Source organism: Gouania willdenowi, chromosome 8 (assembly GCF_900634775.1).
Source record: "Gouania willdenowi chromosome 8, fGouWil2.1, whole genome shotgun sequence".
In the NCBI taxonomy this organism is placed as follows: domain Eukaryota; kingdom Metazoa; phylum Chordata; class Actinopteri; order Blenniiformes; family Gobiesocidae; genus Gouania; species Gouania willdenowi.
The window spans coordinates 18,549,271-18,671,166 of record NC_041051.1 but is presented as its reverse complement, the minus strand read 5'-3'; the positions used below and the strand labels follow the sequence as shown (position 1 = coordinate 18,671,166).

At 38.3% G+C, this 121,896-nt stretch overlaps 5 protein-coding genes across 21 annotated transcripts; all 5 read right to left on the bottom strand.

The window, feature by feature from the left end:
- Positions 1–238: 238 nt before the first annotated feature.
- On the bottom strand, positions 239–11,446 carry raver1 (ribonucleoprotein, PTB-binding 1). Of its 16 annotated transcripts, none has more exons than XM_028456215.1 (17): positions 11,068–11,446; positions 9,764–9,830; positions 8,548–9,017; positions 7,452–7,643; positions 7,247–7,367; positions 5,499–5,611; positions 5,359–5,394; positions 4,909–4,990; positions 4,590–4,777; positions 4,426–4,507; positions 4,177–4,319; positions 3,917–3,970; positions 3,568–3,813; positions 3,402–3,467; positions 2,952–3,081; positions 2,171–2,204; positions 239–562 (listed from the first exon to the last, which is right to left on the bottom strand). In XM_028456215.1, the coding sequence occupies exons 1-17, from the start codon at positions 11,374–11,376 to the stop codon at positions 559–561; spliced, it is 2,337 nt and encodes a 778-aa protein (XP_028312016.1). In that variant the 5' UTR covers positions 11,377–11,446; the 3' UTR covers positions 239–558. The 16 variants fall into 16 exon arrangements, 15 of the variants coding, with proteins under 15 accessions (XP_028312016.1, XP_028312017.1, XP_028312018.1 ...); XM_028456216.1 differs by having other exon boundaries at positions 4,909–4,987; XM_028456217.1 differs by having other exon boundaries at positions 5,499–5,599.
- A 3,576-nt stretch (positions 11,447–15,022) lies between these two features.
- On the bottom strand, positions 15,023–31,578 carry tyk2 (tyrosine kinase 2). 2 transcript variants are annotated; one of them, XM_028455137.1, is made up of 24 exons: positions 31,432–31,578; positions 27,473–27,665; positions 27,237–27,360; positions 27,019–27,151; positions 26,756–26,919; positions 26,285–26,663; positions 26,011–26,187; positions 25,598–25,755; positions 25,392–25,509; positions 25,117–25,300; positions 24,007–24,125; positions 23,776–23,928; positions 23,450–23,537; positions 23,169–23,296; positions 22,093–22,228; positions 21,530–21,681; positions 21,283–21,427; positions 21,103–21,194; positions 20,825–21,014; positions 20,415–20,530; positions 17,224–17,396; positions 17,032–17,149; positions 16,847–16,951; positions 15,023–16,118 (listed from the first exon to the last, which is right to left on the bottom strand). In XM_028455137.1, exons 2-24 carry the CDS (start codon positions 27,654–27,656, stop codon positions 15,930–15,932), a joined length of 3,525 nt encoding a protein of 1,174 aa, XP_028310938.1. In that variant the 5' UTR covers positions 27,657–27,665; positions 31,432–31,578; the 3' UTR covers positions 15,023–15,929. The 2 variants fall into 2 exon arrangements, with proteins under 2 accessions (XP_028310938.1, XP_028310937.1); XM_028455136.1 differs by having other exon boundaries at positions 25,117–25,323; positions 25,397–25,509.
- A 1,189-nt stretch (positions 31,579–32,767) lies between these two features.
- LOC114468347 (hsp90 co-chaperone Cdc37) lies at positions 32,768–39,168 on the bottom strand. The gene is made up of 8 exons (XM_028455186.1): positions 38,793–39,168; positions 37,722–38,003; positions 36,164–36,269; positions 35,965–36,080; positions 35,390–35,512; positions 35,071–35,253; positions 33,512–33,583; positions 32,768–33,392 (listed from the first exon to the last, which is right to left on the bottom strand). Exons 1-8 carry the CDS (start codon positions 38,898–38,900, stop codon positions 33,243–33,245), a joined length of 1,140 nt encoding a protein of 379 aa, XP_028310987.1. The 5' UTR covers positions 38,901–39,168; the 3' UTR covers positions 32,768–33,242.
- Positions 39,169–40,984: 1,816 nt separating this feature from the next.
- cmc4 (C-x(9)-C motif containing 4 homolog (S. cerevisiae)) lies at positions 40,985–42,710 on the bottom strand. The gene is made up of 3 exons (XM_028455874.1): positions 42,573–42,710; positions 42,436–42,495; positions 40,985–41,228 (listed from the first exon to the last, which is right to left on the bottom strand). Exons 2-3 carry the CDS (start codon positions 42,491–42,493, stop codon positions 41,092–41,094), a joined length of 195 nt encoding a protein of 64 aa, XP_028311675.1. The 5' UTR covers positions 42,494–42,495; positions 42,573–42,710; the 3' UTR covers positions 40,985–41,091.
- A 1,723-nt stretch (positions 42,711–44,433) lies between these two features.
- On the bottom strand, positions 44,434–88,704 carry LOC114468254 (uncharacterized). The gene is made up of 28 exons (XM_028455041.1): positions 88,562–88,704; positions 83,634–83,900; positions 83,223–83,549; positions 82,609–82,830; positions 82,296–82,523; positions 81,946–82,209; positions 77,201–77,476; positions 75,769–75,921; positions 74,531–74,737; positions 74,136–74,378; positions 71,353–71,554; positions 69,295–69,446; positions 66,528–66,800; positions 66,129–66,446; positions 65,773–66,036; positions 65,374–65,527; positions 61,753–63,398; positions 59,187–59,429; positions 58,062–58,208; positions 55,923–56,090; positions 53,231–53,503; positions 52,832–53,149; positions 52,477–52,740; positions 52,080–52,231; positions 46,654–46,918; positions 45,205–45,486; positions 44,794–45,126; positions 44,434–44,705 (listed from the first exon to the last, which is right to left on the bottom strand). The coding sequence occupies exons 1-28, from the start codon at positions 88,617–88,619 to the stop codon at positions 44,434–44,436; spliced, it is 7,971 nt and encodes a 2,656-aa protein (XP_028310842.1). The 5' UTR covers positions 88,620–88,704.
- Between the last annotated feature and the right edge of the window lie 33,192 nt (positions 88,705–121,896).

Genomic DNA, 121,896 nt, shown 5'->3' with positions numbered 1-121,896 from the left:
TGCTAAACATGAAGCAGAAGGTTTACAATGGCCACTCAGGGTGAAGATCAGATTATGGATCCTCAGAGGAAAACTAAGAAAAAGATCTAATCAGCCTTTAGCCCCTCAGGAGTACATACTACAAACTGCCATCTGTGAGGATGTGGTTTAGCTTTCTGTGTATACTCAAGTTAAAAATGCCATAACATTCTTTTGTTTGCATTATTGTGTCATTTTTGAGCTCGTCGTCATTGTTTACAGTCAATAACCAACTGCTAGTGCACAACTACACAGTCAAAATGCACACAAGTCACATTCATGGTAATAGAACATTGATAAAAGCTCATTAGATCCATCCGTCACATCTTCTAACACGCAGCAAATCAAAGTTCATACAGGCGCAAAGGCACCTTCGTGATAATAACCGCAGAGAGTTGCATTATCAGCCATGATTGTGTACATCATGAGGCCCGATTACCATCCGAGGTCATGCAATTCTTTATTAGCAGGCGTGTTGGGAGGATCCTCTGTTGTTTGCTGCATGCGTCAATCTTTTTGTCCTCAGTAGCAGACCGTCAGCTAGCTGTGGAAACATTTAGAGGTAAGATACTTCCTGCTGCATCAGCAGGTTTACATTTTAATGATCATTGCCTTCTTTAACTGCAGAATTCTAAAGATTTCCAATCAAGAACCCATGGCTAGGGCTTTAAAATGCCTAGTTACATATTTAAAGACTGCATAAGCTGTTTGAGAGAAGGGGTTATGTTACGCGTGTGTAAACAGAGGCTACTGTAAAAGCTGCTAGAGCAAGCAAAACAGACTTCAATGTAAGATGTGTTACAACAAACAATATTGCCATTTTCTCTATTGCCTGTATATTTTATAGGTACAGTTTTAGTAACCTTGTGTCAAACTTAAGACTTGGGGAACAATTCCAGCTCTTTAAATAATCAAATTTATCCCACAGGGGCGAAACAAAAACCAAAAATTCAGATTGTTAATCATTGCATAAAACAAATTGCAGTTAATATCTCAGTCCTTCAGAATTCAATGAATCTCCACTAAATTTGCAAACGCTCACATTTTTAGTCAACTATAGAAATTTAGTTTTGTTAAATCCATCATTTTCCACAAATTCAAGTTGTTTTAAAATAAAGATCCTGCAGGGACTAATGTCATTTATTGGTGTTGCCTTACGGTGCATAAACCAGTTACACCGTATGTGGAAATGCTAATTAGGATAATAATGTGGATTTAGCTTATTTTTCCAGCCTTAAAAGCTGCAACTTACTCTACATCAAACAGCTTCACATTTTGTCTCTGAGGAGGGAAAAAAACGAAAAAGTTCTACACCCCTGCTGTAGTACAATATAAGCACTTTTAGTTCAGATTAGTCATATGTAAACTTAGCAATGTGAATAAAATGGGTTTAAGTGCTCCAAGTGTGGCTGAACTTTGACCTTCCTTTAGGGGATCATTAAAAACACAAGATCAACACTTTGGTTTAAATAACATTTACTTGCACACGTCACACACAAAAACGGTGGTACAATTTTTAGGACAGCAGATAAATCCCATGTAACCACTATGATAATCATGCAGTACAGACATGGACAGACCACTGTGCTGCTAAAGTCATCACATCCTCTCAGAACACAATCACAACAAACCATTCGAGCAGACAAAAGTGAATTACAACAGGAGAATGAGCGAGCGTCAACTAGTATTTACACATCGACTGTAGATGGAAGCCAATGAAGGGACAGGATGAATGCACAGGATACACACCGTTACAGGCTCAAGTGTAGCTGCTTCTCTGAGCACATGTCAGAGGTCAGTGGATTTCACAAACACTCACACCAAAAGAAGCATTAACAGCCATGTCACAGACCAATCACCTGCCACTGATTTCCACTTATCCATACATGTTCAGACAAACCTCACTGCCACAATTAGCAGAAGACTGAACACACGCTTTAGCATCTGTTATTCAGGCTACCATATAATCATGCTGAGAGGCGAGCTTCCTGCTAGGAGAAGAGGCGAATGTCGACACATTTACAACCTGCTGGCAGCTCCTGGCACACAGCACAAGTCTGTGGTCACACCCACTTCACTGTTTGGCATTAGAAACATTAAAAAAGCTCAGTTTTTCATAACATATTAGAAAAGTAATGAAATGGCATCTTACACAGGTGAGAAGGAACTGGTTTTTGTCACAGGTGCTCTCATTGCAACAGTCACAGCAGTGTAGATGAAAAACAATCCACGTGGAAAAGTTTTAGATAAGGAGTTAATCCAAGAATTGGGGAAAAAAAAAAAAATATTAGACCTGAACACAAACTGTCAGATACATACAACTATTATTGTATATTAAAAACAGTTTTTCCACCTGTGGAGGGAAAAAGCCACCACCACCACCACAAACAAAAACTATTCACTTAACATTATTTTGAAATACTAGATTGGAATTAAAGCTCGTTTTAATACTATTCAAGTCCCTTAGCAGCATCTTGTTAATGGGATGCGAGTGATTGAAGGCAACTAATAAGTTCCATTTAAAAACAAAGATTACCCAACCATGATTGGAGCTGTCAATACACACCCAGAAGAAAATTAAAAAAAAAAAAAAAAAAAACAACAATTAAGCAATCATCCATTTTTTCTTTCCTTACTGTACAAGTCTTTAAAAGAAAATTTAAAATAAAGAAAAGTCAAAACTTCATTTACAAAACTTTGCAAAATATAAATACAAAAAAAAAAAACAGCTAGTCTAGTGCAGTGTCACAACTTTTCAGACTACAGGCGGAGCTCCTTATAGCGCCCCCCAGGGGTCGGACAGAGGAGTGAGCAAACAGGAGACAAATCCAAGGAGCACAAAACTGGAGTTCATAGGAGGGGAGGAGGAGCCACTGTGTCCTGGCTGGGTGTGCATCAGGAAGCACTCTGCTGCAGTCACAGTATGCGCTTACGTTTAAGGTAAGAGTCGGCGTAGTGACCGCCGAGTCCTTGGGAGTGCTGGCCCACGTAGCCCCCCTCAGGGCTGGGCTCAGGAGAGGGAATCAGTCGGGAGAAGACACGCTTGTGGCTCCCAATGGGCGTCTACAGTAAGAGAAGAAATGTCAGATTTGGTTTCAGGTTTGAGTCTAAAAATTTATCTCAGGACTTTTAATAAAAATCTAATTTCTCAACAATTCATGAGGGCTGGCAACAACTTCTATCTACTCTTCAACAGTCAAACTGAACATATAAAAAACTGAATTTTACAACTTTGAGCCACTACATGCTTCCATTTAATATCTGCTTCTACAAAGAGATGGATATCTTTAGAACTTCACAAATATGGAATTCATCTCTTGCAAATGGCTTAAATTTAAGCCTGTGATCTTGAAATGTTGCTTGTGTTCAGTGCTCAGACTTACCCTCATCATGTTACCCAGGCCAGGAGGATAGTTAGTGGTGTGGCTCACAGGAGGCATTCCTACAGCCTGAGGACAAACAAGCAACTCTCAGTGACCTCCACTTTTTTGTGGTCTCACTCACGGCAAACATGAATAATTTAGCACAGGCTTATTTTTGAGACTCAACCCTGGACTTTTCTTCTCTTGTTACTTTGATCTTTGCAATCCAAACAGAAAGGGGAGGGGGGAGAATCAATAGCTCAAAAAAGATATTCCAAACGATGTGAAGCCAGAGGCTTACCCTGTTGAGCTGGGTGATTGGTGGGCTACCACTACACAGGGTCTCAGGCCCTGATGTGAAGTACGAGGACAGAGGCGGGCTGGGAGGGAGGTTGTACAGGGGAAACTGCTCAGTGCAATCACGGTGACGAGGCTGCTGGCGAGAAATGAGAGTCTTTACTGGCAGGTAGTCAGCATACGTTTCATCAGCATCATAACTATGCTTAATGGGCCTGAAAGCATAAATTCTACACCACCTGTAGACCAAATCCAGCAACAGCATCCAAGTTCTCTCGCTGGGCCACAACATCCTGAAGAAAACCAATATGAATTAGAGTAGAAACCATCACAGGAACATACAGGTGGGACAATCAACAGATTGTTCAATTGCCTCTTTATGCTAATCAATGGGTGACGTACACCGACAGAAACCAGAAACTTGGCCATGCAAAAAACTGAACCAATAATGTGTGGGCACAAGCAAACTGCCCAGTGGGCTGTGGAATTCACTGGTTACCTGGTGTGAAAGATAATCAGAGCTGTAGGAGTCTGGATATCGCAGGTTGTAATGTTGCTGCTGGCTGTGGTGAGCAGTGAGCTGGTTGGACATGTTGCTCAGGGTAGGCCTCTTCCTATAGGGGTGAGGCCTGCAGCTTCCTCCTGTAGCAAACAAACACACACCATCGTACGTTCTTACGCACAAACTCGGGTAAATGTATGTAAAAAAAAAAAAAAATATATATATATAATATGAGTCCAATTATACCCGAGGGAAAAGCACTGCTGGCATTGAGGAACGCACTCTGTGTGAGACTGGATTCTTTAGAGGGATCACCTAGTATGGACACCTAAGGTTGAGAGATTAATTTATTACATTTCAAAATGACTCCTGAACTATAAATGCATTATACAATTACAAAAAGAACGCACTCCTTGTGCTATCAGCCCATCGATCGAGCCACCCATCAGCGGCATAGAGAGTCCCTGTAGAGTGGGTGAGGTGGTCTGGGGGAAGGTGCATCCTAATGTTGGAGATTCCTGTTCCCTTGCCAGGGGTCTACTCAGAGACATTGGTTTCAAGGAAGACAGAAGCTCCTGCTGAAGGCCGAGGCCTCCACCTGAGCAATCAAAAATTTTAATTAAATACAAATGAAAAACATTAAAGATGAACACCAGATGCTAATCCTCAAATAATTTATTGAATATTTTGTGAATCACAGTGCCAATGCTTAAATGATGGCTGCCAGACCTTGGGGCAAGTCTCCGAGCAGATGGTGGCCCTGCTGGACAGCCAGAGCAGCCAGAGGATTTTCCCCAATGAGTCCAGCCTGCTGGTCAAAGTAAAGAGCAAAGGTCAAAGTCACAGAATGTGAGGGTGGACGGGGGTTAAATTAAAACACCACACTCAAAATCACACGTGTTAACTTGCCACATAACAAATTTATTTAGGAGGAGAGAATACCTCATGCAGCTGAAAATTAAAACAGCATTCAAAGAACACTGCACAAACACACAGTGAAACCAATATATTATTTTTAAATGTATAGACATTCATAATAGTGGCTCATCCACACGGGAAGCGTGCTTCATGTCATATTAACTAAAGACATTATTAGGCTTCACCTCCAGCTTAGAGAGCAGCAGCCAAACATACACACACAGCAAATAGCAAAAGTCGGTTTTCTTTATTGTGAAGCACCTGAGCCAAAAGAAGTTGATTTCCCAGAAAGGCTTGCTAATGGTAGAGACGGACAGAACAGAGTGAAGAGTCTGTACATGGTGGCAGAGGGTGGATTTACTTTGTGGAGAGAGAACCTGGTAGAAAAATGGGAATGTTACCTGCTGAGCTTTGGCCTGGTTCTGAAGAAGCAGTTGGAGCAGCGCAGCAGAGATGGCAGGGTTGGCCAACAGTGGCATCGGAGGGGCAGCACCCAGCAGGCCTTTAAAAAGACCAACACACACAAAACCCACAGATATATATTAACCACCAAGTGAATATCCCAAAGTGTTTTATCTATATTTATGCAATAAAGATTTCATTTTGTTTTAAATGTGGTTTTTCATGTAACAAACTATTATGAACTGAAATGCTTAAAATTACATACTTCCTAACTTCCATTTACTAATAGGTGCTCTAGTTTTATATACAATTAAATCAACAAACTTTCATTGTTGTGCGCCACAATTCATTTTGTTTATATTTTAGAAAGTTTCGACCTTGTAAATTATTTTGTGCTTGAATTGAAAATCCCTGTGTAAGACTAGGAAACATCGGTGTAGTCGAAAAGGATAATAGTCGGTTAGACACCTAATAATTACTGCCTTGATTGAGTGTAAACATGTGTTGAAGGAGTCCGCTGCTTTTAATGTACACTTCCCGCTGAGGTGATGCTATTGAAAGCTAAAGCTGCATGGTAATGCACACACCACACAGTGCTGTCTCTTCATTCAGTGTATAGAGGTCAGACACTATAGGCACTTTTTTGGCAAACTTTGGCTGCTAGCTTCGTCACACTCTGTTGATTGCCCCATGCTTTGCTGGGTAACCATGGCAACAGCTCAATAGCAGAAGTAAGGGCAGCAGTGCTTTAAGAAAAACAGTCTGGTCCGAGGGCAGCGCATTAAAGCGCAAAAATCTGACTCAGCAGCTTTGGTAACACTAATTAAATGATCAATTTATTTTCCTAATTGACAAATCATTTCCGGATAATTCATACAGTAATTAAATAATAGGGGTAACTTTCACAAACAGTCTTATCAAACGTTATACTCAAACATACTCACAAGCATATGTTTTTTTCAAATCGAAAATACAATTACTTAGTACAGCGCTTCTCAACTGGAGGGTCGGGACCCAAAAGTGGGTCGCGGACCTGTACTGGACGGGTCGCGGACAGCTAGTCAAAAATAAACACTTCATGTCTCTCAAGTTGGACTTTTGACAGACATGCTGTGAAATGCAAGTTGCACAGGAAATAATAAAGAATTATTTTTTTAAAAAGATTATGTGTTTTCAACAGCTATTTTTGAAAAACTTAGTTTGATTGACTGAATTCTAAAAAAGGTGGGTCGCAATTTAATGACCATGGCAAAATGTGGGTCCCAAGGTGAGACCAGTCGAGAACCCCTGACTTAGTAGACCATGGGCTTCCAAGATGGCGACTTCCGACTACTACGGCAACAGTGTTGGATCAAAACACACCAACTCACCCCGATCTTTACAGTCTATGACATGACCAATAGGAAACAGCGACCCCAACTTACAATGTATTATATAGACAGCACAAGGAGTGTGTGTTTTATTATTTGTTTATAATTAATAAATGTTCCCATTTGTCTTAAGTTCGCCTTTGTGTGATTACATCATTGGAATTAGTTTAATTAAAATTATCTTACACAAACTATGTTTTGATGCCGTAACACTTTTTGAATCGAGAATCGATTTTGAATCGAATCGTGACCCTAAGAATCAGATCGAACTGTGAGACACCCAAAGATTCACATCCCTATTAAATAAGTATGGCATCAGATTACATGTGAACGTTTGTTGGTATGTTTAAAAAAACATTGTTGTAAATGTTACCAACCTTGTTTTTGTCCTTGAGAAAGTGGGTTGAGCAGCATTTTGAGAGTGGCAGGATTATTAAGGCTCGTCAGTATCTGCATGGCTGTCGGATCAGGTAAGAGACCTTTGCCCCTGTTCACAGCCTGGGAAGGAGAAAATATTCAATAAAATCAGCACTAAAGCATTGGCTAATGGAGGAAAAGTGAGTACGACTTTAATTTTGTAACCATGGTTTGTGCAGCAATTAAAGCAGCCAACATGCTTCGTCCAGGGGGACCGGGGGCACAGAAAGACACCCTGATGTGTGTCCCTGCAAGCAGCCTGCCATCTGTGAGCCGCTGTGCTTCCTCAGCCATCTCTCCAGTGGGAAACTCCAACACTGCAAAACGCTTGAAACTTCCATCCTGCCCCTGAGCCAGCTACAGAAAGATGAAACCAATAAATACTACAGCAATACATAGACAAAAGGCTGAATCAAACACACAGTTCATGTAGAAAGTTAGGCCCTCAGTTGGTTTTCTTTAAATAATGATGAAGGCCATACTTGGGCTGCAAAAGCATGTTTTCCATTTTCAGAGCAGAACCTCCAAACCAGCTAGTGCTGTATTAAACTTGCAATTAAAAAAAACAATAAAAAATAAATAAATTTAAAAAAAAAAAATCACGTTTTATGATATCGCAAAATCCAATTAATCGTTCAGCCTTAATATATATGAATGACCACCAGCAGTAGACCATGGTAAGACCAGGTATTTTGTCGTATTTCCAAAGAATGACGCAAACATTTCTCAGAAACTCTGGATATCAGCTTTAAGCAACCCAAAATGAAGTAGGTCTCAAAATTAGCGTAAGTAAATGAGCTGAACACTGACTCTGCGTTTCAAAGCAGCACTGTAAATAGCAATTTCCAAAGGCTGTCCTCAAAGGCCATCCCACTGGTCTCTAATTGTGGACTGGAGATTTAATAGCAACAGATTTTAAAAGCCTATAAACAAACCAGTCGTGTTAAAACCAGTGCTGTGAGAAACCAAGCAAAAAAGAAGAAACACAATCCTCACAAAGAAGGGGCATCTAGTCACATAATAATCACTAAAGAAACCAATTTACCAGTATGGAAACCACAATGCAGTGGTTTCAGAAGGTTGTTAACAAAGCTACAATAATTACATGCATCAGCAGGTTAAAAAGCTTTATAACTTAGTAGCATATTAGAACTAAGCTCCTCAAGTCATTACGATGTCATTCACTGACATATGAACAGTTTTTACCAAGCTCAAATAGAAAAAGGAGAAGAAAAGAGGTTTTCTGTGAACAAAATCTGACCTGGCAAAAGACTGGTGAATGGGTGTCAGCCAAGGCATTGCGGAGGTCTGGAGCTGTCAGCAGGCTGGAAGGCAGACGGTCCACACACAAACACTTGGAGTGCAACAGTGGATACGTCAGAGAGCCAACTTCTGTCCAGTGAACGTATAGCATGCGGGAGCCCAGCTGCTTTCCCAAGAGCTCCGACTTAGCCCTGGCTGCTGAGTCCTTCTTCATATACTCCACAAAACCATAGCCCTTAGAGTGGCCTGTGGTAGCGCTATAAACCAGGAAACAGCGCTCCAGGTTGCCAAAAGGTCTCACCAGCTCCTCAAACTGCTGATGGGTGAAAGCACGAGGCAAGTTGGCGATGCAAAGTAGCGCGTCGGTTGGCTGAAGTTGCACTGTAATCTCCCGATCCCGGAGTGTGTGCTGGTGAAATTCTTTTATGGCAGACTGCGCTTGCTCCCCATTGAGCAGTGTAACGAAAGCTGAGTTAAAGAGAAAAGCAACAAGGTGAGAACTAGGGCTGCAACGATTCACCAATGAATTATTTGTGCCTCGAATTCTCCTGTATTTAATTTTTCTAGCCATGACTGCATTTGTCATCTTATGTTGACACTTCATTTAGTGGAATCTTTTCATGACAAAATGATTTTTTTTCTATTCCTAATTTGCATAATACATATGTAATAAATGTATGTTTTGCTAAAGGAAACAAATCGGTTGGCATTTCAAGGTGACCAGTCCTAATATACCTAAAATTGAGCATTAATTAAAATAGCACTTGTAGTGGAAATGTATAAATTGCAAAATTGTCTATATTGAAATTTAGATGAAAGTTCACATATATGTTTAAAGTACTTTTTTACACAATTTTACGGCTGAAAATAGAATACATGGGAAGCAGCAAGGCTCGGCCAGATGTGACGTCAAGTCATTGATTCCATCAATCTTTGGATAGAGCATATTTTTGATTACTCACCAAAATATTTGATAGCTGCAGCTTTAGTGAGAACTTAATTTGTAGTAAAGCAGGTTGCCATTATTTTTTCAGAGAGAAGAGAACAAATGTGTATACTTGTGAAAATACAGTATGTCTAATGTGATATCAACCCTACTTTTCAGAACAATTTCATGCCATTGCTCTATTTATCTAAACTAAGAATTAGTGTATGCAGTTTTACTGTTGAACTGTTCTTGAATTAACATTTAGTATCTCAAATGTTGTACTAACCTGTGCCCTTGTATTTGTCAACGAAGCAGTACTTCAGATCATAGCTGCCCAATAAGTCATGGACCTCCTAGGAGGGAAACAAGGATGAATTATGAATATAAAACAATATGTAAAAAGCAATTAAAAAGGAATAAAAAAAATATTAAACTGTGCCAAAAAAATGGAAATGATAAGACAGTATTTAGCCGTGTAACCTAACAGCAGCTAAAAATATTGAAGCCTAAATTACTGGTCAAAAGTTAAATATCACTAATGGCTTTAGTTCATTTGAAGTTCTTCAGTGATCAAAGGGTATCAGTTATCTAACAGATATTGCCTTTGATGTCATTACATTCTGACACCTGTGCAGTGGCTTTATATTAAAAAAATGACTGGTGGAATACTTCAGGTTTTTTTTTGTTTTTTTAAAACTCATTCCTGACCACTGGGAAAACGCGCAACAAGGGCACCTGATGGTGGGGAATGCTTTTCTCTTTGTTGTAGGAGAACATGTTCTGCGCATTCACAACAAATGGCGAGGCAGTCCAGCAGTTTCTGAAACCTTTTGTCCCCCACGCCTTCCTCCTTTTGTTACAATGCAAATAGTATCGCGAACTGACACGACCTCCCCCCCTCAGCTGTGAACAATGGTACAGCCCACAGGCCCACCGGTCAGGCACGTTCCAACCAACTGTGGCTAGCAGCACGAGCAGTTAGTTGTTCCATCATCAGCACAAAGTCAGGGCTCTTAAAGCATTTATACGAAAAACTAAGTTAAAGTTCCTCATCGTAACACAATGGTAGATGAGTCACCACTCTGACTGTATGTTATAGCCTAGATTAAATAGAAGTTTCCTGTAAAATATGGTAGGTACGCCATGACTCTTGGTTTAAAAAAAAAAAAATCATGTCCTGATCCACCTGTTTCACATTTGCACTGATTGCACACCTTACGAACTAAGGTAAAACTCATACAGAACGACAAAGCTGACCAGTATCCATATTACTTTTTTTTTTTTTTTTAATTATTGATAACTTAATGGTGATACAAGTTTTCCTTCTTGCAAGTCACCCAGGCCAAAAATGACCACAAAAACTGATCGACTGTGACACAATTTAACCAAAACAACCCGAACACAAGAGTTAAATGGGGAAAGTTTCAGATGTTTACACAATTTCTACCCTTAAAACATTATTCTACCCAGTTTTGTTAACAGGACCCAGTATGTTAAATGGCCAGCAGCAGGCTAACATGAGGAGCTAGGCTAACTTTAGCCAAAGTATGAAACTATCAAATCATTGAATTACAACTAGTTCAATCATACCTGGTTGCTAACGTCTGACGGCAGATTTTTTATTATGATTTTCCTACGGTTGTAAAATTCCCGTCGAGTCCTTTCCAGACGGCCCTGGATCTCTTCAGGGCTCAGTGAAGCCAGGTCCTCGTCTACCCGTCGTTGACACTCCAAACCCGAGTCCTCTTCTCCGCCTTGCTCAACTTCAGCAAACCGCCGGTCCCCGGTTGGAGAGTTCTCTTGGTCGCAACTTTCTTTTGAAAAACGAGGGGCCAAACCTGGCCCTGTGTCTGCGCCTTCATTGCATTCGGTGGTACAGTCAGACACGGCGTACGCCATCACTGCGTTTGCTGGAAGTTGTAACGCTTCGAGGGATGAGACCGATTTGAGCAGTTTAAACAGAACACACATGGCCAGAAGGCCGCTTCTGATTGGACGACGAGGCGACGCAAGCACGCATGAGAGGCCGGGGGAGGGGCCACAACCAATCCGAGTAAATAGTCATACTAAAGAACCCAAAAACATACTATGAAAGCCTGTTTCCGCCACTAAAATAAATAAAATATAAAATAAATAAAAGTCAGCAAGTCATAATCATGAGTTAGTAAAATCATAATTATGAGATACAAAAGGTCAGTGTCTACCGATACTGCCCGATACCAAATTCTTTATGAACTTTGAATAATAATTCATTCAAGACACATATTTTGGCTGTTTATTTAGTTTGAATTAAACTAATTGCACATAGTGTAGAAAATAGCAGAAGTACATAAACAAGACTTTATTGCAAAATGATTCTGTCACATTTTTGTTTCTTTGCAACTTTACATATTTTGTTTTTCTAATAATTGACTTTCTTTCTCATAATTATAACTTGAGATCTCGTAATTAAAACTTTTCTAACTCATAATTATGACTTTGATAACTCATGATTATGACTTTAAAATAACTAATAATTATGACTTGCCTTTGTGATTTTTTTATTTTTTATTTTTTAGAGGCAGAAAGTGGCTTCCATAAAAAACGGAGTAAAACACAATTACCCTGTTGTAAATGCATTACAATAGGGTTCTACGCACCATTGTGCTCGGGCCCTAATAATCTATTGTTGGTAAAACCCATTTCAATTTGAGAAACAAATATCAAAGCACAATATTCTCTCACAGAAATAAATAAAACGAGTTACTTTCTATTTCAGCAAAACCAATTATCCTTGGGTTTACCTTTTTAATTATTATTTATACACATTCAATGTAGAAAACAAGCGTGAATTGAATAATCTTTTAGTTGCAGACATTTATCGGGCCAAGTAGGAGACCTGGAACCTTTATAGAGTTTGCATGTTCTCCTATACTCGCGTAGTTTTTATTCTGCCATTTACTCATTTCTTTTCACAACTAAAAAACATATCAGAGTAATTTGTGAATAGACGAGAGTGGGATGTCCTGTCTCTTTGTTTGCCAGGTGTCTTATCCTGGGCATAATGAGCTGTAGTCAGCTGGGATGAGGACCAGACCTTGCAGCCTTGTATGGGATAAACTGGGTGAAAATATAATGAATGAATGCCTTGAACTATTCTGCCTCAGACTTGGTTTATGGATGTTAATGTGACCCATCCAATGTTTCAAATGGGATTTATCTGCATTAAAATCATGTCAAATGGACTGTGGCATTAATGTAGTTACAGAATTGTAAAAACATAAACAAAAACAAGAAGGATTGTGTAATGACATTACGTTACTGGCTTACTCTAAAAACAGAATTGGCATCATTGATCGTTTCATTTTTCATTGGCACAGGTTGTCTTTTTGTTTTTTTTTTTCTTGTTTCTTGCTCACAGCAGTTTTGCACAGGAGCTCTAATGGAAAACCTGAGTTTGTTATAAAAAAAAAAAAAAAAAAACATTTTCTTCGATTCTTTTTCATTTCAATAACAACAAATTGTGTCATTCTAAGCTCAGAGCCTGAAAACATGTTGACCGCAGTAATTGGTGACTTGAGACATGTGATAAATCCTGGGTAAAACATATAAATGTTTCAAAATCCTTTAACACAACCAACAACTTCTTTCAGTCTGATGCAAAGTAGTGTGGAAAAGTGTTTATTGCAGTAAGTACATAATATGTTAACATATTAAAAACAAAAGCATATAGATGTACAAAATGAGAATTCCCAAATAGTCACAGTGCAAAAAGAGAACTCCCATAACAGCCACCCAAAAAACACTCACATTCTTACGCATTCTCCTTTTGGTGGTATAAACTAGAGGTCAACCGATATACGGAGTTTTTTCAATATCGGCCGATTTTTATTTTTACTTTTAGTTAGGCTTTAGTGTAGCCATTAAATGAAAAAAGAATACAAAGAAACATCCATTCGGATGTATGAATATACAAAAAAGTAATAATAATAATAGCATGTGCATGGGAGAGGTAGAAGCCAATAGGCTTATAAATAAAAAGCCGATATAATAGGATGATGATCAAATATCCTTATCCTACTATATCCTTAACAGGACAAGGATTTTTGTTTCACTTGGTTGTGTACGGGTATATTTAAAGTTAAATAAATGTTAAGAGTTCTATTGGTGTATTTAATTAAATTTCTAATATATACAATTATATCATATGAGTGTTTCAATTGTCTTTCACAATCAATGTGCTTTAAAAAAAAAAAAAAAGTATATCGGCCTCAAATATTGGCTTCCAAAATCGGCCAATGGCTTAATTTTTTTTATTTTTTATTTTTAAATCGGTATCTGCATCGGCCTTTGAAAATCCCATATCGGTTGACCTCTAGTATAAACCCAAATATTTGAAAAAATAGCAGTGTGTTTATATTATGAAATGCAGATGAAAATGTTACTGAGAACCCAGAGGGAGCAGAGAATATACATCAGGAGACAAAGTAACTTGTAATGCATAATTTATACAGATGAGTAAATTGATAGACAGCCAAGTTAATTCTTTTAAAGTCCAGATCACCCAATCTTTGCTGGATGTTGGACTGCATGTCATACTTCTGAGGGGCGTTCCATAAAGCGGGTTATGTTCAAACTCAGAGTTTCTCTCTAAACCTGGTCGCTGGGAGGTTTTGTCGAAGAAACCTTGGGTTTCTATCTGGCTCCACCCACATGAACACTGCTTCTTAAAGGTGCAGTCTGCAACTCTTGTAAAAGTGACTTTTTGTCATATTTGCTAAAGCTGTCACTATGTAAGGACAGCTTTACATCAAACTAGTAAGTTGTGTGAAAAAAACAGGCTCATTGAGTCCCCCCTGCTGCTCCTGCAGCCTTTGGCAGATTGCCAGAATGCACCGCGGCCGAGCAAAAAGAACCAATCAGAGCCAGGGTTGTGTTTGATGACTGTCTGATAGCAGTTGCTCACAGTCCCCGCCCCTTTCCCGGAGCTAGAGCACCGTCTTTTTTACAGTGTATGGTCTGGAGGAGTAGAAGATGGAATTGGTGGCTATTCTGCTTGAAATGTAATTACTGCTGCTTGATTTACATTATGTTTGATTTGTAATTGTTACACTAGATCTCTGTAGTGCATGTGTCGTTCATGTGGGCTGCTGTAAGTGACAATGTGTTGATGCTGCTGTTGCTGAGGTGTGTACACATTGAGAGAGAGAAGCACTGCAGTAATATGCTTTTAACAGAGCATGTTATATCACTGTGATGTTGCTGTCGGACCAACGTTAGCTTGTTAGCTCCTCTGAGGGAAGGACTTTGGAAAGTTTGGAGGCAGGGCAAGAGAGCAGCGGGGAGGGAGGGGGAGAGATGGATCTGGGAGTTGCGGACCGCACCTTTAAGGAACACTTTAAGGAACACTTTAATGTACCTTGACAGTGTTCTCTGACACATATTTAACATGACACACCACAGACGTGCTCACATCATTACATATGTTGTGCCGCTTTACGTTTTTTTAAAAAAAAATTTTTGTTTTTGCAATCGGTAGTTTTCTTTATAACATTCTGGATGCAGAGCATTTAGGGAAAAATACTGAGAGGTTGATCTGCATTAAAACGCCGACTGACGTCTGTAGTAAAGTTCCCTGGATACAAACCTGTGGCAAATGTAAAGGAGAAAAAGTCAATTTAAATGAATACACATTTATGGCTCAACATTGATTTTACTTTGTTTAATACTGTAACATAGGTGGATGTCTGGTTATTCTGATGTTAAAGTTACTGCGGTCTAATGAGTTAAAGCTCTGTCCTTGGGAGCGTAAGGTCAGGGGTTCAATCCCAGGTTCCCAGGACGTCGACATGACTCTGGCGCCTACATTACATTGAAAATCAATATAAATGATGCAATGTCAAGCTGCCTTCACTGTAGTTACAGCCACTGTAGCAGGAGGGCTCTCTATGCAGCATCCCTCTGCTGATGCCACGGCTCCTCAAACACATTTTGTTAATATTATTAAACGGTCGTCACGTCCCTGGAGCGATGAAGCGACCAAAAAGCGGGACTAATCACGGCCGATATAAAAGACTATAGTTGCTGAAGTGGCGTTCTTAGTGAACGAACCTTTAGAACAGGCTTATATTCCACAAACACCGGCTTATTTCACCCATCAGTATTCTCTTCCGGTTGGTTGCCATCTCGAGAAATCTCTGCTCCATTAATGATGGCTTTCTATCGCGCGTGTGCACGAAAGTAACCAAGGTTTACATACTCAGGGTTGATTGACCCACTTCATACCAGCTGTAATGGAATCAGATACCCAGAGTTTCCCATCACGGGGTATGTTGACCCAGAGTTTATGGATAGACTCAGAGTTTGTTGAACCTCCTTTATGGAATACACCCCAGGTGTATATCTAGCGTTAGGGTTAAGGAAGGGAGTTTGTAATCGGAGAAGGGTCAGCAGTTCAAATCCAACCTGGGCCATCACTGTGGGTTGTTGAGCAGGTCCCTTAACCCTAACTGCTCGTTTTGAGTGTCGCTTTGAACAAAAGGGTCTGCCAAATGAAACTTCAATCTTGAAAATCTAATATCCTTGAATCTTCCAATCAGTTGTTCAAATGTTGGCCTTTTAGCTGGATCTGCATTCCAGCATTGCTCCATCACCATCTTCACCTGTTGATAAAAATATTTACAAATCATCAGGTACGTTGAAAAAATGAATCTGTATGATTTAGTCCAGTGGTTCCCAACATTTGTCTTGTCCCCATTTTTAATCACAAATTTCTGGCGACCCCAGAGACTTTCTTAGTTTTTTTGACCATGTTTGTTATACTGTGTTACAAATACAAAGTCACAATATGTACCAGTTTAGATATTTTCATACTGCTTTATTTGAACTAGATTTATATTTGAGAAAGTGAAAGTATAGAATAAAGTTGTTAGAGAATGTATGTGATGGTTGAATTTGTAAAAGAATAATATTTATTTAAGCTTTCTGCCCCTTCCTGCACTGTATATCGATTTCTGTGATATTATTGTCTCTGATATTTTGTATATCATTGTATATTTGTATTTTTTTGTATATATTCTATTTATATTACTGTAGTTTTTCTATTTTTATCAGTTTTTTATTATTATTCTTTTATACAATTATTTATTCTTTAAAGGTTTAATGGGGAACTTGGTGACATCATTTTGTTATGTACATGTTCATGCACATAATGACAAATAAAAATCCTTGAAATATGTTTTATTTTATTTTTTTTAAATTGTGCAAAATAATAATAAATAAATACATTAAAATATCCAGTAATTTTTACACTTTATTATTACTAGACATTTCAGGGCGACCCCAAGGTTGAAAAAACCCTGATTTAGGTCTTTCAGGCATCCTATGTTACCTCGTGTGGCGCATCCTTGGGGCATGGCAACCTGAAGTTTCTCTCCAACAGTTCAATGATTACCAATGTTGGTTCTTTGTTGGCTTCCATCTTCTCAGCAAATTTCTGTAAAAATATCCAATCAAAATTAATTTTGCATTTAAATTCAGGCTAGAAAACGTATCTACAAATCAATTATAACATACATCTCGAGGACTCTGACGAGGGTCACAGCGAGTCAGGATCTCATACAGAGTGACTCCAAAGGCCCAAACGTCTGAGGAGAAGGAGAATTTACCCTCTCTCAGGCACTCAATGGCATACCTGTACACATTAGTATTACAATAAATGACATGAGCATGAACACCAAACCACGGAGGTGAGCAGCATGAACTGACCAGTACACAGGGCTGACCCCGTCCTCACGAACACGGTAGTAGATCTCTCCTTCAGGGATGTATTTAGTCAGACCAAAGTCACCGATCTTTACCAAATTTTCATTTTCCACCAGGACGTTACGAGCAGCTAAATCTCGATGGACAAATCGCTTTTGGTGCAAGTACTCCATCCCCTTGAATAGAGTGAAAACAGAAAGCTGGGAGTGAGATATCACTTTGTCTGATGGCCTGAGATAGTTCTAAAACTTATCTTCCTCAGAGATAAATTAAAAGTATTAAAGCCCTCTGCTAGGGTGCATTCCTTGCACTGAATTCCACATTAATAAATAGCTTTAAGCCAAATTCTTAATGCAGGGATATCTGGTGATTTCATTTGTGTTTTTCTCACCAACCGTCAACATAATATAAAGTATCACAATCAGAATTAGCATTTACCCCTGATTCTGAAAAGAGTAGCAAGCAGGTCAGAAGACGGATGGAAATAGAATGTATTAGTTCATTGCTAGATTGCACAGCTCTTAAGCTTTACAACAGGCATTTTAACGCAGGGGTTCCTCAAACCTTAAGGGGCAAACAGCAACAAACAAATAAGTAAAATGCTGGAGGAAAACCTGATATTTAACACACCAGTAACAATGTGTTTCCTGCCATCTGTGCTCCTAGGTACCGTTGGGAATAGAGTTTATATTAATGATCTAAAACTTCCGGAGTAAATTCCCATAAATCTTCTATACCCGTGTCTGCTGCTGTCTCTCATTGGGCATAAGGCAGGGTACACTCTGTCTACCAATCAAAGTGAGTATCATAAAAAATATTTAATAATTATCAATAATAATAATAATTATATAATCATCATCATCATTTTATAGCTCAGAATCCTTCTAGTTACATACATTTTTAATTATATATATATCTTAATTTATAACATTTTGCAATTATTTTTGTAGAACCTTACCAATGCCTAACAGGCCCACGGGGTAGAAAGCCTGGTTTAAATCACTTGTGATGGAAAAACAATAACTCACAAATTCAGAGCACGAGTCTAAATTAGGATGTGGAAATGAACCCAACAGCGTCCAAATCAATCAAGTTGAAATCAGGACTAAATAAACAAAAGAGAAGCAAAAAAATGGATTAAAGCAATTAAAGTGGCCTCATAGACACTGACATATCTTAAAATAAACTGAACCCTGTTCATTAATAACAATTGAAACTTCAACACTCAATCATTTCATAAAGACTTCCTAATAAATGACATTACCTGTTCTCATAGTGTCACTCACATCCAAAAAGGACCAAAAAAAGCTTAGAGACAGGAAATTCAGACACCGAATGCAAATCAACAAATACATCATATATTATAGTTATAGGATTGTTATATTTTATGTTTTAATAGTTTTAGGATTGTCATTTTTATGTCGTTTCTATAGTTTTAGGATTGTTATCTTTTATGTTTTTATAGTTTTAGGATTGCTATATTTTATGTTGTTTTGATCGTTTTAGGATTGTGTTATCTAACTATGTAAAAGCACTTTGAGCTGCATCTCTATGTATGAAAAGCTTTTTTTTCTAATAAATAAACATTCATTGATTGATTGATGAATAAATAATGACCAAATAAACCCACACTGAGGGCTTCCTAGGGGAGTGAACAGCTAAAAACCTGACCAGGGATTTGAACACCTCCCACATCATCAGACAAACTCAGCGGAGGATGCTATTTCTGAGGATTCTAAGAAGAAACAAGCTTCTGGAGGAACTGCTGAATCACTCCGCAGCACAATGTGCAGGGCTGCACGGGCCATCTGGCATAGTAGGAAAATGCTCAGTGAAACAACCTGTTTGGGGGCCTCTTTAGGTAGCTATTGACTGAAAAACACACACACATACCCTGTGTGTCAGTCTGTGAAACATGTCTGCAGTCAAAACATGAAGTTGGAAAAAAAGTTATTTTATATAGAACTTTCTATTAAAACTGCAATTTATTAATAATGAATGAATAGCGCCAAATCATCTGGATATATTTAGGGGTGTCCCGATCCGATATCAGCCAGAAAACAAATATCGGATTTTATCGGACTGTATCTAAAATCTCCAATATATATATATTTTTTATTCAATTGTAAAATACTGTAGGTATTATGTTGAAGGTTAAAATGTATGTAACCAATTGGTTAATAATAAATGGGTCAGTTTTTCTCATCCCTACTGTTGCTGACTATTGTTCTCTGTTTGAGTAACATGACTTGATCAAGACTTTTCTAACATTCCACACTACAAAATAAATAATAAAAGTATGTATGATTCGTGCTGATATCGCATCGGATTGATATCGGTCAATATTCAAGTCTGCAATATCGGTATCGTATTGGAATTGAAAAAGTTGTATCGGGACATCCCTAGATATAACTTCCATTTGAAGACCAGGGAAAGAAAGAAAGAAATGGTATGGAGTGCTAGTGGTTAGCCATTCACATCAAAGTAAGAAAGCTTAGTTTAGATGCCCAGGATTGGCCTGTGCCCCTTTTTGTGTGAAGTTACTTGTTCTTTCTATGTCTAAAAACGTGTTAATTGTATCATGGATTTATTTGTTAAACAATGAATCGATTGAGTAGAAGGGATTACAATACAGACTAATCCTTTTAGAGTTAAAGTATGGTCCTAGTCTGACTGTTAGACAGTATTTTAACTTATTGCAGCAGGGGAAAAGGATCCGTAGGATTTCCTCTCCCAAAAATCAGTGACATATGCAGAGCATGCTCCCACTAAACCACTAAAATCAGGCAGGGCCCCCCGCACACTCTGTTCACTGCTGTGCCCTGAGGCAGACATCATACTCTGAGCACATTGAGCAACAGGCTGAGAAACAGCTTCTACCCCACAGCTGTGAACATGAACACAGGTCATTTCCCCTTTAATCATCCTTTTCATGTTTTGTTTTGCTTTCATTGTCCACACACACATCACTAATTTTCAATGTACTGTATTTTCTTTTTTTTTTTAACCTAAATTCCATACCTGGGAAGCTCCAAAACAAATTGGATAAAACCTGGACAGTAAAGTCGTGATCATACCGTATCTATTTTATAAGAAATTTAAAAATGGAGAGTAGTTGTTGATGAAGGTCTTGCATACATTATTTCACAAAGCCTCCTGAAGTCAGAGGCCTCTGTTATTTAAAATCAGCTCACCTCACAGATCTGCTGAGCAAACATGATGCACTGAGGCAAGCCGTTACGCTTGGTAAGGTAGTCTCGCAGACTCCCCAGAGGAACGTACTCCATTATTAGCTGCACCACCTGTCCTCCTGTCAATTAAAAAACACCACAGTGCTTTTATCCTCCTGTTTTCATTGTTTGCATCAAGGCATGCAACACCCAGTTCCCTTACTGGCACTGAAACTTCCCATTATTGACAGAGAGCAGAAACAGAGGTGCACTCCCAATAGATTTTCACTGTTTATAAAAGAACAGCAGGGGGGGAGAAAAATAGATTCCCTGTAAACCTGCTGAGCATTACAGGCTAAGGGAGAGGTAGGAGTGGATACACATACAGTATAAAACACACGTGTAAAGCTGACAGATGGCAGTAGCAGACTCACCCATTTCAGTGCAACAACCTTTGTATTTTACAATGTTGCTGTGATCAAGAGATTTTAGGATGTCAATCTCCTTGATCCAGCTCTCAGAAGTTTGTCCTTTCACCTCTTTCAGAGCCTTCACTGCCACTTGTTCACCTGTGCCGTCATTGGTAGGTTCATACAGGCAGAGGGTCACCGTTCCAAAGTAACCCTGTGGGCAGGGGAAAAAAAATCAGCACACCTAAAAATACAAACAAACAAAAAAAAAAACACTTCCATGGTGCTGTAACTCCTCTCACCTCGCCTAAATCACGGATTTTCTTTAGGTGTCGTTTATGAAACACATTGGGATTTACGTCAGGAAGAGTTTCAATGGGAGATATATCAGGATCTGTTAAAAAGAAACACATTTTCTGCGTTTATACATATATGTATATATTTCAATAAGCATTGAGACAAAAAAAAGTGGGAGGACAAACTTTTGATTTCTGTCAGCTCTCTCAGCACAGTGCGAAACGAAGGCCTCTCCTCGGGCTCGTAGGTCAAACACATACTGATGAACCTGGCCAGCTCTTGGGAGGATGGCTCCGCTAAGCGGCCCTTTTGCTGATAAAAGCGTTCTTTCTGTTGCAGATGAAAAGGTTGCAGTGTAACAATAAGAGGTCGACAGGATAATGCTGGCTTTTAACAGGTGGAAGAAAAGTAAAGGTCAGAGCTGCAGCCCACCTCGGACAATGTGCTGCTGCTCATCGGCAGATCACTGTTGTTGCAGATTTCCAGCAGTGTCACGCCAAAGCTCCACTGGTCAGCTGCATTGCCAATGGGAGCGCCGCTGTCAATACACTCAGGAGCGATCCATGGGATACGCTCCAGACGCTCTGTGGGGCAGATGTGATGATCAGCTGACCTCAGAGTTTTAGAGACTCATAGATGTTATTTATGTTTAAAAAAAGAAAAAAAAGAACAAGAAATTGCCTCAAAAACCTCAAGTGCAAGTTCAAGCAGTTCATTATTTTGGGTTAAAATGATGTAACTAACGTTCATGTCAAACACTATAGCCTTTTTTCTTTACAGTCACATTGTAGCTTTAAAAACCACATCAAGTGAAATTACAGCAAAAATGGAATAAGATTACAGGAAGTGGTGTGAATGAAATTTCCTGCTTCCTAAATCTGACAAAAATTAGTCCCAACATGAAATCCAGAACACCTGCTGCTGAAAACTCTACATTTTGTTGACACGAGGCTGAGGATTAAAAAAATGATGCAATGTGAGTTTCTCTTGCTGACCGTTCCGGGAAAGGACACTCAGGGCAATGCCTGGATCACTCAGCTTCACAAAAGGAACCGTGCCAGGCTCAAGACCACGTCTGGCAACCAGAATGTTTTTGGCACAAACATTTCCATGAACCAAAAGTTTGGTTTCCTAGAAGAAGAAAAAGAAAATAAGGCATAGAGTTCATTAGGTGCCATAAAATATGTGTAACATAAAGTATTTAGCTGATAATTATTGTGACATCATGTTTATCTTCATGCTTGATTGAAAGACAGCAAACTATCTATGGAGCTCTGTTAATGCTGTTTTCCTACAAATAGAAATACCTACTCACACACATGCGTGTCTATGAACACACCAACTTATATATTCCTTTCAATTGAGAAAATTGACCTACCCATGACATGAGAAAATACAAATACTTAGGAATCTCAAAAACTTGACAATTTTCCAGAGTGAAACACCAGACAATAACAAAAGTATGTGAAACATTATTATATTTTATTACAGAAGAATTTAAAGAGTAACTAAACCCCTGCTTTCTCCTAACCTGTCACTCGGAGGAAAATTCAAAAAATGCCTTGATTATGGGCGGGGCTCCTGGAACAGTTAAGACACGCCCTGTCTATACTATAAAATTTCCAATGAACAATCTATGCTATACTAACTAGCTACTCATTACTCAATATACCTCTGATCACTCTGCTCTCAATCCAACCGACTCACCACAGATTGTAGAGTCCACAGTTGCTAGTTTTTATAAAAGGGGCGGGGCTAACAGTGCTTGTTTGTGATGCAAGATGGTCCCAAAATGTCACATGATCTTGTTCTCAGCCAATAGAAAAAATCAATTGTAATAGCCAGGTTTCAACCCATAGAGGGCAGTCCTCTGACACTCTTACAACTAAATATACCAAATTGAAATACTTTGACTAAAATGTTGAGAGTTGGACCAGGATCAATCAACAGCACTACTTCATACATTTGTATTCAGCGGAAAAAAGTGGTTTTGGGGTTTAGTTACTCTTTAATTCGCATTTAAAATTTGCATTAAAAACATCCTACATTTGCACAACATGTTTTCACTCACAAGGTAGTTGAGGGCACTGGCGAGCTGTTTGGCAACAGCAAGTTTCCATTGAGGAGTCACTGCTGACTTTTCTTTGCGGAGGAAAACATCCAATGGCCCAAACTCCACGTACTCCTCCACCATGATGTCTGCAAGAACAGGTTCAATTCTGAGAACTATTATTGGTGTCTTGCTAATACAGAAGGGTAAGTGAGTGTGTTTTCACATTCATGACATGACTTGGTTATCCAAGTCAAATGTGGAACTGAAATAACTCTTGGTTTGTGTAACTGCGCTCTTACTTTTAGATCGTTTGACAGATACCCCATGCACTATGACCAGATGACTGTGGGAAACCTGGCTCATTAGACTTGCTGTTTCAAAGAAGGCCTATGAAAAAACAAACAGAGGTTGAAATGAAAATTGTCTGTTAATATCTTTGTCCTGGCAGACTGAATTTCTGCAGGTTTAGGAAATCTCTCTGCTCCACCACATCAAAATCTAATGGATTTACATTAATGAGCTGTGCAGAATGTTTAATAAAAAGCAAGGAAACCATGCAGTAGTCTCCCACCAGGACCTGGGGCTGGTCACTGTCATATCTAAACCAGGGTGGATCAAAACTCACAAGGGCAATGTCTTCATGGCTCTCCTCTAGAATCTTAAGAACCACTCGGATACTACTGTTGTTGTCGTTGTCGTCATTGTCATCACCGCCTCCTCGCACTAGCAGACGTCCGCTGTAAATGTTGGTTCTCGTGCCTTGGCCCAAATGCTGCTCCTACTCATGAAGAACATACAACCTCCAGTCAAGGACAAACACAAAGCGGGAGCGAATTCCAAAAGTGGACATCGTCACCTGTATGATCTCTTGGTTTTTGAGGTGGTGGAAGCATAGCTGGGTCAGGTTTTGGGAGAAGGACTCGCTGTGAAAACGACGCTCCCTGCCTTGCCTTTTTACCAGCAGGTTGGAAAGCTCTACATCACACATCAACAGAGTAAATTAATGTTGAATCTTACAACACCCAACAGACTGTGCTGGCTATAAATATACAGAAATGTATTAGATCCTATGCAGCTATATTTCCCTTGATGGGTCCAAGTAGATAACTCAGAACTCACTACTATAATATGTGTTATTACTACAACCATATCTACTGTACCTCCACCTCGGAGGTAATATTTTCACCAGCGTTTGTTTGTGTGTTCGCAAGATTACATCAAAAGTACCCTCGGGTATTTGACAAAAATTAAACCAAAGATAGACTTTACACCATGGAAGATTCCATTAAATTTTGGAGTTTTTTATATGATTCTGGATCAGTTTCAAAAATCAAAAAATCATCATCTGTGATCATTGACAAAATTTAAAAAATTTACATCTGTTCAAAATTGACCAATCTTTATTCACTTTGACCCAGTTATGTCAATTTGGACCAAATGTATTTATTCATTTATTTGTTCCTTTCATGAAAATACAAAGCAACACAGATTTGTTACAGCAAATAATATCACAGTTCAAATGAAACATTTCCATGATTGGAAAGGAGCAGTCGGAAGAATAAAACTGTTACATATTTCTGCCCCTTAACTTAATAACTACATAATTAATGACCCCACCAACCTTCCCCCATCAGTCCACACAATTTTCACTATTCTCTAATAACCTAAAAATGACGAATCAAAATGTACAAATCGCACCCGAGTCAACTGTAGGATTATTGAGGGGGATGGACATTTCTTAAAAGCCTTTGAAGTGTGAACAATCACGGTACTATGACCAGGATCACTGATCCAGATAACTAACTACCAATATCTGCCAAAGAGAAGATTTGGTGCTTGGTGGAGGTTTGCGCTACTCTGAGTGCTTTTGTTGTTATTTTTTGTTTCAAAGGTGGGAAAAAAGCCAGAATTTACTTAAACTGAAGCAAATATGTTGTTTGGTTTTTAATGAAGTTTTCTCACACACCTCCTTGTCTTGGCAGGCAGCATTTTTTGACAGTGAAGATGTCGGAACCGGACATGAGCACAAAGCTTCTGAGGCTGTCAATGAGCTCCTTCACGAATGGGAATTTTTGGTCCCAGCCATCCAACGAAAACAACGAATCCTTATACTGGATACGGAATTGCTTGTGGGTTGGAAGTGAATTGTTCTGTGCACATGAACATGAAGGGACTGTAAAACACCTCATTAAACTCACTATCTCACAGCATTAGAGGAAAAGAGAGGGAATTTTCACGCACCTCACTTTTGTTTCGCACTGCTAGAATCAGGCAGTGGTAGTTGACGCTGCTCCAGCGAAGTAGGAAGGATCCCTCATCTGTCGCCTCCTTTTTCAGCTTCAGTTGTACAAAATCATCTCTAGGAACAGCAGGAATATGGTAGAAAAATCTACTTTACCTAATCACCTCGTCTAGTGAGTGTATGATAGTGTAGAGAGAGAACTCACAGCAAAGGTCCGTGCAGGAGATTCACAGCACTCAGCACTACCCTTGGGGGAGCCACTTCACGACAAAGATAGTGGTGGGCGTCTGCAGTCAGTCGGTAGTATCCATCTAGGAGAGAGATGAAGGAACGGGCCTCCTGGCTAGTGTTCATCTGAACCTCCTACATGGAAACACAGAAGCATCACCAGCTTACAATCAGAGCCCCCACATCCAACTGCATCAAAATTCAAATGATCATGAAATGCCAACAAACAACTAAACCAAAAGATGTTATTGTCAAATGCAAAAAAAAGCAGGAAACTGAGCTTATATTAGACATTACATTAGACTAGCAAACATGCACACAATTCACAGGAATAATGCGCCACAACAGCATCAGGAAATGAAATAACTAAAAAAAACCAAGTGCTCTCACCATACACCAACTATCCTGAGTGCTAATGCACACATTAGCCTCAGTAATGGAAATGTGACTTATTTCAGGGAAATCACAGAAGTCGGTCCATAAACTGGGAGTGTTTTCACTCTCGCTGTCTGTCTGCCGTATTGTTTTCTTTGTGTAGTTCTTCCTGAAGTAGCCATTTACCTGTGCCTTGGTAAAAAGTTAAGGGAAATAAAAAAATAAAAAAATTACACACCTCAGCAGAAAGCAGACACTGAAGCTGGGAATCAAACATGTTCTCTCAAACCTTCTGAGGTGGCACCTTCCTCCACTGAATCCCCTTGGTGCCACAGACCATTATTTCATGTGTTGCAGGAGCTCTGAAGTTCTCTCTTGAGGAACCCTGGGCTTGGGTGGTGTTGGAAAAGGAGCTGCTATCGTTTCCGGCCTCCCTCAGCTCCAATGCAGCTACCGGGAAAGTCTCTGTGCCAAAACGTGGAACCATGCACTCTAGAGTGAAGATGTACTTAAACATGATCTCCTGGGCATCCAGGCAGCCTTTATCAATGATGTCCTGTTGGAAGGTTTTCACAAATCCTGTAAACTCTTGCCGGATTCGGAATTTAGTTATGAAGTTGCTTTTGGCAACATGTCTGGCAAAAGACTTGGGAATGCAGTGCAGGAAGCTGGAATAGAAAAACCCACATAAGCACTCCCTTCAGTTCCTTGGATTACAATACTATGACACATTTATATCTATTCCCTAAAAATTGCTAACCTGTGTTTCGCAGCGACTTCCTCTAATCTTGATCCTGTTTTGATCGCCTTATACAAGAGCTGCAGCACCGCCATCCCCAAGCTCTTGTTTTTGAAGCGACTGAGTTCCTGTTCGGACTCAATATCTTCCATTTGCACCACTTCATTCACAAATTCATATTTAGCCTGATTTGGACATGAGGAGAGGCAGGGGATTGATGCCTCTATCATCACCACGGTTAGCTTTTACACTGTAGTAGCAGACACATTAAGTCAAATACAAACCTGTGCAAACAAATACTCCAGCGATTTTATTTCTAGCAGAGGAGATCCCGCCTGATTTGTCCCAGATTTGAGAGTGTAGCGGGATAGCGCTGGCTCCGACTCATGCAAACTGTGCCAATTCCGAAAGTAAAATCTGGAAGAGGAAAAACCAGACATACTGCATGAGTCGACGACCTGTGTGCTTCATCTGGGTCTGTGTTACTCAAACCTTTACTAACCTCATACAGAAGTGAAGCACAAGGCTGAAGTTCTCCTCAACTCTGAAAACATGGTTTGGACTGTACCAGCAGAGTGTTTGTGGGTTACGCAGAGCAAAAAGCACAAAGCACAGAGGGGATATACCTGAAAGGAGGAAGCGATCTGGCCATTAGCGAAACCATAGAGAATAAGGATGCAACCCTAAAGGACACACCTGTTCCTGTCTATTTTAGGTGTGTGTTTTGTTTATTCTCACCTGCAGCCTCTGCAGCAGAGATGCAAAGCTCCTCAGCTGTGATCTCCCCAGATGTGTGGGACAGATATCTCGCTCCGTCTTTAGTACAGAACATGTAAACATGGACGCCTTGTTCCTGAGGAGCCTCGATGAGGTCAGGAGGTTTCCCAGCCTGAGATGATTTGGATTTTTTTCTTCTCAACATGTTGGAAAGCTGAGAAAACACACAAATATACAGGGACAAGCAAGGATGAATGAAATCATCATATTCTGACACACACTTCCCTTTTTCAACTTAAAATGTTTTGATAAAAAAAGTTGTTTTTTGTTGTTTTGTGCTTTAAATGTGAAAAGGATGAATCAGCCTTTTCACACACTCGGAAATCTCGCTCTCGTTCAGCTCTCACGCATGAGGTCAAAGGTCAAGAGGGATAAACTCGCCATAGCTGATGGTGTAAAGAGTGAGTCTGACAGAAATTTAGATTATTTTTTCCATGTTGGAGAATTGATTCTTTGAAAAAGATATTGCAGAAACGTGGTATCGGTCTACAAGGTAGAAATGCAGAGTTAGCTGCTAAAGCTCATGCTGCACACGAGCTAAAAATTCAGGATTTTCCTGGCTTTTCAACAGTGACCAATCAGCTAAACAGTGCTGTTTCACTTATCGGCCTAGTGTCCATCCTGTGCACTTTCTTCAAATTTGTAAATTGCATTAAAATAATAGCTTCATAAAAATAACCATGACCTGGTTAGTAAATGGTGTACCTCGTAAATTTACCTTTTCAAAAAGAGAACTTATACATCATTCCGGGGTAGAGTCCGAATCCCGCCCACTGGAGACCCAGGTAGTCTGAGTTTTCATGCACCAAGGGTCACCTGTGTGGAAGCGAGAGGACTGCCTTGCTTCCATACTGCTGCTGAGCTGCTCCCATGAGTTTTTAAAACTGCTCGGATCGGTCGTAAGCAGGGCTTTAAATTAACACCCGCCAATTGCGGGTAAAAATGAACTCAACTCCCAATATGATTCGATTCACGATACGATTCTCTCACGATTTATTTTACAAAATGAGACTGTAGACAAATGGCTGAAAAATTTTCATTTTTTCTTCTTCTTCTTCAAAAAAAATATAGTACTATTTTCCTTTATCTTTCATTGTGAAAAGAATCCCTTAATAAACTATGCAAAACAATGCAATTTAATTAAAAATCAATCCTGAAGGAAATAAATAAAAAATAGTACAAATGAAGAAGAAGCCTACTCATTTAAATTCTGGCTCTACAGTAAATTATGCAAAACTGCACAATAGTTCATTTTCTTTTTAAAAGTGCAACTGAAAATGTATTTTGTGCCTAAACAGCTGGACTTTAAAACAAATCCCATATCAAAGAAAAAAATATAAATAAACAAACTATGGCTTTCATTCGTTCTCTCTTGTTTCTCCCTTTCCTCTTCTTTCTTTCATTTTGTCTTGGGGAAGCCAAAATGCTTCCACACTTCTGATTTCAAACACGGTGGTGTGTCCTGAATTTCAAATTCTAAATAGATAGTGCTCTCTGCTGTTAAAAAAGGTACTGCGACTCAATTTCAGAGTCAACAGTGACACCTTTGAATTGATTTTTAACTGCCTCGCGATTAATCTTTACATCCCTAGTTAGTCGCCATTTTGGCTGGTGAAGGATGAAACACCACTGCTGTGTCTGTTTGGATTGGCAGGCTGCAGAAAGTCATAGTTGCCAGATTGAGCTGTTTGCCGCCAAAAATTTGAGGGTTTTTGTCCCGTGTTTACACTTTAAAGTGTAATGTGTATCAGCAAACACTGCTGGTTGTACTAATCCTACATTTCCCATGAACACTATGTTGTGACGCGTCTTTCAACAATTGGCTACAAGCGTAATTGTGGTTATCGGAGAAGACAAACAGAACGGCGCAAAACAAACAATAGGATCTGAAATGAAGTGTAAAATTCGCTGGAAAAACAAACAAACTTGGAGATATTTATCGGGTGTGGAAAAACATGAACTGCATAAAAAGGAAGGCTGCCGGGAAATTAAAATGAATGAGAATCTGAAAAGAAGAAGAAATTGAGGAGTTTTATTACTAAATGGATGTCGGGTCATGAGTGGCTGGTATTCCACCATTTGTTCACCTTTAAAACATGCACCATACAGTTTGTGGGGAGTGGGATTTGTTTACATTTGAAGAGCGCACATGTTAGTAAAACATGTTTTATCTAGAGTACATGTAATTCTTAGTACTTAATTACTTCTATTCTTTCTAACTTCAAACAGTGTTCCAGGGATCCAATTTTCATCTGAGTTACGTTTGTTTATTAATTATTATGAGAATATATTTTATGAAACATTCACTTCTCCGACACACCCAAAGTTCCATATTGCACCTTTTAGGGATTGTTACAACTTTGTTTTTAAATTAAATGTTTAAGTTTTTACCATTTTAATGTATTTCTGCAATCAACTAAAATAAAAACTATTTCAATTAAAAACAAACGCCTAAATCTATTCTGTGGTACTCATAATGTAGTTTATTTTTGCTGAAAAAAAATTTGGCTGGTAGATAACTGGTTGCTGGGAACTTTAATCTACTAGCGAAGCTGGCTGGTGATCTAAAAACTTGATTTAAAGCCCTGGTCGTAAGTGACATCAGCGGAAAACCCTGGTCACCAATATGTGAAAGATCGCGCCTTTAGGAAATATCAACAGAGTGAATGAGCTTGTTTACGTTTTTGTCCTTTTTGACCTATGACCCCCCCCCCCCCCCCCCCCCCCCCCCCCCCCCCCCCCCCCCCCCCCCCTCACCCCCAAGTCACGCATTCGCAGTTCCAGAGTGTGAAAAGGCTTATTAAATTCACCTGACTGCAAAACAAATTTACCTACGGGTATACATAAATTAACCTGATCTAGAGCTGGGCGATATGGACCAAAACTCATATCGCAATATTGTGAGTGAGTTCAGTAGTGTGGCTTGTTTAGGGGAAGGTCTGAGTTAGAACGCACTTAGAAATCCATCTAACTGAGCTTTTCATATTGTTCTGAAAAGCAGTGACTCGTAAACAAGTATTTTAAAACAAAACAAGCTATAAAATCTAAATATATATCAATATATGCATACTGATATTCTAATTTTCCATATCACCAAACCAGGAAACTCAATATATCTTCAATCTCGATATATTGCCCAGCTCTAACCGGAACCTTGAAACAGAAGATGTCCATAACTTAAATCTGGGCTGTTCTAGTTAAATGTTTAAAGCTTTAAACTAGAATTAAAACATGCATAAATAGAAAGAGATTTTAAAGAATGTTGAATGTCACAATTCAATGAAACTTTATTTATATAGCGCAAATTTTTCTTTGCTCTTTAAAGAGAAAAATTGGTCTCGTTTCTACATTTCTATTTAGCTAAGTTATTCTCAACTGGTGGGTCCACTGGTCAAAAATAAATAAATACTCTCATGTTGGAATTGTCTTTTATTTTGAAAGACCCTTTTATTTTGACAGGTATGCTGTGAAATGCTTATTGCACAGGAAAATATATAGATTTATGTTTGAAAAAAGATATATATATATATATATATACATGTGAGTTTTATATATATATATGAGTGTTTTTAACTGTTAGAATAGTCAGTCAGTCAAAAAAAAAAAAAAAAACAGGTTGATTTTTCCAACTATTATCGTCTGACTTCAGTATCGCAGCGTATCGTGAACTCTTTCTATTCTATTGTCCCACCCTGATAAACAAATGCAAGCTGCACATGACTTCCTGTTGTTGAACTGCTACTTAATGTTTACGTCAAGTAGAAAACCGTACATGACAGAAATATGACGGTTTGATGTAAAAACTCGTCCATTTGAGCCTTTAAACAAGCTTACGAGGACTTTATGTAGCCTTCAATGCCTCGACAGACATAAATATAGACAATACAGCTGTTAAATTCAGTATACAGAACACGACATACCTTTCAGTCGCAATGTTTACACACCGACGAAGCACAACGGCATCACAATAATCCACCGAGCTTCATTATAATGACTTTAGTGTGTTTTTGTCATAAACACACACACACACACACACACGAAGGGCTCGTCGCTTCCTGAAAACCACGTGATCACGCCCACATACTCCAAAAACCAGGCACGCGCACAAGCGCTGTGAACTCTTTATAAACAATGTCAGAATAACCATTAACTATGATTAAAAAAATAATAGCATCCTCAGTAAAGGATATGAGTTCGTTCGAACCACGTGCCCTATGTTTTATTACCACTACAGTGTAAGGTGGGACGATATACGATACTAGCCTCATGATAACGATACGAGACGATATTTTTGGGGAAAAGGAAAAATATTCATTTTTTAAAATGCAGTTTGAAAAATAACCATGCTTTCATTTGACAAATTTTGGGCATACTTGCATATATACTGGGCATAATATGAGTCAAAAAATATTAAATAAAAAATACTAACAAAAACCATTTAAAAAATACTCAAAATTTGTAATATCATAAATAAGATATTGTATTCTTATTTAAAGTGCCATCATTGATATATCCTGTTGCACAACTTATTGTCGGGGTGGGGTGTGTGTTGTGATTTCCCACATTAGGAAGTGTGGGAAATAGAACCAAACTGCTGTCAGTAAAGTTGTGCATGACCTATTTTCCTCTACCTAATATGTTGAGTCAGCTATGCTCCACCTACATAAAGAAAGCCCCATTGTGTAATCATGTTTCAGTGTGAGGTTTAAGATTTAGGAAAACTTACCTTGAGGTATAATAATTCACTTGGCTTTGTGAAAGCATGGGGGATGCAGGGGAACCAGGTTTGATCCAATGCATGTGGTCTGGTATATTTAATGACATACTTTATTATAATTTATTGTCCCAGTTTGAATGAACACATTACAAAATAAAACACAAAAGTTGTTTATACAAAGCGGTGAATAGCTTTAAAATATGTTTTGTTTGAAGTCAGTGACTGTGTAAGGGATTGTGTGACTATTATCATTTATTTTAACAGAATAAATTAAATTAAAGCCACAACTACAGATTCTGGTTTATGTGAGCTCCATGATCTGATTATTCTTTCAAATATCTGCTCTGATGTCATGGAAATGATTACTCACTCGTGTAAAAATACACAAGTGCAAGTACAGGCAATGTCAAGGTTTGTTTCTTAATTACAATGACCTTCAGTGAGAATAAGAAACTTAATCATCTTTACATGAAAAAAGCTGAGCAGAGTGACATCAACTTCCTCCCATGCAGTAAGACAAAAACCAGCAATGAGACAAATAAAGGAACTGTATTTGCGTTTATTACTGTTTGTTGCGCTGTATAGTACATTGGGTTGTACCAAAAACACGAACATTACCACCAGTTTCCCCCCTCGGTGACACGTGAAGCACAATGTGGTAGAAGCTTCATTTATTTCAGCCTTACAGACACAATGCAAACCCTTTGGTTGAATTTGTAAAAACGTTTTGCATGGGAAATAAACATGTTAATACCAAACAAATCTAAAAGGAGAACACAAGTTGACAAAAGCTATACCCCATACTCACACTGACCTACATAAAAGCAGTGGTCTTTTTCCAAGCAGGAAATATTGAAGCGACAGCAGCAGCTCTGTAGCAGGGTGAGTGCTAAACCTTTAGGTATCAGCTATATAGTTTGGAAAAATTCATCATTGATTGGCAATCTAGTGATACACATTAAAACGTGCGATACAGCCACTTAGCACATTTGCAAAAACCAACAAATAATTGGGTCAATTGACGTCTTCCTTCTTGGCCTCTTCCTGATCCGGTTTCACCTCCTCATAGGTAGCTTCGTCTTCTTTTTCTTCCCCATCCTCAGCCTTGGAATTGGGGACCCAGAGACCTGAGTCTATGCACCTTTTCATGTGAGTCTTTGCTTCCTAAATCAAGAATAAATAACAACACTTAATAACTTCATATCTCTCATCTTTAGTAACAATATTCATGCTGCAATTAAATTCAAATAAACAAAAATGATACCTTAAAAAATAAAACATACCGTAGGATCCATTTTGCTGATGACTTCTTGCAGCATTTGAATGTTTTTTTCATCAAAGCATTTCTGCATCTCCTGCAATTACAAGCATAGAATGCAAGGTTTTTTTTTTTACAAAGTCAAAGAATTTTAATAACTAATGCAAACCTCCACCAAGCGCAAAACATCCTCTTTGCCAGATATTGGCAGTTATCTGAATTACTGATCCTGATCATGGAATCATTCACATTTTAAAGGCTTAGAAGACATTTCTATCCCCATAATGATACAGCAGGTCCAAGTAGGTCAACCCACATTTTTATTTATTTTTTTAAAATCATGATGAATTACGTAATCTGGAGCTAATCCATATGAAACTTGGTGAGTTAATTGAGGAACCAACTCAACTAACTGAGTCAGCTATAAGATTGGTCAGATATGAACAGTGATATGATTTTTTTTTTTTTTTTTTGTGAAATTTCACAAATGAGAATAGATAGTATTTTATTTTTAAACTGATCCAGAATCAGTACATTGTTCCAGATCCCCTCAAACCTTTCATGGAATCTTCCAAGGCCTAAAGCTGATATTTGATTATAATTGTGCCAAAATCTGTTAAAGGACCATATGGCAGGATTTGAGATTAAAAAAAAAAACAAACATTCATTTTATGTTTTTTTTTAAAAGATAATTGGTTGACAAAAACGAGATGAGATTTTAAGAAAACTACAAAGACAGAATATATGATTGGACCAACAGACTTTTATTTAACCGAGTTGCACATGCATTTTGAAATGTTTTATTATAACTCTTTACATGCATGATGTAAGCATGAGCTTTTAATTAACTACTTCCACAAATTGAAACTAAAACTAAAATTCATAAAAGTTAAAATGAAATAAATAAAATTATATATGTCTTTCTTTTTTTCAAGTGCAAACAATATTATGTGCAAAACTAAATCAAAGTTCTACTCTGTCAATACAAAGTGCAAATAGTGCAAACGGAACAACATGCACACAGAGAATTCCAGGTGCCACAGTGGGGTGGCAGTCACCCCAGTGGTATCTGTCATTGTGTCCTTCGGCAAGGCACTTCACCTACATTGCCTAGTATGAATGCAGTGTGTGAGTGAGTGTTGGTGGTGGTCGGAGGGGCCGATGGCGCACTATGGCAGCCTCGCTTCCGTCAGTCTGCCCCAGGGCAGCTGTGGCTACAATAGTTGCTTACCACCACTAAGTGTGGAGTGAAAGAGTAATGCCTTAATTCTGTAAAGTGACTTTGAGTGTCTATGATAAAGCGCTATATAAAATCGATGCATTATTATTATTAACATGCTGCAACTACACAGCCATGTTTTTTTTAACTGTTAATAAACTTCTTCTTCCACAAATTTAACTAGAACTAAAATGTACTTTTGTTATAAGAGCATCCAAGGATGGAACTAAATACAAATATTTAAAAACCTATAAGAGTGTTTACAGGTCGTGTGAAATTAAATAATGCAAAAATAATTGTGATAATTGCAATGTCGAAACTAATTCTCTGACAATAGTCGTACCAAGACAATCTCTGGTACTCACCTCTGGCAGTGTTTCGTACACTTCAACAGGATCCAAACCTCCTGGTCCCAGTCGCTTTTGCTGCTCTTCCGCCTCATACTCTTTTAATGCCTTTTCAATGCGGATCTTTGCTCTGCCCCGAACACGCTCCTTAAACGACTCCAGCTCGTCATTGAAAGCATCCTGGTACTGTTGATCTGCAGTCTGAAGACACGTGCCAAGTGTTAGAGAAAAACTATCATGTGGGGAATGTAATCTTTCTTTTAATTAGTTGATTCTTCACCTTTTGAATTAACTGATTTTAGATTAATGCTTCATTAAAAATAAAGTTAATAGTTACCTTGATCTTGGCAAAAAACTGGCGAAAGCAGCCTCGTGGGTCCACTTTGAGACTTTTTGCCAACTCGAGAATGAACTGCATTACGATTGTCTGGTGAGCCACTTGCTCCATCAATGCATGTTTCTGTAAAAATAATAGAATAATAGTTTTGTTTTATAAAGACGACCTATGAGTAAAAGATGATGAACAAACACAAGTCTAGGGATAGACCGATATGGATTTGTTAGGGATGATGCAGTTACCGATTTTTTTTCTCCATCGGCATTAGCCGATGACTGATACGGACTGCCGATTTTCTTAAGCCGATGCTATTTTTGCTCCCTCAATTTACAACATAACAATTACACAATGATGATAACAAATGGTGCAAGTCTCAATTTTTTAAAAAAGGAACATTTACTGAAATTAACAAAGGTGAGGTAGAATAACAACAAGTAAAAAATATTTTTGCTCTCTGTAAATAATGCGATCGGATGATGCCGATACATGTAAAAAACGCAAAAATCGTCCGATAATATCGGCCGGCCAATGTATAGGTCTATCACTAGACGAGTCAATACCACTCTTGGTTTTACCTCGTCAACCTCAAGGTCAATACACATGATGACCAGGTAGTTGGCAGTTTCTTCACATACTAGGTGAGGATTATCGGAGAGGTATTTCTGGCTATCTTCCCAACGGTGCAGCATGCCTTTAATTAAGCACAGCAAAAAGAAAAGTCACAACAAACCCAACAAAGGTACAGAGAGATTATTATATATTCATAATTCATACCAAAATGTTTAATCTGTTTCTCATATTTCTCTACAAATGTTTTATGTTTTTGCTCCTTCTCTTCCTCCGTCTCCTCAGAAGCATCAGGCTTGATATTTACAACGCTCTGTGGGGAAAAACAGTGTACAGAAGCAATGATTAGCACAAACAAAGGTTATACACACCGTTAGGCATCGAAGAGCAACAGTTACGGTAAAACAAAAACAAGGAACATTTTAAAAAATGTTGCAAAACCAAAATATTGGAACCAGATCCCTCTAAGATGTACACTGTGTTTCTAGGTTATATATGGTATACTGTATAATGTTCATCATCACTTTCATTGGTTTATTTATAACAACTATTATCATGTCAAACTGGGTAGGATTAGACCAGTGTTTCTCAAATGTGGGTACGTGTACCCTAGTGGTACACGATGGCACTACAGGGGGTACTTGAGAGAAGGAAAGAAAAATTAAATGAAACGTTAAAAACATGGGGTTTTATGTTTATTTTTAGTTTTAAAAAAAAGCTAGGCAGAATAAATACTACTAGCAACTCACAAAACAACAACAAAAACACACAAAATACGAGAAAAATGTAGTCAATAAAAAAAAAGAAGAGACAACAAAATACACAAAATGACACAAAAAACACAAAATTATGACAGAAATTATCTTGATTAGAACATGAGCTGAAAATACAACTCAGTCTTAATTGGTCCCACATCAGGAGGGAGGTGACGTTAAATGATAAAAACCATAAAAATAAATCTATTCCGGTGTCACAGTCTGAGTTTACCTCATACTGAGATCGATTATGAGCATGTGCACTACCGGAAAATGAACTTTCACGCTGTGATTTTTGCTACTTCCGCCGTTCTGAGTGAGTGCCAATCTCAGTCAACAACTTGAGTAAATTAATAGTGTCTCATGCAGCAATCTCAACACAAATAGGAATAGTTTATTCTCCAAAAAAAACGGGATCATAATAAAACTCAATACGAAAAGGAATAATTCATTTTTCGAAAAAACATGATTATAATATACATAGCGATAAATAACAGGTAACCTAATGTAACTTTACAATAATAAACTGTAGTCCTATAAATTAGCAATCAGATCATGACAATGATATTCTTTTATTATCATTGGTCGATTTTTTTAATCGACGGTCGACTGATGTGATGATTCAAGCACTTTTTAAAATCAGTACAGCAATCCCTGTTTGACATTGCAGCATCGCAATTCCAGCACGGGTACATCTCAGTGCGTAGCAGTCTCGTACTGAGACTGTAAGATAATCTCAGTACGGAGGTAAACTCAGGCCGTGACACCAGACTCACTACATACTGTTTCTTTCCACTTATTTACAAAATGAGATTCTTTAAAAATGTGTGTTATCACTCATTCATTTCATCATTATGGTCTATAGTTGTTGAATTTTGAACAACATGCTTTAGTCGAACAAAGGGGGGTACTTAGATTCAAAAGTTAGAGATAAAAGTACTGGTACTTGAGCCAAAACTGTTTGAGAACAACTGGATTAGACAATGTCTGATATAATTGGTTAGTTTTACCTTGCTGAAACCTTCCTTGCTGAGTGTGTCCACATTCCATGGCATCTTTTTCTCCTCCCGATTGTGTTCATCCATCTTCCTCTCCCACTCCCTCTCCTCCTTTTTCAGCTTCTTCTCCTCTGCCTGGGCTTTGCTCAGCTCAGCTTTGCCATCACCTGATGCAGAGATGGTCAGCTCTTGCACTTTCTTCTGTGCCTCTGCCAGCTTCCTTCGACATTCACACAGGGCTTTGTTGATGTCTTCGCCTTTCTTTTGAAACTCATCCATTCGGTCAACGCGTGCCTGTGGAGGGCAAATTAATATAGCACATATAATATATAAAATTATAAGCACTGCTTTAAAACTAGGAGTGTGACGAAATCATGATACGGGGTTATATTGTAATTTTTTTTCACTGGATCGATTATCGATATGCTCGCGCTAAGTATCAATTTCTATTTTTTTTAAACCCTTTTGTGCTTTTTAACTAAAATGTGCAGGTACGTCTTCACAGAAATGTTGTCACTGTTTGTTGAAGGAACCAATATATTGTTTACTGGAACTTTGCACTATAATGGTGTCACTGGTAAGAAAGACCCTATTTTTTATTTACAGAAAGCACAATTGGAGATACTTATTAGTTTACATTGGTATGTTGACACTTTTTTTTTTTACAGAAATCTTGCACTAAAATAGTGTCACTGTTCATAGGACGCTTTTTCAATTTCTTGTCTTTCAGAGATATAAAATAAAAATTGCATTCTTTCACTTAATCTTTTTTTTTTCGTGTTATGTCATAGATTATCGTAGATTGATTTCTGACCAATATATTGATATTCGCAGTATCGTCATATCGTGAGCTCTGTATCGTGTATCGTGAGGTACCCAGAGGTTCCCAACTCTATTTAAAATATAGGTAGACTTCCAGAGATGAACTAATAACATCCAAAAGTTAAAAGGAATTAACAAGCAATCTGGTCTTAAATAACCATACTCAATATACTCACTAATAACTGGGGGGGGGAATGTCAGCAGAACCAAAATGAGCACAGTTAATTTAAAAATATTATAGTGCGTATCGTAGAAGCTTACCTGGTGTCTCCATCTGAAAAGACTTGGTGTATCGATGTTTGGGTGGGTGTCATCTTCATCATCGGACACCTCAATGTGATCCCAGACGCTGTAATCTATCCTGGACATCCTTCCGACTGACGCCAAAGGCTAGCAGTGTTAGCTTGGAGATAACTCGGCTAAGTTTGAAAGCTAAACGCAGCTAACAAAAAATGTGGGTTAAATACACATATGTCAAACGTGTTCACCACCCACCAGAAACGTTTGTCCACTTTCGGCCCTGAGAAAGATGGATTCTAAGGGAACACACAAGTGGGAGAAAGCGTGGAAAGCAACGCCAGTGAAACAGTGGTACAAAATTCTAGAAGAAACGCTGCTGCACGTTTCCGTCTGACGTCATCACGTCGCTGCAACTCCGGAAGTGTTTTTCAGTACACGAACAGTACTGTACTCCTTGGATCCAACATAAAATTCCACTATTTTCCAGCATTATCTAGAGATTACCTAACTTTTGGTATGATTTAGCAAAATAAAAATGAGGAACTCTGTTGTAACATAATTTTATGTTAAGCCAAATTTTTCATCCTCAAAAATAAAGTACTAAAATCATCCCCAAAGTTTATTGTTTTCATAAACGAATTTAACTTATATATGAAGTCTTTAAAAATTCTAATGTATGATACACTTAATCATTTCTCCACTGAACTAAATAGCCAGAATTGACTTGAATTTCCCCTTGCGTCAACTTTATTGCTTATTACTGTTGTTATTTTTTTTTTTGTAGTTGTTCTGAATTAATTACAACTTGATTGATGTTTGCTTACTGTTGTTTCACTTTTAATGTTTTTTTTTTCTTTCTTCAGATATATGCACAAACGATATCCCCTGTTTTGTTTTCTATGGTTGCTTACCTGGAGATGTTTAATCTGAAGTGAATTGAGCAATGATAGATTGCTTTGAGTTGATTTTCCCTTGGCAAGTTCTTGTTTTTTTTTTTTTAGATTGTAAAATGCCATGTTTGTTTATTCTTGTCAATAAAAAAAAACAGTGCTCCTAATAAAAAGAAAAACATTAATACTAACTGCTCTCTGTGTAACTCACATGCAGAAACATATAGTTCTTCTCTTTTGGCTTTCCCTTTATACTAAAAAATTGTGGGCGGACCTCAACAGATTCATCATTGTTTATCTCTCCAAGGATTTTATTATATACTGGGAAAACGTTGTCTTTGGTTTTTTATAATTTTTTCTAAAGAAAAAGAATAAAACTTTTATTATTCAATAAACTTACTTTTGTTTTTAATTTAAAAAAAATTAAAAAATGCATCCATAAATGGAAATACACAAAGAAAATCCCCTCATTTGTTTGCATTCTTTCCAAAAAGATGTTTAACTTAATTTCAAATGTATTGTCAAGTCAGTTAATGAAAAGGCTGTCTAAACATTGAACCTCTGTAAAATGTATAACCTGTTTGTATAATGTGGATGAGTTGTTTAAATAAAAAAAGAAAAAGAAAAACAGTACTCCTAAAACACATACACACAAAAACTAATTCCCAATGCGTTACGAACTTTTCTTTTCTCTCTAAAGTCTCTGTCATGTATCTAAATGTTAACATAAGTAAAATAATACCTCCAGCAAGTTAATTTTGTCATTCTTTTAAAAAAAAATTATATTTAAGGTTTCATTTATTCAGACAACTTTTTTTTCAGGAAATTAGATCTCCTGATACGTTTCGACTGCCAACCGCCAGTCTTCCTCAGAGGCATCTAGTGATTGCTTTGACATATCCCTGAGTTCTCTCATAATATTTCCTTCTTAGAGTTTACATACTGTACACTCCAGTACAGTAAATGGCAACATACACCTATTTAGTTTAGTTGCAACACGCCAATAACCAGCAAACAAACCAACCAACCAAACAACCAAAAAAGACCCTTCCTTAATCTTTGAGGTACATATTATATGAAGACAAATAAATAACTTTTAGTTGTTACAATTGTTTTTTGTTTTGTTCTCACTACCTCATTTCATATGCAACCTTGTTTATGAAGAAGTATCACTTCCTTTGATGTCTAAACCACTCAGATATGTTTTTTTGTAATGATTATATTTGTTGTATTTACATGCTTTTGCTGATATTAACTGTTCCTGGATTTATTTAGTTATTTTTTAAACAGGAGTGCACTTCCAGTAGTACAAATTTTGAATAATTTCAAACAAATATGTTATATTTTTATTTTCAAATAATACACTTCAAAACTATTCTTAAAAATATGTATACTGTACATGTGCACACACACACATTTCATATCGGGGTCTATGTGTTCACGTTGCTCTCTGCAGGTTTGAGCTCTTTAAATCCTGAGCAGCAGATTGATTGTCGAGCATGCGTCTGACAGCAGCGTCGCATATCTCTGATCACATCCTCACACAGGTTCTCCATGTATTTGTTTGCTACAACAAGAAAGGACAACGTTATAATTCAGGGGATAAAAATAGCTGAAAGAGGCTTTGACATAAATCAGGGATGTCAACCATACAGCTTGTCAATAAGAGGATTAAGATAGCAGACAATAAACATGAAGAACAAATTCGGACAATATTGCACCGATTACTTATAATGCCAAACACCACAATATTGATTTATTCAAAACAAGATGCAAATATGTGACCTTTTATTTGGGTTGTTATTATATTGTGACTGTAACTTGACAAAACATCACATTTTAGTAGCCCTTATTATTTATCTTAATAAAATGCTTTGTGTTATTCTTAGGGCACAGTAATGGACATGAGGGGAATTGGAATAAGCTCATAAAGTCTGTCCAAAGAGTGCATCATGCAATCATTATCAGCAATATACAAGTTTTGTAAGTTTCAAAAATGTATGATGAAAAAAAAAGCGAATGAATAGGAATTTAAATTTAGATCAAGATACGGCACAAGTGATTATTATTATTTTTTTTTTTTACAATTACTGGGAAATACATCACTCCTTGTATCATGGATGTTATGAAATGCTTAATTTTAGGAGATTTTAGTATGAACCCTTTTTTTTAGTTGTTTAAAATGACCTTACTTTTTAATATTTTAATATTTCAGTAAATTCAGTAAACACTTTTTTTTTCTTACACTCAAGTGTAAGAAAACTATGGGGTACCGATTGTAAAGTTGTGCATGTTAAAATAAATAGCAACTTTTTGCAACATTTAGCAACAAACCACGTTTAAAAAAAAATTGGGAATTTTTTCATGTGACTTTTGACTAGATTTACACCAATATGATATTTACTTTTCTCGTAATAATATGTCAATATTAAATGTAAATGTTAAATATAAATGCTAAATGTTAAATCGAAAAAAAAAAATGAATATAAATCTAAATGTCACATGTGAAACTAAATACAGTATTTATCTAATATGCTAAATCACCGGAAGTGCCACTATGCAACGTACTTGGCAATTAGATTTAACATTTAGATGAATTCATGAATACGATTGAAAAATTATATTAGATTACAAAGGTAAACATTTTAATTGTAGAAAATCTAATAGGGGATTATTGGGTTTCCAGATCCATCTTTCATATGATCAAATGATGTGTTTGTGAGTCGTGGACCAACATCCTGCGTCTAATCCACTGAGCACATGGCGGTGGATACCTTGTAAACACGTCTGAATGGCACAAGCCTGTTTCTGACACGGATCCTTCTGAGGCATGTCTGCAAGAAAACGACATATTTATTTCAAATTTATCCCCGTGTGAGAAACAAACACGTGTCAGCTACACAACCCCTACCTTTGTCAGTAAGTACAAGCAAGACAACGTACACTTTCCTCTAATGTTTCGCTACTCTTGCTAGCATATGATCGTTAGCCGCTACCACAACTTCCGGCCTAGAGAACATTGTTTTGATCATGTGACATATGAACAGCCAATCATTGGTAACGACAAACAGCAGCGGCATCTCGTGTGTAAAGCTAGTACTACATTTATTTTTTAAATAATATATTTTTTATGCTTATTTTATAGACATTATACACGTCTATTCTTTTTTTTTTTTTTTTTTTTACAAAAAAGCACAATATTGCTACGTTTTAATTTGACATTGACCGTATTTAAATTTTATTCCAGAAGCACATTTGTAAAGTTGCTAGATCCCAATTTTTTAATGCTAATTTCTTCTTTAATCTATCTCTAATCCAGGGGTCTGCAACCTTTACTCTCAAAGGAGCCATTTGGCCTCATCTCACCTGGATTAAAGTCCTTCCAGAGCCAAAAAAAAAAACCTTCTCAATGAAGACAATACAGTGTATTGAATTCTATACAGTCAAAATTCTATGGAATAGTGTTTGATTTGATTTGATTTATATTGATCATGTAAATGGCAACTTAAAAACAGTTCAAATAAATCAACATTAAGAAATAACAAGAAAACAGTATCTTGCATCTTCAAGTTCTTACGCATCTCAGTTTACATGAACACAATGTTATATAAAGAAGATTTTTTAAAATTTTTATTTAATGTATTTGAATGGCTACAAAAAGTAACTTTAATTTGATAACACATGATCATGTGGTCAACACATGATAATTGCTCTTTTCTTGCCACACATTAAGCATGCATATTTAACCGACACATTGGCGGTTAAATGAATCTGTTCCCACACAATTAAAATCTCTATTTTCTTCCAGAATAGTGTTTTTGTTGGTTTAGTTATCTTACCAGGGATTTAAAACTTAAGATTAACTACAGGTGCAAGGAAAGTGGAAATAGTCTGTCGAAGTTGCAGGAAAGTGCTGAGTCATTGCACAACGTGATTTATTTTTAAGTTAACAAATTGTTATATCGTGATTTTATTTGTCAATAATCATTAATAGCCTCTGTAAGAAAATGACAACTCCTTATTTCATTTTTTTTTTTTTTTTAAAGCTATAGGGAGCCTTTGCAAAAGAGTCTAAGAGCCACATGAGGCTCCAGAGCCGCAGGTTGCAGACCCCTGCTCTTATCCATCGCTATCCCCAATTTTTTCTTTAATAGGTTAATAATAGGACGTCTAGATTTTGTGCTTCTGACACTGCACACTCACTGAGAAAGGACTTGACTAGCACAGTGAACTGGTGGTGCACAGTAATGTTAAAATGTTTACACAAAGTTGGAAGCATAAAATGACATACATACATACACATTTCCCCCGTAAAGTGTTGGAGTAAACTGCTTAAATGAAAAAAAAAGTGTTTTAATGTATGTGATATTATTGAGAAACATTTCATATTTACAATAACATCACGCCGTTTGAGTTCTATTTCAGATAAGTATCTAAAAAGTTGCATTGTTACAGGTGGATTTCATTGATTGGTAAATACATCTAACAAAAGACTACTAGTCTACTACTACTAGCCCAACACATTCGCCAAGTATACTGTATACTGGACTCCTTTTTTCCACTGAGATCTACATAAAAGTGTTGATAGGGTTCATAAATATTTATTGAGTGGTGAACACATTGTCATTTTGAGCTCCACAACAGCAGAACAAAGTGTTCTTTCTCAGTGTCTTCTGTTGTCATTTGATCCTGACCATCCATTTCAGACACCTAAAGAAAAAGCACAAAAAATCAATTAACAGACACTATTGAACACATGTAACTGTGCACTTTCACAGCTTCCTTCTACCTTTACTGCGCTCCTTAACAGTGAATTGTTTGCTCCTCTTCTCCAGTGCATTCGATGCGGTGCAGGTATAGCTCCCTGGGAGTAGTGAGGTGGAGGTTACAACCGCCTCGTCCTCAATCCTCTGTTGCATGGGATTGGAGGACTGCCAGCTGTAAACAGGAGCAGGGTTTCCTGTGGCAGTGCAGTTTAGAGTGATTTCATCTCCTGCCATTAAGTCCAAAACCTCAGCTTCTGGACTGATGAACGCTGGAGGAACTGGAAACGTGATTAAAGGCATTTACTGTTAACTACTGCAGACGTGTCAGGGCATGATTTTAACATCAACGTTGGCTTAATGACTCACAGTACACAGAAGCATTGAAAGGCTCGGAGGCCACAGTGGGAGGCGGCTGAGGTCCCTCTGGGCCAAGCTCCAGCTCTGCCACACACTTGTACTGTTCCCCGTTCTGCTCTTTGGTTGGAGTGATGACGAGGATAGAGGAGACTTGGACAGGTGAGGAAGATGTGAGATCAGAGAAGGAGTGATTGTAAACCTCACTATCTCCTTTATACCACCTCAGAGTCAGGTATTGAACTGGAGCGATGTTCTGAACCTCACACAGAAGAGAGTACTCTTTCCCAGCGATCATGGAGCCGGTGTGGTTCACCTGCCTGATGGAGACACTATCTGGGACCTCTACACGAATGACAAAAGATGAACTTTTTAACCTGACATGCTCAATTGACTTATTTACCTTGACGGCAGATAACTCACTGTAAAGAACAAGGTTGAGTTTCTCTTCACACTGTCTCGGAGCAGTGAAAAACACTCCATAGCAGATGGGCTCCTCTATCCAATCAATGAGGCTGTCCACCTTCCAGTGGACGGAGCGTTCCTCTTGTGTTTGGGAGGCGCTGATGGCCGATTCCCAACCCAGGACTCGAACTGGCCGAGTAGCCTCACAGCTAACAGACACCGGGTCCCCAAAGCCCACCACAACCCTCGAGGGCTTCAGTACTAGAGAGCAACCCTCACCTGATACTGAGACACACAGCGCTGATTAAAAAAATTTAAAAAACAGCTGTGGGGCTGTAAAGTTTAAGATTCATATTTAAGTCATTAACGTACATCTTATGTAACTAGATACACAACACTGATCAAATCAGACTTAATAAAGGAGGAGGTATTTAGGTAGAGTTGGGATCAATTACAATTGTAATTGCGTAATATAAAAAATCTGTTGCTGTCATAATCATACTTAAATTGTTTAGATAATTGACTTTTTAATTGTAATTGCCATGAAAATTCCATAAAAATTCTCAATTTTAATTGAAACTGAGGAACCATGTTACAGTTCTATGTAGAGTTCTACACATATGTAGTAGTTAACAATTATTAAATATGTTTCACATCAAGCTTTCTCATTTTTAAAAATAAAATCGAGGGGTATAAACCAAAAATATTAAAACCCATATTTTCATTGATTAGGGAAGACTAACAAGGTAACCAAGAGATAGGAAAGAAAAGATTATATATATATATATATATTACAGCTGATTTTTGACCCATTACCATAAGAGATGCTAACAGAAAGCTAACACAAGAGAAAGGTTAATTTTTATTAGATTATTTACTTCAGGCTCAGTAATTGGAATTAAACTTTAGTCATCGAGAAAGTATATGTAATTTACATTTTCAGGATAATAAAGAGTTTTAATTTACTTGTAATTGGAAAAAATACTGATCACTGTAATCGTAATTGAATTGCAATTGAACATGGATAATTGAAAATGTAATTGTAACTGACCCTAACCCTGTATTTAGGTATAGCTACTTTCACATAGTTTCAGTGAATTTGAGGCAACGTTTTTGTCCTTTATCTGCTAACTGACAGGCAGTGTCCGTTCCTGAACAACACAGCTTGATTTACTTTAAAAAATCATTAAAACAACATTAAAAACGAATTAAATTCATCTTAGATTGTTAAATTTAATCAGCAGCCAGTTGTAAACTTACTAAGGGAGTGACCTCTAGAGTTGAGATGTTAAATAAAAGTTGTTTTTTTTAATCCAAGCATTCGTGTCAAACTTAAATCCGTGTAAATCAAAATCACATTAAGCCAGAGTTTCGTCATCACAAAGCTGCTCTGTGTAAATCACAGAGCCAAACACAATCCAAAACCTCACCAAACAATATCCAACATCTTGTTTGAGTTCCTCTTACCTGAACAAAACATGCAAAACATGAAAATCCATCCCAGAAAGTAGTTTCCCATGATGGTATTTTCTGCACTGAGCCGTCGATTATGAGGCGAGAGAGAGAACATTCCAACTTGAGCAACCTTGGCAACTCTGCAGGGAACTAGATGGGAACAAAACACAGTTCCCTCCCCAGCAGACTTTTGGGGGCGAAGGGGGTGAAAGGGAAAGAGGGAAAAATTAACAGGTAGGAAGTCCAAAAACACAGCACAATATTCAGCTCTGTATAACTGCTAAGAATATTAGTAATGCCTTACAGCTGCAAAAAAACAAAAAAAAACCAAAAAGAAACAAAACCTCAGGAATAATCTTCAACCACCTACAACAGATTATTACATAATGAAAGGATTGTGTTGTTTAATAATGCAGCAGTATTAACAGGTTGGGCACTAATGTGGTTAAAACTCTTCTTTATTAATTGCATATACATCCATTTGAATTTCCTGAATTAAAAAAAAATAAATTAAAAGCACAAAATTAGTCCAACCTTTCACGTTGTTTATCCCAAATGAAAGTGAATGAAACACGACCATGGATGTAGTTAGTGTATGCTGTTTAAATGTGGATTTAACCTCTAATCAGAATCACAGCAGGATCTGAAAATACTGTTATTGTTGCTTGTATGCTATAGTGTCTAAACACCAATCTTTATAAGAACCCAGCAGGCGGGAGCATGTTCTAAAGCTGCGTGTAGCTTGTGGGACACATACTGTGACAAGAATGTAACACAGCAGCATAGGAAATCAAACCAAAACTACAGCTCGAGATTGCGTAATCAAAGACTTTGTCGTTTAAAATAAGTCTATGTTCTAAACTCAAGCGCACACTCATTTCACAATTTACTACCACAATGTCACGGTTACTCCACGACTAATTGAGGAACATCCTTCAAACTGTAAAGCACACACAGAGTACACTTCTGTTTTGTAGATCAAAAAAAGTGGTTTATTGGCTACGAAAAGCACAATCAGAGAGTTCCCTTTACATTCACTTTGTTCAGGGCTAATTAGTATTGCAGTCTCAGCAGTGTTTAATGTAAGCCAGGCTGAGTGGGGGCCAAAGGAGCGACAAAAGGTGGCAGGGAAACGTAGACGCTGGTTTGACTTTGCCTCACTCAGTATTCTGCCTGTGGATGTCACAGACAGGAAGCTGGCTTTGTTACACACAAACACACGCGCGCACACACACACATACATATATACAAAAACCATCACATATGAAGAAAAGTTAATTTTTTTCAAATAGAAACAAAACAAATAAAAAAAAAACTTTTTTTTTTTACAGGTACATACGACAAAAAAAAACAGCAACAACACAGGCTTTGGTCTCTTACAATCAATAAAGTGATCAATTGTGGAAAGCTATTTGAGCATAAATGTAACATTAGTGATATCATCCATAATTAAGCTCTGCTAGTGCACGAGTACACTTTACAAGTGAAGCAAAAAGGTGTCACGAGTAAGCATTATATGATAATAAGGGGGCGGGGAAAAGCCAATACATTGGTTTTTACAAATTATACAACCAATCAAGGGATAACCCGCCTACTTCATTTTCATTAGGTCTACTCATTCTGTTGTGGCATTTTTACGAGTGAGTCTTTTGGCTTTAGGAGACTAAAAACGGTCTACAGTGAGATTTTACTGTAAGTGTATTAGTAGAACTAGTAAACAAAAACATTTGTTCAATTAATAAAGGTTTTTGACCTAGTATACCTTATTAATTTTACCAACTAGTTATTAGATTTGGCTTTACTAGTAAATTGTACTCGAGTAGATGCATTACAAATTTGAGTAATAGTGGAGGTTAACGCTAGTGGATATGGTTGATATCAAATACGCTCAATCAGCTTTCCATAATCTATTATTATTCAGTGAAAAAAGTCATACATTACAAAAAAAGCATTAACAGTGTATTCAGTAACAACAAAGACAAAGCAATTCATTCATATCGTAAAATATAAAAAATATGAATCATGTAACTTTTGTAACGATGCTCGATTGATGAGCAAACAGAACATTTACTGTCAAGTTTCTCATATTCCTCCTCGTGCTAAATTCTAATTTTTTTTTTAATTATTTTTTATATGTACCTTGCGTGCCTTTGATTATTAACTATGTTTTTTTTTTATCCAAACGTATTTGTCAGTGTGACCTGTGGTTTCTCCACTTTCAACTAAGGTTGTTTGTTGTTTGCTCAGGTTAGTCAAAGTTGGAAGTATAATGTATAAAATAACAAATAACAAATCACTCGAATATCCAAATAACAGCTTGTAAAGAAATCCCAAAAACTTTCTGTGGCACAGAACCGACTTGTGGATTCTAGTACCATTGTAAGTGAGATTTATCAAAAAGAAAAATAAAGTAATAATACCGTGTAACCTGAAAGTACCTCAACACAATGAACCACTCACTCTACAACATTTCTTTTATGTCATATCTTTCTGAAACTTTTAAGAATGATTAAAAATATATATAATTATTGTAACACTTGGAAAATCACTGCAGTGACAATTTCTTTCTCTCTCTTACATTGTTAATAAAATGTTCACAGACATGAAGGCATTAGAGAGTTCTGGGAAACTAACTCACTTTTTACTTCCTTTGGGGGAATGAACTCTGACTGGAAATACCCTTTCAGAATAAGAAATGAGCACATCTGAAGCCGTCACGGGGCTGCAGTGAAGCAAATGAAAACAAATATATGCTGAGGGAAACTGCACAAATGACCCTTCAAAGTAATGTTGTACTTATATTGATTTTGCACCACTTTTTCACAGGTATAAAGCCCATTTGTTTTGGTTTTTTTTTCTTGAAATGTAACCTTTAAAGCTACGGTTGGCAATTTTCTCCAGATACACTTTTTAAGTTTTTGGCTGAAATTGTCTTTATGTCCTGACAGAAATCAAGATCTTATGTCCTCTGAAAAAAGAACGAAGAAAATCCATCATCTGTAGCAGCTTTAAATCTGTAATACCTTCGACCAATGGGAAAAAAACTAACCGTTTTTTTTTTTTTAACCAATCATGTCTCCCTGTCTCCCTGCTCGTTCTAGATCCCTCGCATGCGCGAGCTCACACTGAAAGCGTGTCACCGCTGACAGAGTTAAAACAGAGTTTTTGGTCATGTTTTTTAACATATATAATGGTAAAGTTTAATGTTTACTTACTGATGAATGAGACATGAGACAGCAAAGTTTCTATACAATACAAATAAATGGACTAAATGGACTTGATTTATATAGCCCTTTATCACCACACTGATGCATGTGAATAAGGTAGTTTTCCTTCTTTTACATCATAAAAGTGCTATTTAGGTTTCATAAACATGTCCAAAGTGTTTTTTTCGTTGATTCCCTCAATTGTTAGTTAGAGGGTGATTTGCTCCTTTCTTACTGCAGGGTGAGCCCAAACACCTCGCTCCAATTTCATGACGCGTTCCCACTTTGATGACGAATTTGACGCGGCACAGAGCTGGAGAAGCCGCGCCTCCAGGAAGCTCTCTGCTGTGATTGGCATGTAAACAGACACGCCCAAAAAGGTGAGCATTTCAGCGTCCTTCGCGCAGTGCTATGTATGTATTTTCTACAGCCTATGTATGTACCGGTGAACGCCCCACCCCCACGCTCTGTCTCGTGTTTTTAAATCAGCATGAGCTCAGCTACGGAGTGGGTGGGAGGAGGAAGTCACTGTCCCGTCTATAGACACGCCCACTCACTCAAATCAGCCTGTTTGTGTAGAGTTGCTCAGAAAGTGACTTTTCAGAGGCTAAAACTCTGGAAAACAGGCGAGTTTGGGAAAATAAACCTCAAATACTATGTTTTTGGGGTTCTTAGAACAAATAGAGATGGGTGAAAAATAGCGTGACGTGGGACCTTTAATACACAAAAAGCAAAAGACAGTGGCTAGCACATCTAACTCACAGCAAAAAGGTCCTGGTTCCAATCCTCAGGAGTTTGCATGCTCTCCAGTGCTTGCCTGGGTTTCCTCCGGATACTCCGGTCTTCTCGTACCATCGTATAACTTATGATTATTCAGAGTTGCCTGTAGGAGTGAGGGGTTCAGGTGAGGCATTGACTCCTCTGGAGTCCGATGTACAAATTTATGAACCCAACACACGACACAGTCTCACTCCCACACAGTCATTAAATGTATTGAACAGACTGTGGAACGTCAGCATGTGCAGTACGAGTGTAATCAAACATGTATATTGACGATATAAAGTGAGACAGCACTGGACAACAGTCAATGTGTGTTACAGAATGACGTCCCAGGTAAAACAGCTCGTCTCTGCCTCCTTTTGCCCTTTTCCCATTGATTTACAGTAAATTATTTGTATTGTGCAAAAATTCAGACAATGACTAGATGAGAAAAGCACCACCTGTTCTTTGCATGAACTTGGTATACTCATGTAGCTGTTTTTCTTTCAAGCTTTGGTTTTCAGGGCAAACACTGACTTATAGTGCCACATACTGCCCCTAAGTGACAAAGAGGAATATTAATTTATCAACTCTGAAAGACAGACTATTAATGTCAGGGTAGAGCAGATAAAAGACCAAAGAAACCATCAGGTTCCCAGTTTAGAAAGACGGCATGTAGGTCTCTATGAGTGACAGTAATAATAATAATGCATGTAATAATAGTAGTAGTAGTTTCATGTTAATTAGTACGTTCATTAGCCTCTTGCTATGTTGCTAATTATGTAGTGTCAAAAATAAAATAAAAACGTAGCCTCCATAAAAGACAAACGTATTTGTTTTTTAGTTTTTCTGAGCTAGCAACTATTTGAATGTGACGCATTATGTCATGTATATAATTTAACTCTTTATTTTAGTTGTATAATTGCGATAGCGCAAGATCACACATTAGCCTTGGGATTTGGGAGTTTATTTACAATCTAGAGTAGACAGTAGTTTACTAACCAATAATTTCAAGCTTCATAACCTTCTGCCACTTCCTGTTTTTTATAAAAGGAACCTTGACGAGGTATCTTGTAACATCTCCATTTCAAAATGTGCACCATTTCTTCATTTAATAGATTTTAGAAAGAAGGAAAACTACCTTGTTCGAGTTGTGAGTTGGGTTGTGAGTCCAATGCCAAACAAATTCAAAGGACTAAGGATCTCTTCTAAGTTGGAACAAAGTCAAAACAAAATTAAAATTTAAAGTAGCCCCTCGGGACACAGCAGCATGAAGAGGAGCTGTGCTTTCACAAACAAATTACCCTTTCTGCGAATTTTCAGTTTGGTGATACAGTCGTTCATATTAGTGAATATTATGGGACCAGCTGATGAGCTAAAATGCATTATGCTAAAGCAGTCAAAACAAGAAACATAAACCAACCGAACAAAAAAACCTATTGAACTCTGAACTTGTTGAAATCAGGCTCACACTGGACCCATTGCGGTAGGTTGTCCTCTGGTATAGCTGAGTTTGTTGAAAGAGAACGTGCCATTGGCTGTCACGAAAAACAGACCGGCCACAAGTAGGAGGACTCCCAGGGTCACAAACACTCCAATTAAGACTGCAAAGGTTGTGCGATCCCCTGTGAGAGATGGGAATTTCTGTTACAAATCTATGTGTGTTCATTAGTTTTAACAAACAGGAGCGATTCTCTGCTCGTGATAAACAAAACAAACTGAAACAAAGATTAAAGCACAGAAAGCAGCCATTAAAATCCCTGCAGTGGTTCCAGGAGGGCTCCCTATAGGGGAACAATAGCATTAAACAGGATGAAAAGCAAGAGTGGACTGTGATGCTAAAGTTATGAAACATGTGACCACTGCTGACCTGTAGCTTCGATAACAGTGACATTTTTGGCGGTGCTGCCCAAAGAGTTGGAGGCCGTACATGTGTAGATTCCTGGAAGTGGGAAGGCCAGGCTCAGACTGGATCCATTAAGATTAGAATCCTTGTTCGTCTCCTGTGCGGGGTGAGGGATTTTCCAGCTGTAAACTGGTAAAGGGTTTCCTGTGGCTGAGCAATCTAAAGCAAGTGTTTTATCTGCTTGAGCTTCGACTGTTTCATGTTCAGGCTTGGCAAAAGTTGGTGGGTCTGGACAAAAAAAAAATATATACATTATCAACAAAACAAGCAAAAAGTGACAAATATCTGCTTAGAGATTGAGACGATGATGTAAACTCACAGAGAACAGTCATCGAGTGGAACTTTGACAGCATGATGGGTGGATTTTGCTCAGGAGAACTCAGGTTGAGCTCTGCTTCACACCAGTACAGAGCACCGTTGTCTTCTCTATCAGCTGTAAAACTGAAGACGGAAGACTTAGTCACGGGAAATGGTCTGGTATCATTGAATGTTTCAGTGTGGATGATCTGGTTTCCTTTGTGCCACTGAACAGAAAGGCTCTTGGCTGGTGCAACACCAGCGATGTTGCACCACATGGAATATTGTCTACCTTCCTTCACACTCCAGGTCCCAGACATGGAGACACTGTCAGGTGTTTCTACAAGTACAAGAGAAAAATGTCAGACAACATTAAAGACTGTTTTGATTTGATATGTCTCAGATTAAGTGCTACACTTACTGTAAACAGTGACTGGTAAGGTTTCCACACACTGCTCACCATCAGGTAGGCTGACATAACACACCGGCTCAATGACCCAGTCGTTCACCACAGATATATTGAAAGGCAGATTAGAGATTTTTGGTGTGAGGCCTATTCCTCCATAGACAGACTCCCAGCCTATTCCATCCACCTTACTGGTTGAGATGCAATTGGCCATTAGTCGGTCTCCAAATCTCACCACCACTCTGGAGGGGCTCAGCTTTATCGGACAGGAAGCATGCACCAGCGATACTATGGAGAAACAGGAAGAGCTGCATGACGTCTAACTTAATGAGACCACAGGATTAAAAATACACCTTTATCTCAAAGTGGACATGTTAAAAAAAACTAAAGTTATTCACCCAGCTATATAAATGAAGATCACCGAGTGCTGAAACTTATTGTAGCACACCAAGCGCCAAATATCCCCTTGGCAGTTATCTGGATCAGTGATCCTGATCATGGTACAATAATTATTCACACTTTAAAGGCTTAACATGTTTATCCCCCATTAATAAAGACACAGTAGGTCAAAATGTATTGGACATCTCCGATAAAATGCCCAATCCAGATTCAATCCGGATGAATCTCTATTACATAATTGAGGAACCAACCAGACATATAGGGCTGTGTATTGCCTGGCATCTGGCGATACGATTTTTTTTTTTTCATACATATGACTTAAGAAACAACTAATCTGTAAATGTGTACACCTTCATAAGAACAGTATGTATGAAAAATATTTTATTGGCATAGTTTACAGTCAAAACATTGGCTTTAACATGCCATGTGACTATAATAAAAAAAAATAACATACAATCTGCCTGTGGCTTGTAAACCAACTTTGACTTTAGTGCAACTTAACTGAGGTATATGCCTATAACAACAAATAAATGCAGAAAGTTAGTACTTTCTTTTTAGATTTTTTTTAAAAAACACAAGCTTGTCAACATGTCCAAGTTTCAGAGCACTTCTTTGTGCAGTTACAATGTCTCCTGCAGTTGAAAAGACTTTCCTGGTTAAATAAAGTTAAATAAATAAATCACTCAATCAATATAGATGCATTTAGAATTGATCCCAGAATCACGCAACGTAACATCGTGATATATCGCCTCAATCAAATTTTTTCAACACCACAACAAAACAGATTCAAATTTCATAGTCAATTACGAACAGAAGATATTACATTTTGAAATTTCGCCAATAATGAGAGGTACAGATTTTTTTGATTTTTTAAATCCAGAATCAGTATATTGATCTGCATCGCCAACATATTTTTGGAATCTTCCATGCTGTAAGGTCTATCTTTGGTTAAAATTTTGTTACAATCCATTTAGTACTTTTGACGCAATCCTGCTAAAAGACAAACAAATAAATAAACGTCAGTGAACACATCACTTCCTTGGTTGAGGTAATTATACGTATCTTTGAAATGTGAAAAACCAAAAGGCCGTGTGTGCGTAAAGGGGAACTGCCTTAAACACAATATCTGTAAAGTAATGATTGAAACACACTCAGGAAGTGCAAGTAAACTCAAAAAGATACAGGTTAGATTTACCTGTATTTATTTTATTTTTTTTAAATCTTATTAAAATTGCATTTCTATAACTTATGTGTGGGCCTTATTCAAAGATAGGATAAAAAGGGATGCATCAAAATTAAAATTCTTAGCTGAAAACCAATGGTCTGAGTTTACCTCCGTACTAAGATTATAACCCTAACCCTAACATAATCCAATAAACAAATAAAACACGTGTCTGTTCATTTTGAAAAGAAAAATAAACAAAAATGATTTTTTTTTTTTTCTTCTTTTTTTTTTTTTAGCAAAAATTCATGCGCATGTACAATCTCAGTGCGATGTACATGATACCGGAAAGCAAAACACTGAAATACATTTTTTTATTTCATTAATAGTACCATTTAATATATGGCTATGATTGAGTAATAACCTCACTAAAATCAATGCATTACAAATGCATACATTAATATTAATGCTTCAACAAAAAAAAATTATGAAAAAAACGCATGAAAATACTATTAACGCACTGACATTCCATTAATGTACAATATTAAATTAAATTAAATTAAATTAAAAAATAAAACATTTAACTTGATCCCACTCGTGTGCACATGAAACAATGCACAGGTGGGCTGTTGTTGAAAGATAACTATTTTCACTCAGATCATTTTCAAGGAGCCAATTAAATATATTGCATTTAAAATGTGTGAATTTATAACATATTATTGAATAAAATAACACAACCCATGAAGGTGTTTTTTAAAGCTGTTATCATAGGGTTACACACTATCTGAGAATTCCGCTTTTTTAACAGAATTTATCCTTCTTTGAGGCTGAGATTATTTCCCTGTTTCTCTCTGGTTATTTATTTCTGATATATTTAAATATGTTGATCAGTAAATGGCTTGTCATTATTTGTACGTGAATGCAACGCAAGTCTCTCCAAATCACGGGAGCTCAATGAGAAAACCTGAAAAAGTAAAGCTAAGAAAGTGAAAGGTTTATACCAAGAATACAGATTAATACAACGTATCGAAACAATCCTAGATGATGCAAATAAAATGAGTAAAATAATAAAGATTATTAAAAAAAAAAAAAAAAAAAAATCTTTCAAAGGTTAAAATTCAAAAGTAAACAAGTCCAGTACGTTACCTGTACATGTGATCAAGCTGCTCAACACAAACAACAAAGTCATAGTTTCGTTTCCACCGCCTGATAAACAAAAAGAAAGATAACAAACTGCTCCAGCAGCAGTAAAGTGTTTCTTTAATGGTGTCGCTCCGTTTCCACAGCTGAAAGTAAAAGTATAATGGGGCGTTCACGGACTCCTTCCCCCACTGGGACTACCTCCCTTCAAGGTAATAATTACTCACTGGGATCAATCAATGTGCTCTGGAAGAACAATATCCCTGTTGATTAATGTCCCTGGTAGTTAGCGAGTGTAAAGTAAATATATTTTTGAAAGTTTTGCTGTAACTTTAAAAAGCAAGAGTCCCCAAAACCCCGTCCCTTTTTCTTTCCCTCTCCTCCACCCTCGCTCTAACCTGGAGTTTTATTTTGAAAAGAACAACTTCCGCATTCTCTCTTCATTCATTCGCAAATTAATAAACACATCGTTAGAATGACATCTTAACAAATCAGTGAGGGGCTACAAAGCCCTCCGAAGCAAGAAAGTACATTTTTGAGATTTAAACATGTTATGAACGAACCACAGAAATACACACACATACAGATAATGTTCCATTCATCAGGTGACTTCCGGTTTCAAACTAAATTTGTCAATCAATCTTTAAGATTTATAGATGGATGTTGTGGCTTTGCATGCCTTGTGAAATATATCCAATTTAACTGTGTAAAGCAAAAAAATCACCCAAATGTTCTTTATTTGATATTTGGTTGCAAAAGGCTGTAAAACTATTTACATGCTGGCACAACGTCAGCAAATCACCACATAAAAGTCACCTCTGAATTCATGTAATGAGAACCACATCAAGAGTTGGCACTTTACGAGTTACTTTAAAGTCTTAGGAGTTTTTAGGATTCATATAAATAAATAAGGTTGTATTTATTATAGAACAGGCTGAGAGGATGACAATTACCTTGTGATTAAGGTCGTAATTGTTTTATATCACTGCTTGTAAAATAACTTGTAATTCTTTATGTGTAAAAGGTGCCATTTTAAACATTTGTTCTAACTTCTAACATAAATATAGGCCATAGCGAACAGTCACAGTTGTGAGTCTAACCACTTACCTCTCCTTAATTACAAACGTACTTACCCGAAGGTGCCTTGGCCTGTGACATGCTATTTAAATGAATGACATAACACTGTTTTGTTTTTTAAAGGCACATTTTTAATAATAAAATATTGCTTACTCCAATCACCAATATTCACATCAATATTCACAAACATGTTGGCATTCCCTTTGCCTGCTTCATCTGCGCATTGCAGTCTATTTCCATAAATAAATATGAAGTTTTCCCTTTACAAATCATATCAATAAGAATATACAGTTTAAAACAGCATCAGGCTGGAATATCTGCAGTCAAGCTAACAAAGGCAAACATAAGTGGGAGAATTTGTCCCACAAGGCCACAGACTGACACAATATGGCACGACAATGGTGCCACAACCTCATATAGATGTGCACAAACAGTTAATAAATGTAGTGAAGGCACGAGCAACTTTGGCAACAAAACTTTTCAGATCCACTCATTATAGTAACAAATTTCTCATACAATTATGCATTACAGTCAAAGTGAAAGGTAATTAATGTGAAAGGCCGTCTTTATATTACAATGTGCAGGATATAGTAGTGTGTTTGCTGTGGGAAGTAGCTACTGCTACGCGAAGCTTTGGGGTAAAATAATGTACATTATTTAAAAAAAAAAAGAAAGCATCAGTAAAATCAAGGTAACATAACAAGAACTATAAGTTAAGGTTTCCCTTATGTGCACATGACAAAATCTCTCTTGTAAAGATGATTCTGTCCAAACTTTCTATAGTCCTCACATTGAAAATGGGTGAATTCCAGTAGTACTTACATGTAGGCCTGCCTCAAGCCAAAGCTGAACAAACAAACAAACAAACAAACAATAAGTGACTTTTGGCACATAGAAAAGATGTCCAGTGGCTCTCTGAGTGGTATTCAGTCTTTGAAGCAGAATCCGATGGCAGAAAACTGCAGCTGGTCAACCATTCCTTCGTAATGGCATACAGCATCCAGCTGCACTGCTAGGTCAGTTTAGTCATGGGGAGCGGCAGGTCCCAGCCATTATGGGCCACGTTGCCATTGTGATTGCTGAGTTTGGGGTTTTTCAGACTGTAGCGTCTCATCTTGGTGTTCTTGTAGTAGATTGAGTAGATGAAGAGGAAGATGGCAGAAATGACAACGACTGTGATTGCCACAAATCCAGCGATGAGTGGCAGATAGTCCTCTGTTATAAAAGAACATTTACAGGAGTTTAAAAATTGCATGTAGACTTCTCAAAAACATGGGTAACACTTCACATGAAGTTTTATACATAAAGGCTATGAAAAAAAGGTCCGCACAACTGCGCAGTTAGCTCCCAATTTTAATTCATTTACACCAACTTCACGGTTTTTGGTGTAAATTAATTAAAATTGGGAGCTAACCGCGCAGTTGAGCGGACCTTTTTTTCATTGCATTTTTGGACCTTTTGATCCAGCACACTGCTTCAAAAGGGATGTGCGTGTTTTTTGATTGTCATACAAAAAGGCCTTCGTTGCCCAAACTCCTAAATAACCTCACTAGATCCCTCCACCTAACCCAAAAAGTGCCAACATATCACCAAAGGTGTCATAATTTAGTGAACGACACATAATGACGGCCTAATGACAGCCTTCATGACACCTTATTCATGCTAATGACAGATAATGAGAGCATAATGACAGCCTTAGGTATAAAACTTCAAGTAAAGTGTTACCAAAAATAGTGTTTTCTGTTCATTTCATCTGTGGAAAAAATAGCACATACTGTACATGCATACATGATTAAAAAGGATTTGGCAGCAGACTATCAACAAAAGGTTAAAAGTAAAGTGGCATTATTTCATGTTAATTACAGCTCTGAATACTTAAAAAAAAAAACACAACAAAACAACACATGTTTTCTGAATATCTATTTCATGTTTTGCTCTTTAATTTTTTGAATTTTTATAATAATTGAATGTTGTAACGGTTGTAGATGGGGCTGGGGATTAGTGATCCAAATGGAATTTTTTTGGCTCAGTAATACTTGGGTCTTACTCTATGTATATACGATATGATTGTTTTGCATGGTTGGTTGAAGTAATTTAATTTTCCTCCTCGTACTTTGGACACATGGAGACGATTGTTACGTTGACATTTATGAGTACATGTGTAGATGTTAGATAACCCAAAATGTACTGTACCTTTTAAAATCACTTCCACTACATGTATCTTAGAATCTATGTCATTAATGGCGGTGCAGTTGTAGAAACCGGCCTCGTACACTGTGAGTTTGCCTTCAGACACATGAGACACTTTGTCCGAGCTGTAAAGCCACAGGATCTTTGGAGGTGGGTGACCGTCAGCCTCACAAACAAGTTCCTCTGGGTAACCTTGGAACACTGGGATGGTCTTTGGAAGCTTGGTTGTATTGATGATGTGTTTATCTTTGATGACGAATTTGACGCGACACAGAGCTGGAGAAGCCGCGCCTCCAGGAAGCTCTCTGCTGTGAGTGGCATGTAAACAGACACGCCCAAAAAGGTGAGCATTTCAGCGTCCTTCGCACAGTGCTATGTATGTATTTTCTACAGCCTATGTATGTACCGGTGAACGCCCCACCCCCACGCTCTGTCTCGTGTTTATAAATCAGCATGAGCTCAGCTACGGAGTGGGTGGGAGGAGGAAGTCACTGTCCCGTCTATAGACACGCCCACTCACTCAAATCAACCTGTTTGTGTAGAGTTGCTCAGAAAGTGACTTTTCAGAGGCTAAAACTCTGGAAAATAGGCGAGTTTGGGAAAATAAACCTCAAATACTATGTTTTTGGGGTTCTTAGAACAAATAGAGATGGGTGAAAAATAGCGTGACGTGGGACCTTTAATACACAAAAAGCAAAAGACAGTGGCTAGCACATCTAACTCACAGCAAAAAGGTCCTGGTTCCAATCCTCAGGAGTTTGCATGCTCTCCAGTGCTTGCCTGGGTTTCCTCCGGATACTCCGGTCTTCTCGTACCATCGTATAACTTATGATTATTCAGAGTTGCCTGTAGGAGTGAGGGGTTCAGGTGAGGCATTGACTCCTCTGGAGTCCGATGTACAAATTTATGAACCCAACACACAACACAGTCTCACTCCCACACAGTCATTAAATGTATTGAACAGACTGTGGAACGTCAGCATGTGCAGTACGAGTGTAATCAAACATGTATATTGACGGTATAAAGTGAGACAGCACTGGACAACAGTCAATGTGTGTTACAGAATGACGTCCCAGGTAAAACAGCTCGTCTCTGCCTCCTTTTGCCCTTTTCCCATTGATTTACAGTAAATTATTTGTATTGTGCAAAAATTCAGACAATGACTAGATGAGAAAAGCACCACCTGTTCTTTGCATGAACTTGGTATACTCATGTAGCTGTTTTTCTTTCAAGCTTTGGTTTTCAGGGCAAACACTGACTTATAGTGCCACATACTGCCCCTTAGTGACAAAGAGGAATATTAATTTATCAACTCTGAAAGACAGACTATTAATGTCAGGGTAGAGTAGATAAAAGACCAAAGAAACCATCAGGTTCCCAGTTTAGAAAGACGGCATGTAGGTCTCTATGAGTGACAGTAATAATAATAATGCATGTAATAATAGTAGTAGTAGTTTCATGTTAATTAGTATGTTCATTAGCCTCTTGCTATGTTGCTAATTATGTAGTGTCAAAAATAAAATAAAAACGTAGCCTCCATAAAAGACAAAAGTATTTGTTTTTTAGTTTTGCTGAGCTAGCGACTATTTGAATGTGACGCATTATGTCATGTATATAATTTAACTCTTTATTTTAGTTGTATAATTGCGATAGCGCAAGATCACACATTAGCCTTGGGATTTGGGAGTTTATTTACAATCTAGAGTAGACAGTAGTTTACTAACCAATAATTTCAAGCTTCATAACCTTCTGCCACTTCCTGTTTTTTATAAAAGGAACCTTGACGAGGTATTTTGTAACATCTCCGTTTCAAAATGTGCACCATTTCTTCATTTAATAGATTTTAGAAAGAAGGAAAACTACCTTGTTGGAGTTGTGAGTTGGGTTGTGAGTCCAATGCCAAACAAATTCAAAGGACAAAGGATCTCTTCTAAGTTGGAACAAAGTCAAAACGAAATTAAAATTTAAATGAGCCCCTCGGGACACAGCAGCATGAAGAGGAGATGTGCTTTCACAAACAAATTCCCCTTTCTGCGAATTTTCAGTTTGGTGATACAGTCGTTCAGATTAGTAGGGCTGCAGCAAACGATTATTTTAGTAGTCGAGTATTCTATCGATTATTCTGGCGATTAATCGAGTAATCGGATACAATTTTTTTTAGATTTCATTAAATTTCTTGAACTTAATTTAATAGTAATACATGGCAATGACAATAACAGAAGTCAGTTAAATGAATAACCAATTCAATTCCTCTTAAGATAATTTTTTTTATTGGCAGACTTAACATAGCCGAACTGGTAGCTGCTTCTTTCAAGAAAAAAGAGTGCATTTAAGTTTCATTGGCATATTCTGTATTTTAAAGATGACAAAAAAAAGTTGACAAAAAAACTGAAACATATTGCCACATTACACTCTTGTTTTTTTCTAAAGTACAAAAATAAATAACAGTAATTTCAAATTACTTTTTAAGAAGGTGTAAAAAAAAAATTAAGATAAAACTGAGGCATAATAATAAACATTAATGTCTTTCTCCATACTGTGTGTCTGTGTGCGCGCTCAGCTCTTTAAAGGAGCCTGTGGTTGCAATGAAGGAAAGTAAGCATATCAACATGCTCAGAACTGAGGCTCGCCCTGCGCTTCGATGCAATATTCCCTGCTGCAGAAAACAGGCGCTCTGATGGCGTAGATGTTGCTGGGATACACAGGAAGGACTGTGCTAGCTTTGACAGTGTTGGATAGCGCGCTGCATTCACTTTCCACCATGACAGCGGATTCTCCTTCTTGGATAGAGGATGTTCTCCAAAGTACATCAAAACTTCCTTCTGGACATTTTGACTCAACTGCTGCTCCTCATCCTCTTCATCACTGGTGCTTGAGTCTGATGACCCCAGTATCTTTTCGAGCAATGATTTAGCACTAGTTAATGGCTTGTCTTGTGTTGTGATGGGAGACCCAATTTCACTTGCATTCTTCTGCTTCGCTTCCTTTTTGGCAGCAAGTGCCAGGGTTTGTACTGTGCTTTGGACCTTGAAAACTTCATCAGGAGACAGGAACTTAAGTTTCCTAAACCTGGGATCTAAAGCAGCAGCAAGTAAGATATGGTTGGATTCAGGTTGAAACACATCTAGTCCTTGCCATCTTGCTGTGATCTGTTCTGTCACATCAGTTTGGTATGACTTGACTGGTGCAGTCTCAAAGGCTGGAGTCTGTATGGACTTCTTAAGACTTTGCACAAGCTGTGGAAGTGCAGAGAGGGTAACATATTCTTGCCCACTCAGAAATACAGTTGCTCCTTCAAATGGCTCAAGGGCCTGGTTCAGCTCCTGAATCACATCCCACTGTTCAGGCTTGAGATCAAGGTAGTGTTTTCCTCTTGGTGTCACTGCTGGGTCAGATAATGCAGCAGTTACTGGCCATCTCTGTTCCAACAGCCTGGACAGCATGTGGAAAGTACTGTTCCAGCGAGTGCTTACATCCTGCACCAGCATGTGTGACGGTGTGCCCATTTGCTGCTGCTTATCCTTTAGTTTGGTGCATGCTAGCTCGCTCTTCTTAAAGTGTTCAACAAGACATCTTGCAGCAGCTACACACTTAGAGATAGCCTGGTTTTTCTTCAGAGCGCCCTGCACCACCAAGTTAAGCGTGTGTCCTGCACATCGCACTGATGCCCATCCATTTTTTTCAGCCAAAATCTTAGCTGCTGCTACAACATTAGCACCGTTGTCATGGACAACAGCTTTGATTTTTTCTGGTGAAATGTTAAACTTTGCAATAACATCCTCAATCCACTCTGCAATATTTGTAGCTGTGTGTCTCTCTTCAAGTGGCATTGTTGTCAGGCTGTGGGACTCCATTCCCCAGTCCTCCCCAAGAAAGTGGCACGTCACACCCAGATATGCTTCTGTAGCAACGCTGGTCCAGATGTCGATTGTGAGAGCGATGCTGTCGGTCTCTTTTAGCATGTTTTTTAACTTGCCTTTAATGTCCTCGTACTTTTTCTCCATAATTTTCATGAAGTAGGTTCTTGAAGGAAGCGCATAGTTTGGATTGAAAGCGAAAATCATCTTCTGGAATCCTTCATCCTCCACCATGGACAGTGGACGCATGTCTGTGACAATCATGTTCAGAATGCGGTCTGTGAAGTCAGCAGCTTGCGCAGTTGAACATGACGGAGCCCTCTGTACAAAGCTGTCCAAAGTACCACTCTGCGATTTACTGGAGAAAAACAAAAAGTAGTAGAGTATAATTAATTTTGTTATTTATTCATTGATTACCAGGCCTAAATTAATGGCAAATGTACATATTATGATGTGATCTACAACTGATGACCCTACTCTCTGCAATAGAATTAAAATGAATAAAGCCAATATATTGTCATAAAATAAATACCTAAACAAATAAATAACACGTTGACCAGGTCTGACAACCTCGTGTGTGCGCGCGCGCCTGTGTGTGAGTGAGATATAATATGAGACATAATCATAATAATCTCGTCATGTGGCCACTACAATTATTTCCCCTGTTAATCAGCCATTATTCGGCTACGTGTATGTTATTTACGTGCCGTAATCTCCAATCACTGATCTAAATCAGTGTTTTTCAACCTTTTTTGAGCCAAGGCACATTTTTTTCATTGAAAAAATCACGAGGCACACCACCAGCCAAACATGTTAAAAAATGATACTCTGTAGCCTATATTAACAATATAGCCATTCTCATCAAAGTGTCTTGAATAGGAATCAAATAAACACAAAGAATAAAGGACTTTATCATCATTTGTATTTCTTCTTTCAAATAAAAAGTGCACTTATCATGTCCACTTCAAAAATACAGCTTGAACATAACAAATGAAACAACAATGTGGTCTTAAAGGGACTGAAGCGATGCGATTACATTAAAAATCAATGTAAATGACGCAACGTCAATTTATCCCCCCCTCAGCGACGCGACTTGCATGATCAAAGTTGAAAAATTTTAACTTTTTAAGCGACGTGAAGCGATATCTCCCGTCCTCCACTGTCTGTAGAGCGGAGGCAGCAGCCCCTCCCTCCCGCTCCCGCTTCAGTGCTGACGGCTGCAGCGGAGGCTGTTCTACTTCCTCAAAGTATCAGGTTCAAAATTAAAGCGGTAAATTTCTTTAAAACCACAGTAACTACTGATCAAACACATTCTGAGTGAAGTCATCCTTTAATATCTCCGTTAAGTTGATCATTTAACCGTAGAAGCGGAGCAAGAAGGAAAAAAAAAGACGTCATCAACACTCTCTCTCTCTCTGTCTCTACCCTGTTACCGGGGCCACACCCACACCCACACCCACACACACACACACACACACACAGTTCCCTAGTGATCGCGTCGCTGGAGCGATGAAATGATGGACTGACAAAAAAGCACCACTATGTGCAAACTACCGATCAGGGACGATTTAAGGCAACGGCATCGCTTCCGTCGCGTTCGGTGTGCACGCACCTTTATTCACTACTGCAGCACGGACACTCGACAATGGTATATTATTTGCAGATAATAATTAATATGTTTTCAAATTTTTTTTTTAGACCAATTAGGTGAAATTGGATAATTTCCCACGGCACACCTGACGATCTCTCGCGGCACACTAGTGTGCCGCGGCACAGTGGTTGAAAAACACTAATCTAAATTAAATACTTCTGTGAACGTGACAATAACATTAGACTTACCTGTTGGATCCGCTCGGCAGACTTGATGCATAAAGCGGATGCTTTCGGCTCAGGTGTTGTAGCATTGAAGTAGTGCTGTTATGGTATGCTAATTCTGTTTTGCAGTACACGCATTGTACTGTATTTTGCTCCCGTTTTAGTTTATAATGGTCCCACACTTTCGACAGTTTACGTCGTTTTCTTTGCTCTCCTTGTCGCTCGTCTCCCTCGGTCTCCGTCTCCATTTTGTGTTCCGCACTTTGCGCGCACATGTAGGCATCAAAAGCGGAAGTGGCTTAAACGAAGCATCGAGTCAGAGAATTTTGCCTCGATGCATTTTTGTAATCGAATTACTCGAATAACTCGAGGAATCGTTTCAGCCCTACAGATTAGTGAATATTATGGGACCAGCTGATGAGCTAAAATGCATTATGCTAAAGCAGTCAAAACAAGAAACATAAACCAACCGAACAAAGAAACCTATTGAACTCTGAACTTGTTGAAATCAGGCTCACACTGGACCCATTGCGGTAGGTTGTCCTCTGGTATAGCTGAGTTTGTTGAAAGAGAACGTGCCATTGGCTGTCACGAAAAACAGACCGGCCACAAGTAGGAGGATTCCCAGGGTCACAAACACTCCAATTAAGACTGCAAAGGTTGTGCGATCCCCTGTGAGAGATGGGAATTTCTGTTACAAATCTATGTGCGTTCATTAGTTTTAACAAACAGGAGCGATTCTCTGCTCGTGATAAACAAAACAAACTGAAACAAAGATTAAAGCACAGAAAGCAGCCATTAAAATCCCTGCAGTGGTTCCAGGAGGGCTCCCTATAGGGGAACAATAGCATTAAACAGGATGAAAAGCAAGAGTGGACTGTGATGCTAAAGTTATCAAACATGTGACCACTGCTGACCTGTAGCTTCGATAACATTGACATTTTTGGCGGTGCTGCCCAAAGAGTTGGAGGCCGTACATGTGTAGATTCCTGGAAGTGGGAAGGCCAGGCTCAGACTGGATCCATTAAGATTAGAATCCTTGTTCGTCTCCTGTGCGGGGTGAGGGATTTTCCAGCTGTAAACTGGTAAAGGGTTTCCTGTGGCTGAGCAATCTAAAGCAAGTGTTTTATCTGCTTGAGCTTCCACTGTTTCATGTTCAGGCTTGGCAAAAGTTGGTGGGTCTGGACAAAAAAAAAAATATATACATTATCAACAAAACAAGCAAAAAGTGACAAATATCTGCTTAGAGATTGAGACGATGATGTAAACTCACAGAGAACAGTCATCGAGTGGGACTTTGACTGCATGATGGGTGGATTTTGCTCAGGAGAACTCAGGTTGAGCTCTGCTTCACACCAGTACAGAGCACCGTTGTCTTCTCTATCAGCTGTAAAACTGAAGACTGAAGACTTAATCACGGGAAATGGTCTGGCATCATTGAATGTTTCAGTGTGGATGATCTGGTTTCCTTTGTGCCACTGAACAGAAAGGCTCTTGGCTGGTGCAACACCAGCGACGTTGCACCACATGGAATATTGTCTACCTTCCTTCACACTCCAGGTCCCAGACATGAAGACACTGTCAGGTGTTTCTACAAGTACAAGAGAAAAATGTCAGACAACATTAAAGGCTGTTTTGATTTGAAACGTCTCAGAGTAAGTGCTACACTTACTGTAAACAGTGACTGGTAAGGTTTCCTCACACTGCTCACCATCAGGTAGGCTGACATAACACACCGGCTTAATGACCCAGTCGTTCACCACAGATATATTGAAAGGCAGATTAGAGATTCCTATTTTGAGGCCTATTCCTCCATAGACAGACTCCCAGCCTATTCCATCCACCTCACTGGTTGAGGTGCATGTGGCCATTAGTCGGTCTCCAAATCTCACCACCACTCTGGAGGGGCTCAGCTTTATCGGACAGGAAGCATGCACCAGCGATACTACGGAGAAACAGGAAGAGCTGCATGACGTCTAACTTAATGAGACCACAGGATTAAAAATACACCTTTATCTCAAAGTGGTCATGTTAAAAAAAACTAAAGGTATTTACCCAGCTATTAAATGAAGATCACTGAGTGCTGAAACTTATTGTAGCACACCAAGCGCCAAATATCCCCTTTGCAGATATTGGCAGTTATCTGGATCAGTGATCCTGATCATGGTACAATAATTATTCACACTTTAAAGGCTTAACATGTTTATCCCCCATTAATAAAGACACAGTAGGTCAAAATGTATTGGACATCTCCGTTAAAAAAAAAAAAAAAAAATCTTGATAAAATGCCCAATCCAGATTCAATCCGGATGAATCTCTATTACATAATTGAGGAACCAACCAGACATATAGGGCTGTGTATTGCCTGGCATCTGGCGATACGATTCGTATCCCGATACATAGGTCATGATACGATACGATATGTCCCGATATTAAAGTATAAGGCGATTGTTGCGATTTTTTTTTTGATACATATGACTTAAGAAACAACTAATCTGTAAATGTGTACACCTTCATAAGAACAGTATGTATGAAAAATATTTTATTGGCATAGCTTACAGTCAAAACATTGGCTTTAACATGCCATGTGACTATAATAAAAAAAATAACATACAATCCGCCTGTGGCTTTTAAACCAACTTTGACTTTAGTGCAACTTAACTGAGGTATATGCCTATAACAACAAATAAATGCAGAAAGTTAGTGCTTTCTTTTTAGATTTTTTTTAAAAAACACAAGCTTGTCAACATGTCCAAGTTTCAGTGCACTTCTTTGTGCAGTTACAATGTCTCCTGCAGTGGAAAAGACTTTCCTGGTTAAATAAAGTTAAATAAATAAATCAATCAATCAATATAGATGCATTTAGAATTGATCCCAGAATCACGCAACGTAACATCGTGATATATCGCCTCAATCAAATTTTTTCAACACCACAACAAAACAGATTCAAATTTCGTAAAGATCAGTCAATTACGAACAGAAGATATTACATTTTGAAATTTCGCCAATAATGAGAGGTACAGATTTTTTTTTATTTTTTAAATCCAGAATCAGTATATTGATCTGCATCGCCAAAATATTTTTGGAATCTTCCATGCTGTAAGGTCTATCTTTGGTTAAAATTTTGTTACAATCCATTTAGTACTTTTGACGCAATCCTGCTAAAAGACAAACAAATAAATAAACGTCAGTGAACACATCACTTCCTTGGTTGAGGTAATTATACGTATCTTTGAAATGTGAAAAACCAAAAGGCCGTGTGTGCGTAAAGGGGAACTGCCTTAAACACAATATCTGTAAAGTAATGATTGAAACACACTCAGGAAGTGCAAGTAAACTCAAAAAGATACAGGTTAGATTTACCTGTATTTTTTATTTTTATTTTTTTTAATCTTATTAAAATTGCATTTCTATAACTTATGTGTGGGACTTATTCAAAGATAGGATAAAAAGGGATGCATCAAAATTAAAATTCTTAGCCGAAAACCAATGGTCTGAGTTTACCTCCGTACTAAGATTATAACCCTAACCCTAACATAATCCAATAAACAAATAAAACACGTGTCTGTTCATTTTGAAAAAAAAAATAAACAAAAATGAATTTTTTTTTTCTTCTTTTTTTTTTTTAGCAAAAATTCATGCGCATGTACAATCTCAGTGCGATGTACATGATACCGGAAAGCAAAACACTGAAATACATTTTTTTATTCCATTAATAGTACCATTTAATATATGGCTATGATTGAGTAATAACCTCACTAAAATCAATGCATTACAAATGCATACATTAATATTAATGCTTCAACAAAAAAAATTATGAAAAAACGCATGAAAATACTATAAACGCACTGACATTACATTAATGTACAATATAAAATTAAATAAAATTAAAAAATAAAACATTTAACTTGATCCCACTCGTGTGCACATGAAACAATGCACAGATGGGCTGTTGTTGAAAGATAACTATTTTCACTCAGATCATTTTCAAGGAGCCAATGTGTGAATTTATAACATATTATTGAATAAAATAACACAACCCATGAAAGTGTTTTTTAAAGCTGTTATCATAGGGTTACACACTATCTGAGAATTCCGCTTTTTTAACAGAATTTATCCTTCTTTGAGGCTGAGATTATTTCCCTGTTTCTCTCTGGTTATTTATTTCTGATTTATTTAAATATGTTGATCAGTAAATGGCTTGTCATTATTTGTACGTGAATGCAACGCAAGTCTCTCCAAATCATGGGAGCTCAATGAAAAAACCTGAAAAAGTAACGCTAAGAAAGTGAAAGGTTTATACCAAGAATACAGATTAATACAACGTATCGAAACAATCCTAGATGATGCAAATAAAATGAGTAAAATAATAAAGATTATTAAAAAAAAAAAATCTTTCAAAGGTTAAAATTCAAAAGTAAACAAGTCCAGTACGTTACCTGTACATGTGATCAAGCTGCTCAACACAAACAACAAAGTCATAGTTTCGTTTCCACCGCCTGGTAAACAAAAATAAAGAAAATAAACTGCTCCAGCAGCAGTAAAGTGTTTCTTTAATGGTGTCGCTCCGTTTCCACAGCTGAAAGTAAAAGTATAATGGGGCGTTCACGGACTCCTTCCCCCACTGGGACTACCTCCCTTCAAGGTAATAATTACTCACTGGGATCAATCAATGTGCTCTGGAAGAACAATATCCCTGTTGATTAATGTCCCTGGTAGTTAGCGAGTGTAAAGTAAATATGTTTTTGAAGGTTTTGCTGTAACTTTAAAAAGCAAGAGTCCCCAAAACCCCGTCCCTTTTTCTTTCCCTCTCCTCCACCCTCGCTCTAACCTGGAGTTTTATTTTGAAAAGAACAACTTCCGCATTCTCTCTTCATTCATTCGCAAATTCATAAACACATCGTTAGAATGACATCTTAACAAATCAGTAACAAAGCAAGAAAGTACATTTTTGAGATTTAAACATGTTATGAACGAACCACAGAAATACACACACATACAGATAATGTTCCATTCATCAGGTGACTTCCGGTTTCAAACTAAATTTGTTAATCAATCTTTAAGATTTATAGATGGATGTTGTGGCTTTGCATGCCTTGTGAAATATATCCAATTTAACTGTGTAAAGCAAAAAATCACCCAAATGTTCTTTATTTGATATTTGGTTGCAAAAGGCTGTAAAACTATTTACATGCTGGCACAACGTCAGCAAATCACCACATAAAAGTCACCTCTGAATTCATGTAATGAGAACCACATCAAGAGTTGGCACTTTAAGAGTTACTTTAAAGTCTTAGGAGTTTTTAGGATTCATATAAATAAATAAGGTTGTATTTATTATAGAACAGGCTGAGAGGATGACAATTACCTTGTGATTAAGGTCGTAATTGTTTTATATCACTGCTTGTAAAATAACTTGTAATTCTTTATGTGTAAAAGGTGCTATTTTAAACATTTGTTCTAACTTCTAACATAAATATAGGCCATAGCAAACAGTCACAGTTGTGAGTCTAACCACTTACCTCTCCTTAATTACAAACGTACTTACCCGAAGGTGCCTTGGCCTGTGGCATGCTATTTAAATGAATGACAAAACACTGTTTTGTTTTTTTAAAGGCACATTTTTAATAATAAAATATTGCTTACTCCAATCACCAATATTCACATCAATATTCACAAACATGTTGGCATTCCCTTTGCCCGCTTCATCTGCGCATTGCAGTCTATTTCCATAAATAAATATGAAGTTTTCCCTTTACAAATCATATCAATAAGAATATACAGTTTAAAACAGCATCAGGCTGGAATATCTGCAGTCAAGCTAACAAAGGCAAACATAAGTGGGAGAATTTGTCCCACAAGGCCACGGACTGACACAATATGGCACGACAATGGTGCCACAACCTCATATAGATGTGCACAAACAGTTAATAAATGTAGTGAAGGCACGAGCAACTTTGGCAACAAAATTTTTCAGATCCACTCATTATAGTAACAAATTTCTCATACAATTATGCATTACAGTCAAAGTGAAAGGTAATTAATGTGAAAGGCCGTCTTTATTTTACAATGTGCAGGCTATAGTAGTGTGTTTGCTGTGGGAAGTAGCTACTGCTACGCGAAGCTTTGGGGTAAAATAATGTACATTATTTAAAAAAATAAGAAAGCATCAGTAAAATCAAGGTAACATAACAAGAACTATCAGTTAAGGTTTCCCTTATGTGCACATGACAAAATCTCTCTTGTAAAGATGATTCTGTCCAAACTTTCTATAGTCCTCACATTGAAAATGGGTGAATTCCAGTAGTACTTACACATAGGCCTGCCTCAAGCCAAAGCTGAACAAACAAACAAACAATAAGTGACTTTTGGCACATAGAAAAGATGTCCAGTGGCTCTCTGAGTGGTATTCAGTCTTTGAAGCAGAATCCGATGGCAGAAAACTGCAGCTGGTCAACCATTCCTTCGTGATGGCATACAGCATACAGCTGCACTGCTAGGTCAGTTTAGTCATGGGGAGCGGCAGGTCCCAGCCATTATGGGCCACGTTGCCATTGTGATTGCTGAGTTTGGGGTTTTTCAGACTGTAGCGTCTCATCTTGGTGTTCTTGTAGTAGATTGAGTAGATGAAGAGGAAGATGGCAGAAATGACAACGACTGTGATTGCCACAAATCCAGCGATGAGTGGCAGATAGTCCTCTGTTATAAAAGAACATTTACAGGAGTTTAAAAATTGCATGTAGACTTCTCAAAAAAATGGGTAACACTTCACATGAAGTTTTATACATAAAGGCTATGAAAAAAAGGTCCGCACAACTGCGCGGTTAGCTCCCAATTTTAATTCATTTACACCAACTTCACGGTTTTTGGTGTAAATTAATTAAAATTGGGAGCTAACCGCGCAGTTGAGCGGACCTTTTTTTCATTGCATTTTTGGACCTTTTGATCCAACACACTGCTTCAAAAGGGATGTGCGTGTTTTTTTTGATTGTCATACAAAAAGGCCTTCGTTGCCCAAACTCCTAACAAACCTCACTAGATCCCTCCACCTAACCCAAAAAGTGCCAACATATCACCAAAGGTGTCATAATTTAGTGAACGACACATAATGACGGCTTAATGACAGCCTTCATGACACCTTATTCATGCTAATGACAGATATTGAGAGCATAATGACAGCCTTAGGTATAAAACTTCAAGTAAAGTGTTACCAAAAATAGTGTTTTCTGTTCATTTCATCTGTGGAAAAAATAGCACATACTGTACATGCATACATGATTAAAAAGGATTTGGCAGCAGACTATCAACAAAAGGTTAAAAGTAATGTGGCATTATTTCATGTTAATTACAGCTCTGAATACTTAAAAAAAACACAACAAAACAACACATGTTTTCTGAATATCTATTTCATGTTTTGCTCTTTAATTTTTTGAATTTTTATAATAATTGAATGTTGTAATGGTTGTAGATGGGGCTGGGGATTAGTGATCCAAATGGAATTTTTTTGGCTCAGTAATACTTGGGTCTTACTCTATGTACAGTGCCTTGCGAAAGTATTCGACCCCCTTGAACTTTTCGACCTTTTGCCACATTTCAGGCTTCAAACATAAAGATATAAAACTGTAATCAACAACAAGTGGGACACAATCATGAAGTGAAACGAAATGTATTGGATATTTCAAACATTTTTAACAAATAAAAAATCGAAAATTGGGCGTGCACAATTATTCAGCCCCTTTACTTTCAGTGCAGCAAACTCTCTCCAAAAGTACAGTGATTCTCTGAATGATCCAATGTTGACCTAAATGACTAATGATGATAAATAGAATCCACCTGTGTGTAATCAAGTCTCCGTATAAATGCACCTGCTCTGTGATAGTCTCAGAGGTCAGTTTAAAGCGCAGAGAGCATCATGAAGACCAAGGAACACACCAGGCAGGTCCGAGATACTGTTGTGGAGAAGTTTAAAGCTGGATTTGGATACAAAAAAATTTCCCAAGCTTTAAACATCCCAAGGAGCACTGTGCAAGCGATAATATTGAAATGGAAGGAGTATCAGACCACTGCAAATCTACAAAGACCTGGCCATCCCTGTAAACTTTCAGCTCATACAAGGAGAAACTGATCAGAGATGCTGCCAAGAGGCCCATGATCACTCTGGATGAACTGCAGAAATGTACAGCTGAGGTGGGAGACTCTGTCCACAGGACAACAATCAGTCGTATACTGCACAACTCTGGCCTTTATGGAAGAGTGGCAAGAAGAAAGCCATTTCTTAAAGATATTCATAAAAAGTGTCGTTTAAAGTTTGCCACAAGCCACCTGGGAGACACACCAAACATGTGGAAGAAGGTGCTCTGGTCGGACGAAACCAAAATCGAACGTTTTGGCAACAATGCAAAACGTTATGGCGTACACGCAACACAGCTCATCACCCTGAACACACCATCCCCACTGTCAAACATGGTGGTGGCAGCATCATGGTTTGGGCCTGCTTTTCCTCAGCAGGGACAGGGAAGATGGTTAAAATTGATGGGAAGATGGATGGAACCAAATACAGGACCATTCTGGAAGAAAACCTGATGGAGTCTGCAAAAGACCTGAGACTGGGACGGAGATTTGTCTTCCAACAAGACAATGATCAAAACATAAAGCAAAATCTACAATGGAGTGGTTCACAAATAAACATATCCAGGTGTTAGAATGGCCAAGTCAAAGTCCAGACCTGAATCCAATCGAGAATCTGTGGAGACAACTGAAAACTGCTGTTCACAAACGCTGTCCATCCAACGTCACTCGAGCTGTTTTGCAAGAAGGAATGGGCAAATATTCCAGTCTCTCAATGTGCAAAACTGATAGAGACATACCCCAAGCGACTTACAGCAGTAATCACAGCAAAAGGTGGCGCTACAAAGTATTAACTTAAGGGGGCTGAATAATTTTGCACGCCCAATTTTTCAGTTTTTTAATTGTTAAAAATGTTTGAAATATCCAATACATTTCGTTTCACTTCATGATTGTGTCCCACTTGTTGTTGATTCTTCACAAAAAATTACTGTTTTATATCTTCATGTTTGAAGCCTGAAATGTGGCAAAAGGTTGAAAAGTTCAAGGGGGCCGAATACTTTCGCAAGGCACTGTATATACGATATGATTGTTTTGCATGGTTGGTTGAAGTAATTTAATTTTCCTCCTCGTACTTTGGACACATGGAGACATTTGTTACGTTGACATTTATGAGTACATGTGTAGATGTTAGATAACCCAAAATGTACTGTACCTTTTAAAATCACTTCCACTACATGTATCGTAGAATCTATGTCATTAATGGCGGTGCAGTTGTAGAAACCCGCCTCGTACACTGTGAGTTTGCCTTCAGACACATGAGACACTTTGTCCGAGCTGTAAAGCCACAGGATCTTTGGAGGTGGGTGACCGTCAGCCTCACAAACAAGTTCCTCTGGGTAACCTTGGAACACTGGGATGGTCTTTGGAAGCTTGGTTGTATTGATGATGGGTTTATCTATTTAAAAAAATAAATGAAAAAAGATAGCACTGAAGTCATCGTCAAGTTTCTTTTTTGGTTTTTTAACCTCACAGCAAGTGTTATGGAATGAAATTTGCATTTAAGCTGAATTTAAATAGTGAGAAAACAATATTAAAACCCAAACTCACATAGGACAGTGAGATTGAGGGGTTTGGACATCATGCGGATTCGCTCAGCACCCAGGTCCAGCTGAGCCTCACATCTGAACTGAACTCCGTGATGCGTCCGGTTCAGAGAGACGCTTATAGTCGACGACACACTTACTGGCGATCTGACCTCAGCAAAGTTGCAGCTTGAGTTGTTCTCATGCCAACAGTCAATCATTTGCAACACATCTGATAGACAAGGACACAAAAAACTGTTCAGTTTACCAGGTTAGCATGGAAACCTGAACACTTCTATATTGTTTCTTTTTTTTCTGTTCAGTTAAATGTCTTACTGCTGATATACTCAGGGACGGTCTCATCATGTCCCCTTTAAGGTATTTGTGTATTTCAGGTGACTATTTACAGTGTCTCGTTATACTTCCCAAAGCTAACCAAGCTTTGTTTCATCATACTTGGATCCATCCTGTGAATATTAATGCATCAAACAATGAAGGACTGAAATAAAATAAGAGCACTAAAAATATCCTCTTTGCAGATGTTGGCAGTTATCTGGATCAGTGATCGTGATCCTGCTACCATGATGATTCACACTTAAAAGGCTCTGGAAAAGTCTGTCCCTATTAATAACTATACAGTAGGTCCAAATGTATGAGCATCCCCTTTAAAAAAAAATAATAATAATCAGGATGAAATGTACAATCTGCCCTTGACCTATATAAAACTTGGTGGGGTTATTGAGGAACTAACCAGACATAACTGAGTCAAATTTCATAAAGATCAGTCAAATACAAAATGAGATTGTTTTTTAATTTTAAGGACTTGATACAAATGCGGTCTGTTGAAATCATGATATTTATATAATCCACACATACAGCACCTACCTTACAACATTTACTTAACACTTTCAAATCGAGCAAACTCTAAACATTATTATTTTTTTGTGTTTCTCTATTTTTCGATCGTCTCTGATCAGGAAATCGTGACCTACTTCACAGGTCTTCTGCGGAAAGCCGTGAACGTGCACTTATCCTCAACTACTTTTTTACGGATATGTGAAAGGGTGTAGTTATACTTTTGTGAGACACTGCAAAACATTCACAATAAAAACTGTTGTTTTTCTCTCTATAAATATGCTTTGTTGCGTAATAGAGAAAATAAGCCTTGCATTTTTAGTTATAAGTACATCAAAGTTGCTTCAACACCTCCATCATTTTGACACAAAATGTAAATATTCCTGGATATGAAGAAAGCTGTTCCACCTGGTTCGATGGTTTCGTTTCCTCTGTACCACTGCACTGTGAGCTTGTGAGCAGGAGCGACGTTCACAATGGCACACTGCAGCTGGAGCTCTGCGTCCTCCATCACTAACTCGGTGTTATTCAAGGCATGGATGGAGACACTGTCTGGGGTTTCTGTGAGAAGTGGATGGGAAAGGGAAATCAGTATTAAAAAATCCAAGCAAACCATTTAAATGTGTGTGTGTCAGGGCTTTCACCAGGTACTCCACGATTCCCACAGTCCAAAAAACATAAATGTTACAATAATAAGAGTCTTAGTTTCAGTAAATGTATACATGTATTTGGGTTTTTCTTTGAATCTGAGATACTGTTATAGTCTAGTTTAAGTCTAAGCTAAGTAACATAAATATTTTAGTCGACTAAAGCAGTGTTTCTCAAATGGGGGTACGCGATGGCACTACAGGGGGTACTTGAGCAAGAGAGGGGAAAATTAACAAATTCAATCATTCAAAATATGGGATTTTATAACATTGTGATAATGATAATTATACTAAATGTTACCAGCTACTCACAAAACGACAACAAAAACACAAAAAATAAGAGAAAAATACTTTCTATTACCAGCAACACACAGAACGACACCAAAGACAAAGGAAATGAGAGAAAAATGCACAAGATCACGACAAAAAACGCAAAAAAAGAGAGAAACATACAAAACGACATCAGAAACAACCAAAAACACACATACTGAGAGGAATAATTTAAATAATAGCAACAACACACAAAGATGACAAAAAAATACACAAAATAAGAGAAAAATACACTGAATCATAAAAAGAACAAACAAACAACTACAAAATATGCAAAATGATGATAGAAATGATCATGATTAGGAAGTTCTAATGTTCTAGTCAGACAAAAGGGGGTACTTGGATAGAGAAAAAGTTTGAGAAACACTAGACTAAAAAATAAAGAGTTCTGCATTTTTGTTTTAAATATTCAATTACCATTGAACAACCCAATATGGGATGATAATGTTTGTAAATACACACAGATTTGATGTGATTAATGTGTTAGATCACATGAGCCGTCTAATTCCACAAACACAATCAGAGTACTTCCTATTGGATCACTACCCAGCTTTTATTATTAATATTATTATTTTTACCTTGTCTGCATATGTTATCAAAGATTAACACTACATGTAGTTCAATCTTTTTATGACAGCTACAGTATGTATATTTTATTCTTCCGAAACATAAGCAAATACATTTATTTCATTGCTATAGTATAATATATTATTTTATTATCATTATCTTTTCAGTAGTTAACAAAAATACCAATATATTTTGATATAGCTTTTGTTTTTCATGTGTGTTTTTCTCTTCTATCAGACCGGTTTTGCCCTCCCTTGTACCAAGTACCTCATCTGAAATATGTTTAGAATACTTACTGTATAGGGTATAGTTCAGATTCATGTAGCATGTTCCAATTCCCTTAATCACGGCGGTGCACACAGGCCTTGGGTCCCAGTCAGCATGAGTATCAACAAACCAAGTCTCATTAAGGCTTTGGATGGTCTGAGCACCATGCTGTGTTTCCCAGTATATATACTGGACATTAGTGGGGTTGTTGGTTGTTGATGAGCATGTTGCGCTCTGCACTCTGCTCTTGTACTGCACCACCATCGGGTTTGGAGTTATAGTGATTGGGCATACTTGTGTGGCACCTGTAGTGGATGAGAAGAGCCACTTTTAATTTCATTTTAAGTGTGCACACATTCTTTCGTGAGAACAACAATGAAAAGCAATGGAAAACCAAACAAATGCTGTAATCGCTGAAGGAGGCAGTAAAACAGTCAGGAAGGATATACCACTCCCTTTGGGAAGTCTGCATACGTATACTGCCCACCACTCTTTGTTCTGACCTTCACTGGGATATCCAAATACTTCTAGATGCCATACATTCTTTTATTTTATTTTATTTTATTTTATTGAACAACAACAAGATCTCTCAGAGGTAATAGCAGTAGAAAAACTGTACACAATATATCACAAACCAAGCAAAAAGATGGTAAAAACAAAAACAACAACACCCTAACACACACAAATCACATAGATTGTAAAGCAGAGAAAAATAGAAACCAAAAGAAGCTTGACTTTATACGTTTAAAACAAAAGTAAGATAGATACTGTAAGTCAGATGTAGTAGCTTTCAACAGTTTTAAAAAGGAAAAAAAGTCATGAATAAAATGGTAGAAGCAGGGTTGAGACCTTCTCCGCTTACAGCAGTGTATATGATATTTTGCATAGAGGAACAGACACAGTACTTTCTAAGTTGTCAACAAGGTATCTTATATGACTAAAGGTAAAAGTGGGAATATTAGAAATTTTGAGACAAAGCCAATCTCTAACATCACTCCAAAATGTGTTTGATATCGGCCCGGTAAAGAATAGGTGTTCTAAAGGTTCTTCTCTGTAATTTTCAAAAGGCACATTCTGTTTTTATCAACTTTGAACCGTTTGTTTAGAAAATTAGAAACTGGGTAAATATTATGACATATTTTAAAATGAGTTTCTTTGACCTTTGGGTGGGACTGGCCATTTCATATACCTAGAGATTTGTTCTTTTTCTGTTCTTCGCACCAATGACAAAGTCAAATTCCTTGTACTGTTTTTAAACTGTACTTGGCGAAAAAGAAAAAAAAAAAAAAACAACTTTCTGATTCTGAATAGGCCTTTTCAATGATATTAACATGATCATTGGATGTTATGTTCTATTATAGTAATGAAACAAAATAGATTTAAATGCATTAGCTATGACTATGCTGGGCGATTTTTCCTAAAAAAAAAAAAAAAAAATCTCAGATTTTTTTAAAGAAAAATTCGAGTTTCGATTCAATTTCCGATTTTTTTTTTTTTACAATGCACTAAAAATGACAGACATCAGATATATTGTTAAAAGTCCAACTTTAATGCTGTGATCGTCCTTAAGAGTTAAAATGCATAGAACATTCCCAAAATAAAAAGTAAATGAGGCTCTGTCATTCAACAATTTCCAGCTTTAACGCAGGTTTAAGCAAAAGTGCAACAGCAACTTCACAGTAGCTTAAATTTTCTGATTAAGAAATCAGATAACTACATATTTTATAACATATAACATTACAATTAAAAAAATAATAAACTCTTCCCTTAGCATCTCAGCATAGAGTGTGACTAAAACAAACATGTCTGTAGCACACATATTGCCTACTCAAGGGTAAACAAATGTAAACCAAGAGGGGGCGGGCTCACATCTGAAAAAAACAGTGGTGGGAAGAAGAAGACAAATATATATATATATTTTAAACTCAAATTTGCAAAATAAAAATCGTTTTTACCTACAAAATCAATAAATCGATTAAATCGATTTTTTTTTTGCCCCGCGCTAGTTATGACCTTATTGTTACATTTTTTTTCCCATTGGTTTGTATTAGCCTATTACCAAATTTGACAGGGCTGAAGTGACATTTGAGTGAAGCAGGATATTTTGAAATAAATGTATCAAAATTTTATAGTATTCCCTCGTACATGACAGATGCCATACATTCAACACAGACAGCCAGCCCTGTTTCCCTCTGTGATTCTATTCTTTATCAATAAACTCCTAATTCCTTATTTGACACGAAGCACAGGGTGTGAGTGGAGTCCTAAAACTAATTTTGCTCTAATGTTGACTCATAATCTCAAGCCTTCACAGCCCTGATTTTCCACTTGCTCACTCACACTCACCCGTTATTCTCCATTCAAAGCGGTCACATGAACAAGCCACTTACTCCACAGTCTGCTATTTAAAAACACAGACACTTCAAACTTTGGCTCAGACTTCCATAAACAGGATTTTCAAACCTTCAACCCATGCCATAGCACTTTCAGTCACATTTAAAGGAAAACAAGTAAAGTGTAGAAGATTAAATGACAGCGGCACTTACTGAAATAAGTGCCGTTACAAAGCCACAGCAGCTCCGCGGTCACAGTGAGACACACCGACAGCAGACGGACACTGTTCCCAGCCTTCATGGCCGTAAAAGTCACACACTTTCCCCACAGCTGCCGCTCCTCAGTCCCTACTTTACACTTCCGTCCGAGCCGCTTCACCTCCTCCCTCAGACACTTTTCACGTATAGGAAAGCTAAGCTATGCTACCTTTTAGCTCTGTCTGCGGTGGACAGCGGGGAGGGAACGACCGGTGGCCCTCCCCCAACACAGAGGCCCTCCGTCAGCCACGCTGAGACACATTCACCCGCTCATAGGACCAGGTATGGAAGTAACAGGCCATCAAATGTGGTAAATGTCGCCCCAGCAAAAGCTTTTTTTCCCCCCACAAGCTGTGATGTCTTTGAACGGTGCCCTCTGAGCAGGCTTCTTTATTTATTTTTTTTACCTTATAATTGTGTTTTACAAATGTAATTTTTAAACTCTCTTGGCTTGTTTGTTTGTGTTTCTTCTATGTTTTATGAATGAATGTTTGAAAGTTCACTCTGAGCTACTTGCACCTTTTTTTCCCCCAATGTGGTTTTATACTGCAAATGGCAAATAAACTGAAGCTGAATCTGTACCATCAGAGTTTCAATTCGTAATTTTAAAGCTGATTTTTTTTTTCTTTTTTTTAACATCGAAATGAATTTCAAAACTAGCATGCTTTTTTTGTTCCTAACACTTGTTTGAAAAATTCAATATACAAAAAATTCTACATAAAAAAGTGCAGTGTCAATAAATGCAGCCACAAAAAATTCGGTTTTAAAAAATTCGACCACAGTTCATGACCGATTGAGTTACGCTCCATCGGTCAAGCGACACCTACGCGGGAAAAGAAAGTAACAATGTCGGCCAACAGGAGCGATGGAGCTTCGGTAAGATTATTTACTTCATTTTTCCGTTTGTGTTCGTAACAACTAGCGATAAATGTTAACTGACACCTGAAATACCCGCTCATGAACATGATTTAATAAACAATCTACACTGAACTTTTTTGACAGTGAATTCTTTCATGTTGACTTTTTTATGTTGAATTTCTAAAAACTTTAAGTAATTCTGTGCCATCAGAGTTTGTATTCGTATTTTTATAGCTGAATTTTTTTGAAATTTCAAAATTTCAAAACCAGCATGCTTTTTTATTCCTCACACTCATTTTAAACAAGCTTTTAAAATTTTAATATACCAATAATACACACCATTGCTATATATATATTAGGGGTGTTGAAAAAAATTGATTCGACGATGTATCACGATAGTACGTTGTGCGATTCTCGGATCAATTCTAACTGCATCTAAATCGATTTTTTTAAATAAATATATATATATATATATATATATATATATATATATATATATATATATAATTTTTAAAAATTTTTTACCTTTATTTAACCAGGAAAGTCTTTTCCACTGCAGGAGACATTGTAATTGCACAAAGAAGTGCTCTGAAACCTGGGCATGTTGACCAGTTTGTGTTTTTTTAATGAAATCTAAAAGTACTAACTTAGGGCGCACGGTGGCTTAGTGGTTAGCACGTCCGCCCCACAGCAAGAAGGTCCTGGGTTCTGGGTTCAAGCCCTGTGTGGAGTTTGCATGTTCTCCCCGTGCTGCGTGGGTTTCCTCCGGGTACTCCGGCTTCCTTCCACAATCCAAAAACATGACTGTAAGGTTGATTGGAGTCTCTAAATTGCCCATAGGAGTGAATGAGAGAGTGAATGGTTGTCTGTGTCTGTGTTGCCCTGTGATGGACTGGCGCCCTGTCCAGGGTGTACCCCCGCCCAGCGCCCTATGAGAGCCGGAGATTGGCACCGGCAGACCCCCGCGACCCTGTTAAACGGGAATAAGCGGGTATGAAAATGGATGGATGGATGGAAAGTACTAACTTGCTAATACCTCAGTTAAGTTGCACTAAAGCCAAGTTGCACTAAAGTCAAAGTCGGTTTAAAAGCCACAGACAGATTTTTATTATAAGTTGTTGGCACATAGCCAATGTTTTGAGTGTAAATTGTAAAAAAAAATTGCAATAATTGCCTTGTACTTTAATATCAGGATATATCGTATTATACTGTGACCTATGTGTTGCGATACGAATCCTATCACCAGATGCCAGGCAATACACACCCCTAACTTATGAGTTTGCATTTTCTGCTTGGTTGTGTGTGCTGCACCAAAGTGCGCCTACCTTTCACAGTGACTCTGGCAGGTTTAGAAAAGCCTCCTATCTCATTAGAGGCAGAACATGTGTACCAGCCCATGTTGTGTGAGGTAGCATTTTGTATGATCAGAAGAGACACTCCATCTTCAGTTTTCTCGATCACATTAGACGTCTGGTAATAAGTCCAGCTGTACGAGGGTCGTGGGTTGCTCCTGGAGGAACATTTAAGCCACACAGTGGACCCAATGTCCACTTCAGCATTTTCAAGCTCTGCTATTTCTGAAGGGGCATCTAGACGTTGCAATGCAAACAGTATGATGAGTCACCGTACAGTGTTACCAAGCAACATCCTCACGCAAAAAGAGAGGAAGACTTACATAAAACAGTAATATCCACCGTGACGTTGACGCTGGAGTGATTGTTTGAAGCTATGATCATATACTGGTCAGAGTCTCTTCTTGTTAGGATTTTTGGTAATTCCAGCTCCTCCCCGTCTCTGTACCACACCATCTCAGGTCTGGGATAGCCCTCCACCATGCAGGTTAGATTGTGAGGAACATCCTCCAGTGCAGTGTAAGTGCTTGGACACAACAGAATTGGTCCATCTGACAGAAAAGACACCACAAGATATATATGAAACTAGTCATCAGAATACTAAAAAAAATACATTCTTCATATTTCATCACTCACAAAGCACAAGAACAGAGATATTCCTAGTGACATTAACAAGGCCATCAGCTTCCACTGTGTATATTCCAGCATCCTCTCTCCTTAGGGGGGTTTTTGGGTCAAATAACTGTCCATCTTTAAGCCACTTTACATGCGGGATAGGATTTCCTTTTACAGGGCAGGTTTCCTCCAGAGTTTCTTTTTCATTGAGCTCAATAACAGAGCAGGATATGTCTGGTCCAACTGGAAAAGGAGGAAAAAAACAACACCTTCAAATGAGGTGACGCAGACTGAAAGTGAAATTCAGTTAAAAAATGTTTTGTGCTTTCGTTTTGCATAAAACAATATAATAATATAGATTTTTCTTTGTGCATGACGTAAGATGTATGTTTATGTTTACAGACTGGTGAAGCTTTGGGTTACACTAATGGGGATCTCAATAAACTAAACTAAACATCAGCAGATCTAAAAAAAAAAATGCTACAGTCAGGCTAAGAAAAAAAAAACTCAATATATAATTGTTTAAAAACCATAAAAGGTACTGAAGAAAAAACCACATCATTAAAACCAAACAGACTGAGTGTAACTGTGGTCCTACTAGACAAAAATAATAGGTTAGGTGAGGTTGTACTTACACTGAACCATGATGCTATAACCTGGTGATGATACGTGGAGTTTTGGCCCTCCTGGCCTGAGATCCATATCTGCCTCACATCTGAATAAGGGGAAAGCATCTTGTCTCGTTGCCCTAAATGTAAATTCCGAAAACGGATCCACTGGTATTTTTGTACGATTGTCAAAAGTGTCTCTTTGGATGACATTATTTCCTTTAAACCATGTAACAGTAAGATTTTGCACTGGTGCTACATTGATGATGTCACATAATAGTTGAATTTCATCTCCTTCTTTTAGCACTTTATCAGATTCACTGCTGGGTTTGATGTTTATGTTTTCTGGAAATGCTAAAAGAAAAGGAAAAAAAAGCAATCAGGTACAGTTTTTTTACAAAGTATTTGTCTGATCACAACCAACATGTTAGGGCTTACTGTAGATTACAACGTCCAGCGTCTTAACGCACTGTTCATGAAAATCTGAGGCGAAGTAGCAAGAAGGAGAATAGTCCCATCCTGTCAGTCTCTCCACAGTCCAAGGCAAAATGTTGACCTGCTCCAGACCTGTGCCTCCCTGTGTGGCCTCCCAGCCGATGCCGGTGTGCAGAGTCTCTGACGTGGTACAGTTGACCGTCACTGACTCTCCATATCTCACCACCACACTGGGGGGGCTCAGCTCAATGGGACAGGAGGCATGTACACCTATAGAAGATAGATAGAAGTAACTTAGTAGACATTGGGTTGGTAAGATGAACCCTCATCGTTGGTTTGGGAAATACCACATTATCCACATTGGCCACGGCTACATAATGGTTTTTTTTTAAATTCGGATTTAGTTATTCTGAATTAATTAATTCGGAAATAAAGTATTCTGCCTCATGTTTACATGGAAATAGTAATTCCCGAACTGAGGTTTACATGGAAAACCGCTTTATTCGGCTTTAGTTTATTCCGCTTTAGGGCTGGGAGTTGGGAAGGCTCGGTTTGGACAGGGGGAGAACGTGACGTATCACGTCGATCGGAAGAAACACACAACAAACATTTTATTGTTGGCTGTAACACAGAAGACCACACATGAGAACTGTTTTCACTTTTATTTTGATTGTAGTTTTGAAGCAGCAGCTCAACAATAACACACTTTGGTCCACGGAGTGGAAAGGAGGTAGGAACTAATCACCTGTACATAAAGCCCAGTACAACTCCAGAAAACAATAACTAGGAATAAATAGTTGCTCCCTGGTAAATATAGTAGCTCTAACAACCGTTACAATGATAAACTTGGTGATATTACAGCCTGTCTAGCAGTATGGGGACGCATTTACTCAGCCTCTGGGTCTTAGTATCACCCGTCCGGTGAAACCAGCTTCGTTTGCTGATCTTCATGTATTTAATAAGTCCATGTGTCCGTGTTAATTTTCTCACGTTTATGCCTCCGTCCATCCACTCTTTTCAATAGATCCATGTCTTTTAAGGCTATTATTATTATGTCGGCTCTAGTCTGGGTGGCCATGTTGGATTATGTTGTCACCAAACGTTATCGCCGCAAGTCGCACATGTGCAAAACAACCGGAATTAACTTAAAGCGGCTTTAAGTGGTGTTAACTGTTAACAAGAAAGAGGAATTATTTAACTCGGAATTAAAAACGGAATAAACTAGCCACCTAGTTTGGTGTTAACTTTAATTCGGATTTAAAGAGGAATTAAAGCTCCAATGTAAATGTGGCCATTGTATGGATGAGAGTATGTGTTAATTTGGTGATTATTGAAGAAGCGCGAATTGGATTAGATTAATTAGAAACACTTTCCTAGGGTAGTTGAGGCTGCAGATGTACAGTGAAGAAAATAAGTATTTGAACACCCTGCTATTTTGCAAGTTCTCCCACTTAGAATTCATGGAGGGGTCTGGAATATTCATGGAAGGTGCATGTCCACTGTATGAGAGATAACCTAAAAAGAAAAATCCAGAAATCACAATCTATGATTTTTTAACAATGTATTCGTGTGATACAGCTGAAAATAAGTATTTGAACACCTGTCTATCAGCTAGAATTCTGACCCTCAAAGACCTGTTAGTCCGCCTTTAAAAGTCCTCCTCCACTCCACTGTATTATCCTGAATCAGATGCACCTGTGTGAGGTCGTTAGCTGCATAAAGACACCTGTCCACCCCATACAATCAGTAAGACCCAAACAGTCAGCGTGGCTAAGAGCAAAGAGCTGTCCAAAGACACCAGAGACAAAATTGTACAACTCCACAAGGCTGGAAAGGGCTACGGAGAAATTGCAAAGCAGCTTGGTGAAAAAAGGTCCACTGTTGGAGCAATCATTAGAAAATGGACATGACGGACAATCTCAATCGGAGTGGAGCCCCATGCAAGATATCACCTCGTGGGGTCTCAATGATGCTAAGAAAGGTGAGGAATCAGCCCAGGACTACATGGCAGGACATGGTCAATGACCTGAAAAGAGCTGGGACCACTGTTTCCATGGTCACTGTTGGTAATACACTAAGACGTCATGGTTTGAAATCATGCATGGCACGGAAGGTTCCCCTGCTTAAACCAGCACATGTTAAGGCCCGTCTTAAGTTTGCCAATGACCATTTGGATGATCCAGAGGAGTCATGGGAGAAAGTTTTGTGGTCAGATGAGACCAAGATTGACCTTTTTGGTCATAATTCCACTATGCGTGTTTGGAGGAAGAAGAATGATGCGTACCATCCCAAGAACACCATCCCTACTGTGAAGCACGGGGGTGGTAGCATCATGCTTTGGGGGTGTTTTTCTGCTCATGGGACAGGACGACTGTACTGTATTAAGGAGAGGATGACTGCAGCCATGTATTGTGAGATATTGGCCAAAAACCTCCTTCCCTCAGTCAGATCATTGAAGATGAGTCGTGGCTGGATCTTCCAACATGACAATGACCCAAAGCACACAGCCAGGAAAACCAAGGAGTGGCTTCGTAAGAAGCATATCAAGGTTCTGGAGTGGCCTAGCCAGTCTCCAGACCTAAATCCAATTGAAAATCTTTGGAGGGAGCTGAAAGTCCGTGTTACTCTGCGACAGCCCAGAAAGCTGACTGATCTAGAGAAGATCTGTGTGGAGGAGTGGGCCAAAATCCCTCCTGCAGTCTGTGCAAACCTGGTGAAGAACTACAGGAAACGTTTGACCTCTGTAATTGCAAACAAAGGCTACTCTACCAAATATTAACGTTGGTGTTCAAATACTTATTTTCAGCTGTATCACACGAATAAATTGTTAAAAAATCATAGATTGTGATTTCTGGATTTTTCTTTTTAGGTTATCTCTCATACAGTGGACATGCACCTTCCATGAATATTCCAGACCCCTCCATGATTTCTAAGTGGGAGAACTTGCAAAATAGCAGGGTGTTCAAATACTTATTTTCTTCACTGTAGCTAACCTCCAACAGAATACTATAGGTTTGGGTTTCTATAAAGATTGTAAATGTAAACATTTATTAGGGATTTTTCACTTCCATTTCATAATTGATATTGCTATCTTGTGTATCGGCAAATACCTATATCAATTTGATGCAATATCAGCAGAAATTATGCATAGTTTCTTACTTATTTGTAGTTTGGAATGTTAGAAAAGGCTTGATTAAATGATATTAGCATAACATTTGGTATGAGAAAAACTGCCCCATTTTTAACCAGTGGGTTACATAAATTTTAATCATAAACATTAGAATGTTCTACAATTAAATAGAATAAATAAAAAAATAAATAAAAAGCCCTTTTAAAAATATAGTCAATATATCCAATAAATGCACTGTTTGTATCGGAGTGCTTATATCAGCGATTTTAGAAGCAGGCCAATAAAGTTTGATATACGCATTTTTAGAGATGTACAATTAGCTGTTTGCCTATATCTGATATGCCAATATTTTCCTCTACTTGATTTCCGATATTAACCAATACCTATATATAATTCACTATCACTATTAATGTGATCACCCACTAGATGTATTCCACAAATAAATATCATCTGTACAAAATAAGAATACATATTCAAATTTAGTATTGGAAAAGGACATTTTTCTCATTTTTGTCATTATGAATATGTTGTCTTGAGCAATAACACAATAATTTCATATTGGTGAAATAACCATTATCAATGTCAACTTATATTATACTTTATTGCAAATATATTGGTCAATAGAATTGGTGGGCCGATTAATTGGTCTTTTCTTTCTTCTTCTTCTTCTTCTTCTTCTTCTCTTCTCTTCTTCTTCTTCTTTCTTCTTCTTCTTCTCTTCTTCTTCTCTTCTTTCTTCTTCTTCTTTCTTCGTCTTCTTTTCTTTCTTCTTCTTCTTCTTCTTTCTTCTTCTTCTTCTTCTTCTTCTTCTTCTTCTTCTTCTTCTCTTCTTCTTTCTCTTCTTCTTCTTCTCTTCTTCTTCTTCTTCTCTTTCTTTTTTTCCTTCTTCCTTCTTCTTTTCTTCTTTCTTCTTCTTATCTTCTTCTTCTTCTTCTTCTTCTCTTCTTCTCTTCTTCTCTTCTGCTTCTCTTCTTCTCTTCTTCTTCTCTTCTTCTTTCTCTTCTTTCTTCTTCTTCTTCTTCTTCTTCTTCTTCTTCTTCTTCTTCTCACACACTTCATTGTAGTCAGCTGGGACAGACACCAGCAGTGCACATGACCACATGAAGGATAAAGCAGTCACAAAGGATGAATGAACTTTATTGTACTGCTTATTTATTGTCAGCAATGGTGCGACAAAACCAGCGTAAGGGATTTCCTACATAACATGATATATTGAATAGTTTTTCCCTGAGAATAAATGGCAATTACTAGGTGTTAATGGTTAAAATGTGACCATTGAACTGTGTTCTTGCATCAAAAAAGTGGGGTGAAAGGACCAACCAAATGAGAAGAAATTTCATCTTAGATCAGTTTTAAAGAATTAATAACACATCTTATTGAGAGTTCAGTGTAACAGCTGTTATTTACCTAAATGGCACCTAAAAAAAAAAAAAGCAACAACGTAGCCTGTGAAATTTCATAATCTTATCTGTAACTGAAGTTGACACCTGTTGTGTTTCATGAGTCCTATTCCCTCTTAGCTATTTTAGTTTTTAATTGTTTGGTAGGTTTTCCTTTTCAAAGTCATTTTTTCCTCTGTGTACTGATTGAAAAACTTTACTTTAGCACACACGTTCGCTTTGCAATCCACTTTTTCACACACATTTTATAATGAATACAATTATGGCTAAAAGCAACTTCATTAAATCACACTTTTCCATTCAGAATATTTGCCCTGTGTAGAAACCAAAACCCAGTACATGACTGAAATGATCTATCCAATTCAAAAAGACAAATAGCAGCAGGTAAACTGCATGCTTACCTGCCACAATGAGAAAGAGCCCCACCAGTAGTTGAACAAAAAATACGCTGTCAGTCATTGGATGTGTTTCCACATTGGAACTTAAACAATTCCTTCTGTCCTTTAATCCAGCTCTGCTCTGCCTCTTTCTGCTGCTCTGCACTGGGAATCTGAAGCAATGGAGGGGAGCGAGAGAGTGAAAGCCAGCCACTTACTGTTTACAACACACACACACAACACGCACACGCACACACACACACACACACACACACACACACAAATTTTATATATATCCCATGTTAAGTAGTTGTTCTCCTATTGCTTCCATAAATCCTCAGCCTAGGTTTCGACGCTATGACAGCCTTGTCTCCTGTCTTTAAGATGATCAATGAAAGATAATCTAAGATCATCATTTAGAGAGAATATACATATTTCTCTCTCAAACAACAAAACTCCCAAAATAAAAAAAAACAACCCACTGGTTGTTAGTCATCGATGCAACCACCAGACCACCAGACAGTTTGTGTTTTAAAGAATATTACAGTTGTTAGGAATGAAGATTACGAAACCATAAAACGTTCACATTAGAGCGAATATATATACTGTATCATGTTCAAAAAATATTCAAACTGTATCTGTTTAAAATTCATTAAGGACAACCAACACTAGTATAATATTGGTAACAACAGAAAGTATAGAAATGAATGAAAAAAATCCACCTGGCACTAGAATGAGAATGAAAATAAGAAGTGTATTACCCATTATTTGGAGTATCTTAAGTGGATATAGTTTTTTTCTATTGGATGGATTAATTTATCAGTAATCAACCTGTCAAACCATATTTTTGTTTTGTTTTGTTTACGAGTTTTTTTTTTTCCTTTTCTCTGGATCTAGAATTAAGGACGCTTTCCCTGTTTTTCATTTATGTTGAAAAACAAAGAAGAAAGAAAAAAAAGACAATGTAGACAAGAACCGCCTTGGCGAAGACTGCAGTTTTCCCTTTGGCAGTATGTTTCTCTTTTGCTTTGTTGCTTTTATACGAAAGACATTAGCTGATGGAAAGGAATGGCCTGTGTTTCCTAGCTAGGTGGGGCGCTAGTCCTGTGTGTGCATGAAGTTATTGTCCGTAACACACATTTGCATTTACCCAATAAATGAATAAAACTAGTAGATTTGCATTTAATGAAAGAAAATACAAGTCAGGATGCAGGTGAGATACTTAGGACAGGAAAACTTCACAGAATCAGCTTTTATTTTGTAGGGGCCATCTGCAAATCTTACAGAATCAGCTTTTATTTTGAAGGGGCTATATGCAGCTTTCACAGAAGTAGTTTTTGTTCCAAAAAAGAAAGATATATCACCTCAGACTTAATAACACCCCTCAAAGTCAGAATGACTCCTCGGAGTCAGTATACCCCTCGGAATCAGAATAATGTCACTGTTTCAATAGGTTTGAATTATTAATCCAGGAAATACACTTTAGGAACGAGTTATCAGACAAATATCTGTTCTATAATAGTGTTATTAAAAATGATAATAATTATTAAGTGTACTGAAAACAATAGTGAGGATGTTATACTACCTTACTTATGAAAAAGAATGAAATAAACTCTCTTTCTGATATTGAAAAGTCCTTACTTTAGATTAAGCAACTTAACGTTTGTAAATACGGGAAAAAAAGAATTCTCAATTTTTTACTTTGCGTCTTACCAACGAAGCTCTGAAACTTTGCCAACAAGTGTTAAAGGTTTTACACTCATGCAGGCTTTAAGCTCTTCCTTGTGCCTAAACACAGAATTAAACCTTTTGTGTGAGGAACATGCTGATGACAGTGTTGGAAAATGCGAAATATATTTATGCATGTTTGGAGTCTCTTCATTACGCCCACGCACGTTAAGGTCAGCACACAGATCCACACACACACACAGCCACACTGTTGCCATGAACACACTGTTATACAGATTTGTATAGTCATTAGAATAAGGCAGATTTGGTTAAATCTGAATAAGGCAGATGTAGAAGGACTGAAAAAAAAAATTTAACTGTTAACATCAAGTTGGTCAACTGACCTTGATTATCGTTATTGTTATATCTTATTCATCTTTGAGTACATGTATTTCACTCCATGATAGAACCCAAACCCTGGAATTTCCCAGATTTTAGAGGTGTGGGATTTCCAGTAAACCTTTCCACATGTTTAATGGGAATATAAAAGTACGGTGACTCAGTATCAAATGCAAAAAGTACAGATTTCCTGGTTTACTGCTGCATGAGGAATTCCTTTTAGACTTATCTCTTACAAAAGGAAACTAATCTCATGGCAATGACAGACTCTGAGGGAGGGTATAAAAGCATGTGGTGTAATCACATCCTCCCAGAGCTGCGCTGCACAGAAGTGTTGAGTCGGGATCAGAGCATTGTGTAGGGAGGCAGTTGAGAATGTACAGCTGTGCGGAGCATGTTGTCTTTAATCCACTGAGGGTGAAAGGTCAATGAGTTGTCCAACAGAGGAGTTATCTGAGGATGGATGCAACACAGGAGGCTGTAAAAGACAAACAGGGGAGCGTCGGTGGAGAAAACAAGCATTAAGATTCCAGTCATGAATTGTTCTATTTTCCCTTTTCATGAGCTGCTCTCAAATGTCATTTATTGCTTCGAGGAGTTTATACTCACGCTAGTATATCACGCTCAAGTGTTGATAATGAAAATTTTGATCACCTGTGGTAGACAGTTAATGGTGTGCTTAATTAAAAAGATATCTATCTTCTAACAGCAGTGGTTCCCAAACAGGGGTACATTTAACCCTAGGGGTACAGGAGCATATTGCACGGGGTACTCAGAATGTTTTAACAATTAATTTGAAAATAATCGGGAAATGTACCGAGTTCCTTTTAAGGCTTTTTTTTTTTTATTATTATTCAACACAAACTGACAGTACTATTGCTCAACAAAATACTATATTTTATTGTAATTTATTGAATCAGGAATATTTTATACTGTAAATCAGTGGTTCCCAAACTTTCATGTCTTGTGTACCCCTTGAGCTTTTTTGTCATACCATGAGTACCCCCTCACTCATACGTGTTCATGATTTTCCAAAAGTAGAACGTAACACAGCTGAATATTCAACGCAAGTTATTTTATTTCATCTTCTTAAATAGAACAATTAATATTCAGGCATTATCTTCTTATTTAACTCAAATTAGACATAAAATGATGTTGCCTTCAAGGCAATAAAAATGATAAATATAAGAAATAATGTTATAGTAAATGTATTATTAATACTAATATATTATGATTATATTGTTATTAAAGAAAAATAATAGTTGAAATTAGAAAAAACAAATAAATACAAAACAAATTTCTGACATTTACCACAAAATGAGCTTCTATGAATATGTCCGCTTTAAACAGACATTTAAACTTTAAAAACAAGTCATTGCGCACACGTACCATTTTATTGACAGACTTGAAAAATGACTGAGAATATTTTTTGTATTATCTTGAAAATGAATTCCAAATTTTTCCACGTACCCCCTGCAATGTGCTCCTGTGTCCCTAGGGGTACGCGTACCCCTGGTTGGGAAACACTGCTGTAGAGGCTATTTTATCACACTTCTGACAATAGGAGACAATAATTAGCTACATTTTACAAAGGAGACAATATTTACTTATTACTGAAGTAGTCACAAAAAAGTTACATGGTATTTAAAAAAATAAATAAATTCACTTTAAATTAAACTCATTGTTTTGAATTTGTAGATTAAGCCTAGGTAACCAATGTTGGAGACACAGTTAGGTGTTTAGGAGAGCTGTTCCACAAATGAAAAAGCATATGAAATCATGGAGATTGGAAACCACTGTTCTACAGTAAAAGTGTCTTATGTAATGTACAGTATATTTATTTTCTATTCTATTTGTATTTCATACACAACGCAATTAATTGCACTTTATATAAATAAAGTGCAATCAGAAAAACAAACAAAGTGCTGCTAAATACTGCAGTAGCAGTCAGAAGTGTGTTTGATTGCTAAAAATGTCATCCCGCTGACAATCAGCTTCATTAAAAAAAAAAATCACTTCCTGCTCCTGCTGGGCAGAGACAAGCAGGAAAGTGCCTGAGGAAAACAACTCAGCCGCCTCTGAAGGATTTCCAGGTCATTTAATGTGACCGTGTGAAGATAACACAGTGATGAATGAAAGGGAAACAATTAGAATTTCTTTTTTTTCGTTGGTTATATTGGTAACACCAAAGGGGAACAAACAAACACACACACTTTTACTCTGAATCAAAAGACTCCAATTAACCCAGTATGTTTTTGGAAGAAACCAGTTCAAACGGAGGAAACAGAAGTCCACTTCAAGTAAAGGAATTCTGAGCTTATTATAAATGTAATGAACATTTTGAAAAGCAGGAAACAACTAAAGCTGTATTAAATTACATTCACTACCATTGCTGATCATTTTCACAGAAAACAGTTTTCACCGTTAGTGAGGCGGCTAAAAATTAGCCTTGGTAGAAAACAAGGATCGTTAAAATTCAGCTTTTCTTTGGTTCTTATTATCAAAAAAATTAAAAATAAACAATATTCCTTTATTTTAAAGGTATTCATCTTTCTCCAAACACATTTATCTGAATGCTCAGGATATATGTGGATATACTGTATAAATGAATTACCAATACTTAACATTCATTCATTCATTTTCAGACCCACTTTATCCTGTTCAGGGTCCAATACTTAACAATGAGTATAAAATCCACATCAAAGAGGCTTCTTTTTTATACTTTGGTCACAAACTATTATTTTCTGTAAAAAACTGAATCAGTCGAGTGTTAATAAAAAAAAAAAAAAAAAAAAAAAGGGACTTGGTGGGAAAACAAAAAGGTGCCAATGAAAGATGCTGTATTTCAAAGGAAATAGTTTAGCAGACAAAATAAATGAGTTGACTGAAGGCAAGTAAACGGGACATAATGGCAACAACACCTGACTGATCTTCCTGTCATGAAAAGGCAATCGCGGGGAATCCATGTGAATAAATCTCCTGGTCACACACGAGTGACGTCATACGAGTCTGTGTCCTATGATGAACAGATGCTCTTTTCTCACCTGCTCTGTATTTGTATTTGATGCCCAACAGTTGAAAGATATTTATTGTTTAACCACCTAAAGAGCAAACACATGGAGACATTCACATTTTGCAACAATATCTGTGTTGTCCCTCTTTTTTTTTTTGTTACTGAGGCCAAGTTTGATGTAATGTGATCATGGAAAATGCATGAGTTTAAACAGAGGTCCCTCTGTTTCCACACATTCTTTGTGCTTCTCCTATTTTGAAACCATTGTGTTTATCTCACACAAAAGTGGAATACATTTTCTGACTCTTTCAGCTCGATTCGGGGCCTCGGTTTTACATGCACATAAGTATTCTGAAACTTTTCAGAAAAACACATGTTCCCCCCTCAAATTCTTCAACACTACAATCCATTTTCTCATAAAGTAATGTCATTTATTTGACTTTAGTGTCTGAAGTGGTTTCTGCAGACACCTAAAAGTCAAAAGGTTGCATACCAAAATGTTCAGAATGATGGATCCCTCCAACTATGTGTATTCTTCTCCTAAACATTAACCTGAGCAGACATCATTCTTGGAGCAAGGTTGGGAAACAAACTGCATGTATATACAGTGCGTGTGATTTTATGCAGACATGCTTGGAGGGATTCCCAGAAATGGCTCCCAGTATATGTTTGAGATAAGAGTAACTGCATTATTACAATGTGTACATTGGTTTTTGTCAAGCTTAGCAGCAACAGCCCATCATATATATCCTTATAGCATCTGCGTCTAATATAAAACATAGTTCTCTGATGAATCATATGTGGCTTCTAACAAAGTGCTACTCCAGTGGTTTAAATGGGAAGGGATATATCTAAACTGGACAACTTTTTCTTAGCACGATAAGCATAAGCACAGATAAATATTCTATACAGGCATCCCCATATAAACTAGCTAAAGTGATAAATATACATATATAAACACAACATGTATCAAAGTCTAACAAATAAGGGATGTTCATCTTGTTACTTTTGGTTTGAATAATTGAAACAGATGTTTAGTCAACACATGGCACACCTGGAAAAGGCTAATATTATTAGTATATTGATTGAAATTTAGATGCTTTCAACCCAAGAGCATTCTTAAATAATGTTTAGTTTGTAAATGGCTATTATATTTATATTTACATGTGTATTTGTACTCCTTATCTTAATATTTAATCCTTATTCTTGTGTTAATTTATTTACTATCTTAGTTTATTTTTAACTTTATCATGTACGTGTTTTTTGTTACTGATTCTTTTCACATTGTTGTAATTTTTACTTTGAACCATCTCAACTAAAAATAATTTCCCCCTGGGATCATTAAAGTATTTCAGATTCTGATTACAATACAGGAGCCAGGCAACAAACAGGAAATACCTCATTCACACAAGTGCTCAGCGTTTCCTCAATGCAGGAAGTAGCTTACAAATAGTGTATGTGTGACCTTGTTAAGCATCACAACAGTTCAAGGGATCTTGTTTTTTCTTCTCCAGGGTGCTTCTTCTTATCAGATGACTTTCTGCTCTCTCTGCCTCATGTGGTGATCAAATGTCTCATTACCATCACTATCCTCTTTGTTTGTCACATCCTAATTGTAGGATACTGGTTTGCTCTAATCATCACTCTGCAAGCTAATTCTTTTCCTTTACTTTTGCACCATGAACAGAAAGTAAAACATCCTGCGCTTTGTGTTTGCATGAAGACATCTGGATGTCTTTCTGCCACTGGGAGGTCAGTTGAGCTCAGCTGACCTAAATCCTTCTCTTGTCTTTAGTTTTCTCCGCTCTGTTGTATTGCAACCCCACCCTCTGCTAGGCATTGTCTCCTTTAAAACGTGGGTCTCTTCATTTGGAAATGATGGCAATTGCAGGGCTCAGCTCAGAGTAAACAACATCCTTTCAGCGTTATTGCATTGTTTTGTGAAGAGGCTCCAGCCTGGTCCAAAGAGATATTTAATTTCCAAAAGCAACAAGAATCAAAAGAGAAAATCCCAACGGGTTAAAGAATAAATTACCAGATAATGACAGCAGCCAAGTCAATCAGCATTTAGAAGATTCATTATTTAGATCTATAAAGACTAAACTAAAACACATCAAAGCAGGTCTGTGCTTGTTTCCCAAGGACAACGGGATATTTGCTTTAGTTTTTGTGCTCTAATTGCAAAAACCATGAAGATGAAAAGCTGCCATATTCTGGACAGATGTGTTCTGACAGCAGGTTTCAGATCTCCATCTGAAGGAGGAGCCCACTTCCCAATCAGGGCCAGATTGTCCCAGGAGACGATTATTGTTCTATAACGAAGTTTGACTTCATGGTCATCTGGAAATGTTTTGGAGCTGCACGATGGAGAAAGACCAAACCTTAGATGGAAAGACTTTCTGTGTTCTGTGTAACTCAACTAATGAAACTATGACTAACTCACAAACACAAGTGTTTAATCGGGCGTAATAAAAGGTAAACAGAGTAGCATATGTACGAGAAACAGAAGAGAAATATCTCATATGTTCTAGAGACAATGAACTGTAGTTATTTATTCGAGTTGAAGGACAAACACCCTCACACATTTTCTGGATGAGATCCCATGGAGGAGGCCGCCAAACTCTTTGCAGCTCTAAAGTTTTATGAGGCTTTGTGAAAGAGAAACATGTGTGAATGATCCAGCCTCTGGGTCTTTGTTGGATATCTCTTGGGAAAAGTTTGAATCCTAAAATCCAGAGTCCCGTATAGAAAAGTCTCTTACTCATCAATCTTTTAAATTAGAAACAGTGCCGCACTCCACTGCAATAAATCATAAATCCTACAAGTGTAGTTTATAATGCTTATTAGGTCAAATCTGGTGGTAGTCTGTATTATTTTAAAAGTCTCTTCCTTTCTGAGTATTGTGTCTGTTTAGAGGCAATATGCATTAGATTGATAATCACCACTAGATGGCAGCATCCCTCAATCCAATAACCAATTCTAAAACCATTGCACAAAGAGGATTCCCTTCGGCTGTGTGTGCACAGACTTGTGGAGATGGTTTGACTTTTCTCTTAAAGGTGCAGGGGGGGATGGAGCCGCAAACACTGGGATATCATATGGGCTGGGGAAACTCCAGCGGGTCAACCACAGCGACCACATGCACACACGCTGAGCTCATAACAACAATCCAACCCAATTAGTGAGGTCAAATCTGACTGCTGAGAAACACTGAAGACATTTGTCCAATTCAATTAGAAATAATCAGGTTTTTTTTGTAGCACAGTTGTATTTGGTTAGCACTTCTTCTCCTTCAAGGTCAGTGTGATTACATGCACACAGCTATCGAGTTACGCTCACAAGTCGATAAGGAACCTCTCATCTTGTCTGAGTTTACACACAGGAGAGAAAACCAAACTCCTGATGAACTCAGTCTGACTCCGCCTCAATAGGTGGCGCTGCATCTTTTATATCAGGGGTGACGAACACAAGGGTCCTCAAGGGCCGGATTCCTGAGACTTTTAGATGTGTCCCTACTCCAACACACCTGGTTGAAACCAATGTGTTGTCATCAAGCTCTTCAAAAGCATGACAACAACAACATTTGATTCAGGTGTGTTGGAGCATGGTCACATCTAAAAGTCTCACAAATCCGGCCCTCGAGGACTGGAGTTCGCCAACCCTGCTTTATATCTTGTGTAATGATGTAGTTTTAAGTGGCATAAAGAGGACGAAAGCAACACATTAAAAAAAAAAAGAAATCTAAATGTTTTCTACCGTCCATGTATCTTTAGATGTTTGGCTCCTTGTTTCCTCCAAAAGTGAGTATTCTGCTTCTTACCCGCCATCAATCTTCTTCTTCCTTCAGGGAATGGTTGCACGAGAAAAAGTGGTGCATGTGCAGAAAGCCATGTGCTATTCCTATCAAGCTACCTGTTCATGCACCACAGCTCAATTGTTGATTACACCATCTGGATGTGTAGAAACGAGCTAGCTAACCTGTTTACATGCACTTATAAGTCCAGATACTATCAGACTAAGCCATTAATGTGGTTTCCTCATGCTGCAAATGTGCTGACTAAGGCTACTTTTGCACCAATAGAGACTTGGACACGGGGCAAATGAACGGAGAACATATGATAATTCTATCGTGCTCCAAAATGAGAAAGAAACCCCCCTCAGTTACAGAGTTGCGCTATGACTCAGATCATATGGTGTTGGTATGATTTTCAGGGTGAAGGTAAAGCACTCAGGGAAAATTTAGCTGCATCGTCTAAGCAAAACATTTTAAAACCGACGAGTTTCCTCACACGTCCACACACGCCTGCCCTTAGTCACTGTTTTCATTCTGCATATGAACCATTTCTAATGTTTTATGGTGTTTGTTTAACTCTACCTGCTGTCAGTCAGCTCTCTGTCAGAGGTGTGAATTTGAATACAACCAGTCCGGCATTAAACTATAGCTCTAGAATGCAAATGCCTGATCTGCTCCAGACTTTATTTCCGTGTCTAACCCTAACCCGACCTAAATAAAGCACAGTTTCTAAATGGATGTGTGGATTTTATTGCAATTTTGACAGACTGGCGTGGCTTTGTATCCAATGGGAACTGGGATAGGTTCCAGCCGTCCCTGCCAATCTGATAAAGTGGGTACAGAAAATGAATGAATTAATGATATATAATTATGTAAACTTAAAGAATACAAATAGCCCAACACTCACTTTAATTCAATTAGTCTACCGACACAGGTTACAGCACATCAACAGGTTGTTAAAAGTACCGCATTACACTTAAGTGTGGTTAGGATGAAGGTAATGTTTAAAATGTTTTACCGTTACCCTATCAGGTATATGAACCATTGTCCTTCATTGTCGGTTACCCAGTTACACCATTAAAAAAAAACAACACTGACAAATATCAGACCTTTGAAATGGTAACCATGTATTCTTTTGTTGGTAAAACTTAAAAACACAAATTGGCTGTTTTCATGCCATGTAATTATAACCTGTTTGCTTTGGATTGTGTCCAGCTCGCTCTGCAGATGGACATATTCTCACAGCTCCTCAGTCTGGAGCTTTCTCTCTCTCCTCTTTGGGATTCAGCCATAGATTCACCCATAGCCTCAGTGGATCCACAAGCCAGCCATGATGTTATGGCGTTGTGTCTTGTTTTGTGTACCTTTGTCTGGTTGGTTCAAGCTTCAAAGTGACAGAAACATGTTTGAATCATAATGGGAAACTGTCACATCAGTAATTGTTCCCTTTTCAAACCACAGCAAACATTCACAGGATGTAAGTATAGCTAAAAAAAAAAGTCAACACTGTTAGTTGACTGTGAACATATGTTTTAAAGCATTTACATTTGGGGAAATGAATTTCTCAGACAGTTTGAGGTCATATTGAAAAACAGAGAGCCTGCTGAGGACTGGATTTTTTTTTTTTTTTTGATAAGTGGAAAATTGTATCGATAATGGATCTGTGACTGTGACTGCAGATCATTTAGTCAGGCTCAGATTTAAAGAAAGAGGACAAGAAACCAAGGCTAAGTTAACCCTTGGTAGAATCAATTGATTCTCTATGCAAGATGTTGAATAGCTCAGTCTTTCGAAGGCAGGAGAAGGGCAGGACTGTAATATGTTGATGAGGAACAGCTGATATGAGATACCCAAAGGCCCAACTCCAGGAGGCAGACTAATGAAACCTAATAGCATTTACCATCACTACCCATCTGGATGGAGAACAGCTGCACAGCTCACTGTTGTGTTATTTTTGAGGGCACCATCTTTTCTCCAGTTTAGCCACACCCAGGCTCCATCAATAAGTGTTTCATTTAACAACCAGACGATCAGTGGAGAGAAAAAACAGATCAGGGATTAGCCAGTGAAAGGGAAAGGATTCTCAGGTCCTTTTTGTAAACTCACCAGGAGTTTTAAAGGTCCTGTGACCCCAGCTGTACCCCCCTACTCCTCTACCCCACCCCCAACACAAGCCTCCTGGGCACCATTAACACCAGGGGAGAAGGGTTTGGACTTTCAAGGTTTGGCTGGGCCATGGAGTACAGCATCTCAGCATCTGGAAGGCATTATGCTGTTGCTGCCTCAGGGTGAAAGCATGGGGAGAAGATGACAGGGAGTGAGTGTGTGTGTTTTGACCAAGCTGTGTGTATTTTGCAGATTGCTTTATTAAGTTGTTTTCTTGTGCAAGTTTGGTAATGAAACTGAGGCCTTTCCAAAAACAAGCAGGGAAACGGTGGTGGTGCAAAGTTAGAAGGGTTGAAATAAAAGCAGATATAATAGCTACTGTAAGTTCATAGTGTGTGCATGTGAGTGTTAGACGGGTGTTCGTGGCTGCTCGTAGCGACACAGGCTCTTTGTTCATGCGGCTCGTTTGAAGACTCAATTTTCACTGGGCAGCAGGATGTGGAGCTGTGGACCTTTGGCAGTAGAGCTGCTACATCTGAGCCTGCTCTAAAACAAGATGGCTTTGTATGTAAGATCACCATCCTGCCCCTCCCTTCCTTCCTCTAACCTACCTATAGGGCTGCGGCCTTGAGCGATGCGCTCAGGGTGTTCCCCTTCATTAGCTTCACTGTGGCTCAGGTCCTTTTGCTTATAGAAACAGTGATTACCTCATGGCAACCTGACCCTCACTGGGATCGCAGCCCTTCTGCTCCCTAATCAAGAGTGCTGTGACATCAGCCAGAAGTCAGGAGACGCAGGCAAGCTGTCAGTGAGCATGTGATACCATTATTTTCTTTCTATATATGACTCTTCCTTTTTATGACCTCATGATGGCCTGCAGACAATAATGTGACTTGTTGAAGATCTGATATTTACCAGTGAATAAGGCCTTAGTGTGTGGCAATCATAAATTTGTATTAAACATAGATAAACAAGAGCACTCAGAGAGCGCAAAACCTCCGCCAAGCACCAACTACCTTCTTTGCCAAATATTCACAGTTATCTGGACCAGGGATCCTGATCAGGGTACCATGATCATTTACACTTTAGAGGCTTGTAAAATATTTACATCCCCAGCAATAACGATACGATAATCTCCAAAGGTCTAAGGTCTATCTTTGATTAAAAAAATTTAGTCAAAAGTTATTTTGTTGTAATCCTGCCAACAGACAAACAAACAGATTAATGCCAGTGAAAATGTTAATTTCTTGGCGCAGCTAATAAAGTCACTTTCAATCCCATTAGAAAAGCTTGTCGTGATAAAAATATTGAGAAGAAGTAAGGAAGAGGTTTAACACGTGAGAAACATGTTTTTTCATGTATTGACATTTTCTTGGATATGAAGCAATAACACCTCTTTGTCTATGTTTTAAGGAAGAAATGAACTCTCTCCATGATATGAACACATGCTGTATATTGCCAACTGCCACAGGCTCAGAGGAGACAGGCCCGGGCTTTTCTCTCCCTCCTCCCCCACACCAACCTGTCATTTTACTCCTCTACCCCCGCTGCATGTCCCAGTCCTTCTTCACGTCTTTCCTCACTCTCCCTCCAAACCCCGCCGTCTGTCGGCTGTTATTGAGCAGGCATTTTGCAGACACTCCCACTGAGACCAGTGACCTCATCAAGGAGCAGGAAGTGAAGGAGTTCAAGTTCCTCCTATGAGAGTGATCCCACACATCTACTCGTGGAGGATTTGGGGCCACGGGGGTGTGGAGTCCCTACACTCAGGAGTTTCTCACTATCCGACCGTGTCACATTTTCATCACGTGACCACTGACTTTGACGCAAATTTCTCAGATTATCCGAATCCAGGTGTTGGTACTTCCCCAGATTCTCGTGGTCCCAACACAGTAGTGGAACAATATGAAGGAAGAGACCTGATTTAGAAAAGAACAGAGAGAAGAGGAAGGAGGTTAAATGAATGACGAAAGAAGTGTATGTTTAACCACGGATGGTCAAAGTGCTGCTGCCGGGTCACTCATAGACAAAGACAGCTCTGTTCTTGCATTTATAGCACAACATCAAAGAATAATCATTCATTTGAAACATCAGCGACACACAAACTGCGTGGTAGCTTTTCCCTGAAGTGGGTCAGTGACCTTGACAGTTTGTCAGTCCCTTCCTGCCAAAGTTCTGTAGCATCAACAAATGACATCAGTGGGAATAGGGAATAGAAACCGACACTACATCTACTATCAGGACACACCTACCCAGCTCTCACATAAACATCATAGTGTAAGCGATCCTACAATAATCCTTTGATTATGTTCCAGATTACAGTGTACAACTTTAAACACTGTTAAACATAAAATGTGCTTTTTTAGGTTACTGTATTGATCCCTGTCCATTCATTAAAACTATGATTGCATGTGAGTCCATGTTTGGAACTGATCAATATAGTGCACAAATTAATTATGTCCTGACGCTGTGAGCGGAACAGTCACTAATGTGTTCCACACTGAATGCACTTTTGTCTCTGAAACTTTACACAAGCAGTACTGTTTCTGATGTCGTCCAAGGTGCCAAAAAATGATACAGTTTAGTCAAAAATGCTGCAGACTGGTGCTGATTGGGCAGAAATAAAAAACTTGAGTTCCTCAGGGTTGTTGCTGTTCCCACTCAATGTTTCTGAAGCCAAAATATGGCATTTAGTGGCGCTTCCATCTTGCAAATTTGGAGCCAGTCTGTACAGTATCGTTTGGCTGGAGGAACCCTGGTAACACGCCCCGCCCATTTAGCGAACTGCCCTGATGACTTATGCTGCGTTCACACCGGATACGTCACAAAATGTTCGTGCGACCAGATTACATACAAAGTCAATGGATAGACGCGGCCCAGAAGAAAAATCTTTCCAGTGCCAGCTCCCTTCCGATTTTTTGCCATATTTGCACATTCACAAGAGTTGAAAATATTGAACTCCTGCGACTGTTTCGCATGAAGAAAGCCAATCATAGTCTTTGTTGACGATGACGTCAGGTCATCAATACGGACACCGGTCTGTTCACCCATTCAATCATGGAGTAGAAGCTGTGTGTGACCACCTGGAGCTGTATGACACGGCCTTTATAACCTGGACCGGACTAGGAAGGATTTGCCGTGGAGGAGCAGGTAAAAGTTCTCTCTGGAGTTTTCATCTTTGAAAGTCGGCACTGAGCTAGGATAGCATTAGCCGCTAATCACACTTTTTTCACTGGTGGTTTATGTTTATGAGAGGAGAAAAAGGAGCTTAGTTCATCGCTTCAGCAGGCAGTCAAACTCACCGAGTTGGATGTGTCGCTGGTGGGCGGGTCAAACGCGCATATGAAGCGAATGGGAACATTTTTTGATCCTGCGAAACTTGCGGAACGTTTTGCACGGCAGACGAGTCCGGTGCCGCAGAAGACGTGTTCGGTGTGAACGCAGCATTAAGCAGCCCAACTACGCCAAAAACAAAAGAATCTTTCCCCTCTGGAAATTCTACCAATGGCTCGTTCAGATCATAGAGGTTAGCACAAAACCACAATTTATTTCAACTCAAATATCTAGTTAAATGGCATCTCGGCTTTCCTTCACGATGTAACTGCTATTCACAAAGAGAGCTACGCAAGATCCTAGGCTGTCAATCATCGTCATACATGACGTAAAATGACAGAAAAATGAGCACTTGAACACAATGTAGGGTGATAACTAATGATCACAGCAGAGTTTAGGTTTGGAAAAAAATTATGTGACGAGTATTTTAACTTTACAGTTTGGCCAACATCCCATCCGTTATCATTGAGGAGGTGGGGTTTATGACCTATACTGCAGTGTGTGTGTGTGTGGGTGTGTAAAATGACAGCTGACCAACTCATCACATGTCCTTGGTGGTGGGAACATTGATGGCTCTGTACCCAGATGTGTGGGAGGGAGACTGAACAGTCATATCCAGTCTTTGTGAATTCTTTTCAGCTTTTCAGACACAGTCCAGTCTCATCCATAAATCTGCCAGACTTCCAGACACTTGGCATCAATGACCTGATTCGGGGGTTAAAAGAAATCCTTGACTTCTCAGTGTTTCGACGCTGTATTCGTGTTTACGTGCAGCCTTGCTGACATTTGTGTACCGAGGTGTAGGAGAAACAGAGGGGTAAATGCAATATTTTCTCCCAGCTTGAAGGTTTACAGAGAGAAACATATCGATGAAGTGATGCAACCCATGTCTGTGAGACCCACTGTCACCAGGCCGTATCACAATCAGCCCTGTCTGCATCCGATGTGCAGCCAATGTGGAGGCTCTGTGTGTTTTGAGAGCTTTTGTCTGACTCGGTGCCAGTATTCATACTTAAGTAAAACAGAACATTCAGATAGAGGCCGCAGTGAGACAAGGGAGGACATTCACTGATAAACCCTGAACCCTCACAATGAATGAGAACATTCAGACTTCGTAGAAACAGATGAGCTTCAATCACTCAGCAGCAGCAGATCACAATGCTGCTCCTAGGCCTTGCACCTTCTCCCCCATATGACACGCAAGAAGTGACTTCCTCTTATGGTAATCTCAAAGGTGGTCAAAAGCTTGAAACTATTCATGTCAGAGTCATGTGTCCATGTGTGATACACAGATGGAGTGAGAAGAAGAAAAGGGCGATGTGAAAGTATAAGAGAAAGTGTGTCGGTGCAGATAAGAGTAGGTCTCCAGAGTCTTGTTGCTTAAGGGTCAAGAAGGTCAGGACTGATGTAGAACCAACATCATGAACCGCTGCTGTGTGGGAAAACTCTGTGATGGAAAAGGAAATATTTTCAGGTCTGTTTGGGATAATTGAAGTGCGTCCTTCAGCTGGGGTGTGTGTAGATGCAGTGTTGATCGTAAAGAGAAGAAGGAGGGGTAGCAAGAATAAGAGGTGGAAAGGAGGAGAAGGGATATGGTCCTCTGAGAAGGTCTGGTTCCCATTAGACCGGAGGCCCTGGGTCGGTTTGTTTGTACAGGCAGAACGTCCCAAAGGAGAGCTGTAGCAGTCTGATGTCGCTCCTCCCAACTGGGCCACCATGGTGTGTGTGTGTGTGTGTGTGTGTGTGTGTGTGTATTAGCTGCACTGGTTCACTGTCTCTTTGTCCAACCCAATCTCTTCAGCTGTTTACGGATCTTCTCTGTTTATGTGCTGAGTGCAGTTCCTGTCTCAGCCTCTGGCCCTATAGCTCCAGCGGTGGAGCCAAATGATGGATATCTTGTTCAGATGTGAGCCGAGCCCCGAGTATTAATGTGTTCACCGACATCTAATGGGCATGCAGAGACAAGCCTGTGACTCCCATGGGTTGGGCTGCAGCACCAAAGTCACACACTCCTCAGGCCTAAACACAGGCCGATCAATACAAATCTACTGTAAAACAAAGATTTCGCAACACTTTTTTTTTTGTTTTATCCTGTTAGGGCTTTGTTGGGTCATGGAACATTTTCCCAGAATACATTTAAATCCTCTTTCCTCTTCAGTTAAGTATGCACTAGCTTTTTTGTCCGCATGAGCAGAGATGGGCAACTTTGATCACAGCAGGGTCACAAAAATGTAACTGTTTGATTCAATAGGGCCACATTGTCAACATTTATGTCAGCATTTAGAATAATGACCAATCTGAGCATTACAACTGGGGAGAACGACCAAGCTTTAGCCTATGTTTGTTATCTGTTGTTGTTTTGTAAGTTTTGGGTGTTTTCTGTGTCACTTTGTGTATGTTTCTGTCATTTTGAGAATATTGCTGTGTATTATGAGGTCACACTTGTGCATACCTGTCAAGTGTCCTGTTTTGGCCGGGAAACTCCCGTATTTTACCTCTCTTTCCCACCCATAAATATCCCGTATTTTAATGTAATAATAATTAAAAGATGCCTTACTAAACTGAACGCCGTCACTAGCCTCGCGAGAACTGCCTCCTGAAATGGCCTGAGTGACAGTTCACGCGAGATTAGTGCTGACAGCGGCAACAAACCTGGAAACAACTCAGAAGAGAGATGAATGAATGATGACGTTCTGGTGAAAAAAAAAAACAAAGAACTCGTGTAAATACGTTGTGAAATGTGACAGAGAGTTTACCTTCCTAAAGAGCAGCAGGATGGGACACAGTTACATGTTCTGTTGGATTAATAACTGAGATTTTAACGTCTACCACAGCTGAAGGAACGACGTAAGTCACCATGAAAAATCAGCCAATCACAAGCTCCACAAATATACACCGCTTTAAAAAAGTGTTAAAGAATGTAAAGTCTGTAATAAATATGTCTAATAAGTCATTAGTGAATACCAGAGAACCATGAGTGATCATGAGAAATTAAAAGAAAATATGTAATAAAATAAAATGTTAATGTCTAACTTAAAGACAAGCAATGTGAAATTAACAGTAAATATACAACGTGTTGACTTGTATATAAACTGTAAGTATATTAAATAAACGCATGTGCTTCATGTACACATCTATTTTTTATTTAGGCTGTTTTATAATTTAGGAATTAGGGCTGGACGATACATCAAGATTCAAGATGTATCGAGTTTTCTATTTTGGCGATATAGAAAACTATAATATTTCATATATCTATATATATAGATCTATATAATAGCTTATTATGTATCAAAATACTAGTTTTAGGAGTCGCTGCTTTTACCTCTCAGAACAGAATGTAAAGCTCAGTTAGATGGATTTCTGAGTGCACATATTGTGCAGCTGTTAATAAAGGTTGACCTACCAGATTCTAATCACATAGTTGTATTTAGTAAGTGGTTGACAAGTGGGTATTTAGATTTCTTGTACACCTATTTTAAAATATAAGGGATACTGGAGCTTAGTTGGGCAGGTGGCAGGTGGTACGGCTCGTTGTGGGCGCCAAAAAAATTCCCTTATTTTCAAATCCAAAACTTGACAGGTATGCACTTGTGTTATTCTCATAATATGGTCTTTTATGGTGTTTTTTTTGGTTCTGTATATTTTTCTTTCTATGTCTGAATTTTGGCTATTTGTAAATTTTTTAAGTAATTTTCTCTTTTTGTTGTTGTTCTGTATGTTTTTCTATCGTTTTGTGTCATTTTGTTGACATTTTGTTGTGTTCTTTGAGTCGTTATGTTTACGTCTTGTTGTTTTTGTGTGTTTTTGCAGTCATTTTGTGTGTTTTTGGGATCTTTTTGTATGTATTTGTTGTTACTTTATGTATTTTTGTTAACATTTTGTGCAATTTGCTGTCATTTTGTGTTTTTGGAGTTATTTTGTGTATTATGTTGGGCTTTATATGCCTTGCATTAGAATTCCTATGCAATAGAATTCTTTGGAGATTTGTTTTTTTGGGGGGGTCACACACAATTAGCCTGAGGGCCACATGTGGCCCCCGGGCCGCCAGTTGCCCATTTTTGGTGTAGAGGTTTTAACTGTTTGCTACTTTCCTCACAGTAAACTACATCCTAATAGACAGCAGTCAGTCAGACTTGACTGGCACCGCTCTTGTGTATTGCGGGCAATAAAAGCCTAACAACAACATGCCCACATGCCGAAACACTAACAGGTAAATAAAACAGAGAGACTTACTGAAGCCGCATGACTTTGACGCCACCGCGGTTTGTCAGATGTGACCATAAAGATCTGAGCGCACGGTGAGCGTCTTTTAGTGAAACAAGAGACGCATTGAGGTTGTGTTAAAATAGTGAGGAAGTTCTCATCAGCTAATTTTGGCTGTAATAAAACAGTTGGGGAGGGAAGGTGGGGCAGGAGGGGGGTGGGGTGGGGGGGTTGGGAGGTTAAGGAAAGGGATGGTGTTTCTCCCCTGTGCTCTGCAGGGAGCAACTTGGGGAGTGAAACTGTGATTTATGGAAACCAGAACTTTGCTGGAACTTTTCCTGGAATCCGGGGCAGCTTGGAGGGGCAAAGGTTCGGCTTGAAAAAAAAAAAAAAAAAAAGATTAGAAGGCCAGATTAAGACAGCAGCGGTTGATCACTGTTGCCATAAAATCAATTCACCTCCGATGGAGTCAAGACAGAGAGCAGGGGAACATTTGGTCTGCCTTTGTGTTTTTTGGTCGCCAGATGTTTATGGGCCAACTCTGAGTTGGAGACTCAAAGTTTAATCATGGTTTTTAAAGCATCTCAGGTCATTGGGATTCAAAAACCTTAACATTAAATAACTCTAATAAAAGTTACAAGGTTACTGCAGGTGACTATCTTTACTTTTCAGGGAGCAGGGGTGTAGATTCAGTTTTGCAGAGTCAGTCCACTACGAGGCCCCTCTATTGTCTGAACTGACAGTTTGTGATGTGCTAAATTCCGAATGGTGTAAGTAATCCTACGTCTGGATTAGTGGCACTGTGTGAAGTGAGTGAAAAACTGAGGTTCTTTTCAGACTGTTTTAGGTTAGTGGTATTACTGCCAGCTAGAGGGGAATTTGTGCAAGCTGATAATTAAAACCGTGCACGTCCCTATTTGTTATCCACAGCAACTCTATTTCTTCTATTTTTATGGACTATTCTCCCTGGTAGTTGCTTTTTTTTTTTGGCCGGATTTGAGATTTTATTGTGAAATACTTGAGCGTCTGATCCTGTACTTCCCATCAACCATCATGGCTGCCCTGAAGGGTTTTTCACAGTGGATTCTGTCCACATCAAACCTGCCTGTCTGATACAGTAGAATAATGATGCAGCAGTCTGTTCCACTGACTTGAAGCTATAATGGAGTGACTCACAAATCGTCAAGCAGAAGCAGACCAGCTGGCAGGCAGCGGCATGAGCTAACAGTCATCATCATGTGAAAGACTCAAACACAGATGTGTGTATCCCGACAGCTCGACTGACGTCAAGGTACCTTGAAAACAAATCAGGGAGAAGCCGAGCTGAAGGCGTCTGACTTTAGTCATTATGGCTCATCACAAAGTTGTGATGGAAAGAAAATTATACCTTAATTTTATAAGATTAGCCACCATGATTAATGTGCATGAGTTTCTACCTTTAAATGTTGTCTCTCCATGTCGTTTATTGCTTCTAATACATTTTGGGGGAAAACTTAACTTACCTTTGTTCCTAATTACATTTACAGCAGTGGGTAACAAGTACATTTTCATTGCAATGCAATACCAAAAGGGTCAGTGCATGTTTAAGTCATTAGTTTTTCCATTCAGGAAAGGATATTAAGAATAAATTAAGTGATTTTTATTTCAAAATTCAAAAATTAAGATTGAAATTCAAGGCATTGTTCTTCATCATGGTAAAGAAGTGTAAAACAGAACTTTACAAACTGCCAAATTTTCAAAAACAACAACGAGAACAAAAATAACGCCCGGTTTTTCATTTTGTTTTATTTTATTTTATTTATTTTTTCACATGCTGTCGAAGGTCTACACTATACGGCCAGTTTTTCAAAGTAAGAGTGCGTATGAGGACAGTGCTGTGTTGGAGAGAGAAAGGCAGGTTAGTTATTCTTTTGCAAAACACAACAAATATTAATTTGGCAAATTAGGCAAAAAGATGCCGCCAAAAGCCAGAGGTACAATTCTAAAATTAGAAGAGAAAAATAAAAAAAATAAAGACATTATTCATTTATTACAGCCACTTCTGTTCAGTGCTTCAGGGCACTAAAACTATCCTTGCTGATCAAGGACACATGGCAGGGTAAAATCCAAACCAATAAATCACAGACACTCACACGTCCATATGGTCAAGTAGTTTTTGGACGATGGTAGGAAACCAGAGGATAAAAGGAAAAACCCAAACCCAACAGGTCCCAAAACTTTTTAATTTGTGGTCGTGATCTCCTCAGGAACTATATTTCTCCCATAGCCTGTGACGCAATGTTGGACTTCATCATGCAGATCTATAAACTATGTTTGTGTGAATAAAATTGCCATTCAGTAGTCGCCTTTTAACCTGGCTAGGACTGAACACTTTATTCAATCGACATCTGCTCTTTAAACCACAGCCACACTAAAGACATACTAAGAACTTTCCCCTGATCGGGGGACAATTCTCCCCACAAAATTCACACCTGTGTTTTCAGCTGATGAAACACAAATAAATCTGAGAAAACCTCAAGCGGTGGAAATGTGCTTTCAGGAAGAGCAAGACATTTTGTTTCTGAGCTCTTCTTTCCATCAATGTTTAGTCACTTGCCAAACTGAAAGATGTGGGTTTTTTGTACACACTAAAGTAAAGCAAGGGTGTTCAACTCATGGGTTTGTTTTTGTTATTTCTTTACCCCGAATCACTTCCAACACGATAGGCCTTTTCTTTTAATCAAAGTGTTTTCAATATTTACTGAAAAGATCATAATAGTAAACCAACTTTTTTATTTTTTAAGAACTCTTCCAGGATTTAATCAGTATGTGCTGTCGTACGAAGCTCGCTAACGTCTTCCGGAGCTAGATCATCATGGTAACTTAGGCTGAATGACTAACCTGGTCGGCACCAGGTTTTGTTCTGGTTAGGATCTTAGCGAGTGCTAAAGCCCCACCTACTAAGCAAACAGTTCTCTTAGAAAACGACCTGCCCATTGTTAGAAGATCCTGGTTGGTGCAGATCTGACAGCTGCATTTAGGAAAGAAAGATTATCAATGGATACATGTAATCCTTTCATTTACCGATGATCCTTTAGGAAAGATATAGATTTATATCTGATGGACTGATCTTTCTTACATTCCTACGCTAGTGAGGCTGATTGCATAAGCAGGAACATACTACAATGAAACAATGTGCTCTCATCCTCTACTTGAATAGAAAAACGTGTGCACTGTAATAAAGGGAAACTGATCGTGCTGTCCATTTATCGTCCCATCCAATGGATTAATATCATAAATAATCTCACGCTTTTACGTATTTACAGAGTCGGCAATTTGCTGCGAGCATTACCTCCTGGTGCGCAGTGCACTAACACTGTTGCTTTTCGCTGTCATCATGGATTTAAATTCACTATATTTGTTTAAGATGATAAGCTGTTCCTTCATTGTAAAGATGGTTGCCTCTCTGCCAGATTCTCCATTGATTGGTCAGACGCCGCTATCTCCACCACTTTTATGTGAGCGTCCACGTACCCAGGCTGAAAACACTTGGCTTAAATTAGCATGTTGTTATCAACCTTTGTATGACAGCTTCTCTCTGACAGGGAATGTTTGGTTAGGTGAAGCCCGCTAACGGAGATTAATCCAGGATATAATTATCTAGCTTCGTAGCATACCCCCTTTAAGTTTAATTAATCATGAGACTCAACATGTCTATCTGTTTCCATAGTTCAGTGTTAATTTGTCAAACTTGCGTAAAACCATCATTCGCTAAAATTTCATATTTGTGAATAATGTCCCTTTGAAGTCTGAATGTTAGAAAAAGCTTCGCTAACTATGTTTTTAAAAATAAAAACACCTGTTTGATGTTTTAGTTTCTAATTTCAAGTTAATTTTCCTTTTGTAAGATATTTGGTCTTTATGTTGGGTTCAAATTGCTCAATTAAAACAAAAAAAATAATAGATTTTGGAAATCAAATATTGTGGGAACCATTCTACTAAATTGGATTAAAACACCTTTAATGCCAGATTTTAAAAATGATCACCAAATACTGTAAATAATTGATGTGACTAATTACAGTCCTCAGGATGATCACATGGATCACACGCCTTCCTAACCTCAGGCTGACTGGTAACAGAAGGTGAACTGTTCCAGCCCAGAGGAGTGGGCTTTTCTCTGACCTTGGTGGAGCGGGGTCCGAGCGACAGGAGGTGTTCCAGCTGCAGCCAGTAATAAACACCGGGGAGGGAAGTGAGATGATGATGGGAAGAATGTGTGCAGTGTGTGGATCAAAGCGCCACTTCCCGGGTGGCGTGTGGAGCTTGAGCTCTGGGAAGGCAGCAGAGTGCAGCCAATAAACTTGGAAGGTCTCTCTTGGTCTCGAGGGATAATTTAGTCTCACTATGATCATTGTAAAAACATGACAAAAGAGCTATTTAAATATTATGCTAGCACCATGTTTCTCACATCCCAGTTAATCCTATCATTAGGGAGAAATAATAATAAAAAATAAAGTTACAAAACCATATTGAGCGAAACTTGTTTGTTTTTTGCCTGAGAATGTTATTTTTCATTCTTAGTCATCCATTAAAAAACAAAATCTGTGTATGTAACTGTAACTTTTCTTTTCCTATTTGCAAAATTCACGCTTTAACCTCGCCAGGGTTTGATGCCCAGAAATGTTGCTCATTTGGCCATGCAGGTGTGAACAAAAAGTAGAATTCATGATAAAAACAAGTTCGGATGAACTACGACCGGGTCCGCGGAACGACTCCGCACCAAATAGCACTTACCACATTCAGTGGCAATTCAGTCAAATGACTTGGTTCCACCGATGAAAAAAATGGGGCCCCTGTGGCACATACAGAATCGTGGGCCCCATTCATATATTGGTGTGTCACTGATTCGGTACCATCAACTGTCGCAATATATGACTCACAAACAAATGAGAAAACGACTTTAATGGTGGGCGACCCGGGCCATTTGGGCCCCTAATGGAATTGTGCGAGGCATAATCGTAATCTACGTTGAATTACCTTTGAAACGATATATCACATGACTATGTTCCCATAATTTTGGAAATCACCGGAAATGGGAGGTGGGCCTCCGGGCCCCATTTAAAAAAACAGGCTCTGAGCGTCTCATCATATTCATTCAGAGAATATTCATACCAAACTGCATTCCGATCTAACGAGAACTAACGGAAGAGTAGTCATTTGAAAACTGGGGCCCCTAGGAGCTTCCTGGCACCACCGTGACACATACAGGGTAATGGGCCCCATTTATGTATTGGTACAGTATGTGCCATTAATGATTCAGTACCACCAACCATCGCAATATTTGACTGGCAAATAAATGAGAATCGACTTTTGTTTTTTTCTTTCTTTTGGGGCCTCTTGGGACCCCCCCGGTTCGGAAATCACTCAGACCGTTGATGCGTACACATCCATAGATTATACCTACCAAACTTCAGCCCGATTCGTTCGCGACTAATAGAGGAGTAGTGATTTTAACTAGTGTACACAACAAGAAGAAGAACAACAGAAAAGTGAGTGGCGTTTTGAGTCCGGTAGCCTTGCATAAAATAACGTGTTTCAGTGTATGGAGGACAAAGTCAGTGGAAAGGATTAGAAACAAAAATGAAAGAATGTCAAACATACCCTAGATTTAAAATAATGTTGAAACAAAAGATGATTGTGAAGTGCAAAGCTGTAGTCTATGAACAAATAATATATTTTGGATAGACAAAGGGGTCTATTTAGGATGAATATGTATTTCATTATGTTTATCTTATTGTTCATAGAAATCTAAAAGAAGCTGAGTAGAGGTCTAGTTTTAGTTTTTTTTTTTTTAAACTAAACTAAACTAAAAAGTCTAGCTGGATTCTGATGTAACCCTGACCAACAGACAGCAGCCCGATTGAAATAGAAAAAAAAGCAGTATAAGGATTTGTGAGCAGCGGCTTGTGTAGATGCTTGGAGAAATTCAAAATAATAATGTACAGGTCTTCTGTACATGCTTGTGTTGTGTCTGCATGTGTGTGTCGGACTTGATTGGACTCTCATTTGGTCTTTGTGGATTTAAGATGTTAGTAGGCAGAGATTTGACCTCTGTTTCATTTCAAAAGGCAAATACTCCAGGCTGCACAGATATTAAACTGTGGAAATCGTAAATTAAGGTCAATGATTTGCTTGTTTACTGTTTTTGCTGCTGAAAATCTTTCAACACTGTGCAACACATCAAAATGAGCAGCTCGGGGTGTTTCCTAAGAGTTTGGCAGGCCTTTAATGGCACAGTCATGAATGCAAATCGAGCCAGATTAATAGTTTAAAACAGGGCCGTCAACATTAATGTGTCCCCAGTTTGCACTTCTAGTTATAAATCAGACAAAGTATGGAAGGCATCTACAATATCCAAACAATAAGTGACAAATACTTAAAGGTGCAGTCTGCAACTCTTATAAAAGTGACTTTTTTGTCATATTTGCTAAAGCTGTCACTATGTAAGGACAACTTTACTTTACTGCTCCTGCAGCCTTTGGCAGATTACCAGAATGCACCGTGACCGAGCAAAAAGAACCAATCAGAGCCAGGATTGTGTTTGATGGGCTGTCTGACAGTTGTTGCTCACAGTCCCCGCCCCTTTCCCGGGGCTGTAGCGCCGTCTTTTTTACAGTGTATGGTCTGGAGGAGTAGAAGATGGAATTAGCAACTTTTCTACTTGAAAGGGAATTACTGCTGCTTGATTTACATTATGTTTGATTTGTAATTGTTACACTAGAACTCTGTAGTGCATGTGTTGTTTGTGTGTGTGCAGCAGCCTCCGCTTGGGCTGCTGTAAGTGACAATGTGTTGTTGCTGCTGCTGCTGAGGTGTGTGCACATTGAGAGAGAGAAGCGCTGCAATAATATGCTTTTAACAGAGCACGTTATTTTACTGTGATGTTGCTGTCGGACGAACGTTAGCTTGTTAGCTCCTCTGAGGGAGGCACTTTGGAGGCAGGGCAAGAGAGCAGCAGGGAGGGAGGGGGAGAGAGGGATCTGAGAGTTGCGGACTGCACCTTTAAATGTCCTTTGATGTATTTACTTTTTGACCATTTTTTATTTAATTTGGGGAGATTTTGTGGAATAATTTAAGAAGAATTGCAGGATTCTGGGGGCCAAATCAGAAGCTCTGAAGGGTTTAAAATGATGAGCCTTTCTCTGCTAATTCAAACCGAGTCCTTATACTTTACTGGTCTGAAAGCAGCTTCATCCTCATCATACTGTTTTCTGTACACACACTGTTGTTTTGATGACAAAAATAGAGCAGGAAGATGAGGAGCAGAGTTTCTGGTAAATACAAGGAGAATCAGATAAAGATGATAGGAACCCTGACCACCATAAGAACCCTGTTTTCTGTATATTTTAAGCTATTTATTCATGGGAGTGGGAGGCTAAAATGGTGGCCACCTTGGTTGCCCTGCCATCAACTCTTTTTATTCTGTTTGTTTTTTTAATTATATATTTCACCTCACTGACAATGTGACTTGGATCTGGGAGTGTTCACCTTTCACTCAGGGCATGGAGGTCATGTGAGCAAACAGCTGGATTAAAGTAATGGCCTGACCCTGATCCCTCTTATCTGATGACACCCCCAACATTGACCCCAGCAGCCAAGTGCCAGTTTCCCTTTGGGGTAAAAAAAAAAAAAAAAGAAAAGTTTACCTCAAGCAAGGAAAAGTGTTATTTTTGATCCATTTGTTGAGACGAACATGCTTCTGTAAACAAACTTCAACAAGTAAATGCTAAGCATCTCACCTGGAGCAATAACACACAAACGCTTAGCCTTTATGTCTGGTTTCTCTGTCTCAGCTGAACACTCAATGCCTCTGCAGGCCTGACACCAATAGGTGCACGCATGACCTGGTTACTGAAAGCTTATTTTACACTCTGTTGATCAACTTCACTTCCTTTCTTCCTACTCTGCATGAACACATCTACCTGTCCTCTTCTCTATTTCCTTTTATGCCTTCCTCACCAAACCGCTTCATTGTTTCTATCTGTTGCTTTTCTTGTAACATCTAAAAGGTTTTGTTTGAAAAGGATGAAAAAAAGAGCTAGTCTGGTTTCTTTTCTACATTTTTAGAACACATGCTGTGAAACATCTGTGCATTTTCTCTCCTACCTTGTCAAACATGCAGCATTCTTTGAAATCCAGCGTCAACGGCTGAGGTCGGGGACTGACAGCAGGTGTTATGTTGCACTGTGACACATTAAAAAACAACCAAAAATGGGTTTGATGTTCATCATATAATTATCATCTCTCTCTAGCTGTGTTTCCATTACCTTTGGAAATGCGCAAATTGCAAATAGCGCAATAAAAACTGGTAAAGGAAACACCTGAATTGCTAAAAAATTCTAACCCTTTCATGAGGAGGTTTTTCAGACGTTTCAATATTGAAATGTGTCACAAAAGCACTATGAAAACACTTTTCCCGCAAACACACGTCACAGAACTTGACATACATGGTCACATGACATGAGGTACCTGGTCACTTGACCACTTCTCGTTGAGAAAACATGCCACGGTGCCTGTAAACAGAAAAGGAGACTAAGACATTTTTTTTTTTTTTTCTATCTTGTCTGCACATGCTGTCAAAGGTCAACACCACAGGAAGTGCAATCATTATGAGACAGCAATGCATATTTTGTTATTGCAATAAAATACATTGATTTATTTTATTGCTTAATTGTGACCATCACCAGCCCTCCCTAAGGAAGGGTCAGAAATCTTTTATTATAGGGAGGATATAAAAAGGGAGAGCAGTGTTACACCTAAGTGGAGGGGGAGGGGGAAGGAGAGGGGAAAGGGAGCAGGGAGGAGAGACTCAAGACAGGGAATAGAAAAGGTGGGGAAGAATAGAAGAATAGCATATGTGCAAAAAAAAAAAAAAACGCTACTGCAAGCCCAGGAACTGCCCTGGGCCTGCAGACTAAGACATTTCTTAGCATTAGACTTAAAGAATATTACTGCCACATTAGACGTGAAACAACAAAGGAATACAGAGTTTTATAAGGACGTTCTGAGCGTCCATCTTTCTGCGGCAAACTCTTACAGGATGAGATTTCACGGGAGTTACGAGGCTCCTGCCCAAAACAACCTTCAATGGAAACACGTTCAAAGCGCTATTATACTTTGTCGACATTTAGAAATATCGCTTTCATTTTGCAAAAATCAGTAATGAAAACCCAGTTTATATCATCATCATTAAATGTGCAGAAAGGGTTTAAGGATTTCTTATGATGAGCTCATTTTATTTTCCTCCACGTGGAGCAAAACACATGAGTGACCTTGTGAACTTCTACTCAGTGAATTAGTGAGAAATGTCAGAGTTGGGTTTCTTTGCCAGGGCAGGAGGAGACACTGATGGCTGCCATATGTTTTCAGGTCAGAGCTACAGATTTGTTGCCGTGCTCTTTGCAGAGTCTCGAAAGATTAAACGACCTGGATCCTATCAGTGGCTTCACTGGTTGTCAAACTTTAGTTCTGTTTCTTCGCCTCAGATAAATGACTTGAACTGCTCAGTTTGATCCGAGCAGGCAGGAGTTGCATCACTCCATCAACGACAGCGTGAACTGAAAACACACACTTTGAGTTATACAATGTTAATGAAAAGGACTGGAATAATGACATGTTTTTCTAAGAGCAATTCAGCAAAGCTTTATAAACACGCCGCTAATCTGCAGGAAGCCACAAAAGTCATGACTTACCCGCACCCCCCCTCCCAACCCCCCAAAGCATGTGGGCCCTCACACTTTGCTCTGCACTCTCTTTCTCTCCACAGACACGAAGATAGGGAACGGGATACTCAATACTTAAGCATGGTAACTGGTTCATAGACCCGGACTGAGCTGGACTAGACTTTTCAGGCTGCACTGTAATAATAAAGTAACATTATACCCCTGTGACTGTCACCTCTGTGCAACGAAGCAGCCAAAAAGGCAATACATTTGAGAAACAAAATAACAACAACAACAAAAAAAAGCTTCAAGTAATAGGTTTTGTTGTTTACACTGGATCGAATTTCTCTGAAGCAGATACAAAAAAATGGAGTAAGTTAATATTCTAAGAAAAGTTTTTTTTTTTTAAGTGACAAAAGCTGCTTCCCCTTCCTCCACGTGTGAAGAGATAAAGTGACCTGAAAGCAGACTGTAATTCAGCTTTTATCCGGCACCGTGAAATTATTGAGTTCCTTTGTGTCAGAAAGAAGAAGAAGAAGAAGAAGGGGGGGGGGGAGTTAAAAAAAAAAAGCCTTCTCGATGCACGACAGATAAGCAGTAAGACAACACTGCAGGGTTGGGTTGGGGGGGGATGTGAATGCGTGGTGGACAGATTTTGTCTAAATCTGTGAACAGCCCAGGCATGTGGCACTGCCTGTATTTAAGCCCACTGTTTAGAGTGTGAAGAAGAGATAAGCCACTTGGACTCCAGCCGACAGGGTTGCACTTAGGTATCAGGAGAAAAAAAAACAAAAATCTGCTTTCAAAAGGGGGTAGTGTAACGTCACTCCATTGTACGTTTGAAGGATTTTACCGTGGCGTTAAAGAGGTTTTGAGTAGTTTCTAAGCAAGGGAAAAGAAAGATTAACTGCCTAATTACTCTATTACTAAGCAGTCACTGGGCTCTTGGTTTATTCACAACAAATCTGTAGATATATAAGTCTCATTTTTCAATATCCTCTCTTGAGTAATGTGTTAATCAGCTCTTGAATTCAGTTTTAGCATCTCTGGAGTTTTCCATTTGTAGATGAGAAGTTGCTGGGTACTTTTTGGGGGTTTTTTTTCCCTCATTGAATTTGCGTGCAGGTATTTCAGTGCATTAACAATAAAGCACAAATGCAATTAGGACAAATGTTATTTTTCTTTTATAGCCTTAATGTAAGAAGCAAAAATATCCTTCCAACATCTGAGAGGGAAAAGGGGAAGAATTGCTTGGGTTTTTTTTTTTTAATTATTATTATTAAGAAGAGGAAATGCTCACTTTCTGTGCCTGTTTTCTGTGCGTAGATGAGCCACTTTGTTGAATACTAATAACTCTCGATAGATTGGAACACATAGAAATTCTCACACGTTGACTGTGGTTTCCCCTACTTTGCACTTAACTCATTTTTATGCAGCAGCTGTAGTTTATTTTTATTTATTTTTTTTATTCCATGGAAACGTAAAGGAAATTTCTCACAACATAGATGCTGAGAACACTGGTAATAAACTTCCCTAGTGTAATCCTGTGTCTAAAAGTAGGAACGTTGAAAAGTTTAGATCACTTTGCCTTTTTGGGACTGAAGCGGCGCTGCACAAAGTTGGCCTCTGCGCTGTATTCTGTGTGCTTCGCTTGCTACTCAATATATGACATGAAACCTGGTTGCTGTTTTACTTTTTACAAGGTTCAAATGTGGTTCATGTGACCACAGCCCCCAGTCTTAAAGCAGCATGCACATGACACAGTTCAATAGTCTGTCTGTGCAGCACAAATGTAAAGATAATATCTTGGAGAAAAAAGTTCAGTAGTTCAGGAGAAGGAGAACTTTTCACTTTGTTTGGGTGTAAAATGACAAGATTGAGATCACTGTTGTGTCTGTGCAATACAAATGATGGTAGAGTTAAGGGTTGGCTAGCTTAACATTACACAAACACTAGAGGACGTGGCTGGTTGTCTTTGGATATACATTTAAAAACTCCAATTGTGTAAAATCTTCAGAAGGACAATGCTATATTTTCCACCTGAAGAAAATGATTTTAAACCCTAAATACATAATGGCAATCAATATATGCCCAAACCGATTGACATTTGATTTAACCAATAGAAATGAGAAGAAAATGCCAATAAAAGCTAAAGCAAATCTAAACTACATTTGTGTTTCTGACTCTGAGGAAAGTGAACGGACATATTTAATTCCTGCCAAAGAAATTACACACGAGCGCTTTTTATTTTGCTACATGGGTACTTAGAAACTGATGATTGGACACATTTTGGTTTCGATAACGAGAAAAAAGTTCTGAATACTTGCGCAAAATGAATAAATAAATAAATAAATAAAACATCCAAACATGAGAGTCACACTGGCCTGGTTATCTTGATAAAAAAATAGGCCTGCTTTCTTTTAAGGAGGATTCTTAACAAAACTTGACAAATATAATGACAAAATCTACATTTAAATTTGAAAACTAAAACAGACTAAAATGCTTTCTGTCAAATTCAACAGTTTTAATTAGAGGTACTTTATCTATTTTACTTTTTACCTTAAAATGTTTTACATTAGATCAGGCTAAATAAACCTAATTGTTGCCTATGAGTTTTACCCAATATTTACTTTGAATATTTGTATTTTTGCAGCACATGGTGCTTGGACCGCAATGACGTTGAGGAGATGAAACTAAGTAAAATCCTCAAAGCCAAATGAGCATCATCACTTAAGTTCCATACAGAAGAGGTCCAAAGTATTGGGGCCCTGGTGGGCGTAACATTTTATAGTACAAGGTAGTCCAACATCAACTTCCAATATAGCACCGAATCGAAACCATCCCACGATCGACCTAAGCCCTTATTTTTCAAAGACACAGAAATTAAGGATGCTTTGGAACTCCCACCATCATCAAATCAATTCATGGTTTTACCTGAACCAATCCAACCAGCTCCACTAGACACAGCCAGTGCTTATTTGTCTTCATTCACTTCATCATCCTATTCCTCTGAACCAGAAACTGCAATTATTGACAACTTTGTCAATGTCAACAGGAAAACTAATGATTTGAAACAGAAATATCATGAAGACAAAGCACTCGGCCAAGGCAGTTTGGGAGCCAAAGCATATTCCAATTGATAAAGTCCACTACACGTTGGTGGAATGGGAGGAAAATACTTGGTTTGAGGTATCTGAGGTGGTTCTAATGGCCCAGGTGGCCGGCCTTCTCCGGAATGGCAGTGAAGCAAACTGCGTCGTCATAGGCCTATTGGATGTCTACGAGCTAGAGAAATAAGTCCTGATAATTATGGCGCTGCCCTTGAAAACAATGGAACTCATTCGCTTCCTTGAGCTGTGAGGAGGAGCGATCCCGGAGCACGAGGCCAAGACCATCTTCAAACAACTTGTCGATGCTGCCATGCTAATGTATAAGAATTATATTTTTAAAGGCAGAAAACATCCTTGTTTACTTGGAACAAGGAAAACTCTCAACCAGGGCTTTAAATTAACACCCGCCAAATGCGGGTAAAAATTCACTTTGGCGGGTAACATTGTAGCGTTACTAGCCATTTTGGCTGGTGAAGAACGACACAAATACTACTGCAGCTTTTTGAATCAGCAGGCTGCAGACACCAGGCAAGTTATTGTTGACAGATTGGGCTGTTTTCCGCCAAGACATTTGAGGGATTTTGTGTGTGTTTAGATTATAAAACGTAATGTGTATCTGGCAACTGCGTTGCGTGCAGTCACGTGACACTGCTCGACCAATTAGAAAGTCTATCTTGCGCTACCCGGAAGCGGAGGACACACAAGATACACTTTGGGTGTTGTTGCTACAGGTAGCTTAACTTCAGTTAATGATAAAACTGTTGTGACAAAACATCAAAATGATCGAATTAAACTCATAGGCGCTGACTGCCAAACGCCGACCACCGCAATCAAGCTGCTCAATATGTGAAATGGAGCAAAGTGGTAACATCAGCCGATCCTATAGTGATAAGTTGTTTATACCAATCTTCTCATTTTCCTTTCAATTATGTTGTCAATGGGATTTAATCAATAATAATATTAGTAATCATGTTCAATGTGGATCAGAGCTATCATTAAGCTATGTTGTGGTGTGTTATTAGCAAAACATTGGACTTAATGGTTCTAATGCACTTTAAACGCAAGCTGCTATTTTAATTTTTAATATATATGCTAATATTTAAGTATTTAGACGATTAAATTATATAGGTAATCATATTGAGAATAATTTAATAATTTGAGAATCATGAAATTAAATATATTGTACAATATTTGACTAATATATGGAATATAATTTATTTATAATACAACCTGTATTATTTAAGGAATTGTGTACACAAATAAATATTTGTGTACACAGGCCAGGTCATTGATGGTGAGCTATAGAAAGGCATTAAGCCGACTGTATCCAGGAGAACCTGTAACTCACAGAGTCTAACCCAAAGTTCCATATTAGACCTTTTAGGCATTGTTACAACATTGTTTTTAAATTCATTTTTTATGTTTTCACCATTTTAATGTATATTTTTTCTGCAATCAACTAAAATAAAAACTATTTTTGAAAAAACATGAATGCCTAAATCTATTCTGTGGCACTCATAATGTAGTTTTTTTTTGCTGGAAAAAATTTGGCTGGTGGAAAATCTGGTGTGCTGGTAATTTTAAGACTCTACTGTACTTGCCATGCTGGCTGGTGATCTAAAAAGTTTCTTTAAAACCCTGCTCTTAATCAAGATTATTGACTTTGTCTGTCGCAATTTTGTCACCACCAGAGCTGTTTCTGCAGAGGAAGTACTCAGAGCCAACCACAGTGTGGCAAATAGGCGCCCTGCTGCGTAACCGCTACGGTGAGGTAATGTTCTACGTCTGTGACAACATCAAATCTCCCCTTTCACTATCTATCCCATGAATGCAACAACTTCATAAACCACTGTTTGTCCATCAACCCAGGGCAGCAACCACGATTGGTGGAGCTGCAGCGTCATCCCTGGCTGGTGTAAAAACCTTCTCAAAAGCATGGACGCTGTGGTGAAGGCCATCTTGAGTCTCTCAAAAGGAGGTTTCTGCCTCCAGAGTCTAGGAATATCTGACCTGGGAAGAGGCTAGTGCATGCA

Coding starts and splice junctions, on each gene's coding strand:
- raver1 (XM_028456215.1), bottom strand. CDS start 11,376: ATGGCGTACGCCGTGTCTGACTGTACCACCGAATGCAATGAAGGCGCA. Junction 5,395..5,498: donor ACCAGGCCAAAGCTCAGCAG/GTAACATTCCCA, acceptor CTCTACCATTAG/CAAGCCTTTCTGGGAAATCA. Junction 3,468..3,567: donor CAAGAGAAGAAAAGTCCAGG/GTTGAGTCTCAA, acceptor GTTTGTCCTCAG/GCTGTAGGAATGCCTCCTGT.
- tyk2 (XM_028455136.1), bottom strand. CDS start 27,656: ATGTTGAGAAGAAAAAAATCCAAATCATCTCAGGCTGGGAAACCTCCT. Junction 26,920..27,018: donor TGGAGTATTTGTTTGCACAG/GTTTGTATTTGA, acceptor TGTCCAAATCAG/GCTAAATATGAATTTGTGAA. Junction 21,428..21,529: donor GCAGCAGCACATTGTCCGAG/GTGGGCTGCAGC, acceptor CATCTGCAACAG/AAAGAACGCTTTTATCAGCA.
- LOC114468347 (XM_028455186.1), bottom strand. CDS start 38,900: ATGTCCAGGATAGATTACAGCGTCTGGGATCACATTGAGGTGTCCGAT. Junction 38,004..38,792: donor TTTTCAGATGGAGACACCAG/GTAAGCTTCTAC, acceptor TGCCCTCCACAG/GCACGCGTTGACCGAATGGA. Junction 35,254..35,389: donor AGTTTTTTGCCAAGATCAAG/GTAACTATTAAC, acceptor ACGTGTCTTCAG/ACTGCAGATCAACAGTACCA.
- cmc4 (XM_028455874.1), bottom strand. CDS start 42,493: ATGCCTCAGAAGGATCCGTGTCAGAAACAGGCTTGTGCCATTCAGACG. Junction 41,229..42,435: donor CATTCAGACGTGTTTACAAG/GTATCCACCGCC, acceptor TTCTTGTTGTAG/CAAACAAATACATGGAGAAC.
- LOC114468254 (XM_028455041.1), bottom strand. CDS start 88,619: ATGACTGACAGCGTATTTTTTGTTCAACTACTGGTGGGGCTCTTTCTC. Junction 74,738..75,768: donor AAACGAAACCATCGAACCAG/GTGGAACAGCTT, acceptor CTTGTCTATCAG/ATGTGTTGCAAATGATTGAC. Junction 53,150..53,230: donor CTTACCAGTCACTGTTTACA/GTAAGTGTAGCA, acceptor TTGTACTTGTAG/AAACACCTGACAGTGTCTCC.